The 144,179-nt window shown below is 47.3% G+C and overlaps 2 protein-coding genes across 2 annotated transcripts; both read left to right on the top strand.

The window, feature by feature from the left end:
• Positions 1–61,304: 61,304 nt before the first annotated feature.
• LOC144138992 (uncharacterized) lies at positions 61,305–106,190 on the top strand. Its single transcript, XM_077671493.1, has 6 exons — positions 61,305–61,384; positions 61,471–61,535; positions 69,394–69,432; positions 83,978–84,013; positions 85,859–85,955; positions 106,177–106,190. Exons 1-6 carry the CDS (start codon positions 61,309–61,311, stop codon positions 106,188–106,190), a joined length of 327 nt encoding a protein of 108 aa, XP_077527619.1. The 5' UTR covers positions 61,305–61,308.
• Positions 106,191–108,441: 2,251 nt separating this feature from the next.
• On the top strand, positions 108,442–133,676 carry LOC144139043 (uncharacterized). The gene is made up of 5 exons (XM_077671532.1): positions 108,442–108,581; positions 121,065–121,112; positions 121,235–121,273; positions 129,841–129,997; positions 133,594–133,676. Exons 1-5 carry the CDS (start codon positions 108,489–108,491, stop codon positions 133,647–133,649), a joined length of 393 nt encoding a protein of 130 aa, XP_077527658.1. The 5' UTR covers positions 108,442–108,488; the 3' UTR covers positions 133,650–133,676.
• The last annotated feature ends 10,503 nt before the right edge of the window (positions 133,677–144,179 follow it).

Genomic DNA, 144,179 nt, shown 5'->3' with positions numbered 1-144,179 from the left:
TGCAACACACGGCCCGCAGAAGCAACCAACCTCTTCTGGTGCCCCTTGTTGCACTTTTCAAGGGTGGGGCGATTGGTGTTCGCCAGTTTACACAGATTCCCAAACTTGTTGGGCGCTGAAAAGGACCACCTTAATCTTCGTATTTCCAATCTTCCAGCCTTCGTTGGAATCAGATACTGTGTCATGTATCGACGCATGTTGCTGTCTGGATAAAGGGCAAAAAGAAGGAAGCGAAAAGAAAAAGTCGAAAGGGAAAAAAAGAGAACGCACGGGCAGCAAGCTATAGCTTGCTGCCTTTACGTTCTATTCTCACATTCGCCTTACGCTCTCGCTCTTCCGTTCGCCCTTAATTTCTGCCACTGCCTCCAAGTTCTGCTTTCCAATTGCTTTCTTGAATTCACAGCGCAAACAAGAAACAAGGACGATAGGGAGAGCACGACACACAGGCGCTGACTAACAACTGAAGTTTACGGCTGTGAAATCTGGTATAAAAATACAGCAGAAATCATGGCAACGAAGAAATCGGCCCATAACACGTGAAAACAAAATAGCAAATCCGCCACGAAATCATTACCGCCATGTGCTTGCACACCATCTAGATAGGTAATTTCTTTTGCTGATAGCGCGACAGAAGGGACGTCTGGTATTTATATACCAAATGTCACAACAATAAACTTTAGTTCGTCAGCGGCTGTGTGTCGTTCTCTCCCTACTGTCCTCTTTTCTTATTTGTGCTGTGAATTCAAGATTAGGGAACACCAACTGGCCCCAAGCATCAACTTTAACCAGTTATATTTCCAATTGTTGTTGTAACTGCAAGTAACATTCAAAGGCTATTGAAAAATACTGCTTCCGGTTTTCTTCTGATACGAATGCATCCATGAACTAGGCGTATGACCTCGGTTTGTACCGACCGGAAAGCAGAAATATCGTACAAGTGGGGTTCCATAGCCAGCTTCCCAACGCCTATCGAATGCTGTTTTATGTATAAAGCATGGTTTGAAGGTACCTGGAACAGCGCTCCGGACACACCCAGCACCATTTTACGTGGATCAATGTTCCAGCTTTTTTACTTGGACCAGCGTTCTGTATACTTTTATTGGGAACGGCGATTCACATAATTTAGTTGCGAAAATATGCAACTAACTGTTCCAGTTACTTTTTCGGAATATGTGAAACACGGTTCCAAATACATAGCTAGAACGTCCTCGGAAAACATTTCCAGCTACTAAGCGAATCTTACGGGGATCCAGATTAAGAGTGTAGGATGGCAGGATGATAAATCAACAACGATGCCGCAGTCAGAGATTGAGTACCGGTGGGTTCGATAGCATGACTAAACGTTTAGAACCTTATACTTTGAAAATAGGAGGCATTTTTCAAATAGGTCACCCGGAGGCCGTGTACGGGCTTTACATTAACACAAAGTTCCAAACAACGGAGGCACGTTTTCGGAATGAATTTTGCAATTCATCTATGCTTGATGGCTTTTTGCAGCTAGGCAACCGTAATGCTCGGGCAGTCGTGTTTTTTTAAAACATAAGAGAGTTTTAGAACAGGGGAAGCCGGTGTTGGGGTCCCCCGAGAAGTTAGGGGAACCCAAGCGCAAGGCTCTAGCGCGCGGAGAGTTTTAGAAGAGTGGCGCCACAGCAGCCCGCAACCGGCTTTCGTTCCCCGGGTCGGCTTGGGTGATGGGAACTTTAGGCTTAGCATGGTGGCGGATATTTGATCGCCTCTATCTGCAACTGCGAATGCCAATCCGTAATACAACTTTTCACCACACTATCATCCCCTTTCTCGCATGTGGAACTTTATTTCAGCTGTAACTGCCGTTCGAGTGATCGGTGACCACGACATCTGCGTAGCCTGTTTCGATGCTTCCGCGCAGGTAGCGCCATCTCTCGGCCGCTCGGCGCACCGCGCGCCGCGGCGACCGGTCGGATCCCCGAACGTCCGCGGCCGGTCACCGTAGGCTGAGCATCGTGGCCGATATCTGATCGCCGCTTTTAAAATACGCCCTGGTAACAAGCCCTAGCACAATTTTTCATCACACTAACACCTACTTTCTCGCATGTGGAGTTTCTTTTTAGCGATCAGATTTATTCTGAAAAGCAGCGACAAGCGGTTGCTACCGTGGTATGCGCCGGTTCGAGCCGCTGAGCGTGCCGAGCTGGGAGGCGCGTCCGGCGTGTGCGCGGACTGTTCCTGAAGGCAGAAAACGCTTCACGATTACCTGCTTTATCCATTTCGAGCGAACGACGCGCGGAATCAACAATTTCAGCTCAGCGATCGTCGTAGTTGATCGGGTCAGTCGAGGAACGAGCCGCAGGTTTCGCTTCAGCCATGGTCACGTGCAGTCTCGCTGGCTGCGAGAGCGACGCAAGAACGCAAGCTCCAGCTTTGGGGCGCCCGCTATTTCAGCAAAATAGCGTGCGCGCTAAACGCAAACCCAAACCCCCAAGGATGGCTTGGGTTCTGTGCATGCGCAGTACGACGCCCCAAGACGCTTGGGGTCCCCAGAGCGTTGGGGCCCCCTATTCTAAAACTCCCTATATTCTGTTTTCGGGCACTTAGAAGCGGTAAGTTTCTATCGTTGGGCGTTGCTCTACCCTAGCGGCTTGCGACATCGAAGCTGTATACGCTGGACTGCATCTTGTTGCGTTTACTCGGAAAGTCCCTGCAAAAATAATTGACGAGAAGTGATGCCGCTTGCGTCAGGAATGGTACTAAACGATGTGCGTTTTTTTTTGCAGTGCCTTATAAAATCCGAGATGATGCCAGCCTTCGCGTTTATGATACTGAACGGATTCAGGAACGGCATCATGCTTGTCCTGAGGCTGCTTTCACCTTACTGTGAGTAACTGTATTCAATGTGCGATGTCACATCAGTGGAACTGCAACAGGTAGAAATGAGGCTGCGCGTGGCACTAACTGATGGTTCTTTATAGTAGAAGAGGTACTGGCAAGAGAAGAGAAATTGATCAGAACAAAAATCACAAGCTCATATGGGTAGCGTAGAAGCTGGTTAATCTGACAAGCGCGACACCTATGCATGTGCAGAAGACAAAGAAGGAGAAGAATGAAAAGAGAATCTCGAAAAGGAATGAAAATTTGTGTAACAGAGAATAAGCTAACTTATCCTGCATGCTAAGTTCTGCACTGGCTCACGAGAAACATTTTTTCATAAGTGCGATACAACAGAAGCTCAAAAAATTTAGTTTAAATAATAAAGCGTAAATACTTCCATGACACTTCTTTCTTCAACTGCATGATGTGATTTCTTCGTTACTTTCCTAATTTTTCTTAGCAAGGTAAATTTCGCCGCAAAAAAGTGTCGCCGAAATGTCAAAGGCTGTTGAGGTAATTGGGTTATTTGACAGGCTTTCGCGCCGCCTTAGAAAACCTGCCCTATGCTACAACGACCCACTTCTGCGCATGTACATTTCACCTGGTGCCGGTTATCGGGTGCGTCTCGCATCTCTATGACGGCACGCGCTATCCAGATGGGGTGTTGCACCGCAAGTGTTTGGCCTCCAGACGATCAGTTACGGGAGTCCAAGGACGACTAAGGATAGAGGCGTGAACAATGGCCTGACACTCGCAGAATCCTTCAACGACGTATGTCCCCTGCGTTTGTGACCCCATAGGTGGTATTCATTGAAAAGTTAGATGTTAATTTCTTCGCTCGGCGACATTGGAAACGGCCACGGACATGGCCGATGCACCACGGACATGGCATGGCTTGTGACACTGCACCCGCACGCCGAGTTAAAATAAAATCCGGCATGTGTCGCCTGCTCAGTTTCAAGTCGATTCTCAATGGGGGTGTCAACAGTAATGTTATTAATTGCACTCACATTGGAGTCGAGGCATTACTTCGCGTTCGGTGGGGTAGAGTTTGGAACGTCCAACACACGTAATGTGGTTAGCACGGGAAAGTGCCGCCATCCTGCGGAGGGCGACGTAACCAGTGACGGCGCACTCATATGGTTGCCTGCATGCGTTTCTGGCCAGTTAATACAAGCTATTCGGACCCAGACAGCTAGGGCTGCAACGTACGGTTGTGGTGTTATACATTTGGTTTCTTTAGCGCTTGTGTGACAGAAACGAAATGTGTGACAGAAACTGAACACAACCGCATTAGCGCTTGTATGATGTCATCAATGTTGTCATACATTAGATTGATACTAAAACATCGTTGACGCGGTGCCGTTTGAATGAAGTATCTACGGTAGTAATGCCTTGAGCGTTATCCGAGGGTTTACTGTGGCAGCTTCAGGCTTGAATTCGGCAACAGTCTTCTGCTGTAGAAAGGTTTCATGAATTAACACATGGTTGTAAACTCTGCACGCAGTTTTTGTCTTTCTGACCTGTTGGGTTAGCTCACCGGAACAACCCTTGGCCTCCCCAGCGAAAATGAGAACAGAGTATTTAGGGTGTTTTATGAGTTCCTGCTGCAAAAACTTGGCTTGTTTATTGCGCGCTACAATAGAAAATGTCTTCAACGAATCTACCTTGAAATCATCCTATTTCGTAAGAGATTGCTTATGGTCCTTTAGTCGCCGTCAAATAGACCTTCATATAGCACACTTGCTTTAGCGCCCCTCTATCAACGCAGCTGTCCAATTCAATTTATTCAGCCATTCTCCGGTAACTAAATATATGTTGGCGTAGATGTGGCTGAACAGCCAGTCCCACTTGGATGGCACTGCTGGTCGGAATGTTGCTCGCGCCCTTTTTTTATTTCCTGTCCCCGGCAAAGGACACTGCTTCGGCGAAAAGCATTTTTGTCGGCGGATGGACAAAGTGTGACTTGATTGACTATTTGCAGTGATTTGGGGTGATTCTTCATGTCTCCTACGCCGAATGTAACTAATGCAAAAAAGGCAATTTTCCAGGGACAATATAGCAATCGTATTTACCTCAATAAATAGAGAACAAGCAGATGGTGAAGACGCAGCTTAGCAAACGTAACTGCCCAGAAGACTGCCGGGCGACGAACTTCCAGGCCAGTTTCTGGAATTGTATACTATGACGTCTGCTGTCACACTCCAAACAAATACAATTCGATCGAGAACACTATCAAACAAAGAAGAATGATACGGAAGTATTATTATATACGTCCGCTTTGTGTAAAAACAAGACAACAGCACGCGGCCTCACTCCGGCAACAGCACACGCGTACCTCGCTTTGAGGCTCACTCCAGCAACAAGGCATCAACACATTAGAATATCATGCTTCGGGAAATCATTTTTGATCACGAGGTGTTATTAACTTCGTCAAGAATATCTATGGCAATTCTGACCACTCTCACAATCGCAAATTGTGCAATACAGATGCCAGCCTCGAGGTTCTATAAGGGTGACACCCCTTGCTGCGAAAGAAGGAGATAAAGATTGGCTCCCCGCACCTCTGATAGTAGAATGACTACAAATTGTAGCATTCCGTCAGAATTGACGTTGCGTGCTCCTACAAATATGTTATTGTTTTTTCAGCCGCCCGTGAACTTTTCGCACTACTACAGCAGATGACACACAATCTACAATCACGAACAATTGAACCAAGAAGTTTCTATGCACCGAATCAATGTCGTCATACATTGAATGTAAGCGTTGCTGTTCCCCAAAGGGCCCAGATTGAACGGGTAGGTAAATGTTTGGTCCTATACTTCGTTAGCACTATTAAAACCGTGCAACCGCCCACATCTAAAACACTTGTTTGGTTGCCAGCTCCCTCGCAAAGAAGTGTCTTGTGCCTGAAGCAAACACAGTAGCCGCAATCACTGTTTCAGGTGAAACTTTTTATGATGTAACTCATGAAACATCGTAGTTAGGGGCCGCTAGGCATGAGTATTCTTAAAACGGTGTTACATTTGAACTTCCTGCACCACTAACCTGTAAGTATTTTTTTGCTGATACAGCTGTGAAACATTTCTTGAACAGCTCTGAAATATTTATAAAGGGCTGAAAGAATACAAATACATTTCTTAGAAGAGACGCAGGTCATACGCACAGGAAAATGCCTGCGTGCCAAGTTGAAAAGAAACTGCGAATACATGTAGTAAACTACGCGGCGCAAAGCGAAGGAATCTTGGAAAGTATCTCTTATTTGATTCGGCAGGGCGGCAAGCACAAGATGAGCCTATCCGCATATATATCCAATAGCTTTCATTCTTGCGGTTGTGGAGTACTGGCTATAGTGTTGCAGTATGCCCGAAGTTGTCGGCAAAATTCTCTGTCGTGAGCACGTTACTTGTATCACAGGGGAGGTACAAATGCACTTTCTTAGCAATGTTTCAAAGCATGGGGGAAGAACCAAATATAATCCTAACCATTAATACAACCACAAGAATGTAACCACAACCACTGAAAGGGTCCCCCAGTTGTCGTAATACTTTTTCAAAAAAAAAAAAGACTACAATACTCAGGCTATTATGCGTGTTTTACCGACTGACGTACGGATAGCTTTCAAAGGGAAAGTGCATTGAAAAATAAAGTCTCCGCCGCGCCATTCACGTGGCTGATTTGCTCAAGAGAACTACGGAGACGAAAATGCCCCAGACTGTAGCATGTATAAGTTGTACAACCAGTGCTTGGGCGAAGAAAATGTCAATATAAACTGCGAAGTAAGGAAAAACTAAACATAATGCTGTGAAAGAAGTGTGCCCTCAGTAGAGAGGTGGTGCGGTGACCGCTAGGAGCATCATGGTATTTGCTTTTCTACCGCTTATTGCGGGAAATCTTGGCCTCCACGCTCTCGGTAAATAGTCAACTAATGGAATGCAGGCAATAGCACATTCTAATTTGTATTGTATTTCGCTTTAAACACACACATACACACGCACGAACAGAGAGAGAGAGAGAGAGAGAGAAGGAAAATAGCATTTGTAACGATTGCCAATGCTTTTTGTGCAGTGCGCCGCTCTTGCGAAAACCGCCTGCACGCAATGGGATCGATTGGACGTGAGTAACTATTCATGTTTGAACATAAAATTGTCGATAGCGAACTCGATGCCCCACCGTATTAAAAGCAAATGTTTGAAGCTTACGTTAAATAGCTTACTGACTTGGCTGTGTTTCCTCTTTTTGCGTCACGTGCAGCGTAACATGAAATCGGCATTACTGCTGTCATCGGGTGTGGTAAGTTCGTCCTTCTCACAAAATGTTTCGCTTACCGAATAGTAGAAGCAAACCTAAATATAACTTCGCAATTTTGAAACTACCAAAAGCTAGATCTTATTTGTTTTCATAACTGCTTTTTGATTTTTGAAATACAAGAGCGTAATTTCACGGTCGGAGTTGCTATGTGTCGGTAAGGACGAGACTTACCCTGGTACTATTCTTATATAATTGTTCAAAAAATGCATTGTTATTCCAGAGAAACTAGATACGTTTGCAGCTGTTGGAAAACCATTGTGATATTCATACCTGTTAGACATACATTTCTTCGCGTAGAGTGCGGGAGAAATGTATGGTATTATTTAATCTTTCGATGGGAGACGTGTGTGTAACAACCATAACTCCAAATAAATCCCTGCACTGCAATGCTCAGCCGACGATATACCACGTTGAAGAGGCCTTCACACGTTTCTGGGGCCGGAATACGTAAAAATGTTCACTTTGAAACACCTGAAGCGACGACAAAGAAGGGAAGCAGTGGTCAATGCAGCGCTAAGATAGATCTATAGTTGGTAATGGATCATGTTGGAATGCGAGGGTTGGTCTACATAATACGAGAAAGCATTCAGGGGACATTGCGCTTGTACTGTAGATGTCCCCTGCGTCTTTTCCTCATTTTGCGTAAACAGTACGTCAGCGCATTCCAACAACGCCAACGTAACCCAGGGATTTCACTGCCGAGCTTGGGCTGAAATGTTTGGCAGGGACAATACATTTTGTTTTTGCGATTATCTCGGCAGTGGGCAGAACGGTGCCATAAAACATCGAAATTTCAAATGCGTTACTTTTTTGTTCTTCGTTTTTATTGTACTTTGCTGCGGCTTCGTTTCCTTTGAAGGTGAACTGGGAAATGGTGCAACTCCATATTTTGTTTCGTGATTTTTAACCAAGTACCCTTTGGACGATTAACCGACATGGTTAACCTGTCATCATTAGGCGAAAATGCATCTGCGTTGTTTTGGTTTTGTTTCCACGGGTCCCTTTACGCTCAACGTGTCCGTAGACTAATGGCTATGACCCTGATTGTGTTTCTTGCTGTGTCTTTTAAAGTGCACTTTGAAAAACCTACCGATGGTCAGCATACATGACTTGTTGAAGAACATCACCTGTCTTGCTCTGGAGGTTCTCCTTGCTGCCCTTCGCAGGACAAGGCAGGCGCCTACTCTATTGCCTGTTCTGGAGTTGTCCCAGCTTGTCCTTCAGTGTGAGTATCCGGGCCAGCAGTGATCCTTTGCACAAGTTCTTAAAGGGACCCTGTAACACGTGTTCAACCTTATTCGAAATCCTAAATGATTGCAGAGCGTTGTTAACAAATACATCCAGTACTTTGATTACGGGCTGGCAAAACACCTCAGTCAAAATATTACTGCTTCCTGCCCACCAAGCTTGGCATTCTTAGACCGGTAGAATTGCGTGATCACAGAGCTGTAGCTGCTGTTGGCCGGCTTTGCTTTGTTTCCAGCAACGAACGCATTGGATAGCCAGTTTAGAAAAATTCCCTGTAGAAAAAGTTTGCAAAGCACAAACGTGAGGTGTATCTCTCGCGACGCGCAAATCACGCTGGGCCACTCGGGCCTGGCGATAACTATAGCTTTCGGAGTGCTTCCAGATCGGAAGGAAACATTTATCCGAACTGTTTCAGAGTCCCTATAAACACGGGTATTTGAATGTTAATTTAAATTAGATTCCAAAAGGAACCCAGGGAAAAGTCTTTATTTAGGGTATGTAATGAGTTTAAAGAGAGACAGAACGTGGGGCCTTATTAGTAAGTCGCTTGATAGAAAACTAAGGTAAACTCCGAGAACTACAGAAAGAACGATGGGAGGAGTAACTTAGAGGCACAAGAAATAAACGACAGGAACAAGGTAGAACACTCGTATAGGAAACACATCACTCTGTTTAAAACCAAACCAAACAAGGGAGTTGGGCTAGCCACGACGTGCGGACTAACAACTGAGTGGCTACCAATGGAAGGGATGAGAGGCTGTGCAAGACGATGAAAATGGTGAGGGGAGGTGCTAGGGAAATAGGGTGCAAATAATGTTTTCGGACGACGCATGATAGGAGTAGCTGGGAGTTTTTATGAGAGCTTTTTTTGCAGTAGAATATGAAAGGCTGATGATGAATGGATAGCGTGTTAATGGGGCAGCATTCGAGCCAAACGTGGGGCTTGCGCGCTTCACTTGCAACGAACGACCATTTTAACATCTTTTCTCAGGCGCTCACGCTGCACCGGTTTCAAAAATTTAACCAACTGTTCCACTACTGCGTGGAAATTAAACTTGGACTCGCTGTGCTTATAGCTGCCCTGCTCAAAGCAAGAGCTATTCAAAATCACGCTTCTGGACAGCGCCCTTTTATGTTTATTGTTGCTTAATTACCGGGCGCCCAGCTTTGCCGTGTGTACTTACAATATCCACGACCAAAGCTCCCTGATTAGACCAATAGCGGCTTCGTGCCAGCGCCATTTCAGCTACCTCGCCCGCGTTGGCACTGACGAGGGAGCTGCCAATTGCCACATTCATCATTTTTTATTTGTAAATACTGTATGCCTTGTTCATGCTCTTACAGTAAGTGGGCTCACGCTGCACACTGCATGCATACGTGCAAAAATGGGTACCTTACGCATAGGTACACACTATACGATCAACACGCCGTGGTGGCTCAGTGGCTGAGGCGTTGGCTGCTGAGCACGAGGACGCGGGTTCGATTCCCGGCCGCGGCGGCCGCTTTTCTGATGGAGGGGAAAAGCAAAAAGGCCCGTGTGTACGAAATTTACGCGCACGTTAAAGATCCCCAGGTGGTCAAAATGAATACAGGGCCATCCACTAAGGCGCGCCTCATCGCCTGTGTTGCGTGGGCGCGTTAAACCCTACAATCAATCAATCAATCAATCAATCAATCAATCAATCAATCAATCAATCAATCAATCAATCAATCAATCAATCAATCAATCAATCAATCGACGATCAAATGAAAGGAAAACATACAAGTCAACGGCGTCTTTGCGAAAGCATGTAAAAAAATTACTCCCACCTCCCCTTGCAGGAACCCCTGTGTAGATGCGACGCATAGGGGGTTCCGTTGTTGTTCCGTTAGGTTGATTCTCCCATCGCGTGAAACGTGCTGTGAACCCCCTGCCGCGGCTATGACGCAACGTGGCTCGGCTATGACGCAACACACTCCAACACAATCCAACACAATCCACTTTCATCCAATCCAATCCAATCCAATCCAAGCCAAGCCAAACCAAGCCAAGCCAAGCCAAGCTAAGCCAATCCAATCGAATCCAATCCAATGACCCTCGCGAGAGAGTGTTCGCTATCGGAGAGGAGAGGAGGTGAGCGGCGGAGAGCGCAGCTCGCGCGGCGAGGAGAATGGGGGAGGGGTGTGGACGGACAACAACAACGCCGTATGGAGGGACAAGGCGAGTGAATGAGATGCAGTCGCATCTAAAAAGAAGGCACTCGCTTTCTCAACTGTGTAGTTTTGTGAGTGTAAGTACCTGAAAGCAAAGTGAAAGTAACTATCTTAGTTAAACGCAACATTGACGTTATGGCGTGGTTTCTTTCTCTTTCTCTCTTGCCCAGGTGAACCACCGGTAGCCATAAAGCCAAAAGCCGAAAGGAGGATGCTCAAAGAGTAGATGCTTCACTGGTCAAAGTACTTGTGCATCCAGCCGGGTGTGCCAAAAACAAAACATAAATGCTTCAGTTGTGACAAATAAATCAGGCGAAGATTGAACGAGTGTTTTATATTGGCCTCGAAACTTATTCTGGGATATTAAAAATCGGGTGGGGGGACGGAGTGGTTTTCCTATTTAAAGGTTTCAGCACGCGCACCATGCGCAGACACGTGAAAAGTCTATAGTGCGAGAGTGTTCAAAACTCGTCAAAGCAGGCCGCAGTTGGCATAACACAACCAATCATTGAGGCTGGTGGGGCAGGTGTCATAATGACGTCTGTAACCAACAATGATGCTGCGATGATGTCCACATAACTGAAGGCTTTTGCAGTACTCGAGAAAAGGAACAGCACTCTACTTCTTTATGACTTGCCACTCCACTTATATCCCTTTGGCAGGAAGCCCTGAAAGAGTGCGGTGACCCGACTCACTCAGCGTCAGTTGGGCTCAGACTCAAGTGTGAGTTCAAGTATGACTGAGAGTCAGGCCAGTGTAATACCAGGAGGTTGAGCACGAGTGAGACTGAGTAACCCTGAGACCTCCGGAGTGCTCGTGAGGCTGGAGGAGCTTGAGCCCACGTGCAGCTGCGTGAAACCTGGTTAGCCTAAGCGCGGGTTAACCGAGGGGGGGATGTGCGAGCTTGAGCTAGCGTCAGCAGGATTGAGATGGGTCCATGCAATTATGAATAATAATATAATAATAATGTTTATTCAAGCTCTTTTACACGCTAATATCGAGCCCGCATAAGCCCGAGTGGCTTGTGTGCGGGGCTGGGCAGTCTCGGCTAATACAAAGAGCCGAAAGAGAAACACCTTGGTGAATAAAACAATTCTAAAAAAAAAGGCACGCAAAAAAGAACAATGACTATAAGAAAAAAAGAAAAAAAAATACAAGCAAGAAGGAAACAGACTGCTTTGCCTGATGACAAACCACTATAAAAGCATAAAGAAAAAATGTTTGTTTTGGTTCACAAACTGCAATACAAATAAAAGGAGCGCAATCACATTCAAGCACGGTCTAAAATCATTGTCTTATTCAATAGCAGCTTCGCGGACCCACGCCTTTAAGTATATTTTGGCTTTGGAGGGACAGTTAAAGGAGCCATGAAGAGAAAATACAGCTTCGTTTAATTTGAAAAAACTAGGATTCAGTAGGTCACTCAGCTCCATCACAGCCACAAAAGACGTTTTTTTAACGAAAAAAAGCAAGAAGTATTTAAAAACTTTCAAATTTTGCGCCACAGTGACGTGTTATGAGCAAGAATGACGTTATACGGGCCAACAATAAAACATAATTTTCAGTGCGTTAACTGCACGTTAGCATTCAAGTGATGCGGTCAAATGGAACTAGAGGCCCCATTACAGACGTCCAGTCATGTGTCGTCGCGACAGGTCAGTTAGGCGGCCGCCAATCGCACAAACAAGGTTCCGTGACGTCATAGAAAAGTTGCGGGAAATTGGCTAGGGTGTCGCGACTGCTTCAAACGTTTTCTTTAATATCTCCGTTATTTTTTCGAAGATTGCGATGATATTGGTATCATTGTTATCGGGACTGAGCAGTCTTTCTAATAAACCCAACTTGTATTTTGTCTTCATGGCTCCTTTAATGATTTGGGGGGGGGGGCGTCAATTTTATTAAAGTAGAAAGGAATGAGGAACGACCTTGTTTTCTTTCCATAGCTGGTTAGTACTCGAGGCAGCACAAAACGTTCAGTTTGACGGAGGCACCTTGTTTTTATATTATCAATTTTGAAAGGACTGTAAAAGAAATTTTTTAACAAGATATCAACAATTAGTTTTTTTTTCACGTGTAGAACATCTGATTCTTTCATGACAATTTCTGTTCGGTCTCCATGATATCTTGTTCCATACGTAATATGGTGCGCTATTTTGTGCAGGATGCTATTAAGAGTGTTCAGTTTATAGGAAGATGCATGTCCATAAATAGTTAGAACATATCTAATTATAGATTCTCCTAGGCATTTAAAAACCATTCTTTTTACAGCGAGGCAACAAACCGATCGAAGCGCATACAAATGAACACATACCGCTCGCAAGTGTTTTGCAAGCTGTTCTATATGTAAATTCCAAGATAAAGTTTCATCGAAACTTTATCTTGGAATTTACATATAGAACAGCTTGAATGCACTGAGGCTGCGTCCTTGTATATCTGAGCACGAGTGAGGTTTGGCTCCAGTAAATCAGCCGCATGGCCGTGGGTCAAGAATGTCAGATCCGAGCATAAATAAAGCCACCAGTTCAGCCCGTGTTTGTGCATGGGTAGCTGTAGATATAGCCTATTACAAGTGAAGGTACAATACCGCCAGTTGCAACAGAAGATAGCTTTAAGATAGCTCTTAGATATCTATCTTTAGATTTATGGGGAAGGGAGTGCGAAAAATAAAAGTTGTATTTATATTGGCTCAAATTGACATAATTAGGAAATAAAAACTAAGACTGCGAATTTTTTGCTAGATGGGGTTTTCTTTACTAAGAGCGACAAATTCAGATGCGTCATCTACTCTTCGTATGCCTGACTTGCTGTAAGCCAGAAAAGTTTAGTACAGACGAAAGCAGCTCTCTGAAGGTCTTTAACCCGCTTCGCTGTACGTAGAAATTGCTGCCGCGTGCTTGGTTGGTGGGAAAAAATAATTGGGCTTAAATGCAACTGACTTCTTTTAACAGACGTGAGATTCTCAAACTGTGTTTACGGATGAACGCGCCTACGACACGAGTAAGACGGCTATTTCAAAGGGCACAGCAATGTGAATTCTCTCGTAGCCAGATGAGCGGCTTTCGTTAAAATTCTCGGAAGGTCAGGGGAGGATGTCTTGGTATTTTTAAGTGAACAAATTTCGCAGGAGAATCGCACAATACATTGCGGACCGGCGTAGAAGTTTTGGATCAAGAAATGTACCCTGACGTGTTTCTGTAAACACGAATCTCAGGTTTAAGCCCATGAACTTATAATTTTTTTATCTGTTTTTTAGCAGTCGTTAGATTTTCATGTTTGTGCATTCGAGATTTCAGCCCACGTTTCCGGTGGAGGTGTTACCGCGCCTATTTATCTCCGGCCGACATTACTGCCTATTTCCTCTTACGTGTTACGGAGCTAGAATATAGTTGTGAAGATCGGACAGTAGCGCATGTGCTAACGGTGTTTTCGGAAACACAAAAATTTCAAATAAACTGCACAAAATTAGTCCGGACATGCTAAAAAAATTATCACGGCAGCTCCGTGAATAATTGTAAAGCCTCCGTTAAATATCAACCTCACTTGCTTGGCTTAGCTTGTTTTGCCGCCGGTGTGGAACTTTCCTTCAAATCATCAGAATCACACAAATATATCTTCGATATCTTATCTAAATTCTTGAATTGCTCAATGTTTTTTCTTTGCCCAACCAAAAACCGGTAGAAAAGAGCATTGGAAGCAATGGCGTCAATTTTATGGGGTTCAGTCACAATAAACGAGCCAAATTGGAGGAAGTTTGATGTGCGAATTTTTTGTTGCGGACCCGCCGCATATAGTTTCAAACACGTTGTTGGTTAAATTAAGCAAAGAATGTTTTTTGCGGGCGCATCTTTGAAGCGGAGTTGTGCCTATAGGGAATTCTGTTCCCATGTAGCACGAGCCCGGCCCTTCCTGCCACACCCGGCGCCATGTAGTGGCTTGCTTTGAGCACTCCCGTTATTTACTTGAGCAACCGCTAAAATAAACCCGGTGTTCGGCTTCGGGGCTGAGTAGAATTGAGGGTTCTGATGCTAGTGTCGAGGGTTGGAGCCTTAGTCATTCGAGCGGTCTTTTTTTGCAAAGTTCCATAATATTGCCTTGTAAAAAATTCCCTCTAAGATCAGTTCTGCAGATTTTTTACGTAAATAAGGATTCTTTGGTACACTGCAGTTCTGTTTATGTGCCACTCGCAACCTATCACCCGTTTAAAAAGTGGTCTGCGCCGCATCCGAAGTACCTTGCTTCAACCTAGGGGGAATGGAATGTCGCCAGATGTAGTAACCCTAAGACGTGCAGGAGTCCCTATGGTTTTAGCACACAGCTTCAAAGTACTTTTAGCGTTTGTATGCAAACTCCTTATTCGATACTCTCCAACATTTAAACATGCAATAAATCAAATGAAATAAAGCAACGTAGGCTTGCAGAAATGCTTGTTTAGGTTGTAGTTTGGAGGAAAGGGGCCTTTATAAAACATTTATTGAAATGATTTCATAGTTTCAGCCCTAGATTTAGTTATATAGTCATAGTTATAAAAATTGTTTTATACACCCTGTATTAAAAAGGATTTGCTCTTCAGCATTAAAACTGCGCGTCTATGTCGCTTTTTCAGTAAAACTCGTCGTATTTATTGAAAAAGATTTTGCATTTTTGTCTGAAGAAGGGGGAACCAGAGTAGCTGTCTCTTTTCAGGTGAGTATTTTAAAATTCGTTGACCCTGCAGACTAAACACGCACGTAGTTCGCTTCCTTGCCTGCTGAGGCGCACAGCTCTGAAATCGTCGGCCGCCTATAGCTCCACTGTTCTGGAAGACAGATAATAATAATGATGCAACGGCTGCCGCTAAGCCACCACAAGTCATTTAATTATTGCAAATAGCACTGAACATCTCGGCGAAAGCTATTTTAGAGACCGCATTACTTTCCCCGCAATACGAGGGGAATGAAGCAGCAGGAAGCCAGGAGAAGAATACCCAGCGATGCCGATGGTCTACCAATATCAACCTCACGATGTCATGCTGAGAATATCAAAACTTAGGTTTAATAAATAGCTTAATTATTTTTTGTGTCTGAACGAACTCCTGTCAGAAACAGACGACTGGCGGAGCTTGCCTAAAACTTCTTTCTGATACCAACACTCCGTACGTAACGGTACACGTACAAAAAAGACAGGCGGACATTTTTACTGAGCATATGTTTTTCGAAAGCGCGAATTTCTGCTTTTAAACACTACTAACCAGTTTCACTCAGTGCAACAGGTGTTTTCCGTTTGAGTACACGTACAGAGAGATTTATGAACGTGAACGTAAGAGCTAGTGCTATTTGTAAGCAAGTTTTCGGCATCCTTCGAAAGTTTCTGGAACTTCATGCCATGCGAACAAAAAAAAAAAACATTGCTATTACTATTTTTGCTGCCAGTTACTTTATCTGCTGTACCTCTTTTTACCTTCGCAGAGCCGTGGCTACCTTTGCGATCGTATAGTTTTAACATGCATCAGTTTTCTTAGTATTTTGCATGACTTGGACAAAGTCATGCGTTAATATCCTTAGTATTTTCCCGCAATTCAATAACAGCCAGGAAACAGGAGGATAGCGTCTTGGAAGTCAGTAAACAGTTCTTTCGCGCCGAGCTAGTCGAACGTTTGGGGCGTAACCAGTATTATTTCTACTGTGAGCCACATCCACAGAGGACTCCCGACAAAAGAAATCTACCCAATACGAGCCGTAAGTAGTCATATAACACTTCCCAGCAGCTTGTAGACAGAAGTAGCCGAAATGTAGCATTGTCCCAGCGTTATATACCAATTTTTCCCAGGATTATCGAAGAAATTCTAAACATACTAAGAGAAAAGGGATATTGGTATCATTAGTAGCTACATTATAAGGAAAAGAAATATTACGTATACCAGTTGAAATCCGCGCGTAATAAATCAGTGTCTTTAATGAGAGCAAGGAAAAAAAAAATGTTTTACTAGCCGCACTACAGATGCCACAGGGAATCCCCCCCCCCCCCCCAAAATGTGGGAAATTGTTAACGAGGCCATAAGAAATTCACATAAACACTCCAAAATTCAGTCTATTGTTAGTAAGGCACAATTAACGGGTTTAATAATTTTTTCACCAATATCGGTCCCGAACCAGCATCGAAGCTTTTCGTTCCATGTTTAAACAGTGCTCCTGTGCCGGCGGTTAATTTTTTCGCTCTTCACAAAATCAAGGACATTGAGTTATTGTCGGTTGTTGCTAAGTTATCAACAAAGAAAGCCGTAGGCTTGGACACCATTTATGGAAAACTAATCAAGAAAAATATGGATATCATGCGACCCCTCTTGTGCCGCCTGTTTAAGCATTCCTTGCTTGACTACACGTACCCGCCTCCTTAGAGGCGGGCCTAGTTACTCTTGTATATAAGGATGACGATATTTCTAACCCTACCAAGTACAGAACGATTTCTGTTCTAAGCGTTTTTAATAATGTATTTGAGCAAATCATCTCTAAACGAATTCACAATTTCCTTGAGAAATATGTTATTTTCCCACAGCAGCATGGATTTCGTCCGAAGCATTCCACTAGCTCAGCCGCCATTACACTCATTCAAGCTATCAACAGTGCACTAGACAACAACAAGATAGTTGCTGTCATCGTTCTAGACGTAAAAAAGGCCCTTGATAAGGCTAACCATAAAATCTTGCTCAAGAAATTAAGGGTATACGGGTTCCGTGATAGGGTGCGTGACTTTTTTGCTAGTGTAGCAGCCCGGAATGTCGGCTGCTGAAGGAGGCCAGAAGACGGAGATTAGGAGAAGGCAGCGCGGTTTACACAGGGACACAAGGAAGAGTACTTGAAACACACGAGCGCTCGTGTGTTTCAAGTACTCTTCCTTGTGTCCCTGTGTAAACCGCGCTGCCTTCTCCTAATCATGTTAAACCAACACGCCCAGATAGCCACGTTAGAGAAGGCGGAGGTAGAGCTGGTTTGCAGTTTCAAGAAAAGACTGTATTTCCAAAAGTTTCGTATGCCGAGAGCTTCCGCCGACGAGGGAAAGAAGGGGAACCCCCGAGTCCTTAAAAAAGAGAGGAAAAAGGCCCCCCGAGCGAGCAGACGACAACGGCGCCACGACTAATGCCAGCCGTCGGCCGGACAACAAGTTAAGCGCTCCCCCGAAAGGTGACCGTTGAAGAGCTTGGGGGAATGACCCCCGTTGTAAGCCGGCGGCGGCGTCGCCAATACGCGTCTTCCACAAAGGCGCACTGTCGTCAAGCCGGCGGCCGACCGGAGGGAAAGAAGTCCTCATCGGCGGGAGCCGCGTGCGCGCGGGTGCCGAGCGGCTTCCGCCACACTAGTTACCCTACAAATCGTCAAGAAGTGGTCTCAATGGAACGCTTTGACACCCAGTTATTTTTGAACTTTAAGTAAATGACTTGTCTCAGGTTATTACCTGAGGCAAGTGATTTACTTCCCTCAGGTATTAACCTGAGGCAAGTAACTCAGGTATTGCCTCACGTATTAACCAGAGACAACGCTCTTATGTACCCTGATGACACTACTATTGTAATTAGTGCTGATAACACAATCGAACTCGAATGCATCGAAAACGCAGCGCTGAAAAAAAAAATCGCAGACTGGTATCTGAGCAACAAATTGACAGTCAATATCAAGAAAACCTAATATGCACTTTTCCAGTCACGAAACGGATCTCTCGGTTTGTCTGATATCGGATTAACTGTTGGCCATGCACAGCTTGAATCAACCAGCCATTTTACGTACCTCGTTATGACCGCAGACAAGCCCATACGCAAAGAACATTAGGTCGACGCGGTTTGCGTGACGATTGCGGCCGGTTGCTCTGCTCTAATTCAGCTATGCGAATGTTTCGGTACCGATGCTCTGTGTGTCCTATACTTCACGTTAGTACACACTCGCCTGACATAATGCATCTGTTCGAGGGGTTGGACAAAGGATACTCACCTAAAGCGCCTGAGACAAGCTCAAAAAGGAGCTCTTGGAATAATTACCTTTTCTGGCTACTCACGATCCAGCAAGGCACTGTTCACTGAGCTGAGTGTGTTACCATTTGATCTCCTCGACGAGGAAACAAATTACACCGTCTTCCCGTAGGGGAACCCAGAGTAGTATGCGAAGCAGCCATGGGGTCGACTGCAGTTCCCATTAGTTTTCAGTTGGTCGTTTTCGTTGACGTTCAGCTTCGCGTGCCCTCATTGTATCAGTAGCTTCTTGACGCAGTTCGAATGAGTGAAGGACATAAGGCGCGTTCGTAGCGCATGCTCCCGTCTCGGTTTGTAGCGCAGTGGGAAGAGCGCCGTATATACCTCCCGTTGCGGCCAGACAGTCGTGGGATTGAAACCGGGCGCCTCCAAACTATTTCGTTTTATAGTGGAGTGCGCTGACGTCAGCCCAAACGCTGACGGGGCTGAAGAGAAGCGCATGCGCAGTATAGTTCGGACGCGGACAACAAGGGAGCGAGAGACACAGCCCCGAGCATGAGATGCTCCGCATCTAAAAAACTGTTGAATGCATCCACAACATAATAAGAAAGAATCTTCCGTTTGATGTGTCTTGTGTCTACACTTAATACTCCTACACGGCCAACACAGACCCACACCTTTGGACATTTTAACCTAGCCTTAGAAAGCAACGTTTAAGGTGAGCGTATGTTATAATTTACTGATCCAAAGATCTGAAAAAACCTGCCGAACTACGTAAAAGTTGCTCACAGTGAGAAACTGCGCAGAAACACCCACAACAGAAGAAGTAAAAGTTGAAGGTGACGTCTAAGTGGGGGTTATAAGATATACTATGCGATAGCGCTACATCAACTTTCAGGGAGCGTATTCCAACGGAATTTCTGCAGTTACAATCTATGTTCCATGAGCACTGAGGTTGAGCGAAAAGAGAGAAACAACGTCTTTATTTGGCCGTTGTTTCTCTCTTTTCGCTCAACCTCAGTGCTCATGGAACATAGATTGTAACTGCAGTTACAATCTATGTTCCATGAGCACTGAGGTTGAGCGAAAAGAAAAACTAGCAGCAAAGGTGCTTAATCGCCAAAGGGACAGAGGCTCTTTGTGCTTCGGATTGATTGATTATGAGGTTTAACGCACCTACGCTACACAGGCGATTCGGCGTGCCGTAGTGCAGGGCTCGGGATACATTTTGACCACCTGGTGATCTTTAACGTGCGGCGAAATCTCGAACACACGGGCGTTCTTGCTTTTCGCCTCCATCAGAAAAACGGCCACCATGGCCGGGAATCCAACCTATGTCCTCATGCTCAACAGCACAACGCCTTCGCCACTGAGCCAACGCGGAGGGTTCTCTGTGCATTTGTGGATTAAGATGTGAGCATGAAAGGTTGCGGCTGCGAGGTGTCAGTTTGAGCGGAAAGGTGATAGTGTAAGTGCTTCAAAGTGTTTATTATTTAAGGTCTATGCCGGACTGGCTGTTTTTGCTTTTTTCTAGGAGAGATAGACACAGACTTGATGTTTAGGAAAAACAGGTTAACAGATGGCCGGGAGCTTAAGGGTGAACTGCAACAATTTTTTCTACTTTTTTGAAATATAAATACTTGCAGAACGTAGTAACCCAACACTACCAGCACTTAGATTAGGCGGTCACGAGGTACCTTATGTCCAGCAGATACCTTGGAAACTCGCTAAAAACATTTTTCCTCTTACCCGGTGTTGACGTTGTTCGACCGCTTCAGTTACGTCATTAGGGCAACGTGGCGCCTATTGGCCGGTTCTCCTTCAGTTGCAGCAGTCAACGCTCTTCGTTAGCAACTTTAAAAATAAAGCCACAAAAACAAAACAGAAATGGAAGGCGCATCTGGTGCGACAAGCAAATCACTCTGTGCCGCTCCGTGCTGCCGATAACTATAGCTTTCGCAGTACTTCCAGACGCGAAGGAAAAAGTGAAAGCGTTTATCGAAAGTGTAGCAGGGTCCGTTTATATACAGGGCCCAAGATGCAACAGCTTCTTTCCTTGTCATCTCAAATAGATTGTGCTGGTCTTGAGGTAATGAGCTAGTGAAAGCCCCCTTCCATATCTCGATAAAAGTGTAATATGTAGTCCTCGAATTGTTACATCCTCAGTCTACCCTTGAACATGACCCGGTTGCGTGGAAGAGAGCGGATGTGTGATGATGTATTATGTTATTACCGACCATCTTTTCCAACATTTATTTGCAGATACTTCTGTTGGTTTATCGTGTACAGAGTTTGCAATTCTTTCAAATGTAGCACGGGGAAAGGTTGTGTTCCTTGGCGGGGGATAAGGAGACGTTCTTAAAGTTTTTTGGGGAGGGGATTGCGGTGGTCGTGGATGGAATGCGCACAGTACGTGATTTCGCATGCCTCTTGGCCGGTGCCTCGTTCTCGTCCAGACGCTTGTGTACGGTTCTCCATGTGAGGTTGTTAGCTTTCTTTATTGTGGATGGGAGTATTTTATGGAAGCGTTTAGGTATTCCTCCTACAGCCAACCATCTAACGCTCTTTAAAAGTCTGTAATTGTGTTTAAGCTTCTGGGACTACTAAAGGCCGACCTCCATGCAGCGAAATGTAGGCGAAAGGGCGGCGAACGTCGTCCGGTGGCGGCCGCTCCGCCGCCGGCGTCGTAAATACGGCTTTTCGCGGGCGATCTACGCGAGCTAGATGTCGAACGCGAGGCGGCGAACGCGACCGGAAGCGGCAAACTGCATTTTGAGGCCGCAGCCAATCACAGCCTTCTACTTCCTTGTACTTCCTGTCCTGTCTTTCATCGGCGGCGTTCGCCGCATCACGTTGCATGGAGGTTGGGGTGGACGAAAACTGAGCGGCACGTCAAACCACGGCGTTCGCCGCGCCAAGTTCGCCGAGAAACTTCGCTGCATGGAGGTCGGCCTTAAGGGGATGGCTCCAACTTCCGATTCTTTGTTCCTGTACATAGAAGAGTCATGCAGTGACAAAGATTGCCAAAGACTGGTGATGTACGACAATTACTGCTTCCTACTTTCGTAAGTCCCGTAGTCGGTCTATATTGCGTTCTCACGGTGCTGGAATGTTCCTCGAAGTTGATCCTGCAATATAGCCGGTCCGTGTGTACTTTTGGACGCATTTTTTGGTAGAGAGTTTTCATGCGAAGTCGTTGTATCTGTGACATGTCCGTGATGGCGTGCAATCTATACTTTTGGGGGGGGGGGTTGTGGTGCCTGTCTCCCGTGCGATGGCTTATCCTGATTTTGTTTTCCGAGCCACATTCTCGGTGCCACGAGCAGTTTCTCTGATTTATTCCAACGCGTTTTAAAGACATATTTGGCTGACCTAGTCACCATGATCGCAATCAACAACCGAGGTAGATCCACGCAGGACGAAGGAATCTCTCTGTGACCTCACCCGCACCGGTGCTGCGCTTCCCGAGTCCTCTTTTTGCCGGGGAATTTTCGTATTTTCTTTCTCCTAGAGGGAAAGGCTTTGCCATTCTTCTCGACCCATCTGTGGGTGACATTCATTACACCAGTGGTCCATCGGTTGTCGGTTCGTCTCACCACAAGAACTGCGACATTAAGGGCTGTCTTATACGCTGTCCTGCTTATGGCCTTCACTTTATTTTTTTGGGTGAGTGTAAGTTTGTAAGGAACGTTCCGAGATATTCGGCTCATGATAAGTGAATGCATCAGCCCTATGGCTTCTTCTCCCATTCCTGCTCTTCTCGTGGCCAGGTGTGTAATACTGCGGCAATTGTTTAATGAATTTTTGTTTCCTTTTGGCCACTGTGAGGTCGGCTCTACCGCTTGAGTATAGAGCCACGCCCTGCATTCGTACATAACTGTTGTCTAGGAGGACATCCATACCTATTTTTAGGGTAACTTTAAAAGTGGCCGCATGCGTATTCCATCGTTTGTCGAGCACAGCTTGTCACGGAAACGAACAGCGGCAATACTGAAAAGTAGTTCGAAAATTCATGAAATCCGACGCTACATACACGCTTTATTTCGCGTCGTTTCTGCCAATAACATCAGCCTGCGCTGATTTCTGAGAGACTGGCGGTAATCTCTACCCCCTGTTTAAGTTTGGTGACCTAATACAGTCGCGGTGGAAAACATGCCGCAGCGGCTTAGTGGGTAGGGCGTGGCGCTGCTAAGTCCAAGGACGCGGCTTCGATTCGTGACTGCGACGGCATTTTCCTGATGGAAGGATAAACCTGGAAGGCCTGTGTGTCGTGATTTCACCGCACGTTAAAGATTCCCACGTTGCCCAAATCCATCCAGAGCCCTACACTATTGCGCGCTTCATAGTGCAGGGCCACTTCGGTCCGTAAATTACGGCTAATGTAAACTTTTTATCTTCCGATGGAGAGGCGCTTTCTTGTGATGGCGTCAGTTGCGACCACGGCAGGCGACCGAGTCTGCTGAGCATGCTACCACCGAAAGGGCATAGAATTAATTTCACTGCGCAAGTGTGGCATCCGTTGGTAATGCGTGTTGTTTCTCTCGTCGCCGCCGTTGTGTCATTGTCCTTCTTTCCAGACTTCAGTTGCCGCTGCTCCGTATTCCATCTGGTTCTAGCAACATGCGAGTGGCGAACCCCCCCATTTTGCTGCCTCAGCTTTACCTTCCAGGTTGCAGCGATGACGCGTTTCCGCAGACGCTTGATGAGGACGGCTGATAGTGGACGGCCTGCTGCCGCGGGATAATCGAGAAATCGGTCTAATAACGGTGTGGTGTTAACAACGGGCAACACAGGCGCAGAATATCGACTACGGTTTTACTGAGAACGAACAGCATCTGTATTTATATACGGAGCGTAGAAAAACAAAGATTAACCAGTAACCCACACGCGAAAAAACGACAAACGAACATGAACATTCAACGTCCTCTACACGGATCATCATTGCGTGCCAGGCCACGAAGCAGGAAATCTTCTTTCGCTCTCAGTGAACGCCACAGACGGCTGGCTCACGCAGGCGTCATCGCCCCTAACACCCACATGAAAAGCTTCCGCTACCTCCCGCATCTGCGCACCTCTGTTACGGCACAGGCTGTTGTATCAACCACCTTCGGATGTGTAGACACGCGCGACAATGCTAACCACGGTTTGAATACGGTCTATTATTAACCGCAGACACGTGCTTGTTCCTGCAACCTGGCGTTCAAACACCCGCTAGTTTGTCCTACGTAGGACCTCCCGCATGAGAGGGGTATATCATACACCACCCCCGTAGCACACTCCACCAGCTTCTTTCTGTGCGAAACCACGCAATCGCCTTCCCGCCCGCAGTCTCCCCTCGGAAGAAGCCGCTTGCCCACCATCTGACACATCTTATTGAGCTGCAACGGAGCCGATAAGACTACTCGTGTTTTTGAATGACCAGACCCATTGTTTGGGGGGGGGGGGGTTCCGAACGGGGTTTATAAAGGCAGCATGCATAACTGTCCTGGTACCGTAACCTCGGGACTAGGAACTAGAGTTCATTAAAACTCGGCAGCCAGAACGTGCACCAAAGTCCAAAAGCGCGCTCTTCGAACACCTTCAGAACGTCTACCGCCAATCTGCCATCTTTGAAGGCGATCTCTTCGTGGTACGCCTTGCACGACGCCTGCATCCCCGCACATCAAGCTCCTGTTTGGGTTCCTGAGTCATTCCAGAGGCCACAGTCGACGGGTATACCTCTCGGTCGCCTCAGAGGCCCATCGGTAATCCCGGTTCTTTTGAGACTATCTTCGTACGTACGGCGTGCTGGTCTAATCAAAAGGGTGGACAGGCGGCATGCTTGCGAGGTTGGTACAGTTTGATTGACCGCACTGCCGGCTGCATGTGGAACCAGGCACGCCTGCTTTTTCCAGGGAAGAATAGAAGCGCGGTGAGTGAGGGCGAGGAGCTTCTTCCAGGGGACGCCTAGGTTTATTCTTAGTGTGAGAAGGTCGTTTGTCTTGGCCCAAATTTTGGCGTCGAGCCGAAGATTCCCCCAGAGGAGAGGTTGGACATGACCGTATTCATCGCGAAGAGAGTTTTGGAAGATGACAGACCGTTCCATCGCTGAGTGCGTCTGCAGATTAGAGCGTGCCGGATCCGGACAACGTAGTAGACTACGGGTGAGGCCTGTGGTAGATTGTCTTGTCTGGAATGAGCAGCAAGTTTTGGTGTCGGATCAGGAGGGGTTTTTTTTGTGGTGTTGCCTGACAGGATGCTTCAGAAGAAGGCTGAATAGGCTATAAACAAGAACTTTGTTTCTCTTTCTGCTAGTCCTGTAAAGGTAAAGCAGCGTGCACTAGCGCTTTTCAACGGTTTCAACCTAGAATGTCTTGCCTCGGCTCTGGCGCGCACGAAGGGAGACCAGTTGAATGTTTTTTACAGTGAAGACACATAAACAGAATATGCCCCTGTGGTGTATAGTCTCCGAGGCAGGCACTTAGCAGCAGCTTGTGTCTGGGGGTCTGCAGAGGCATTTAAGGTCTCTGACAGCTCGGGATCCTTTCGGTGTCCCTAACGCAGAACATGCCGTCGATCTTCTTAAGCATGCTAGATAAGGCATGTCCCCAGCATTGAATGTTGACGTGAAGGATTTGTTTTATTTCCTTCCCCATGATGAGCTTCTGCGCTCTGTACGTGAGCTTGTCTCTCAGTTCAATGATGGTTGTCAGCAGGTGTGGGGTCTTGCTGTAAGCTTTTTAAGGCAAAGCTTTCTACCTATACCCACAAGTGTTCTGTCGCGACCGGTGGTGTCAACGGAAAACTCCCGTGAAGGAATAACAGCGCTTGTGTCGTCTGTTCCTTCCTCAGTCCCGTCTTCCGCGCTGTTTCGAAGCGATATGATGTACCAAAAAGCTCCTCGGTACACCCTTTTGAAATTAAAGAAGTTTCTGGCACCGCGAGTAATCGAGCCTGGAGCGAATAAACAAACATAGCGAGGGCCCGTTGTCTTACCGATTGAGCTACGAGCCCACGCGGAGATGGCGATCACAGACAGTGCACTTACCGATCACATCTGCAAATTCACCCCCTGCGCTCTCGCTAATTGACACGTAATAGCGTCACGCTACCTCTCGCGCCGCTTCACCGCTCCGCCCACAGCACGTGTAGCGGCCGTGTGCGCTCCTTGCACATGCGCTATGAGTTAGTAAAAATCGACGGTGGCGCACATCAACGCATGGAATCTCACTTCTCCGGCCCTGCCGCTGATCTCGTCGCCTCCGTCGGTGGCGGCAGATACGGAGGAGAAGTTATATCGTCTAACGCGGGGTTTGAGGTTCCTTTCATTTTATAGAAGAAGAGGTTCCACTCATGTGCTTCACCAAAAGAACTCAACGAACGACCAGTCATGGATCATGCATTGATTAACCCTTAGCAAAGAATATCTCTTTTAAAGTAATAAACGCTGTGTTTAAGCGTATTTCAATTGTCTATGCTTTTACTTTTTGTAGAGCCACGCGTGTTAATTTAAGGGAAGACGCATGGGTAATCGTTGTGGGTGTCGTTTACAGCTTCGCTTTCCAACCACCTTCACAGGGTGGATTAGCGCGAATTTTTTCCTTCCTGTATTGTGTTTGTCTGCGCAGTTTTTCACTATCACAGAGTACCAACTCGCCCAGTTCGTCGTTCGTAAAAATTGCCAACAAGTGTTTTTCGGTTGCAATAAAAACACAATACATTAAATGAATAAAGCACTTCGAATTCATGCATGCAGCAGTTATTTGTACATACTTCCACACGTATACCCACATCATGCGGATGATGCGATAGTGCGTTTGCAATGTGATAAATTATTGCATTTCATTCGATTCTTGTCCTTTCATATGATGTATTTATTGTAACTTGAGTAACCTGACACCTTTGAGGTATTAACGGCGTTATAGTAAATATGCAATTGCCGTTGAATATTTCTGGTAAATATTCAACGCGCTATGATATTGTCCTATGACTTTTCAATGTCCACGGCTAGGATGGTCCGGACACCATTACTACGGGTTGAGGAACATGTTGATGCTACTAGTCCTCCGCTCCATGTGATAGGCGAAAGCCGATTCGTGGGGGGTGGGGTAATACCCATGCTGCTCAAGCCACCATGACAAGCGAGTGGCAAGCATTTTCTCTACAAGCTTTCACACCATCGCCGTAACTGGTATTGGTCGATGGTTTTCCTGTGCCATCACTGGCTTTCCTGATTTTGGTATAGGAACGATATGCGCTGCTTTCCAGCTGCCCGGGATGACGCCACTAAGCCGTGCCCCGTTGATTGAATCGAGGAGCTGAGTGAGCCCATCCCTGCTTCAATTCTTAACAGCTTCGTAGGGGATAGCGTCTGGACCAGGCGCAGTTTTCAGCTTAGCAGAGTCGATTTCTGCAAGAAATACTGCCATCGTAAAAGCCATACTAATACCTTCGACGTCAGAGGGCAATGGAGGCTTGTCCACATGGTCAGGGAGGAATCTTGGGCAAGGAAGGGAATTTCCGGGAGGTGTCACATCGTAAAGTGAAACATACACCCTGGCCAATTCCTTGGCGAAATCTTAGGGACATAGCTCAGCAGCAAAGCCAGAATGGGCACCCGGATACATGTGTCGCCGTACACGTTCCATCGCCCGGAAAGTTCGTCCAAGAGAGCCATTGCAAGTCTTCCAAGAAAACCGCTCACCCCAAGTGTGCCACTGACGACGCTATAGGTCCCTTTAATATCAGGGTGCTTTGCTGCTGGGAAGTGCAAACGCGCGCGGACGTGAGGAGAAGCAAGGTCACGAGAGGTGGCAAGATGTGCTTGCCTGCGAGCATACCACAGATCAATAAGGCCGATATCCTGCATAGGCCCATCCACGTCCACCCGTGTGGTAGTAGTAGCATAATTGGTCGCACCTCGCATCCTGTCGACAAGGCTTGCTTCCGCCTCCACAGATGGGGCAGCCAGCCAGGACCGGAAACTGCCCCAACTCACGACGTAGCACTTGCGACGCAGCCGGCGGGCGCGACGGGGCTAGTCCTATGATGATGGGTAGTGATCGCTCCCCCAGCAATCAGGCTCAGATACTTCACATGAAGTGTCTGGCGCAAACCACCGGGTAACGTCCGGTGCATAAGACGCCCTGCGAGAGTACTTCACCACACGTGTCGCTGCGCCGGGTTTGTTGAGCAGCACGAATGACGCGTCCGCAAACGAGTCCCGCACACGCCAACCATGGGGACTTGATACGGGGTAACCCCGGTAACCCCACTCGGAAGGAGGCGCCTTCAAGCCCCCACCCACCAAAAGTGGTCACCCTGGATATTGCTGAATAGCCAATAGCCAGCCCAAAGGAAGGCGCGAAAGAGAGACACCTGATGGCCTCACGCAGGGAGAAACGACAACCACTGTTTCTCTTTGAAGTTGGGTTGCGGCTGCCACTACTTCCTGATACGAGTTGCACTACCGTTCTAGGTAAAGTTGAATTTGCGGCTTAAACGCCGCCACATACGCGGCTGCCTTGCCTGGAGGCCCGACAGCCATAGGTTGAGATGCATGGCCACTGAAGCCCAAATAATAGGACGAGCGTTTGTTTCTTGGAGCAGCAGAGCCCAGTTGTGTAGCTTGTTAATGATAGAAGCGTTCAGCTCACCAATCTTCGATGACAGGCCCAGGCTGCAATTCCCCTGTAAGACGTCGGATACACGTGGAGTCGCCAGGGTTATTACGAGCTGGTTAAACTAATTGTAAATCTATTGTCAGCAATGTCAGTCGCCGTAGAACGAATGTAGAATTTACCCTCCTCCGCAATGTGAGGGGGGCGCGTATTGCGCCGGATCCATGGCAGCCGGAGAGGACAAGGGGACTTATCGGGTATCTCGTGAATTTTTATACAGACAGCCGAGTTGTTATTTACGTGGCGTAAATGACGTATTACCGCCGTAGAGTCTTTATGAATTGTAAAGTGGTACCTCCATAGGCTTGAAGAAGGGCCGTAGTTAGCGCTTCTAAGCCGTCCCTGATGGCTGGCATCTCGGCTAGCATAGATGGTGTTGAATTTTGTTGTGTCGCACATAGCCCCGTAATCGAGATGAAGAAGAGGGCATGGCTCGAGGACGCTAGGGAAGAAAGAAGACAACAAGGATCAGCGGACGCCGTTGTAATAGCCAATAGTTCGAATTCAGTACAATGTAAAATACACCAATTGTTCCTGTTTTCATGGTGTTGGACTCAATTATCGGACATTTCTTGGTGCCTGGAAACCCGGGAACGAAGTCGGAGCTACAAGATCGGCAGATGAAGAACCAAGCGGACTAAAAGCGGTGACTGTGTCTACCAGGTAGAGGCAAGTTACGCAGTATGCACAAGCTGAAGGAGAAGAGAACGGCTCGTAGGCAGCAAAACACCAGGATCATAAATGAAGCTAAGACAGCACTGGATACCGCGGATGTGCAAACACTGGGCTCACTCATCGAGCGGCTGCAGTCGAATAATGACGAGTTGAGTAAGTTAAATGCTGAGCTAGAAGGCGCGATACTCGACGAAGAGTTCGCCGCTGAGTTTGAAGCAATGATGAGATATGAGGACGCCGCCAAAGGCATGCTGGGCCAGCTGAAGGCCAAGGAGAAATTACTTCGGAGTGGTTCACGCCTGCCTGGGTCGACAGCCCCAGCTACGGTGGCGGAGTCTCACAGTGACGAGCGTCATCGGCTGGTAGGCTCCGTGAAGCTCCCGACGCTGCAGCTGCAACCTTCAACGGCGAGTTGTGCCAGTGGCTCAGCTTTTGGACGCAGTTTAAGGCAGCCGTCCACCAAAAACCCCAGCCTAAACAATGGAGAGAAGTTCAATTACGTTCGGTCGCTGCTGGGTGGGTCGGCTGCTTCATCCATTGCCGGGCTGCAACCCACGGAAGATTGTTACCCACACGCCGTAGAAATTCTTTCGCGGCGCTTCGGTGGCACCCGCCGCATTGCGCAGGAGCATTTAGCGCAGCTTCGAGTGCTTCCTTCAGTGGTGTCCTCGAATGATGTCGGCAGACTACGACGATTGTTGGACCACGTGCAGTGTCATGTGCGTAGACTCGCGGCTCTGAACGTTTCGTCTGCTACGTACTCGACGATGATGACTGATGTGCTACTGAGAGCCTTGCCATCCGACATCGTCGTTGCTTATCACCGACAGATAGCACATAGTTCGCACAGGTCAAGCCTTCTAGAGGGAGAGTCCTCCGTCCGCGGAGCAGCTGCGCCACCGGCGTCCTTTGACGGTGAGCTTGACGCGCTTTTAAACCACCTTATGATCGAAGTAGAATGCCGAGAACGGAGTGGGGTTGAAAGCGAAACGGAACAAGCTCGGCCTAAAGCAGAAGATGTAAAGGAAGGTTTGTGCATGCCTTCAACGGCAGCGGTACTGAATTCGAGCGCCTTAGTCGAGTCCAAGTGCCTGTTCTGCGGCTCCGACCAGCATTCCACAATGCAATGCGACGGCAGCATCCCTCATAAGGATCGAATGAAGAAGTTGCCAGCACACAGACGATGCTTTCGGTGTACTTTGAAAGGACATTTTTCCACAGAGTGTCGTCGCACGGTCAAGTGCGGAAACTGCAAGGGGCGACATGTAGCATCGGTGTGCGATAATACCTGGCAGCCCAGAGGAACTGACAGTACCGATAACGCGAGGAAGTTGGATGCCAGTAGCCTTTACTCCAGCAATCTACCCACTTTAGACACGGAAATACTGCTGCAGACTTGTCGGCTTTGGATTTATGGGATTCGGCAATGTGCGTACGTCCGTAGCATCGTGGATGGGAGAAGTCAGCGCTCTTTCATCCGCGAAGATGTCTCCCGTAACCTTGGTTTACGGGAGCTTGGGAAGACCAGCTTGCAACTAACATTTTCGGTCAGGATACGCCAGCAACGAAGGATTGCCGTCTAGTGGAACTGGTCGTCCGCGGTCAGCACAGTGATGAACTTTTCGCTATGGAAGCCATCGAAGTTCCTTACATTTGCAAGGACGTCGTGCACGTGCCACTGGAGAGTGACTTTGTTTTATCTATCGAAGCTACCGGTCAACCTATTGCGGACAAGCTTCTTCAGCCAGGCATGGCGGCGGTGCCTGGGATTAGCCTGCTGCTTGGAGCTGACCATCTCTGGAAGGTAATGACGGGAGAGGTTCAGCGTCATCCCAGATACAATCGATTAGTTGCGCTTAACTCGGTCTTTGGGTGGATGTTTCAAGGTCCCCTTTCCGTACTCGGTTCATCGAGTGTTGCATCTAACGTATGCGTGCTGCGTGGCAGTGGGCGAAGTTGGGAGATTCTGGGGTCTTGAAAGTATTGGAAGGTTTGAACCAAACCCACTAGATGACGAAAACAAAACAAGCGTACCTTCCAAACACTGGCAAGGCGACGCCAGCAAAGAATCGACTCGGCGAAAACAGCGTCCAGCTTTTCACAGACGCAGGCATAATTCTGAAAGCGATCAATACCAGGAGCGACCAGCTAGGGCGACAGAGCCTCAGTCGAAGCGTAAAGAACTTTAGAGAATTTTCTGTAGCCAAGGTACGCCATTTTCCGAAGTTCAGACTAAGAGTTCCCGGCGCCAATGCATTTCGCAAAAAGGGAGCCAAGATTGGAGCGGTGGCTTGTCTCGACGCAGAAGTTTACCGTCCGCGGCCCAATCCGAAATAGAACGAGGTACAAAGAAGGGACATTCGGTCCTAGTAAATCAAGGATCAGACTATGGTTTATCGCCTGAAAGATTTTCTGCACAAGACAAAGTGAAACTCAATTGTGCACGTCACAAGGAGGGGCTACAATGAAAAGTAGCGAGGACAGAAGAGAGCGTACATCACTGAGTGTGGAGGACTGTAAGGAGCGACCAAACGGCAACTGATTCGGCTTGGAGACAGCACCAGTGATTGAAAGAAGTTTGCAAACGTTGGACTTCTCGGTGGAAAGTAGTAGATGGGTTACCGGACATTTTTCCCTATGAGGCGAGCTCGATATCAAGTGTTTTCGGCGTACCGGGATAGTAGCATTTTAGTCAAAGGCTGTACGGACAACGTCCGGAGCTTGGACTACAATCTTTTTGTGGGGTGGGGAGGATGTTGAATTTTGTTGTGTCGCACATAGCCTCGTAATCGAGATGAAGAAGAGGGCATGGCTCGAGGACGCTAGGGAAGAAAGAAGAAGACAACAAGGATCAGCGGACGCCATTGTAATAGCCAATAGTTCGAATTCAGCCTAATGTAAAATACACGAATTATTCCTGTTTTCATGGTGTTGGACTCAATTATCGGACAGATGGCATGCCGCAGCGTGTGTCATAGATGCAAGTTTTACCGGCTTTTGGGTAGCCGGGAGATTGGATTACTGTAGCCAACACACCGTCCTTGGCCCCAGCGTCCACAAATGCCTGTACCACGTGGGGTTGGGACTGAGCCGCCAGTACTTGTGCTGCCACGAAAAGCATGTGTGCATTTTCGTTGGGTCGATTATAAATTGGCCTGTTGTCAGTCACCTTATGGTACAGCCAAGGTGCCTTAGTAACGACGCGGGCTGCAGATGCGGTTAGTGAACTACCCATATATGTAGCTAAGGCCGCTGCCTACGCAACAGGAATGTTCGGCCGTCCAGTAGCCCCATTGCATGGCATATGTTGTCGAGCCAATCGCACCCAGACGAAGCCTAAACCCAACTTTGGGAAATTCCAAGAGTTAGAACGAACTATGGGTAGGAAAGAATTCACTATCAATTACCTGCCCTGTTAAATGCCATTAATGTCGTCTTGTAGCAATGTATAAGCGGTTATTTTACTCATCAAAGGGCGTATTTTTCTGTTTTGTGTGCATTTTACTTATTTGAATTTGGCTGCTTGCTTCTTCAGTCTGTTGTCTCTTTTTCTGTGTGTGAATGGAGCTCATTCTGCTTACACTTACTCTGCGTATGCCTATTGTCATAATTTCTTCATGATCTCTTCACAGCCCAAATGGGCAAAAGAAAGTGTCTTCTATTTTTCTTCTACAGCCTGAAAGTTTCCCGTTTTTATTTATTCCGTTCTCATCCCAGTGATCTTTGCAGTAAACACTGTGTCGCCAACACACCGTCCTTGGCCCCAGCGTCCACAAATGCCTGTACCACGTGGGGTTGGGACTGAGCCGCCAGTACTTGTGCTGCCACGAAAAGCATGTGTGCATTTTCGTTGGGTCGATTATAAATTGGCCTGTTGTCAGTCACCTTATGGTACAGCCAAGGTGCCTTAGTAACGACGCGGGCTGCAGATGCGGTTAGTGAACTACTACTGGCCTTGTAAGGGGGCTTAGATCTTCGTCGAGCTAATGAATTGGATTTTTGTGTGCGCCCACCCCAGTGTCTTTTTGGTATTGAAAATAAACTTTCCTGGAAAACCTGTGGCTGCTGGTACCACCAGTAATTGTCCGCACGGCATTCTTTGACCTTGTGAATACCTAGTAAGTCTTCGAAGAAGTAGATTCATCTTAGCGGACAAACTTGGGGCTGTCAGTTTCCCTGCCGTAGAACCCCATGAAATGGCAACAGAGGAGAACCGACACGGTTTGTAACTCGAATGGGAACTAATTATAACAAGTAAATGAAGCTAGGCGTAATGATAGAGTCACCTTAGGGGTCAATTGCCGTACCATTTGTGTTTGGAAAGATTGGATAAAGCAGGCGTTACAGCCGTTTTGTGTAAACATGCTCTCCTTGTACAAACGTATGTATTGACAGCAGACGGGCATTCTGCAACGTTTACAGCTGCACTGTCAATGACTGCGAAAAGTAACTGTAACTAGGAGGACTGTAGGAGCCATCTTAGGGTCCAAGTCTGCTGTAATTGAGCTTGGAATGTTTTGATAAAGAAAAAGTTACTGTCGCTATAAAGATGGCTTTGCTTATGTGGAACGTTTGACCCAGAACGAAAATTCACAGAATACCAGCCATAAACTGCTTCGATGTGAAAGAGCGACAGCTTATGACGACAACGCATTTTTGCGATTTTCGGAATAAGTAACCCACACAAGTCCGGCCGCTGATGACGACAGTGAATATTTTTTTGTGTCTAGATAAAGAAGTACATCAACAAAAAGGCTCACAACACGCCACTTCATGTTAGTCAATAAAGAGGCTCGGTTGAACTTTGATAGTTGGGCAGCTATAAAAAAACATACCGAGGATTTTTAAAGCTGTTCAGCCCTCCGAGGCACAAGTATTTATCGGTGTTACGCCAGAGTTTCTCGTGACTCGTCACGTCACCAGTGCAGTTGCCCTTTTGCATGGGTTGCACTTTTGGAACTCATGCGGGGATCATTCCAAGATGAATGTCCCACGCGTAAATTCGACCAGCACGGATTCCTTCAGTAAAAATTGTTGGTCATCCTTGCATGGCCCAGAATGCTCCCTCAAAATTGTTTTTGTCCGCCCTTCTATCTGCAAGATTTCAAGCAGATAGGTCTGTCAAGGAGGAATAAACATTTAATTGAGCAGTCAATGTTGTTGGGTTGACCGCCAGGTGGGGGACCTCCTTAGTCCAGGAAGCCCTGGGTCTTGGCGGCCTGTCTCGCCCGGTCTACCAGATGTTGTTGGTGATCCGGGTTGGAGCTGGTCAACCGACCCTCCCACTGCTCAAGTAAGGGATTTGGGTTTGGGGCAAGGGATGGTGTGTGGCGGCACTCCCATACCATGTGGTAGAGAGTGCATGGCTCCACGCAGAATTTACAAGTGTATGTGTGCAGTGTCAGATGCATTGAGTGTAGTAATGTACCATGTGGAAATGTGTTAGTCTGTAGCTGTCTGTAGATGACCGTGTCTTCGCGAGACATGTTGAGATGTGGAGGCGGAAAGGTTCTTCATCCCAAGCGGTAGTGGGCCAGGATGTCACTGTCCTTCTGGGGATTATTTCTCTCGCTGGGCTAATGGAAGGACTGGCTGGCATCCCAGAAGGAGGCGCCCGGTGTGTATGAGCTCGGGCTGCGGCATGAGCCGCCTCATTCCCTTCCAGTGATGAATGAGCCGGTGTACATATGATGAAGGGAGGAGGAATTTTATTGAAATGAAATAAACACAGAAAGGTCGGCCTGACGGTAGTATATCTGGCCAGCTATTCTGTGTGTGGGAAGGGAAAGTGGAGGAAAGAGTGTGGATAGAGGACGAGAGAGATGAAGATGGCGGAGAAATAAATGAAGGGCTATGTATAGAAGATGCCTATACCGATACGGTGTATGTGTTAAAGTTAAGCCGGACGGGCCTCAACTACAATATCTCTGAGAGGCCGCTGCTGCGCAGAAATGTCAGCACAGCTTTAAATGCACTGTAGGAACGCTTCGCGTCTGGCCAAGGTCCCAGCAGCACTTCCTCCGACACCACACGACAGTCCAAACGGGCCAATGTTCTCACTAATTGTTCTCGAGGTTGCGCATAGCGTGGACAGTGGCAGAGAACATGCGAAATAGTCTCTGGTACATGGCATGTCTCACAGTGGGGGTCACTCGTAAAGCCAATGAGGTGCTTGTAGCGACGGGTAAAGGCTACGCCAAGCCGTAGTCGGTGAAACAGCGTGGCGTAGTTTCGCTGAATACCAGGAGGTAACCGAAACTTGCAGTCGGGGTCCAGGCGGTGTAATCTTCTATGACGATTGTCAGGGTGGGACCAGTGATTCGCCGAGGCGTGGCGGAGAATGGTAAACAGAAGGGCGGTGGTGTGCGTCCTTGCGAAGGGCAGACGTACAACATCTGCATTTGCAGAAACCTTCTTTGCCTCCTGGTCAGCCCAGTCGTTACCAGCTAGCCCGCAATGGCCTGGTACCCACTGAATGGTGAGGACATGTCCTTGTTGCAGTGCCAATGAGGATAACTCGAGTACTTCCGCAGCAAGGGCGTAATAAGGTCCTTACCTCATAACTCCGTTGAGGACCTGGAGTGCTGGATTGGAATCACAAAACAGGGTCCAAGCTTGAGGTGATTCACGGGAGACTAAGCGAATCGCCTCCCGTATGGCAAGCAACTCAGTTGCAGTAGAAGTTGTCTTGTGGTCTAGTGTGAATCCTCGGGCAACGCATAAGCTTGCAATTACCACAGCCGCGGTGGACCGGGATGCAGTCACAGAGCCATCAGTATATACATGTACAGTTCCGGCGTACTTGTCTGTCAAGAACGCTAGAGTCAACTGTTTGAGGGCTATTGATGGCAAAGAGGACTTCTTCCCAATTCCCGGGATGGAAAGGTAAATTGATGGTTTTGATAGTACCCACAGAGGATTCTGGGAAACCACCATTGGGGCGAAACCTGATGGGATCTTATGTTGGTGTTGCAAAATGGCTGCCGCAAAACTACTTCTCGAACACGTAGTAGGAAGAGCCGATAATGGATGGTGTTCATGCCTTGTGAAGCATCTAAGGTAGACTCGAAGGGGTTCGCCCAAAAGGAGTGCATCCATTGGAAGAACACGTGCCTCGGCAATTGTGCCCACAGTAGAGGTACATCGTGGTAGCCCCAAGCATATTCTGAGGGCTTGTGCTTGCAAACCCTCCAATGTGCGCCGGGAAGAAGTTCGCAGGTTTGAAATGGCTGGCAGGCTGTAACGAAGATGCCCCAAAAACAGGTTCCGGTACAGCTGGAGAAGAGCGCTCTCAGATGGACCCCATCTCATCCCCGCCACGAAGCGAAGAACATGTACTAGGCTTGCAAGTTTAGTCTTCAACGAGGCTATGTGTTTCGTCCACGACAGACCGCGGTCTACAGTCACTCCCAAAAATCTGTGGTGCGTGACGTAAGGTATCAGTGTCCCCTCAATAATGATAGGATACCGGAGCATCGACTTTCTGGTGAATGCAAGAACGGCGCATTTTTCTGGCGCTAAACTCAGGCCTTGACGGCACAAGTACCGAGACGTCGTTGTTGCGGCTCGCTGTAAACGGGCTCGCAGCTGCGGTCGAGTTACACCAGAAGTCCAGATGCAGATATCGTCAGCGTACATAGGTACTCTGACGACTTCAGGCATTTCGTCCACGAGACCGATTAGGGCAATATTAAAGAGGGTGGGGCTCAGTACTCCTCCTTGTGGAACACCACGATTAACCTGGTGGAGTCCTGTGTCACCGGCAGACGTGGACATGAAGATTGTCCGACCAGTAAGGTAACTGGAAATCCACTCATAGAGTCGGCCGCCTACTCCCACAATCTCTAGAGCATCCATAATCGCACTGTGGAGCACGTTGTCATAGGCGCCTTTGATGTCGAAAAACAATGCGCCCGCGCTTCGGCGACGGTTACTTTCTTGCTCCACTGAAGACACCAGATCGATGACACTGTCTATAGAGGATCGTCCTCTTCGGAATCCTGTCATGACATCCGGGTAAATGTTGTTTTTCTCAAGAAACCATTCGATTCGGGCCAACACCATTCTCTCCATAACCTTTCCGATGCAGCTTGCCAATGCGATGGGTCTATATGAGGACAGCCCCAAGGGGGATTTTCCTGGCTTGAGTAGAGCAAGCACACGACTGCATTTCCAGTGGTTGGGGACAGAGCTGGCGATCCACGTTGCATTGAACCATGATAAGAGAGCTTTCCGACCTTCGCTGCCAAGGTTTCGCAGTACGCAGTACCGTACACCATCAGGTCCTGGAGCAGATGAACGGCAGGAGGCTGAAAGAGCGGCATCCAGCTCTTGCATCGAGAACGGAACGTTGAGGCGGTCGTCTGTGGTCTGCGGTGTACGCCTTTGTGTACGGGGAAGCAGGGCGTGGGATCCACCAACAAGCATTTTGCAATATGCTTCAGCTACCTCTACTTCGCTTTTTCCTGTGCTTAGAGCCAAAGCACGAAAAGGGTACAGTTGCTTCGGGTGGTACTGAAGACTTCGCACCACTTGCCAAATTCTTGAAAGGGGCTTGCGCGGATCTAATGAAGAGCAAAATCGCCTCCACTGCTCTCTTCCAAGCTTTTCTAAATGGCGTCGTATTTTCCGTTGCACGCGGCGACATTCTGTTAGATCTGCTGCAGCCTGGGTTCTTCTATACCTCCTCTCTGCGCGGCGTCTTATGGCACGGAGTTCTTCGTACACGGCATCTATGGGTGTTCGATGTTTGGGAGTGCTAACGTACTTCGTGGTGCACTCCATAGCAGACAGTAGGGCGCTTTCTACATCGGACTCCGACGTAATAGTTGCGCATGACTCCTCAACCATCAACGTAAACTTTCGCCAATCAGTACAACGGATCCTAGGGACGTCATACGTGTGGAACCAGCGCAGTTGTACGTAGGTCGGAATGTGATCACTCCCATGTGACTCAACATCACAACGCCAAGTTGCATATGTTGACAGAGTCTTTGATACGATTGCAAGGTCCAAGCAACTACTGTACGAGAGCCCACGAAGAAAGGTAGGTAAACCGTCGTTAATAACCACAAAGCTTTCGTCGTGAATAAAGTCTGCAAGGTCATTTCCTTTCTTGTTAGTAGCAGCACTGCCCCACAGGGGGTGGTGGGCATTAAAATCACCGACGATGATGTGTGGACCGGAACAAGCGTGCACCACAGAGCTCAGGTACGTGAAGTCAAGGTCCGCGCGTGGAGGTATGTAAGCCCCGATGACCGAAATGACTCGACGCTTGTGCGTTAACGTCACGCAAATATATTCATTTGAAGCATGAGCAGAAAGCGCATGTCTGACGTAAGGTATGTCCTTTCGTACGCATAATAATACCTTGCTGGGCATTCCTTCCTTCTGTGACAACAGGAGAACGTAACCGGAGAGACGAAACGGGGCAGATATGTTTGGCTCACATATAACCACGACTGGGAACTTGTATTTAAACATGCGCTGCCGAAAATCTGACATCCGCCCTCGCAGTCCTCTTGCGTTCCATTGCATCACGAAAGAATTGTGAAGTCTCTCTTCCAGTAAAGTTATGCCGGTTTTTTGCGCCATAATAAATCACTGGAGTGCCTCAATGAGCGGCTCCAACGCATCTAGAACCTGCCCCACAGTTGTCGCAGATTGACTTTTCAGACCTGCGATGAGTTTTCGCATAGTGTTTAGCAGCTGTTTAAGCATGCGTAACACCTTCTCATCGGCGATCCTCTCTTCATTGCTATGCTTTTCATGTGGGCCTTTCACTACAATGGCTGACTTGTTTGCAGCAGAAACCGTTTGCGACAAGAGAGGCCAGTCGCCGGCGGATACAGTTCCAGACACAATATTTGCTCGACGAGGAGGAACCGGAGGAGGTCGTGGTTCTTCCTGTGTCAACACCTGTGGGAGTGGCGCCAACGGTGGCGCCGCTGTGGTTTGCAAATCCCTTGGGCGAGATATACTGCGTGACTGTCGACGTCTGCGACGGGAGCTTCGACGACGTCTCCGAACGGACGCTGCAGCCTCTCTGTGCGTAGAGTTATCTCTGACCATCGTGCGCAGAACTCGACGCTCATGCATCATTTTTGGGCATTCATTAGAGGTTGCCTCGTGAGGACCCGAACAATTTGCACATTTCAGCGTGCCTTTGCAGTTAACATGGTCATGAGCATCACCACACCGCTTGCATGCTACGGCATTCTTACAAGCAGCACTGACATGACCTAGCTTCTGACACTTATAGCATTGAAGGGGCCGTGGCACATACGGACGCACACGATGTCGCACGTAGCCTACTTTCACAGACGCTGGAAGCGAATCGCACTGAAATACTACCTTCACGCACCGCGAGCGACCGATGCGATGAATGTCCAGGATGCGGATATGATGAAAATTTCGGGTAAATCAGGGCGGGCCAATAAAATTTTTGCTTCTGTTGATGAAATGCGTCCAATTTGAAAGTTTCGACACGCCGTCTGGGAGTCTGATAGGATGATGACATGTTCTTTGCCAGTGGTAGCTGCAAGGGCAATGGCTGCTTCTTCGGCGGTGTCGATGTCCTTGGTAGGTATAGAAGCTGAAGCTAGCTCCAGTCCCTGGTTATTGACTATGCTGATGGCGTGGGCTGATCTACTGGGGTATAGTGATGCGTCCGCGTACGTAACGTCAGGCCGTTTCCCGTATGCAGTTCGAAGAGCTTGAACTCTTGCCTTGCATCGTGCTTTGTTGTGGATCGGATGCATATTTCTTGGTATTGGGGCGACAGTGATTTTCTCTCTAACATGTAGAGGAATGCGTTGTTTAGCGTTATTTTCTTTCGGGACTAGGTCTGTCAAAAAATAAAAAAAATTACGTCTTTCTCAATCGCCACCATGTTTTTGTGGACACCAAGTCCACATGATGTCCACCGTGCCCTGGACAGCCCTAAGCCACATTTTAAAAGATTTTTGCTTTTTTCGCTTTCGCTACGCCATTCGGAAACTAGACGATGTAGCACATCTTCAAACATTTTTAGCAAATGGAAGCAGACTCCCTCAGCCAGTGAAGCATTTTTCTCTGAATTTCGTCATTGTGGACAATTCGTAAAAAATATATTGGCACCGAAAAAAGAAGAAATCTTCAAGAAAACATATGTCAAATTAAAAAAAAACCTCTTTATCTGCCCATTCTCGCCCCTGAAATGGGCATTGTTGTGCTCGTAGTAAAAATATCAAATACAAAGGATTAGCTAGTTCAAATACTCCCACTGTATTTCAGAAAGCTTATTCAGAACAGTTTGTCGTTAAAGCAGGGAAAACAGTTTTTGAATTTGTAAGTCGGTACTTCACCACCTTGTTGCACAGAGCGCCTTCTCCGCATGGCATGCGCACGCCATCATGAAAAACGCTAGAAACAGGAGCTTCGCGCTGCAAGAATACCTTTCCCTGCAATAGTATTGCGTACGTTCAATACGAAAAGGGAAAAGGGAATAGTTCGCGTGTTGGTGGGAAAAGTACAACGTGAAGTTAGCGGTGGTGCGCTCATTCCACGAGTATAACTGTAGACTCAACTTCCACAGCTAGATGATGCACTTAGACACAAAAAAGTTACTCTACCTCTTTTATTTTACTTTCACCAGTGACATACGGGCCGTTGCTAGCACTTAACCCCAATTAAAGAAAATTTACCCACTATGCGGAAGTAAATATCTCATGTTGCGATTAAAAAATATGTAGTTTATTGCTGAGCAGAAAAGCAGTTTCGTCACCTTACGCACTACGCGGGGACGATGGCCGATCATTGTGTGGATGTATCTGTTACCACGAGCAAGGCTGATTTTGGTTCCCCTATTGAGAGACGCAAAAGTCGCACAAATGTTTATACCCACCTGTAGAACAACTTTAGCTAGGGCGCCAAGGGCACCAAGGTGGCGTGGGCCAGCCCAAACACGGCATATTATTGGACGCGGGAATGCAAATTTTCAGAATTTATAAAAGATCTTTTTTTGTCTCACAGATGTGATACGAATGATAACTGCACAGGCAAGTGTACGTTTTACGCTTTTTTCTAGCAAGAATATCATTTTCAAGAAAAAAAAGGTTTTGTCAAGTCCAGAACTATTGCAAGCGTGAGTATGGTTTGTAGGCTTTCAATCTCTTTTATGGCATTGAAAATATTGTCACGTAGCCAAGGACGAAGCAGTTGTTTGGAAAAGAAACAAGTTTATTGGAGCGAACTTGTGCTTCCCTAACAACTGAAAAGAATACAGAGGCGGCGAAGCAGTGGTCAACAAAGTGACGTTACGTGCGTCGGAGAGCGTCGCAGAATCGAATGCCCCGGCGTCTGCTCTGCAGGCTTTTTATCTTTCGGCGCGCGTGGTTCTGGAACCGTCGATTCGCATCGAGAACGTTGTAGATGCAAGAAGATTATTCCGGGATGTTCACGTTAGATCGGAATGCTCTCCCTATCTGAACAGATAACACATGCGGCACAGAAAGAAAGAATGGAACACGCGCTTCCCTTGGCACGGAGATAACACAGACCGGCGCAGCCGGGCGGTAAAAGCAAAACGCAAATAAACAAACCCAATGCATGGTTCGCGGCATTACCCCCCCTCTAAGAGTGCATCGACCCGATGCTAACATAAGCGACAGTCCGAAAATGAAAATAAAAGTTCGTCATCGTTCGTGGAAAGGTTTTAAGCGAACCACGTGGATGACTTCGGGCCGCGTACGTCGTCGTGATGTGCCGGAGTCACCATCGGGGATCACTTCGTAGGTAAGTTGGCCAACACGTCGCAGAATCTGGTAGGGTCCGAAATACCGTCGCAGAAGTTTCTCGCTCAGTCCGCGTCGTCGGATGGGAGTCCAAACCCACACACGATCCCCTGGTTGGTACTCGGCGTCTCGGCGTCGGAGGTTGTAGCGGCCGGCATCCACCAGCTGCTGGTCCCTTATACGAACTCGAGCGAGCTGGCGGGCCTCCTCCGCACGTTGAAGGTATCCTTGGACGTCGGCGTTGAGGTCGTCGTCTTCTACATGCGGAAGCATGGCGTCGAGCATCGTAGTCGGCCTTCTACCGTAGACAAGCTCGAACGGCGTCAGCTGCGTCGTCTCCTGGATAGCCGTGTTGTACGCAAACGTGACATACGGGAGCACTTCGTCCCAAGTCTTATGTTCAACGTCAACGTACATTGACAGCATATCTGCGATTGTCTTGTTCAGACGTTCTGTTAGTCCGTTCGTTTGGGGGTGGTACGCCGTCGTTCTTCGGTGATCCGTGTTGCTGTAGCGTAATACTCCTTGCATCAGCTCCGCAGTAAATGCCGTTCCGCGGTCCGTGATTAGGACTTCAGGGGCTCCATGTCGCAGCACAACTTGGTTTATAAAGAACTTGGCGACTTCTTGTGCAGTCCCCCGCGGAAGAGCGGCGGTCTCTGCGTAGCGCGTCATGTAGTCTGTCGCTACGACAATCCACTTGTTCTCCGATCGTGACGTCGGGAACGGGCCTAGAAGGTCCATTCCAATTTGTTGAAAGGGCCTCCGCGGGACGGCGATCGGTTGTAGAAGTCCGGCGCGTCTTGTCGGCGGCGTTTTTCGTCGCTGGCAGTCCCGGCAACTCCGAACGTAGTGGGTGACGTCAGAGGTAAGGCCGGGCCAGTAGTACCTCGCCTTGATTTTTCCAATAGTGCGGGCTGTGCCCAGATGTCCGGAAGACGGGTCGTCGTGGCACGCTTCCAAAATTTCGTCACGAAGGTCCGCGGGGATGACGAGAAGGTAATTCGCTCTTGTTCCGGGGCTGAAATTCTTCTTCACAAGGACGGAGTTTCTCAGGCTGAATGCTGGTAAGCTGCGTTTGAAGGTCCTAGGAACGGCAACGTTGCATCCCTCGAGGTACTCGATTATGACGCGTAAGTCGGGGTCAGCACGCTGCTGGGCGGCTAGGTCGCTCTCCGTCACAATCCCGAAGAACGCGCTGTCTTCATCAGAGTCTTGTGGTGGTGGGTCGACGGGGGCGCGGGACAGGCAGTCGGCGTCGGAGTGTTTCCTGCCGGATTTATAAACGACTGTAACGTCGAACTCCTGCAGGCGCAAGCTCCACCGCCCAAGACGGCCAGAGGGGTCCTTCAAATTGGCGAGCCAACACAGCGCATGGTGGTCTGTTACAACCTTGAATGGCCTTCCATACACGTATGGGCGAAATTTTGAAATCGCCCATATAATAGCCAGGCACTCTTTCTCAGAGGCAGAATAGTTTTTCTCCTCCTTCGACAGACCACGGCTGGCATAGGCGATTACCCTTTCGCAGCCGCTTTGCTTTTGGACAAGGACGGCACCCAAGCCTATATCACTGGCGTCGGTGTGCATTTCCGTTTCGGCATTTTCGTCGAAATGAGCGAGCACGGGCGGGCTTTGCAGGCGTTTTTGAAGCTCGCCGAATGCTTTTTCTTGGTCGTTTTCCCAGCTGAAAGGGGTGCTATCTTTCGTCAAGCGCGTGAGTGGCTCTGCAATTCGTGCGAAGTTTGCGACGAAGCGCCGGTAGTATGCGCACAGCCCGAGAAATCTTCGCACGCCCTTCTTGTCTTTCGGCCTTGGGAAGTTCGCAATGGCTGATGTTTTTGCCGGGTCAGGTAGGACTCCCGCGGCGTTGACGACGTGGCCCAAGAACTTGAGTTCCCCGTATGCGAAACGGCACTTTTCAGGCTTCAGCGTCAACCCCGACGTACGAATGGCCTCGAGTACAGACTCCAACCTTGCAAGGTGTTCGTCGAAAGTCCGGGCGAATACCACTACGTCGTCGAGGTATACGAGGCAGGTGTGCCACTTAAGGCCAGCTAGCACAGTGTCCATGACTCTTTGAAACGTCGCTGGTGCTGTGCACAGCCCAAACGGCATCACCTTGAACTCGTATAGGCCGTCTGGGGTTATAAATGCAGTCTTCTCTCGGTCTCTCTCGTCCACTTCAATTTGCCAGTAGCCGGTCTTCAGGTCCATCGATGAGAAGTACTTCGCGTGGCAGAGGTGGTCGAGGGCGTCGTCGATTCGGGGGAGGGGGTACACGTCCTTTTTCGCGATTTTGTTGAGTCGCCGGTAGTCAACACAAAACCTTAATGTGCCGTCTTTTTTCTTTACGAGTACGACGGGCGCAGCCCAGGGGCTTTTCGATGGCTGTATAATGTCGTCGCTGAGCATGTCGTCGACTTGAGTCCGGATGGCTTCCCGTTCGTGTGAAGAGACGCGGTACGGTGACTGTCGGGTAGGTCGGGCTCCGTCTTCGATTATTATTCGGTGCTTTGCTAGAGGGGTCTGACGTAGTTTTGCGCTCGACGAAAAACATTCGCTATAGCGACGCAGCAAAGCCAATAATTTTTTCCGTTGTTCTTGCGGTAGCGCCGGATTCACGTCGAATGGCTGCGGGAGCTTGAAGGTTTCTACGGGTGTGCGTTCACAGTCGGCGACCGCGATCACATCACTTGCTTCTTGCGTTTCTTCGAGGAACGCAACTGCAGCTCCCTTGTTTAAATGCTGGTACTCTTCGGTGAAATTAGTGACCAAAACGTGAGATTGGCGTTGCTTAAAGTGCGCAATGCCTCTTGCGACGGAGACACCGCGGTCGAGAAGCAGCTTTCGATCACTCTCTACGATAGCGTCGATGTCAGAAGCAGCATCCTCACAGTAGACGGCGATCATCAAGCTTGCGCGGGGTGGCAGGGTGATGTGATCGTCGGCGATCCTGACAGCAGCACGGTGATCGGGGTTCGGCTGCGGCGTCGTGGAGTGATCGGAGGAAAATGTTATCGACTTGGTCTGCAGGTCAATTATTGCGCCGTTGTCCGTCAAAAAGTCCATTCCGAGAATCACGTCGCGGGAGCAGTTAGGCAGAACGACGAACGCCGCAGGGTACGTTGTGCCGTCTATGGTGACGCGCGATGTGCACGTTCCACTTGGCGTCACGAGGTGGCCTCCTGCTGTGCGTATGTGCGGACCGTCCCATCTGGTCATAACTTTCTTCAGCTTAGACGCAAATGGTCCGCTCATTACGGAGTAGTCGGCTCCCGTGTCTACGAGGGCGACTACATCAAAACCGTCGATGGACACCTTGACGTCGGATGCCGCCTTCCTCGAGTTCCGGGTGCGTCGGGGCGTCGCATCTCGGCTTGTGCGTGTTGACGGTCGTGCACTGTGCGTCGTCGTTGTCCACGTCTTCTCAGCGGACGTCTCGGTCAGGTCGGGTAAGCGTCGCGGCGTATAGCTGTCGTCGTGTTCGGGAGTCTCGTCAGGGTTAGGTCGGGTCGTCGGGATGAAGGCATGTCGTGAATCACTGTCTTCGGCGAGTCCTTGCGTCGTTGGAGGGTTTTCATTTTTCCGCCGTTGTGCAACTTTACCTCCCGAAGTTGCTGCTTTTAGTTTCCCCCGCGTGGGCTGGGGGACCTTCCACGTGAGAAGTCAGCAGTGCTGCGGCGGTTCGGTGACTGATACGGGTAGGGCGACGGTGAACGGTTGAAGCGGGCTGGTCCTCGGTTGGTGTTGGAGAGGTATTCTTCGATCTCAGCAGGGCGCTGGCCGTATCGGGGGCGTGGGGCGTCGACGGAGAACCCTCGCAAACCGAGCCTCTTGTATGGGCAGCGACGGTAAATGTGGTCGGCCTCTCCGCAGTGGTAGCACAGAGGACGGTTATCGGGAGTTCGCCATACGTCCGTCTTCCTCGGCGTCTGGTTTCGGGCTACCGGGGGTCGGGCGGGTGACAGTGGGCGGCGGTACGGCGGGGCCTCTTGACGGCGTGTTGGAGCAGGGCGGGGTCGACGAACAGCCGCGGAGTATGTCATAGCTTGTAGCTCTTGGGGTACCTCGGATGGCGTAGAGGTTCCCAACGCTTGTTGCACTTCTTCTCTAATGACGTCGGTGAGAGAAGCGACTTGGGCCTGCGGCGGCGTTGGGAGAAGTTTCCGCAGCTCCTCTCTCACTATTGCGCGGATAGTCTCGCGTAGGCTGTCGGCCGGGATCCGCGTGCTGCCAAAGTCGTTCGCATTGGCCGCGCCAACAAAGTTGCGGTCATACTGCTTAGCACGCATTTCGAGGGCTTTCTCAATGGTGCTGGCTTCGGTCACGAATTCGGCGACGGTTTTGGGCGGATTTCGGACAAGTCCGGCAAACAGTTCCTCCTTCACTCCGCGCATTAAGAAGCGCAACTTCTTTTCTTCCGTCATTTCGGGATCCGCGCGGCGAAATAGCTGCTTCATCTCCTCAACGAAGATCAAGACGCCTTCATTGGGGTGTTGCGTGCGCGTTTCCAACAAAAGGGCGGCTCTTTCTGTCCGCACGACGGTAGTGAAGGTCTTAGTGAACTCGCTTTTGAACTGAGCCCAGTTTGTCAAGGAGCTCTCGTGGTTCTCGAACCAAGTGCGAGCCGAATCTTCCAAGTAAAAGAAAACGTGCCGGAACGTTTCTGCGTCGTCCCACCTGTTGAACTTCCGGACGCGCTCCAGTTTCTCCAACCATTCTTCTGGGTCTTCTGCGGGGGCTCCTCGGAATGATGGCGGTTCCCGTGGCTGCTGCAGAACGACAGGAGGATTGGCTTGGTTGAGCATGGTGCTGGTTGCGAGGTTTTCTTCTTCGTCTTCTCCGGCAGTAGACCGAACTCGGGTGGTAAATCTTGCACGCGGAGGCTGGCTCTTGTTGGACTGGCTTGGCGGCTTCCAGAGGTTGTAGTGGGCATGAAGGGTGCGTACCCAGCACCTCCACCAGATGTCACGTAGCCAAGGACGAAGCAGTTGTTTGGAAAAGAAACAAGTTTATTGGAGCGAACTTGTGCTCCCCTAACAACTGAAAAGAATACAGAGGCGGCGAAGCAGTGGTCAACAAAGTGACGTTACGTGCGTCGGAGAGCGTCGCAGAATCGAATGCCCCGGCGTCTGCTCTGCAGGCTTTTTATCTTTCGGCGCGCGTGGTTCTGGAACCGTCGATTCGCATCGAGAACGTTGTAGATGCAAGAAGATTATTCCGGGATGTTCACGTTAGATCGGAATGCTCTCCCTATCTGAACAGATAACACATGCGGCACAGAAAGAAAGAATGGAACACGCGCTTCCCTTGGCACGGAGATAACACAGACCGGCGCAGCCGGGCGGTAAAAGCAAAACGCAAATAAACAAACCCAATGCATGGTTCGCGGCAATATGGAGGAATTGCTACCTACGCAGTTAGTTCTACACCTGTGATTTCGACGGTGGTACAGCGCGTTGTTGTAGCAGATAAACCCCCGGAGGACGCATCCATGTACCCGGCAGAGCGCCGTGCAGGTCACCAGGGAAGAGGAGTTCCACAGGACAGTTTCCGCTTCTCTGTCACAGGCCGCTCAGAAATTTTTCGGCGACTCTCCGCCTGGCACTAACGTCGTCTGCTCGGAGTTACTTTGAACGACGGTACCTATTGTGATGCGTGCTTACTTCTCCCATGTAACCATGTAACTTCTCCAATGTAACCTAAGTCTAGATCGAAGTCCAAACTCCAGACGGGTTCGACGCTGTTGAAATAGTGGAATCGGACAGACGTCGAGTTCATAACGCAACGTACCCAGGATAGATTCCGGGCACGAAAAGCGTGTTTTTTTTTCTTGAGACGCTTGTAGAAGTTAACTTTCTTGTAGTGCGTTTTGGCGTAACTATGGACGGCACCTGTGAGGCAGAGAAAGCTTCGCATTAAAAAAGCAAATTTGCGCATCGATGTCTTTTTTTCTGTTTTTAGTTTAAAGCCCGACTAACTGGTAAGAAAACTTGCATTTGATCTTGGCCACTTCAACAAAGCATTATCGTTGCGCGCCTTTACTATCCGCCTTTTTTGTGGGTGTCCATAGCGTAACGCGCAATAGAAGTGTCTTTTCCTACTCAAGCAGGGCGGTGACGTTTGCCAATTCAACAAACACAGGCAGCGACTAGCAAGTAATCTCTGTTTCAAAAAAATCACGCGACACACCACCTGGACGTGTAAAACGGCGCTGCTGCTTGAGCGGCATACATTAGTGCAACGTGCATATAAGTGAAGCTAAAATAAAGCAGCAGAAGTATGTGCGTCCAGACGATCTGGTTTCCGACACCGCATGGAAAAATATAAAGCAGGGGGGATGAGCGCGAGAGTGGTGGGTTCGGGATCCTTCCGACCGCCAAACTGGTTTTCGAAGTGGCAGACGAGCGCGAAGACGCTTGGTTTTTCGCGCATGTGTTTTACACACAAAGGGCGACTCGCACACAGGATAAAATCCATCCACTCAGGAACAGGAAACAGGAAACAAACGCCGTGATTTTTAAACGTTCGATTGGAGGGAAAAAATTAGTGCCCTTCCACTCTGTTAAGAAGGTCGATTTGCAATGCTGGACGCAGTCCACGGAGTGAACGAAACAAAACACGTTTGTTGTGATTTGCGATGGAGCATACTTCCTAACAAATTACTGCATAAACCTCTGAAGGATCCAAGCTTTGTTCTTGCAGACAAACATGAAGCTGTCTGTGTCCCTCCCGCGTCGTAAGCACCTTACTGTTTGTGTAACACACAAACCCAATCCACTCTACCACTAGGGCCTCTGGACAGGTCCCATCGGGCCGTTTAACGTCCACGTTTAAACCTCGCACCAGCACAACGGACGTGCCATCCATCATTACGGGCATGAAACCTATAGCTACGAACGAAGCACGGCAAATTGGGCAAGTTGGTTAGATGATACTGGGTACATTTTAGTAGCGCAAAAGACAGACCACAAGAGTAAGAAAATCACAGGACGAACGCTAGACATCAACTGCTAGCGTTGATGTCTAGTTGACGTCTACTGTTCGTTCTGTGATTTTCTTACTCTTGTGGTCTGTCTTTTGCGTTACTAAAATGTACCCAGTAACCTATAACTGCTTGTTAATGACCCCTCCTCCCTCCTACAGACCTGCGCACGCATAAACCGGCAACTGGTCATGTGCGGGTGCTTTGAAGTGACAGACGCGGTCGAAAGTATCCTCTGAAAGCCCTCTGAAGAAGAAGTGATATTGGCTCACGCCGGAGTTCCGAGCGGGCAAGTTGCTGTTCATCCGGGAGGGATTCGCCGCTACTCAACGAGCTGAACGTGAGGCGGTAATGGTGGCGCTAGCAGCTTGCCATTGGTTTTGCGCCCGTTCGCGCTTGTGTTGGATCCAACGCTTCAATTTTTGCTCTCCTTCCTCCAAACGAACGCCATGCCTCATTCCTATAGAGATTTAAAACCTGGAAGCCCTTCAGCTGTATTCTGGCGTGCGTACAAACATGTGAATGTACGTTTCCCTTCCGCTTTGTCGGCATCTTACCGTCTGTGTAAGATGTCCATGTAACACATCAACCCACACCCGAACCACTCGATTAAGCAGGACAGCCTACTAAGCGTATTCAGCCATGTAATTTCGGTGTCTAAATCTCCCACCAGCACAACCTTCATTTCATCGGTAGAGGCATGCAGCCTAGCTGTGCGTGCACGCCCCCCTTTTTCCACCCGCAAACCGTGCACACATAAGCCGTTAACCGGTAGCGGCGGATACTTAGGCGTAAAAGACACCGGCGAAAATGTCGCTCGGAAGGCCTTCCAAGTTGAAAAAGAAACATGGGCTCACGCCGTCATTCCAACTGGGCAAGTTTCTCTTCAAGGGGGAAGAATTCACAGCTACTTGAGGAAGTAGAATTTAAGCGCAAACGGTGACGGCGGGTTCAGGTCGTTTTAGGGGGCAGCCCTCTCCCAGCCGTTACCTGGGCTTCCCGGGAGCGGCGTCTGTTTATATCCGCGTAACTGAGTGAGCGAACGCAGCAGCGACGAAAGCAAGGGCAAGGAGAGGTGCGTCTAGCGAAGGGGGAGGTGGAAAATGAAACGTGCGGTTACGGCGTCATCTCCCTCAGTGCCTTTCCATTACACATGTCTCATGCGTCACCACCAAGGAGCCCTCCCTCTGACACGTTCTCCAGACGCCTTTTCATTCTCCGCTAAACCAAACCGCATGCCATCTGCGCGGTAAGGTTCAAGCATGGTTTGCAACAACGTGCTAACACTAACCCACCACCGCAAAATGCTGACCAAGCGACGTTAGAGCCCTGAAAGGCATCACAGCATAGGCTAAAACACTTGAAAGATCCGCAAAAAATAAACCCACGGTGACAAATACTCTTGTAGTAAGCAGCAGAGCGCACCGCACCGAGTGATGTTAAAGGAGTAGTGACACAAAATTTCAAAGCAAACGTAACTGTGTAAAATGGTTCCTTCAAATAAGGAGATATCTCCCAGCAAGTGTCAACAGTAACCGTTCAGTATAACATATTTTGAATCTATTTTAATCTTTGACCGCAGGAGAAAGCCCACAGCGGGCCAGCATGACATCGTCTGTTCCTTGCCCCAAACTGGCGACGTCGTGGCTCCCAAGACGTAGCCGACGCGCTGGCTATGGTTGGCGCGCACTGCTTCGCCGTGTGTAACACGTCATGGTTATGGTACTGAAGTCATGCTGCCTGGAAGCGTGGGGATATCTGAAGACATCGACCGGTCTGGGCACGCGCGAGCGGTGCGACAAGAAACGACGGGCGCCCTCCTGTCATGGCGGCCTCTCGGCGTTCGTTTTGTCGAAACTGAAACTGACATGAATACACGGCGCCGTAAATGATTGTTCGCCCTGCGATCGGCAATTCAATGTGCAATTCTATGATTAGTGGGCTGCTAGGCACCCATAGCAGCGAAAAAACGTAACACGGAAATTTTGTGTCAGTACTCCTTTGACCGCGAAGCGTGGCACAGGCGCCGCTGGTCCGCCAGAAGCGGAAGGCGCGCGGGCCGCTGAGACGCCTGGATTGCGAGTGTTTTCCTCCTTTCCCGGCTGCTTATGGATAATGGTGTATAGACGGTTCACAGCGCGGCGATACAGTAAAGTAGAATGTTGCAATAGCGGCAAAAGCAAAGAAATGTTTAATAGGAGGCCCTGAAGCCAGAAAATCGGAAATCCGCAAGGGGCGCTGATGTCGAATAGTAGAGGATCACGTTTGGATGCTTACCTGCGTCTCTAGCAGTGTCAACCAAAATCTAGTCCAGCTCGAGCACATCACCGTCAAGGGACTAAAGTGTATTATGATGTTTGACCCGGACACAAGGAACACCAAATGAAGCTACTTTGGGTGCCATGGACAACCGGAGGATTACCGAAGCACTGGAGCCATTCGGCACAACCGAGTCTTTTGCTAGAGAGAGAGGTGTCCAGGTATGGAACAAATAGAGACCGGAGCTCGGGAGGTGTCCCTCATATTGAAGGATGACGCCTCGGTCGCTGACATACCGCACATGATGGACATTTATGGGAGCCAGTGCCTTGTACTGGTTCCTCCTTGTCTACGTTGCAGCTAGATTGGGCACGTATGGCGACAGTGCCGAACACCACGGTGCAGCGAGATTCGTTGGTATGGCCACACCGCAGAAAGGTGCCAACAAATCCTGCAGCGGGAGAGAGTGAGCAAGTGGAGCCCCATACAGTGCCACCTGGTCATGTGCGGCGTGGTCATCCTAATCATGAGCAGTCACCTGGATAGTGAAGTGATGAGCACGAGGAGCCGATTAGCATGGATTCCACGACTCCCAATGAAGCCTTGGAGGAAGGCCATCCTTGAGTACCACTGCCTGGGAGCGATGATGAGTAAAGCGACTTGTCACCCGGTGATGTTGGGGGAGATGCTTCCGTTACTTGTACCATGGAGGTTGCTTCATCATCTTGGGCGGATGTTGTGGCTCTGCCTGACAGTGTTCCGGATGGCAGTAACGGACCGATGAAGAGGCCTGCTCCTGTGAATGGCAGGCGTCCACCGTAGGTGTCCACCATACTGGACTCCTCCGACGCTGCTGCTCTGGCTAGTGGTCATGTGCCGCTGGCTGGTTTCAAGAAGCCAGGAAATATACGGTCATCCAATGCGATCCGCAAGGGTGGTTTATCTGTAGGTGACAAGGACACGTAAGGTGCTCCCACAGAATGGCAAGTTTCACAACACTACACGCTGCTACATATAATGTGAGATGCCTGAGGAACAGGAGACGACAGTACCAGCTTCTGTGCCTGCTTAAACGGATGGACGTGAGAATCACGGCCATTCAAGAGGCAAATCTCTGCGGAGACAAAGACATCTCGGCTGCATTAGAGGCTTTTTTTAGAGCAGTATAGTGTCTGTGTTAACTACTCCGCAGGGTTGTCCAGGGGATGCTTGCTCTTAATCAGCAAGGGCATAGGGTTTTCCTGTCTGTCGTGTAGCACCGATATTTCAGGGCGTTTTATTTGTTGTGACCTTTCCATTGCGGGTGTTGAGTGGCGTGTTATCTGCCTATACGCACCTGTGAACTTTCGTGAGCGTACGTCGTCGTTTCTGCCCCTTAGGGATTTTGTACGCCCGCAAATAAAAGTACTCCTCATAGGGGACTTCAATTGTGCATGTAGTGTGCAGGATCGTTCTTGGCCTAGCATGCAATACGACCGCAGCGCAGCCACCCTGGCTGATCTAGTGCACTAGCATGGTCTTGTTGATGTTGGAGAGAGCAAAGGGAGTTCTCTGCACTTCACTCACTTTCAGTGTACCTCTAAAGCACGCCTTGATCGAATTTACATTTCTGCAGAAGTTTCTCGGATTTCGGACTATAGTGTGCGCCCTATTTTTTTCACCGATCACTGTATGGTATCTGTTCACTTCGCTAGCTCAAAGCTGCGTGGTGTGCTGCCTCAGTGGGATCTATGGAAGCTCAAGGTCTCCTTACTGGCTGATGAAATCTTTTGCGGAAATATTTCGGAGAGTTTGCACAGTACTTTTGCAATAGGTGACCTTTCCTTATATCAACAGTGGGATCTTTTTAATCAACAGGTCAGAAACTTGGCTATAGAAGAGTCAGCTCGTCTTCCGTTTCTAAAACGCTTTCATGTACCTGAACTTTCCCGTACATTGGTGGACCTTAATGAACTGGAGGCCGTAATGCCTGGATCAAGTATAGATGAAATTGGCGCAACTAAAGGACAATTGCAGCAATATGTTGCTGAAAAATACCACGGTGCTTTAGTTCGGTCCAGATCACGAAGGTTTTTGACAGTTATCCCACTCGCCGTTCGCTGTGCGGTGAGCGCCAATCGGGTCTTGCAAATAAGACAATTGAGATTAATTATAATGGGACTAAATATTACGAATCAACTGATATTGCTGGTGGATTCCTTGATCATTACAGCAGGTTATTTGGTGGGTCCAATGTCATGGGTCAAGAGCTTGGCTTTTATTCTCTCATTGGCGTAATTTCTAGGCTTGCGGATTATGAGTGTGCTGGGGTTTCCGGCCTTATTACATTGGGAGAAGTTAAGGTTGCCATCTGTTCGCTCAAGACGAACAAGACCCCTGGACCGGATGGACTGAGCGGGGAATTTTGTCAGAAGTTTTCTGATGTCCTTGCTCCAATACTCTTGGACATATTCATAGTCGCATACGACCATGGCGTTTTGCCACCAACCTTTTACTTAGGGCCCACAGTGTTAATGCCCAAAACTGCGGATGAACACAAGCTGATATCTGAGGAGGGCTATCGGCCAATCTTCCTCTGCAATATTGACTAAAATATTTGGAAAAGTTTTATCTAACCGTCTTCAACGTGTAATTCTAAGTTTAGTTGGGTCTCACCAAACGTGCGGTATTCGGAACGGAAGTATTCAAACGAATATACATATTGCTCATTCTATATTGGAAAGCGTGTCTGATTCGGTTGAGCAGGTAGCACTTATCCAAATTGACCTTGCAAGAGCATTTGACGGGGTGTCTCACGATTTTTTATTCGCACTTCTGGAAGCTGCTAATGTAGGTGATTTGCTGTATCAAGGCATTCAGCTTTGCTACTAGAATTGTACTACACAACTGGTCGTCAATCGCGTTCTCTCGATTCCAGTTCAGATCAGGTCGTCTGTTAGACAGGGCTGTCCACTGTCGCCTCTATTGTTTGCACTGCACATAAAGCTTCTTTGCCTTAGCGTACAACAGAGCCAAAGGGTACGTGGTTTTTTGTTAGCGTCATGTGAAGTTAAAGTTCTTGCGTAAGCTGTTGACATCGCCTATTTTTGTGCTGACGAGCCTAGTGTTGAAGAAGCCTTTATATTGACTGAGGAGTTTTGTGAAGTGTGTGGAGCGGCGATGAATAAGGAGAAAACTAAGGGGATTTGGTTTGGCCAGTAGGGAAACAAACTTTCCAAATTTGCAGGCATTAGTTGGGAGAACACACCGCTTGAGTACGTGGATTGACTTTGCACCAAATAAGGAACTCAGGGCCACACTGGTCTTCAGCACTCACGCATGTCAAGCCAGCCTCACAGGCATGGATGGGGCGAGAACTTTCTGTATTTGCCCGTGCGCAAGTCTGCAATGTCTTCGTGGTAGCAAAGCTTGTTTTTGTGCTTCAGGTAGTGCGCCGTGCGCGGGCGAACGTCCAGGCTCTATACAGAGTATTTGCTACCTCCGTGTGGGGATCTGAATGGGAGAGAATACGCAGGAATAATTTGTTTCTTCCTTTAGGGTCTGGTGATGTTGGATTAATGCATTCGCTTGTGCACCAACTTGTGTCTCGATTTTTCTTCTACAAGTTGGCGGAGCGTCCACATTTACTTACTATACTTCAACAGCGCATAAATTACCATTTACCTTTTCTCCTTGTTTCTACGCTTGAGGTGAACAAGAAGCCGCCATGGGGTCTTCTAAAAGAAGTTGTGGATACTTTTTATTTCCTTACTGCGCGGTTTTCTCGGGAGTACCTGTTTGGTGTTGCAAGGAAGGTTATGGCGCACACTTGAATTCATAATCTGTTCCCCATGCCTCTTTATCGCCAGCCGTACTTGCGGGTCCATAAGAATAATGATTTAGACCGTGTCAAGCGTATGTATGCGCCACCAAATGCCAAAACGTTTTTCTTTAAGCTTCATTCGTAAACGCTTAAAGTTAAGACATGGCTTCGCGAAAAAGTAATGTCGATTCCTTGGTCATACAACTGCCGCTGGTGCAATCAACCAGAGACTATTCACCATTGTTTTGTGCTGCACCGTGACGCGGTGTTTTTCTGGAACGTATTGCAACAGACACTAAAAAAGGTCATTGGCATCACCCCGCACACCATTCGCTTCTTGCTATTTGAAGACGTTATACGGGTGCCATATGACATTTTTGTTCTCGTAGGATTGTTTAGCTTGTGAAAGTGCCGCATGACTGATCGCCATGCGGAACCCCCTAGGCCAACCAAGTGCATTTTTCGGGAACAGGCGGCGTTGGTACGGAGCGGTTATGCGGCGCAGAGTGATCCACCAGAGTGGCTGCCTGTTTTGGATGCGTGCGTTTGCTTGCCTCAGTTTTGAAATGTTGCCGACCTTTGTTAGACTGAAGTGCGTACACTTTGCTGTCTGTTGGTGTTTATATTGTGTGTTAATTGTATTGTATGAGTTTTTTTCTAAAATTTTCATGCATTAAAGCAAAAAAAATTGAGAATAAATAGTGTACTGAATGCAGTCACCGCCTGCCACGTGTTGTCCCTGGGTTCGAATCCCGGCGTATGCCCTTTTTTTATATTTTTTAGACACCCATCTATACGACTAAAATCAAATGTTCTGAGTTCAACACCAATGGATATAATGCTTTTAATGAATAATTACAGCAAAAAAATCTGCAGAAATCCCATAAGTGTGTACTAATCCGTAGCGTTTTTATGCCACTTGTGTAGAGTGTGATTTCTTTGCAGCCAAACATGAGTGTGAGTAGTGAAAGACGTTGACTTATTTTATTCTTGTAAAGTTGGGTTTGTTCCGCGAAAAGGGAATGGTGCAAATTTATGGAATTATAGGGATGAAGCGCCTTTAGGTCGCTGATAATTCTTTTTCCCGAAGATGCAAGGCGTAGTGCAGAGTTGGGTGGTTTACGCTATTTTTTACTCGCATCTCTGACGTTATTTTGCAGGCTTTTTAAGTTTATTCTTTGATTGTCTGGGGACATGTATAAGATGCATATTTTTAATTTTGTAAGCATTTTTGTAAAAATTTTATTTTTTTATTTATTGGTCATTTGTTTTTCGAAATGCTGTCCGGCCAAGCACACATATTTACGCTATTGTAACGATAAAGCTATTTTTTCCGCCAAATCGGCATTTTTCTACAAATACAGGGCGTATTATTGTTATGAAGTATTCAGGGCGTATGAAGTATTCTTAGGTTCTTTCTGCTGGCTCCCCTCACGCTTACGCAAATAAGCCTGATGTGCGGTCTCGTGATACGCGGCGCGGGGCGGGGGTGGATGGATTTTAGCCTTCGTGTGAATCTCGCTTAAAAGAGGTCGGTCTGCGGGCCCATCCTTCCTACGCACTCGTCTTCTGTTTTCGTGACCGTGCCCAAACGTGGAGTGAGAAGCGTATGGTAATCCAAATGTTTACTTGTTTTTAAATTCAAATTTTCAAATTTTACGCATCGTAGCAACACCTTGGACGGCACCAGATTAATATAGGCTAGCGGATCGCCTTCAACATCAGCCAAAATCTCCACAAATAACCGTTTTCACTGTTCACCTCTCCAGAAAAACCATCGCCATTATCTCTAGCTTATCAGCATAACGCCTCACGCAGTGCGCCACTACTGCTCGCCGGATTAGTCATTTTCCCCGCATTGTGTATTTAGGAAATCCAACTGAAAATGCGTAATATCTGGAAACCAAAATGCTGCATTGAGCGCGAAAACGTAATTATGCAGAAAAAGAATCAGTTGTTGTAGATTTATTATTGCACTCCGTTACGTTTAAGGCAGGCGGGATGTGTAGGACAAGGGAGAGTTATAAACGTTTGGTGATTGTCCCGTTTCTGTCCACTTCAGTAGAAACATTTCTGCAATACAATAGGGGTGAGAAAATTATTTTACAGAACATCAGCACCTCATACGCTGCACCACTGCAAGACTACCGGAACTCCTGAAAGACAGCCATCAGGCCCTTGGGCGGAGGGTCAGTGCCAGCTGATATGAGGCCTGCAGGGCCAATACGACCCCAGACGTAGGAATCAGCCGAGAATGATCACCCCAAGTTTTTTGATGGTTTCAATAAAGTCTATTCCTCATTCTGCTCCCGCTGCTCTTAAATAAAATACCATCTAGAAGTCTCCCGATAGATGGTTGATCACACTGGTGTCGCTGAGCATAAAAGTTAGGCTAGCACATTACTTGGTGGTACTGCCCAGCTTGTTTTGTAACCGTGTGGGTGGGTGTTTGATGTTTCATACCAAACTCCTGACGGTGCATCACAAAATGTGAGGTCAGGTTATCGCATTATGCACCGAAGCTGCACCCGGAATATATAAGAGGCGGACAGTAGTAGAAACCACGAGTAGGTTAATTTAGACGCCGTGAATTTCTTCCACATGCGCAGAAACAGCATTTAGGAGTTTTCAGCAAAACCGGTGCTTCAGGATCAGAAAGGCTTTTAGCTGAGCGCTAACCGTATCTACCTCGACGGTGAATCATTCGCGTCTCTGGCTGCGCCGTGCGTGTGTGTTAACCAAAACTTTATCCACACATAAGAACTAGTGTTTCGGCCACCCAAACAAAGTAAAATACCGTGTTTTTTGCGTCATTTCATCTTTGTTTATATGATTAGTCGCTGACACGATATAATGGTCCTAAATAATTTATATGGAGCCGATTAATCTCCGAACAGCTGTGACGAAGCTGTCTCTCTGGTAGCTGCATGGAAGTAGGCTCGCGCTTCGGTCGACGGTTTTAGTTTCCCTTCTCAACATCGTTGGGGTGTGTGACCTCTTGGCATATTCGGAAGCGCTTTCGCGGTTTCGCCGCTCACGTCTCTGCTAATGAAACGGAGTTCGCAGTAGCGCGCTCACCTCACTGGGTGCAGCCAGCTTAGAATTCCGCCGGTAACGCTGAACGAACTCTCTCCGCTGCGCATTAAAGAAAGGAATATTGGCTGCGCGACGGTCCGCTCAGCGTGCTCGGCGAGCGATGCGGGGCCCCGCTCAGGTAACACCACTTGCACCACTGCCCGCCGCCCATGCGCAATGGCGCTCACGCTGGCTATCACAGCTGACCGTGCAAAACGGTCAGATAAAACTCGATTCATGCACACTCTCCGCTGATCTGGCACAGTGGCGCAACAACCACAATTCCACGAAGCTAAAAACTGGAAGGAACACTCACCGCCGTTAGATTTCACATTAAGGCTTTTATATTCCGAACTCACAAGTGCTTAGGTATACTTAGATTTCTCCTGCATTGGCGTCGCGTTTGTCTGAGTCGTCACCGGACACATAACCTCTCCTGAAACCAAGCAGAATTCCTCTGCAGACCAGGCTTCAAGTTGAATACATAAGTGGTGCTGGTAATTTCGGTTGTCCGTGCAAAGCCGATGGTATGAGGTCGATGCACTTTGAGGCCATGGTTAAGACTACTTGCAATAAACATTTTATGCCACCTCTTCCCAGTGAAAATTGCATGGTAGTAAGTTGAACATGCGAAAAAGTCAAGCGTCTTTCACCTCTGAGCAGGAAGACCCAGCGTCTATCTAACAGGCTCACAATGCACGCAAATACGCTGCCCGGGGCAAAAGGGGAACATCGAGAGTGTTGCAAAAAGACATTGGTCCCGTGGGGTTCATAATAAGGAAGTAAATCCGGTTAAAACAGTTTGTGGTAAATGATACCAAAAATGAAGTTTACTTGACTATCCTCGCTGGCGGTGGGGAAAGTACAAGTTTGTAAGGCGAAACTGGAATTCGCGGCCGCTTTAGGCTCTGCTTGTTCAAAACTCCAGTCAGATGTTCTAGTCATAACCTTTAACGCGAAATGAGAAATGCGAAAATGAATAATGACTAAACAAGCAAAAAAAGAAGCGTCCGCAAGTGCGCACATACTTTAAAAGAGCGCAAATCAGTCCTGTGCATTTGGTGATTCACTTGAGGCTTTGCGAGATCACTGTTGGAATCAGTCGGCAAGTAGCAGTTTTTATACATACGTTTGTCTTGTAGGGAATGCCGTAAGCATTTCGCCGTTTAGAGCAAAACGGGGTTGCTGATGCTATGACGAACTGTCCGAAGTATTTTCGATGAAGATTAGATCCAGGGTGAACTGTGTAGACGGCGATTGCTGTGTACCAATGAACGTCGTGAGACCTTCACTGATCCAGCACACCACGCACTGACTGCCTTAAGCTGAAAGGAATTACCGCCCTTCGTGTAATTAAAATCTGAAGAATCACTAGTAATATACCTTAAAAAATGTTTTTTTCGCTGAATGGCTACGAAGTACGCAAAATAGCGCCATTTTGTAGCGAATCGTATTGTAAGTTTTAACACAGAGCATTGAAATACCAGTGCCACAGAGAAGACGCCGTTGTCGGTGGCGTTGACCACGAGTGAAAAATCTCGTAGCGCAACCTTTCAGCACCCACTATACCCCCCGAAATCGTAAGGCCCTGCCGCGCAGATGGTGTGTTATCAGTAAAGGCTTTACCACTAGCGGTCGCGCTGGTGTATTTGATGACGTCATCGCCATGGCTAATACGCGGTAGCGCGTGCTCGCTGTTGATAAACGTGTGATGAATGCGCTGCGGTGTTTCTGCTCGAAGTGGGCTACAGAGTTTTCCTCATCCTGGAGTAATATAACGCTATCGCCGGGTTAAGCGGAAGCTTAATGGCGCATCATTTCTTCTTCCTTTTCCTTTCTTCCCGTCAGATATGAACTAAATTGAGGTGTTACGCGGTTTACAGTTCATATGTTGTGAGGTGTGCAGTAGGAGCAAGCAGGAAATAGTTGACATTATATATAAATATAACGCCTGGCGAACTCTCGCAGACCTGAGTGCTTTTATTTTTCTTCCGTAGTACCAAAATCCACAGCCAGGAATGAAGCATGCGGACTGTTCGCCAGCAGCGCAACGCCACTGAGGCGACGTGGCGTGTTGAACGATATATCTATACCTATAAAATGAAGTGCCCGACTGACTGACTAAATGACTGATTCATCAACGCCCAGCGAAAACTGCCACATCTAGAGACTTGAAATTTCTGAAGTTCATTTGCAACCTGGCGTTGAGGCTCACTAAGGGGGGAAGTTTTGAAATATCACTCCTAACCGAGGGAAAGGAGGGAATTGTGTTTTCCTAAATTCGGGATTACCTCATTCACCCGTTGACATTTTCAAACGCTTTCTGCTGATATATGTAGCCCGTAAAAATATCTAAAAAGTAGTTTTTGGATTTCGCCCTAACCGACACTACCGAGGGGATTCCGCATTCCGGAAAAAAATTCGCGTTCCTAAAGATTCTCAAATAAACCTTTCACCAGTTCTTTTATCCAGCGGATTTTTGCTAGCAGATATTACTCATACAAATGCAGAGAACCATTTTGCAGAGAACCAGAGAACTAAATGCAGAGAAATTATATTTTATAGACAGTGGCGACCCCTGAAAATTGCTTAAGTAGTTTCAGGGACAACATAAACGCGGGTCGGGAAACTAGCTCTTAAATCGTCACTGCGTCATATGTTTTCCTTATAATCTGGCCTAACTACTTAATGTTGTGTTTAAAATTGCACACATTTTACACGGAAAAGCAGTATTTTGAATGCACTAGATTTGTATTTAGTTTTTATGGTTGCTTTAAACCCCAAAACACTACTTCGCACTCCGCTAATAATTTAGCTCTCTGATCCGGTTCGTGAACCGGTTCAAGCTTGCGAACCCGTTCGCGAAGCACTTAGGGTTGTGATTTAAGCGAACCGGAACTGAACCGGAACGAAATAAATTCCTCCGAACCTGAATCGTAACCAAACCAGTATTTTTTCCGTTCGACACACTGGTAAAAACAGCAAGAAAATGCCGAGCGCGCGCGTGCGCTTGACTCACGGCTACCGCCCGGCAGTTAAGAAAACCAAGAAAATTCCGTGAGCTCGTGTGTGCGTGCCTCGCGGCGATAGCGCAGCGTTTCTGGAAAAGTTGTCAAGACATGCATGGCCAGTTAGAGAGATTGGCCTTTATTGGCAACAACAACAACAACAAGAAAAAAACAACGTTTTCCGTAATCGTGGCAACAGTTGGTCGGAACGAGAAAGACACGACATAGCGTGCACCCCGCTAACTCATGTCCAATGCTTATCGCTTCCAAAAAAATTAGGGAAGCTCACACTTATAGAACAATGATTGGGTTGAGGTCGTGGCAGAAGCGAAGAAAAAGCGTATTGGCTGCAATCGTGGACTTAAACCACCGCGCTGGTCGTGAAAGTTGCGTACAGCTTCGCTATCTTCAAGTCTTACCCGTTAGTGTGAGCTTCCCTGATTTTTTCCAGAGATATTTCCCCAAGTCTCAAATCGCCAAAACATACCGATATTTGAATCTCTGTTATTGAACTTTCTTGCAGTAGGACACGCGATGCTGGCATTTACAAGCAAGGGAATTTGTGCGGTGATCATTGCTTTTATTGCACTGGAGTCAAGCACAGCCCAATGTAAGTCAATTCTTCAAGTTTTTGTTAAAACTAAAAAACAAAAAACAGCAAAAAAAAAATCTGATTATTCGCTCTTTTATTTACAGGTGCCTCCGGCGACCAAGGGAACTGCGTTAACTACACCTTTCCCGATCCGCTTGGTCTCCACACGGTAATGTCCATATGGCCTATTATTGTGCTTGGGCAGAACAGGGTTCTAGACACCCGTTTTCGAGCTAAAGGATTCGTTTAAGTGACAGTTTCAATGTTTTACATTTTGTGTGTCGCGTTGCACGATTTTACTCCCTTCCAAGCTTTTACCTACTTGCGACGACTGGAATGAAGGGCCACTGCCACATCACCAGGCTCAAAATAAAAATTTTCAATGACGACGACGACACCAACAACAACAACAAACCAACAACGAAAACAACAACGCATTTTAGCTAATCCTGGCAGAGTTTGGCCAATGATTGGTCACTTCGAGAACGTACATTTTTCTACGAGACGCTAAAATGCCACAGCCCGAAAAATTGATCTTTCGTCTAATCAAGTTAACAGACGCAAAGAAACCGCCGATTTTACACGACGCCAAATATTACTTCAGGTATGCATGACAGCTTTAAAAATGCCCTATACTAAAAATGCCCCAGAACACGGTATAAATATCTGATGTGGTTTTTAGAAATGAAAACAAAAGGCCCAGCGTTTTTATGTAATATATCGATGGGACCCCTGAGGCAAGAAGTTGGCCGATGGAAATTGAGGAATTGAAAGCGTTCTCTAAAATGCTCCTTCCTCACCCCGTTTTTAGAATTACCGTTGTCCTTCATGCCCCCCAGTGTCAATCAGTGCGCTCGCAAGCTTCGTCTCAGTTATTGCAAAAGGGCATTTTGAAACCTCATAAAAACAAAACAAATAAATTAACAAGTATATCGTTATCCTGGAGGTGCGTCTTGACAAACGAATACAAAGCTTTACTGGACACGAGAAAGGACCCTGGACCACTACCAAGAGCCAGTAGTGTTATGGTGCAGTAGCTGAAAGCGGTGAGCTAAAGGTTTGCATCCAGCGGTACGTTCTCAATTAGTATACTTAGCTCCGTTGGACTCGGCAGTTCAAGGAACAGCACAATGAAAATTCGGCTGAGTTTGTGCTGTTACAGAGAGAAAAAAGCGAGAAAATTTGACAAACACAGACTAATAACAATTAGGACGACGTGACGTTCATAATTTTATTTCCCCTCCCCTGAAATGATCCCCCTCGAATCGCAGTCTTCTCCCTCCCGTTATGACTACCTGAGTCTTGCCAAGGCGACAGCTCCTTCCCTAAGACTACATAATCGGCACTTTCTGCACGATTAAGAACATTATAATGTGTTGCGCCATGCACCTAAACCGATCTAAAAGACCTCAAAACGTATTATTTCATAAATAAAGGCGTTGGAGACGCAAACAAATTCTTTACGTAAAAAACTGACTTCATAAAACAAAAAAATTTAAGCGGTGGAGTCCGAACCAAGGTATTGCTATTGGTACCCCAAACAGTAGCTCCAAGTGATTGGCCCGAAGAATATCAGGCACATTGAAATAGAGCCAGTACGTGGCGCTAAGTGTATACGGAAAGGGCTGCAGTTCGTCGCCCTTTGGGGTACAGGATGTCGCTGAATCAAATGCTACATGCAATGATACACAGTGTTCATGTATCTTTTATGTTCCCCTTGTGTGTTTTATACTGTTCTCTGATTTTGAAATGTAAATCTTCAGATTTACTGTGTGTTTTTATTCCATCATAGCTTGGTGGCAGGGGAAGGCCTTCTGGTTTTGTTAGCCAGTGAAATAAACTTCGATGTGTCTACGCAGAAAATGGGGTTCCGCGTGAAAAGTTATGCATCAGTTGATTTTTTAGGAGTACAAATCAGACATCAAAATTTCTGAACAAAACATTTTACATCCAAGGGAGTATCGGGACATGGCCGCGTTTTATTCCATTTTCGAAGTTTTGAATTTAATTGAGTACAATAGGTGCAGACGTTAAATTCAAGTGAACAGCTTTGATCACCATTTACTGGTACATACTGTTACTGTAGAGTATGGGAATAAATTTGGAGATCCATATTAACGTTAAGCAAGAAAAGTTACAAAAGTTTAGAAGATTCTTGTTCAAAATAAATAGCAAAATTCTGGAGGTGTACAGCTTACTTATTATGCAATGTTCGATTATGATTCCGGCAATCAGACCATACCAATTATACAGACTTTAAGGTTGGTCTGGAGGACCGAAGCCCCTGGAAGACATATCATATCTAAAACGAATGAGAGCATGTTCTCTAAGTAATTACATATTATTAGTAATCGTATGGTCACTAATTTAGGCCGCTTACAACTGTGGGGAACATTTGTCGACACAGGTCATTTAAATCTTCCTCTCACAAATGCTTTGAATCAGGCCCTCAGCATGTATTTCATGATGTTGATTGTAAATTTATTTTTTTGCCGCATAAAATATTTCGTATACTTTGGTGTATGGGCGAGCATTGATTCTTAGAGCGGAGCTGCCTTTACCTTTCCAGGTAGGTGCATAAGTTCAGAAGGGCTGCTGCTGCTTTATGACATTGTGCGCCGCTGTGTTTTACCTTGCACTCGATTATGCTAGCGCGCTTTGGCTTATTGTACCTGCTAGTGCCACTCTTTCGTACCCGCGACATTCGATAAGAGACTCGGGGGGGGGGGGGGTATCCGGTAGAGGTGGGCATCTATGACGAGGACGTGTCTGGACCCAGGCCCCCACCAAAGTCGGCAGGCGGGTACACGCGTCCCTACTGGTTACCCTTGATGCAGTGGCGAACCACCTGACGAGTGAGGGACATCGCGTCTCTGAGGCCAGAACGGAGCCCATTGCGGCCCATCGGCGTTGAATCCAAGCCCGACGCACAACTTCAATGCATCTCAATTGTAGACCCCTCCCGTGACGACGCGAAGTTGTCTACATCACCCTGAGCATCGACGAAACCCTCTTATGGTGAACTGCAGTCAAGCCACAATTAGACCATATGACTTGCACTGTAAGGGGAATCAACCAACTCCTGGCGGAGGGTAGAGGGTGCTAATACCAGTGGGCGCTCCAGATCTACAGCACCTTCGCTGTTTCTCGGGTCCCTTACGCACTCCCCCTGGTGCACCTCAGCGACGCTCAGTGGAAGACCCGGAAGCTGTCTAATCGAAAGGCCCTTCGGCACTGCGTCTGCCTCGCAAGAGACTCCGCAGTGGCCAGCAGCTTGGATGAAACAGGAAGCTGACCCATCCATCCACGCAGACAACGCTTCAGTACGTGGAGCGCCTCCACCGAGAATTTGGTGTGCTTACTTACGGCTACGGCCAGGCTACGCTCGAGAGGACAATCCCGCATGGGCAGCATGGGTGCTCCGTTTGAGGACTACGTTGAAGCCCCTCATAGGGCGTGTTTTGTACCCCCGCCGCTACCTGCAGCCGTACTCCTTAACGCACAACCAAGCTGCCAAGAGTTAAGCTACGGGTGACACTGCCAGAGGTCGGGATTCACAAGGGAGCTGCTCCCCTTATAGACCTGGAACCGGGGGGGGGGGCAACTCGTGGTCTACACAGATGCTTCGCTCCTTCCAACAGAGGGCCGAGGTTCTGCTGCATGCAATGTGCCAGCCAGAGGAGCCTACCGACGAGGCCGATGGCCGTTTCCCACCAGGTTTACAGTGACCGAGCTGGCAGACCTACACGTGGCAGCAGACATGCTGCTGGAGAATCCCCACGAGCGTCACCATCTTTTGTGACTCCGGGCCGGCACTCCTCCGCCTAAGGGAGGCATATGTGCCACGGAAGCGAGGCAGCCACCTCGAGCTGTCCCTCGTTGCCAAGGTGCGCCACCTGCTGGAAAAAGGCTGCAACCTCCGACGGCAGTGGCTTCCTTCCCACGTTTGCATACCAGGGTACGAGGCTGCAGATGAATTGGCCACACCAGTCCACGACTAGCCCATGGTCCAAGTTTGCACATCGCTGGTGCGCTTTGGTGTGGGATGGGGTGCCATCAGGCGAGAGCGGGCCACAGGCCACTCCTGCAGATGAGGGGCCTCCTCTGCGTTCCCGCGGCTCCTTCTTACTCTTGCAGTAGCAGAAAGAGAGCGGTGCCTTCTCCTTAGACTTCTCACCGGCTGCTTTCACACGGAAGCCCGCCTTTACCGGCAGGCTCACAAGGTCTCATCTACCTGTGCATAATGCCAGGACCCTGAGACCTTGGAGACCATCCTCTGCACCTGCCCTACGTATGCCGGAGCCCGACACCAACTTGTGCCTGGGTACCGGCGGCCAGGGCTACCACAGATCCCCACAGAGTACATCCTGTATCACCGGGAGCCCCTCAAGCTGCACCGAGAGGCCTTCAGGCTTCTCATGTTGCATCTGGAGGAGTAGGGCCTCAACATCCGCCCTTGAACTGTCAAAGCCGAGAGCCGCACACCACCCACCCACCTATTCCCTTTTTTCTTTTGTGTATGTGTGTGTGTGTGTACGTGTGTGTATTGTAGGCTCTATATTGTCTGCGTGTGTATGTATGTAGTCTATACATGGCCTGTTCATCCCCTGCTATTTCATTATCCTTGCTATTATTTCATTGCCTTTTCACTGCCCTTCGCTTCATTGCTATTCCTTCCTCCGGCGAGACCTGTTCCCCTTGTTGAGAGGCAAAACTTGCTCATGTGAATGTTACCAATTCAACAAATACTTTGTCTCTCTCTTCTTGCACCGTGCCCGAAGGGTCGGTTGAGGCAGCGGCTCAAGGGGTCGGGGCACCTGGGGAGATTGAGAGATACCGGCGGCGTGGTGTCTTATCCGGTGCAGATTTAAACCGGTGGCGTAGTCACCGCCAGTTTACGTCTAGCGACGACTGCGGCACCCCCAGTGACCACGAGCGTTTGAAATTCCAGGTCCGAGCTGCCCAGCGCACCTTTCCCCTGCTCATCCCTATTTACATGAGGGAAGGAACCTTGGGGCATGCGCAAATACAATGGACCAGTGCGACCGGGTCGCCACAAAACAGACAGTTAGGTGAGGGAAACTGAGCGGGGTAGATGCGGTGAAGTACTGCCCTGCAAACTGGGGTATTATTTTCAGGAGACGACGGAGGCGTTCCTGATAGTTGGTGAGTCCTGAATGAGCAGGAGGATAATTGTGGCGGGTGAGGCGGTAATTCATGACAACGTCGTGATAGTTTACTAGTCGGTCCCTAGTCGATCGAGAACCATGGTAGAATGTGAGCTTTGCCCGCGTGGATAGGAAGTCATCTTTCCCCATTATGGGTCGTCTCGTTCCCTCCTAGACCAGTGTGCGCCGGCGTCCTAATGAGTTCTACCGCAGAGGTCGGGGTATTGAAGCTTTTGACGTTTCGCCTCAGTTCTGGTGTTTCTAAATACGATAGACATGTTTTGCGGTTCTGAGAAATTAGCAACTACGCCAAGCATAATAACACTCTCATAATAATTCCACACACCAATTCATGTCAACCGAGGTATGCCCCGATGAAAGCTTCTCGTTGCGTGTAATCCCACCTCTGCGTGGGACCCACAAATGTTTTTGTAATTTTTTTCCCAGGTTTATGTTGCTACAAAGTCGACAAGGTTTCTTACGGCTAAGTTAAACTTTTCTGCAAGTTTCTTGCGACGGACAGTTTTTGTGGTGTTTGTATAATAAAAAAAACATCAAAAAACGTCACACGCCCTTCTGAAAGAATGATGGCGGAAACGCGAAGCTTTCTTCGATGCAAATGGAAAGTCGGGAATCCAACAAGCCAGTCAAAATCTATAACAACATTGAGCTAAAATGTGCTTATTCGGTTATCTCAGCACACTGATGTTGATTTGGATTTTGTCTGGTTGAATTGTGGGCTTTGCATTCCTATTGGAAAAAGCTCCCCTTTTTTTATCATCATCATGTGCCCTTCCGTTGTGTAAAGTTGATTTTCCTGAAGTGCGTTCTAACTTTGCATTTGTATCGAGGAAGGCGGTGACTAGAGTGCCGTCCGACGGTAATATATGCACTCCACTATGTCGAAGTCCACCGGCGTTTTGCAACAAAATTGCCGCGTCTGGCACTATATCGCTCTAGATAACGTAAAGAATAGCAATCTAACCTAAACATAACATAACATGACCTAACGCACGCAAAGAAATCGTTTAAAAGACCAAAACTAACCTAAGGCATAAAAAATACAGTTCAATTTAGATATGAAACAAAAACAAAACTGGCACAAACCGGTCTCGAACCACTGTCTTTGAGATCAAGAAGCTAAGACGAACCCTCTACACTACAACGACAGGTGCTTTAACTGGCGCTATCTTAGTCTTTAATATTCGAGTGGCGTCGGACGGTGCTCTAGCAATGCCGGCAGGGATCAGCTAGAGCGCCGTCGGACGGCACTCTAGACACTGCGATCGAGGCCAGCTTCGCATTTAATCATCATCATCACCAGCAGCATCAGCATCAGGAACAACAACTTCTCTTCGTTCTCTTGGAGAATGTTCTTCAAATGGTTTTTTATAGAAACGGATTGTGTAATGTTGGCTTTTCTGAAGTGCGTTTTTCCGACACTGCTACAAGTGAGACCATGGAATGCTTCGCCTTAAAATACCTATTCGAGCGCATACCCACTTTGCAGGAGACCTCGGCCTGCATAATCTCATGTATTCGCCAAGGCGTGATGATCTGGCATCATTCCTGCCTAGTAAAAGCAACACAAGTTTCCGCCAACGGCGAGACGAAGGGATGAAGGTAACCGTTACATAGATTGGCAAATACGTACTAAATACCCGCTCGCAGGAGGCAAATTGCTCAGCGACGGGATTCCTTTACTACACTTAAGACCATTGTATGAAGGTTGTATAAAATTACCACGGAAGCATGAAGAAAAGTCGCGACAACACTCATTCGCGAAGCCTTTCGGGTAGTGATGACCTGCAACGAAGCAACATTTTGATTTTAAGGCCGACAGCGAGTCTTTTCTGCAAACATATCTTTGTTCATTTTAGCCCACTACAGCGAAACCCCGCTGACACGTCCCCGTACTTACGACAACCCGCTTCTTACGACGCATCACCGCGGTCCCGGCAAACGCCCCTTAGAAACAATGCATTAAAAACTGTGATGATCTGACGCTCGGGTGCACGCGGTCCGCTTTATACGATGGGACCTTGCGCGGATAAACAGTAGTTGCTCCAATATTTACACCGCTTCGCCGCCGCGTCCCGCCCTTCCTTATTCTTAACCCCCCTTTGACGCTGCTTGATGTGCAAAGATCCGCTGGCGGGCCGGACCACTTGCTGAACGGACGCAAGCAAGCAGGCGGGTACGCGCGCGCGGGAGTTAACATTCGACTTCTCCATGGGGCAGCCGTACACCAACATGCCAACCGCGAGAAGTCAAAGTTGAGGGGGTAGGCGGACCGTGAATTTGACGCTCCCGTCTAGCCGCCGACGAACGCGAAAACATACGACGCACCACCAAGGCGATGACCGAACAGTCGCTTCCCACAGGTCGATGCAAGTTTCTTCATCTCTCCCGATATCTCCGCTGTCTGCTCATCAGTGTCTTTTACAGCCGCGCTGTCACTCCACTCCTTTCTTTGCTAGAGTACCTCGACTCACGCGCACGGCGCTTGGCTGGCTGGCTAGCTCGTATGCCATTTAGGAGAAGGGGGACGCAACGTAGGCATTGCTTTAATTTAAAACTTGGGATTTCAGCTAAACGTCCTCAAGTCACGCTAGAACGCGCTAAATATAGTACTTTAAATAAGTTGTTAGCCCAACTGCCCCGTGAGACCGTCTACTTGGCCGGCATTTACACGCACCCAGTCGTACGACACCCCGGTTATACGACGCTTTCTCGCGGTTCCATGAAAGTCGTATTATCGGGGTTCCACTGTAATTATTCCTTTTAGTATGTCCTCCATAGACACGATATTTTACTGAACATCATTTACAGATGGTATTATATTTGTTTTAATTTCAGTGTCTAACGGAAGTTTGGAATCTGTGCGACCCGCAAGGGGTAAGTCAGCCACGAAATCAACGTGGAATTTGTTGTAAGCTAGAGTAAGCGTGCAATTGGCTACACCCAGGGTGCAGTTCAAGAGGCACAAGCGCAGAAATCTTGTCATGACGGATTACTCTAGCTCAACTGACATATATGGTATCAGCGTTTGAGCAGCTGAATATGGATGCATGGTCATAATGGTGCTAACGTCATTTGCTTACCGAAACGTTCAAAGTAACACATATTCCAATCGGTTACCTCCGTAATCAAATGATTCAGCATATTTTTCTGATTTAAATTACCGAACGTTGAAGAACTCGGGTGTCCGCTTCAAAGACAGAAAGGCGGCTGTGTTTGAGCGCGATACATCCGCCACCAGACCGCCGTTTGTACTGTATGAAATATATACATTTTCTGTAAAATGCCACTGTATGTCCCACTTACCAATCTTTTTCCCCTGGGTAACCGCAGGGTAAGAATATTGTCGATTGTTGTAGTCGCCTGTCTCTCAGGATGGGAGGTAAAGCACCTAAGTTTATAGAACTGATGTCCCATTTTGAAAAATTGATAGACCGCTCCTGTCTCTCAACGCGCGGCTTCCTATTCACACTGTGTTTTTCTTTATTTATTAACAGCTTATTCAGCTACACCTACGACTGCGAGTTTATAGACCTCTCGCGAAGGTTATTCGCGCTCCAACACTGCATCGAAGGATAAAACTTTACCGCCAATTCATCCGTTTTTTTAGACGTCGACGCCGCCGGTGTGTAAAACGATCGAAGTGATACACGAGTGCCTGTTTCGTTCACGGAAAACAGTTCCGGCCACTCATTGTTTGCTCATTCACTGATCTTGTTCTCGCTGTGAGATTATGAACCTTAAAAACTTTGGGAGTAGAACGAAAGGAGAACACAAACCCCCATGTATAAGAAACGACAAGCATCGTATGAGATTATAACGGGCCAAATAGGAAAAGAGGCAGTATAAAGAAACACACGCGATATTTTTTTAACAGCTGAGCTGTTTTTACTGGCCGTAACTTTGCCGCTGCAGGGAAAAATACAAAAAAATGTCCAGCGCTCATGAGCGCATGCCACGTGACGACCACCGAGCACCCAAGGCCCGCGCAGTGGCTTTAGAAAAAAAAGCTGCCAAAAACCTTCAGGAGCCTTAAAATGTCGAGCGCTCCTTAACACGTGCCCCGCGAATACGCTGACTCACGGGCTCACGTAGTAGTTTTGATTGATTGATACTGATTCATTGACTGAATGGTTGTCTACAGAAGGAGGTCTTAAGACCCTGAAGGGGATGGGGGATAGTGGGAAAAGGGAAGAGGTATGCAAAGAAAAGTTATCAAAAAGTCATTTGCACTTCTTGGCACATTCTAGGGTCAGTTCGCACTTGTCACAGAATCACTGACCCATACAGGGCTGAGTCAATCACGAATCAAACGGCTTTATGAAACCATTCTGGAGAGGGAATTTTATAATTGCCTCTAATATAGAAGGACCAGCGCGCATTTCACGAATATGGTCCTGTTTTGGCAAAAAAACTCCAGCATTCATCGCAAAAGTGGTAACATTCGCTCTCAGCGTATGTATAAAGTTTATTAGGAGAAGGGGTGGGCAGTGGCTCAAACAAAGGGGGGAGGTATTTCGAAGGGGGTGCAGGGCTCATCTAGCCCTTAAATTCTTCGGGCTACGCCTGACTTTTTTGGCCAACACCACAGAGACAGCAATCTCTCCTTGGCATGACTAGGATTCGTGGGCATCGTCCACTCTTCGTATGATGAAACCTGTTGGGCGTGTCGTGCTTGTAGTTCACGGAAGCCCCCACAGTCCCACAGGAGGTGTCAAATGTCCTGCTTGACTGTGGAGTCCTTGCAGTACATGCAAAGGTACGGTGGTTCGATGAGAGCGGGGAAGCCGTCGCGTGTTTCTAGATTACTACGTTCCACCACTTTAAGTAGGAGCGCCACTTGTGCAGCACATCCTCGGTAAGGGCGGCACCTGATCGGGCCTTGTAGGTCACAACATGAGCCTGTCTGGGTAAGCCCATTGGAACAGGGTGCTCATTTTGGGAAGTCATGTATTTCAGGTTTGTCTTCCTTGTTTTTGCTCTTTTTCGACGAGGCTGGCCGAGTGGACCTCAATCATTGGTAGAACCCGAGTTCGGTAAGCGAGTGGAAAGTTGAATTTTGTGCGCTGACCATCGCGTAAGCAACCTCGTTTCCGAGACTACCCGCTTGTTCCGGCACACAGTCGATGCATACCTGGACGTTGTTGTCGCTTCTTAGGGCTCCGCACTCCTTCTTAATGAGGTGGCAAACTGAACCATCGACAATTGGTCCTTGGAGCCGTTTGATGGCTTCTTTGTTGCCGCACATATTGGTGATTTTTTGTCGTGCCGTCCACGGTGAGCGCGCCGCTTCGGAGCGTACCACGAATGTAGTCATACACAAGGCATGGAGCTCTAGTTGTGTGCTCGTAGGCTCGTGGTATTTGTAGGCCTGTTACTCTCTGTATGACCAAAAGTGTGTGACCACTACAAGGGTGGCTTCATGTGCCTCCTCATTACAAGCGGTATCTGTGCAAGCGCTAGTTGCCTGAAGCTCAGGGTCATTGGTGCTGCGCGTACGAGACTCTCGTTCCTTCGTGTGGGTCTTCTTGTTGAGTCTCTGTGGCAGTGGTTTTGGCCGAGTAACGAGCGTGTCTTCCCACGGTGGTTTCATTAGTGGTAGTTGCGGTAGCTTGGGACTGACCCATTCATCAGCATGGCGTAAAATACGCCTGCCAGCATTCGTTAAGGTTCGCCTTGAGGGATTGCTGTCTCTTCTGGCAGCGAGCGTGGCCGCCAAAGAGCGCAGTCTGACGTACCTATGTAGGTCCTCAGCTTTTGCGTGGCGTGGGAGACCAATGACCACCCGAAGGGAATCTCGGTGCTAGACTTCTAGCTTGAACATTTGTGCCTTAAGTCAATGGCCATGGCTCCGTAGCACGCCTTAGCTGCGAGGACTGTGGTAACGAGCGTTCGCAATACTTCGGTGCAAGCACTGCCGAAGCAGCTACCGATCCTCTGTACTACATGCAGTATCGACTGCCATGACTTTCGGAGCTGCAAAAGCCATTCATTTGGAGTGCCATTTTCGTGGAAGGGAATGCCCAGTATATAAGTACAGCCATCTGTCGGTCGCGATATGGCGTTTCCATTCAGGGTAAGGTGGACCTGAGCACGCTCAGCTTTAGAGCCCCGAATGATCAGACGCTGCGTCTTGGTTGGAGACCCTTGCATGCCCGTTGATTTTATGTATTCTGAGAGCGTGTCGAGGCCTGTTTGAACAGCAGTCACGGTGGATTCGGTGGTGGTACACTACTGTGGAATGGCCCAGATGGCGACATCATTCGCGTAGGCAGTCGAGCCGAGACCGGGTATTTTTCTGAGTGCCCGGGTGGTCTTAGCCATCGCAATGTTGAAGAGGGTAGGCAATATGATGGCTCCTTGAGGTACTCCAACTGAGGCAGTATGAAATACCTTGGGGGAGGGTACGCCTGTTGTTGAAGCCGCAAACTCGAATGCTGGGAACAAAAAAGACAGGGCATAGCGTTCGCCCCTCGTTCATTCGTCCTCATGTCGTTCTGCGCATGAGATCGGTACCTTGAAAGAGCATTTTCGCGCTGCAGCATCTGCGCACTTCTCGATATGCGCTGTCCGCGCAGGGTTCGCATGGCGCATCCAACCCTCGCCGTGAAGACGACGATCTCTTCGATGAATTTGACGCCGATTACTCGCACCGCAACTATGCAAATACACAATGATACTGAAACCTAACTGTATGTCCAGAAATGCTTATCTACAGCAGCTTCGCCATTCAAGACTTGTGCGCGAGTGCAAGCTCCCCTGAAAACTTTTCGGCTGTCAAAATATCCCAGGTATCGAGTGCTGCCTGGTCCGGAAGTAAACATCATCCTGCCTACAGGAGAAGCAAAACTATAAACGTTGAACCATGCTAGGAAGGCTTTTAAGGATATAAACAGCATTCCCTAACCAGAAAAGGATCTGGCCACCCTGATGCAGTAGATGGCTGCTCACGTCCCATGACTGACCAACTAAACTCTAAGCCCTCAGCACCCAGTAGCTGTAGAGCATCTGACCAAGGCGGCGGTCAGGCTAGCGATGCATCAGAGGGTGCCAAAAAACTCCTGGGTCCGAGAGGCCGCCTTTGGAGTTCGACCCTGGCAAAGATCAACACACGCCCTCTGTCCAGTAAGGGAAGCTTATACTTCTAGAGGAGCTCTAGGACATTAAGTGGGATATCACAGGGCTAAGCGAAGTTACAAGGACAGGAGTAGGCTGCATGAAGCTCACTAGCGGGCATATTCGGGGCCTCACGAAAAAAAGAGCACGGGGTGTGATTTTCGATCCCCAGCGAAATACCAGGGCACATGGAGAAATTTTTCAGCATTAACAGAACGGTCGGAGTCGTCGTGAGCGAGCTAAACAAACAATACAGCTTAAAATATAGTAGATGCCTATGCACCAACAACCAGCAACCATGATGATGATGCCTATAGTTGCTGCAAAATCTTGAGCCATCAATAAATAAGGGCACAGCAAAATTCACGATTGTAATGGAAAACTTTAACTCGAAAGTAGGTGCAAAGAGACCATACTGAAAGTAAGTGGTAAACTTTGGAATAGGCACTCGCAACCGTCGAGAAGATACACTGGTTGTATTTGCGGAGAGAAAACCTTCAACTAATTAACACACTCTTCCGTCGAACAAAAGAATAAGGAATTGACCTGGAGAAGGAATGGCAAAAAACGAAATTGACTTCATTTAAAAAAAAACCCAGGAATTGTGCAGGACGTGGCGGTTCTAGGGAAGGCTCGGTGCAACGATCATGGGATTGTTGCGTGCAAAATAAGGCCGAATCTCAAAACAGGAAGACGAAAACTAACGATGCGCAAGAAACCCATCATTGAGTCAGTTAGAACCGGGATACAAGAGTTTAAAGTAACCGTTCAGAACAAATTAGCTATTTAACCAATGAGAACGAGGGCAGTGTTTAAACCCTATATGCCAACCTAGCAATGGCTATTGCGGAGTCATGAGGAGCTGTTGGAGAAGCACCATGTAGAAAATAACCTTACAAAGCATCCCAGAAAAAGAAGGAAGTTATTGCGAAACGCAAGAACATAGAATTGCCGCGTTCGGACGGTCAAAGTGAATGAACACAATGTCAAAATTGATTGACAGAAGTAACGTGAACGACATTGTTGCGTATAACGTGAGAGTCATTAAGGAAAAGTTGAACTAGAGCAAGCGCGAAAGCATCAAAGAGGAAGCTGGCTATTGGCAGACAAAATTTACGCACTCGGAGACGAACAGGAGAACATTACACACAATATGGCAGAGAAAATGAAAACAGCCGAACGGTTCTACACCAGGCTATACACCAGGTGAGTTGGACCAGGAGAAACTACTGAACGTACAGGCTTATCTTACGATGTCCCGCGAATAACCTAAGATGAAGTAGACAACGCACTAAAGGGCACGAAAAGAAGAAAAGCTGACGGCGACGACGGCCTAACCATGGACCTTTTAAGGGGACAATGAAGTGAATTTGTCAAATTACCGTGTTTGTTTGCAGTGAATATACTAACTCAAGTAAACACACTTTTTATTGTTTATCCGGTCGATAAAGCCGTACTTAATTTGTAGCACATCAAGTATGAAAAATACCATGCCAAATTTGCGGTGGCGGCAAGAACTAATACAAGTGGCTAGAATTCGAGATGCGATATGATTGGATGATGTACAAGACTGAAATTCAAATTAATTTCGGTTTTGGTTCTTTGCAACAAAATGCTTAGCATCCGACTTTATCAATGGTTGGGCATGTTGGATATCTCAGGAATCGGCATGCCGCGCTACTGCCTTGTTGTCAGCTGTAAAAAGCGTCAGATAAGCCTTACAGCACCGCTTAGAATCGCAACGTTCACTAGCCGAGACGTACGCAGTGGCTGAACGCTCTATGCGCCATCGGAGACGCCCAGATGCGAGGCTCTTTGCCGCTACCTTTGGAGCTTGCCTGGCTCGTGCCTGGGTCGTAATTGGCGTGTTCGCACCAGGCCGAGAGGTGACTGATTAGGCACTGTCGCGGCAAGCAGTCGGCGCTTATGTTAACAACACGCCGAGAAGTCGCCAACACGTCAGTATCAGTACGCACGCAGCCGGCCAACTCGTTCATGGAGGAATGAAGGCTGCATCACAACATGATGAATTCACTATAGAAAACATTACTTGAGTGCGAAAAGATAGCATAACCGGGACTTCGAACTTACAAATTGCGAAACTGCACCCACTGCTTTAGACCACTCGGCTATCACCACAGCGCTGTGGCGGTGGAAATATAAAGTATATATCGTATAGCCTGTTTTTTAGCTTCAGCATTCTCAGCAGCTTAGATGACCATTACTAGAATAAAGCTTGTGCAGTACGCGTCCCCCAAATTTCGACGAATATTTTACTCTAGCGACTGCATTTCTTAGGCAGTAGAAGCGATAGAAAATGTGTGGTCGCACTGCTTACCTCTGTGTTAGTTCACTCGGCGCAAAAAGTGCTTCCTGCACGTTGGTTTTACGCTTTGAAATAAACAATTCGGTTTATTTTTTTCCTTCGTAGCTAGATTCGTTTCATTGACTCTTCGAGCGCCTTTATTGGCCTTAACTTTTCTACTAGCGCACAATTCGCACAGGCATATTCAGCTTACAGTAGCTCCAGCGAAGCGAAGTGAGCAAACCGTCGCATGGTCGCTTGTGTGGAGCCACTTTGACTTCATAGACTTTACTAAGCTTGGTACAGTAAGCAAACTAAGAAACTAAGGGGGCATTATTCCAGGAATAAATCATGTCCTGGCTTAGTTTCAGCTCGGCGAACGAACTGGGATGACCCACCGACGGCCGGCCGAGTGAACCTGTCGGAGGGCCGGCGAGCCACGCAGTAGCACAGTCCAGTCAAGCCATCTCAAGTGCGCGTCATAGGCAATGTCATAGAAAATTAGCAAGGAGGGTGCAGAGACCAGGACAGCATTTTTGAATTGCTTTTTCTAGTAAATGAATTGCACCGAGGGTGGTCGAAACGTGGTCTAGACACTCGAGACTGCAATTTGCTCAAGGAATTCTACAAGATTTACAAATAACGTTACTGTCCCATTCAAGAAAAAGGGAGGTATTGTGCAGGAAAGGCTTGTAAACTATTGTCGGAATTTGAAGGTACCGATAGCATAGAAAAACGCCAACATAGTTTTGATTCATAAGAAGGCATATACCAAAAATCTTAAGCATTTTAGACGTATCAGCCTGTTATAGGTTTCACACAAGCTGTTTACAAAGTAATATTTAACTGCAGAGGCGAAAAACTAGATTTCCAATAACCAGGAGAACAGGCTTGGTTCAGAAAAAGATGCTCTGCTATTGATCTTATCCATGTCATCAGCAAAGTAACAGAAAAATCGGCATAGTATAATAAGCATCCTTTACATAAAATGTATAGGCCATGACGAAGCGTTTGATTCAATAACCTTCGCAGCAGTGATCAAAGCGTTAAAGAACCAAGGGATAGGGGAGAGCAACTTAAGACTCCTGGACGACATATATGAGAGGTTCACGGGAAGGATAATTCTTCACAAGCAAAGCGAAAAGTTGCTGATCCGAATGGGAGTGCGACAAAAAAATAGCATCTCGCCAAAATTGTTTAGAGCATGTCGGAAGAAGGTATTCAGGAAGCTTGACTGGCAAGACGGAGGCTTACGGATAAACGGGGAATATTTGAGGCATTTAAGGTTTTCAGATGACATAACGTTGCTTACTGAATCTGCAGAACAAATGCAAAAAACGATTGAAGAAATACGATTGAAGAGTTTCACCATGGGGTAAAAATAACTATGAATAAAAACAGAGTAAGGCAAAGTAAACATGATGAATGTGCCCTCTTCAGCATAGGCAACTAAAGACTAGAACAAGTGGAGAAATACTACGACCTTGGGAAGCGGTAGTCAACGGCGGTCCCAACCACAAGGTAGGAATGCGACGCACGAGCAATGGTATTCACATAAAAGTTTCGCGGGCGATTTCTTCTCTTGGAAACACTAAAAACCACCATGACAGTGCCCACCGTATCTGCGCAGGCGTGCGCATCTCGCAGAAAAAGAAACAGGCTGCGGCGTCCATCGTCTGCGCCGTTACCAAGCAGATCTTGGCCGTGGCGACCACAGATACGAACAATTGCAGTGGCATTGTGTGGTGAAGCTCTACTTTTCCTTGATAACACTGAATCAGCGCCAGAGAATGGCGCCGCGGTTGTGAAAGAAAGCGACACGAGGCACGAAATGCCCACGTTATAGCGCAGTTGCTTGAGAACACGGATATCGACATTAGTGCACTCGCACCCTGCCCACGTCCGATTCTTTCAGTTTAAAAAGAAATATTGCTTCCGGAGAATTCTTAGCCTCTGTTTCTGTTCACCGTAATAGTGAATTTTTTCTGGGATGTTTTCGGCCGCACCATGCTGCATCACAATCGACTTGCCCAACTTTTCTTCCTGTGGCTTTTAACGGACAAATAAATAACAGGTGGAGAAGAGAGGCCCGCTCGGGCGCCGCGTTTTGCAGAAATAAAAGCATTTCTACCTGTTTTCCAAAAACAAAATTTCAAATTTTAAAGTTGAAAGTTGAAACTTTGTTTCGCCAGCATGTGCAGGGATGACTAGTGCAGTTGTCGAGGGGAATGGTCAAAAACGCTAAAAGGTGATGTCTTGCCCCCCCCCCCCCCTCGTTTTGCCACGACTCTGCGGGAAATGACATGTCCTGTGTGGCCATACAAAATAACAGAAGAATGTAAGCGATTATATAAACTGAAATCAGCTTTCAGTTTTCACAAGGAAACAATATTTATAATAGCAATGTTTACAGACAGAAAAAAATACATCAGCTGTCACTTTTCCGAAACCAATAAGTAGAATTCAACATTTAAGAGTAAAAAGAAAAGTGGGGTGGTTGTGGTGATGTCTATAAACGGGCAGACCTAGCCTTGTGTGGTACGCTGGCAATTGCTCCCCCTATCAGAGAACCTTTTTACCGATATGCCTGGGAAATCGCCAAGAGCAACTCAGGCTCGTGTCCCGCAGAAACCGGAGGATCGGACGCAGAATGTCTGTCTTTGTGACCCAATGGCCTTTGGAAAAATGACCTCGTCCAAGAAAGCCTGCGGAGGGGCTCTCCTTCGGAGTTCTTTAAACAAAGCTGACCGCTCCGTCGCAGCCAATTGGCGGTCGACGTCACCTGTTACACCACACGTAGGGCACAAGGGTGAGAAGATAAGTGACGGCTTATGAAGCCACGCCGATGTCCGCGCTGAGTTGATCCGAATGCGGAACACCAATGCTGCCTGTGCCTTCTTCATTCCTTTGGGAACACAAGGTTGGTGTTGCGGTCGCCACAGAGATCGGATTTCATTTGAGAAGATGGTTTTTAGAATTCGCCGTACCGCTCCGCCTATAAAACCCCAATTATACCTGAAACGGTTTTAGATATTTGTAAAAACTGCCAAGAGTTCGAAATGATCGTACCGCCAAAAATGAGGTGGTGCTAAAATAAATCAAACATTCCTGCCATCAACTGCGCAATTGATAACACCACTGGAAATCAGAAACCACCCGTTCAGCCAACTAGGTCCACTGCAGGACGACGGCGTCTCATCGATGTTCAACAGCTCCTGTCCCGCGCCGCTCGAGTCCATTCTTTGCCTCCGAATTTCCTTATTTCGTCCTTCTATCTAGTTATTGGCCTTCCTCTTCTTCGAGACCCACGTCTTGGAATCCAATCTGTTACGCTGGTTGTCCAGAGATTGTCGTCTCGCTTAACTACGTGGACAGTCCAGGTCCATTTTGTTTCTTTTTTTGAATTGTGATATCTTCTGCTGTAGTTTGCTCGCTGATCTAAGAAGCTCATTTCCTTTCCCTTAAAGTTACTCCTATCATTCTTCTTTCCATGGCCGGCTGAGCCGACCTAAGTTTTATGTCAAATTGTTTAGTAAGGCGCAAAGTTTACCCTCCAAATCTCATTGCCGGAAGCAGAAATTGGTTGCATATTCTCTGTATCATTGATAAATGTAGCTTGAATTTCATAAGTTGCGAGTGTTTGCCGAGTGTGCCCCAACCCATTCCTATTCTGCGCTAGATTTTTTTCTCGTGGTGGGGATCAGCGCTGACCACATTCTCCTACGCGCTCTAGCCTTTCGTTACATATGCTGAACAGGGCGCTTTCGGCATATTTATTCATCATTGGTTTAAATTTCTTTATATTTCTTACCCCCACTGGCATACCTTTTGAAAGCAGTTTCTCAAGCGTTTTTTGCAGGTGTTCTGCAGACTCGCTAAGCGAGGCTATGTCCTCTGCGAACCTCAAACGGCTCAAGCATTCGGCGTTTATCTGTTATGCCCTGTTTCCCCCGTCAAGGTTACTGAATAACCTCTCCATACAAGCTGTCAACAGTTTTGGGTAGATGGTATTACCCTGTCGTACGCCTTTATTTAAGGGTCCGGAATTTGTCGCTTGGCTTGTGAAGGATTACCCAGACCGTAGATCCTTTACATATGTCGGCTAGGACTCGCATGTAGGTCTCTTTATTACCTGCTCTTTTGATTGTTCCTGTACCGCTAGGGTGCTCACTTAATCAAACGCTTTTTCGTAGTGTATAAATGCCATGTAAAGGGGTTTATTGGACTCTGCGGAGTTTCCTGTCACTTCGTTGACGACGTCGATGTGGTGCATTTCAGAGTATCCTCGACTAAGTTATTAGTGCTGATGGAAAAGAGGACAAAGAAATAATGCACGGGATTAGTATCGCATGTTGGGATAGTAAAAGCAACCTACCGGAAATACGTAGTAAGTAGGTAAAGGGACTCACTACTCCCGTCCTCTGAAGCGAAGGACTGCATTTGCTCACAGGGAGGGCATTGCAGCGTTCACCCAAGCGAAGTCTTTATCGCGACTAATCCTTTCTGTTGCTCGCTTCTAATAACGTCTCTTTCCACTATTCCACGAGCAGGTTGTTGTCTCGGTCCGCATTTTCTTGGGGAAGAGTTTGTTCGTCCGCAAGTCGGTAACATAACTTTCTTAGCTGAATATAGTTGAATTTAACGGAAATATATAAGCTTAACGGTTTCTTAAATGCATCGCGGAAGCACCGTTCATATTCGTATGGTACGGATGGTACGGTACGGTAACTACCTTTAATTTATGCTCTGCGTCGCCAAACGGGCTACGGAGTCACAGTTCCACCACTTTGTGTCGCCGTTCCTGCACAGGCGCAGCCGACGCAAATGCGTTTACGGCTAGGCTCGTCCTTCCCACGACTTTTAGTCCCAATTTTGCCACAAGGTCTTCTTTAATATAAGACGCTGGCTGCCACCGTCTAAAATGCCTCATACTCAACTAATGTGGTTGGGACCGATGGCCCATGTCCTGAATGTGTGAAGGTGCACTCCTTCGTTCTCCTGGCAGCTAGCAAGGGCAGGAGATGATGTCTTGACACCCTGCGCCTGCACCGGGACTCTGCAGGCGGGTTCAGTGTGCGCCTCGTCTGTCTTCACTTTGCATGCATAGTCTGGGTCGCACAGGAAAGTTGCATGCCTTCCCTGGCATGTAGTGCATGTTGTATTTCTTCAGCACTCCTTCGATCGGTGGCCCCTCCGCGTACATCGGTAGCAGCTCATAGATTTTGCCAGTCGCTTCTTCTTTTCTGGGATGCTCAGAGAAGAGTCGCATGCATCGGTAATGTGCTTTGCCGATTTGCTAAAAAAACACTCGTTTCGTTTAGGCATTGCATCTTGCGAGGCGTGCAGTACCGAGGTAGAATGGCCGTTGCGTTCGAGGGGGTAACTCAATTCGGTGGAAGTCTCTACTGGAGCACATTGCTCTCTTGCCTGGAGTTCAATTTGCGTGTACCGCAAGATTTGCTCCAGTTGCCGGGAAGCCGTTGCATGTTCGTCCCCAGACGAAGATGATGTCGTGGCCGTTGATATCTTCTAGAGGCGGACGTGTCTATGAAACGCCATGACGAACTCTTCCGGCAAAGCCTCTAGCAGTATGTCGTATAGCAGCGCCGAGAAGCTGCTCGTTGGGACGTCCAGAACGTTGAGGCAACGGATATTCAGCTGGACGCAGTCATAAAGTCTGCGCAGCTCTTTCGTTTCCGATGGAGATATCACGTGCTGCAGCTCGCGGAGCAGCCGGAAATGCCGCTGTATGATCCGGCTCTTGTCCCAGAACCTCTCTTTAAATACCTGAATGGCACTTTCGTAGCACGCCTCTGTCGTTGGAAGTCGGGTAACGGCAGCTGCAGTTCCTCTTCCAGGTAGTTGCGGAGGTAGTGGAACTCGTCGACTGTGCTGAGAGTCGGGTTCGCGTGGCACGCGCCGTTAAACTGCTCCCAGAACGACGTCCATTGACACGCGTCCCCATAAAAAGGCTTGATGGTAAGCATTGAAAGACGAGGTCTAGAGATCTGGGATGCAAGGGCCATTGGGGCATGTGGCGTGTTAATCGCAGCGGAGGGGGCAGGTTGCGCCTTGGTGCTGACGCCGAGTTCCTCGAGCCGATACGTCAGGCGAGTCAGAGCCTCGAGCGTCTGGTCGTTGGAATGAGCCGCCGACTCGTACTCCCTTTCCAGCTCCTCGACAGGAATCGTGTCCTCGACTAGGGCGTCGATCTTGGTAAGCTCCTCGCAGCTAGCCATGAGGTTGTCCATCACCTTTCGGAGTGTGATTCGGTCAGAGCAGCCGCTCTCGATGAGTGCTGACGCCTCGGTCAAAATCTTTGTCGCTTGTACTAACCTGGCACCGCGTTTCCACTTCAGCCGGTTCATCGTGAAGTGAAAAATTCCGGCTTACTCGCTCGGCAGGCAGTAAAGTCCGCGCGTTGTGTTCTTGGGCGCGGTTTCGAGGAGGACGAAGTTGCTTTGGCGACCGTTTCTAGCGCAAACTCGTCGTTGCTGTCGCTCATTGTCCACGTCGTTGGAGCACCTGGTTACCCTTGAGTTTCAGCACAAAATGTTGCGGATCGACCACCTCCTTGCGATCTCGCTACCAGGGAAGGAAGCCGTGGGACCCCTGACGGAGTGCTTTAATGGCGACGACTGACTTACAACGAATATGATAGTGGTTCCCTAGAGCCAAGAGACACTTCTTCTCTCTCTAGTATTTGCAACACGTAATGCATAATTCTGGTACGAAACCCCTTATAAAGAATGGTAGTTTCTGCCCTATAAGTAGCGGTGCAAGAACTCGGAATCCTACTGAGGAGTTTCGCTAGCCGTACCCACAGAACAGTTTTGGAGCTCGAATATTGTTCCAGCCGGACTTATAAGGACTTTTAAAAAGAACAGGAACTTACAAAATTTTATAACCGCAGTTTTCAGAGAAGATGTGGTTAGCTTCACGAGGTGCACCAACCTAATAATCATTTTTACAAAAGGCATACCTATGTTGATGCTCAACTTGAGCGAATTTTTATACTTAGCTTCGTCAGAACATTTGTTGGCGCTTCACCGGGTACATAAAGTAATCAAGAATCCGATTTCTTAGAGATTCGACGGGAACCATGCGTTTTTGAGCCTCGTTACTCGTCAGCCCAAGAAACCTGTACATGTACCTTATTTCTTAACATCGAGCAACTCAGATTTGCTTGCCGTACTTTGTGAGCACAATAAAGCTACCCTGTATTCTTAGATCGTGTGCATACAGCCATCGAGCGTGTTTTACACCTGTGCACTCTGCGACCTCGCTCTTGATAGTACTCGCAGCGGTGGCATGAATTATTTTTTGCTAAAATGACGTGAAAAACAAAACAAAACAATGCCGAATGCCGCATGTTATAAAGTGTGCAAAGCTACGTTGGAGGCTTACTTTTAACTCTGCTCTTCACCAATCTTGTCTAAGATTCCAATCATCTGGGTGGTGCATTATAACCTACCGCAGGTTTCCACAGCACCATTCAAGAAGCTGAAGCATAATGGCGAGAGTGTACCTAGATGGATCAGCCGTTCGGCAAAAAAAGGGAAATGCGGGAAGTGTGTTGCCGGCAACCTAATATGTGTTTTATAACAGCACCACACCACAGCAATCGCTGCTCGGTATATGCAAGTAGAAAAGTAATACATGCAACCTGTACAGAGCTGAAAGATGCGGATAAAAATATTGCCGGAATTTTTTTGTACCAAATTACTTTAGTACTGTTCCGGATGCTAGAACGGATGATGTGCGCACAAAATATGACTATTTAAAAGAGCCAAGAGTTTTCTCTCTTACGAATTGAACAAAGCAGGAATAGAAAAGAATTGATCCGCACATTTTTGCGCGGCCTAAATGTTTTATTGTTTTGCTATCCATGACAAGGGAATAAATACAGTCAAATTGTCTGTCTGACTACGTCGATAAGAATAAAAAATGGCTACCTCATGTTAGTGCTAAGCGATTCATAAGCCCCGCTTTCTTTTTCAGAGTAACGCAGAGACTCCTGCAAAGGAGCTTGCTGTGGTGAGTATTTATAGCGAACAACACCAATAGGTTCTATTGCATGGGAACAGAAAAGCGTTGGTGGGAAGCTGTCGAAAAACTTCTAAATACGTGCCAGTTAACGACTTCTAAATAAACTCGCTCATCTACCTGCCTAAAGACATGCGAAAACAAAGAAAAGTAGAGCACTGGGCAAGAAAAGCTACACTAAAATTGAAACGGAAGCCATGAGAGGATGAACAGAAGCGTTCCGCCCTGTTTTTGAAATGAAATCCCATGGGCTAAATATTTCGAATTCGCTTTGGTTTATCTGAACACGAAATGATTAGGGCTTTTTGAACAAGAACTTTTTGCAATAAACAAACAAATACCGTCTTAGTTCTGTGGAAAGCCTAATAAGAAAAAATACGTTGCATTTATGACAAGCTCGTTCCTGGGATGCTGGAAATTGTGGATATTTGCAGGAAGAAGGAAAAACCGGAACAAGTTAGCCTACAAAAGAAGCATTGGGAATAAATGTGCACCAGAGAAAAAAAACGAAAGTTGCGAAATGAAGCTGCCATTTAATGCCCTTCCTTGTACTCTCTCCATGTTTCTTCCAGTTAGGAAGTTAGGAATGCGATAGATAAAACATAGAAGAAGATAGACGGCATAGAGATCAGGATGGTACAGTTTAAGGCATTCAGAAAGACACGGAAGAGAGCTAAGATGGGCAACCTCAACGGTCTTAGTATTTATTTCAAGCATGTCATCCTCTACATCTAGTGGTTGGCCTGTCGTCAATATTTGAGGCGTTTTTTCAAAATGAGCCTGATCCAGAAAGCGAAACTAAATCGAATAAAACTCCAGTTACAAGAAAAACTTGGCAATTTTCCCCTAATAGAGGGGCGGTTAGAAAATAGTTGAGAGAAACCCTGCAAACGTGTATGCAGATCGTAGGCCGTATCGAAACTGAGCCAGGTCCTTCTGCTTCACAGATGAAAATCAGCCAAATTCTTTTGCTAGATGGGCGTTAGTTCTTGGCTTGACTGTTCAGACTGTTTTGTGGGTGTATTCGGAAGTTTTTTTTGCGCTTTTTGGGGCTGGTGTATTATGAATTCAGATGGCAATTAGGAGATCTGCGAGAGATCTGTCCCGAGATGTTAACGAGGAACGGAGTAAAAGAAGTGAACGAAATGAAACTCAGACCGAACTGAAATGAAACAATGATTTCATTTCGTATCACCCGTCCCTGCGAAGTAATTCTGGACAGGTTTATTTTTTACTCATACATTTATTTTAGTACTTAACTAAATAGCTCCCGCTTACAAGCCACGGCAAATCCCGGCTCCCCCCTCTCCGAGAGTACGAAGCGCTTCATTGAGGTGAAGAAAAAGATATGAGCATCCTTCTTGTGAAGCATTTTGGAAATTTGGAAATGTACCGTTTGTTGTCTACATGTTTCACAGGGACATGTTTAAATTAAAAAAACAATACCAAAAATGAGTCCTACCAACATGAGCTCCATTAGTGCAATAGTTGATGCGCTCGTCGAGTATTTTCGCTGATATACAAAAACGTGGAAGCTTTTAGTCACTGCTCATATAATGGGTCTTCTGAATACCAAATCTTCCCGTCTAAATAAAAATTGCGAAGTTTTACTAGTGACAAATAGCCGGAAAGCCTTAGTTAGACTCATAAATTTAGTCTTACGTTCATTAAGCTGCTTTCTTGTAGGGAACTGCAAAGGAGGCATGTAAGAAGCAAGGGGCTGACGTGTGACTCGAGTAGATGCGGAAAAGAAGGTCCATTAGCTGCACGCCTATGCATCACGCATGGTGTTGTGTTGCGGTTCAACTATAATACTAATATACATTTTTGTTGCAGTGCTTGGAAAAATCAGGAGGAATGTCAAGATTATTATTTCTATTGCTAAAAGGTTTTCACGATTTCGTCACGTTTTTGTCACATCGTATTCTAGGCCGTAAGTCCTTGTTTCCACCATGCATGTTGATTTTGAATTTGAACATAAATGTAAGTCTTGAATAACACAACAAAAGCGTAAGTAGAGGAAATGTTTCACGAAAGGCAGACGTTACTACTTGAGTAGTGTACAATGGTACAATGGTTAGTTTAGTCGAGCCAGACCACCAAAGTTTCACGCATATGGTCAGTGGAGACTTCTGTCCTAAAGTGCTATGGAAACACAATAAAACCCGGGTGGCTTTCATGGAACTACCCTTTGGTAACTTATTACAGTCCATACCAGCCCCGAATGCTGTTTTTAGCCGACAGAGTGATTTAAATAAAACTACAAAAGTTCGCGCTACATGGCAGTGACGCAAAAGGACGACAGTAAGGATGCCAACCGCGTGTCACTATTCAATCTGCAGGATCAAATAGAACTCCATACATATCTGAAGTCGCAAGGCGAATTTCTAGGCGGAGGCTCTTTCACAAACAAGCTTCTGTGGCGTTAAAGGGCCCAGGACAGAAATTATGTGGCAAGCACCCACAGCTTCATTTATGTTTATTAAAATTTGAAAAAAAATCAAGCACAATTTATCTTTATACATTGATACTATGTCGACAATATTGAAAGTCAAGGTGACAAAAATCTGTAGAGGCAGCTTGACGGGCCAGAGCGCCAATAGAGCTGAACAATCTACATAATTTTTAATGAATTCCCTATATTGTTCTTATTGAGACAAAGCAAGCTTGTTATTCAGCGTCAGCGATACTTTTATTTTGTCTTCATGGCCGCTTGAACTAGAAGAGAGCCCCGCACGGGGCACTTTAGTAATCTTGGTGACGGTATTGGCGACACCGTGGGACCGGAGCCCTAAACATAAGCTGGAACCAACCGTGGCGGTGTGTTGTAAGGTGAATGGTAGAAACCACAAACGGTGGCCGTCGGAGCCCAGGTCAATCTCCAGCGGAGGGGCTCCCTGCCTGTCTACCAGGCAGGGAGCTCCGGGACCTCTCTCGGTATCAGGCTAACCCGACTGAAGAAACTACCCCTGTCCCCTGTATTTTCTAACCTTCCCCCAAAAACGTGATCGGTCCCTGAAAAGGGGCCGCACCGAAGTATCTTTTCCTCCTTTGCGCACCATTTCGCTCCGAAACCCCGATAATTTCTCGCGTTTCCTGATCATGGAATCTCTTGATCACTTGAGCCCATCACTGCCCAGTCCGTGTCCGCTAACCACGGCTAACCACCCCGCTTAAACGTGCATGGTCGATGTTGACATCAAGATTACGCCCTATCGCAGTCTTAATAGCTGCCAGGGTATAATATATGAACTCGATCTAATAAATGAGACCGAAACAGATCTGCTCGAGCGCCTTAGTGACATGGGTGTCACGGCCGTGAGGCGGATCACCATAAGTCGAAACGACTAAGTAATACCGACCAAACACATAATCATGATATTTGTCCGCTCAACACTTCCCGAGTCGATCATTGCAGGCTTCATCAGACGTCATGTCCGAATGTACACACCAAACCCGCCCCGCTGCTTAAATTCTCAGCGGTTCTGGCACGGCATAAACTCTTTTCGCGGCAGACTGCCATGCGCTAAATGTGCAGCACAAGACCACCCGACAGATAACATCAACTCCACAATCTTCGATTGTGTATAATGCCAGGCACCTCATGCAGCTTTTTCCAGTGCTTGCGAGAAGTTCAAACAGAAAAAAATCAAATAATAAACTTGAACAGAGCATCACCTTCATAGAGGCGCGAAAGAAGTTCTCTTTCCCATTGGGGAAGTACGCCGACGCAGATCGGCGGGGGGCGGAGCGGCGTCTGCTTTTGGTGCAAACCGCGGTTTTGGTGCAAACCGCTTCTGTCGGGACCGGTGCCGCTCCCGCCCCTACCTCCCCGTCCTCCAGTGCATTGGAGGGTGCTGATGGGATGGATATCGGGGGCTGCACATCGGCCCCCAGCACCACCGCACCGTCCGTGCCACCTCTGGTGCTCCCGACCACCTCAGCGGTGGCGGCTCAAACGAAGGGCCACCAAAGGGGGGCCAAGTCCAGGGGGCCTGGTCCGTCGAGCATCCCTCTGACATCTGACGAGGAGATGGATGTCGGGCCGTTCCTGAGAGCAACGCAAAGCGCGGAGCAGCATTCGACGTCCAAGCCTACGGAAAGGCCCAGAAAGCCCAATCCCAGAATAACAGCCCCGAAAGACACCTCATGAACACACATACTCCTGTCAGTCTTAAATCTAAATAATGGGAACAGAAAACATCAATCAATTGAACTTCAGAGGCCTTCTTAATAATCTTGATGATGTGTATGAGATGCCGCATCAGCCAAGTGTAAAATGTGTTCAGGAAGCACATTTGAATTGCGATAACAAATTTTTTGAATAGTTTTATGGTATTCAGAAAGGACAGGGTTGGCTCCACACACTCTTCAGGCAGTGTGGCAATAATCGCCCGGAAATTCTTAGCATGCCACCCTATCACTTGGAACACTTTCCTTGAGGCTGTAGCAATTCGCATAAAATATTTAATAGTTTGATAACGGTATGCTCCATTTACATTCCTCCCAATTTTGCACTTTCGAGCTCCGATGTCGAGACGCTGGTTGACCAGCTGCCCGAACCATACATCCTCACAGGCGACCTTAATGCGCACAATTCTCTTTGTGGTTCTGCTCGCACGGATGCCCGAAGACGCCTCATTGAGGAGTTGTTAGCATCGTCAGGAGCATGCCTTTTCAACAAGAAACAACCTACACACTCTAACATAGGACACAATACATACTCTTATCTTTACTTGGCAACTGGTTCCGCAGTTCTCTTTCCTTGTCTTGAGTGGGGTGTGGGCACAGACCCGTATAGTAGTGTCAATTTTTCTACTTCCCTAACATATATAGGTACACGCCCAAGCAGCCCATCCTCCCATAAGAGGCTCAATGAAGCAAGAGCAAACTGGAATACATTTAAAGAGACATCTAAACTACAGCACACAGCCATAGCACACTTACACGTAGACAAAGCAGCCCAACTCCTCACGGCCCACATGCTCGATGCTTCCAGAAAGTCCATACCGCAGGCGTCAAGTGCGTCGCGCAACCAAAGGAGGCCCTGGTGGCAAGGAGGCAAGCGCTAGAGGCCCAGAACGCAGCGTGGGGTGTCCTTCGCCCGTACCCCACGTCGGATAGTCTCATTTCTTTTAAAGGGGCAAAGGCTTTTGGGAAATGCGTACGTCGCGAGGCGACAAGGGAGAGTTGGCGCGCCTTCCTCACTTCCATCAACTGATACACACACACACACAAAGGCTGGACACGAGTACGAAAGAAAACGAAAAGGACAACAGACACACAGCCTGCCCCTTTTAAGTATTGCAGGGGACACACTCGTAGACCAGGCTAACACACTCGCACAACACATCCAACACGTGTCCAGCTGAGCACACTACACTAACACTTTCCTGCAACACAAAACATCTACAGAGAAAAAGGCCTTACATGACAAAGAAAAATCAAAACTCTTGCAACTCTGAATTCACACTCTATGGGTTGAGGGCTGCCCATAGTACATGTAAACCTTCAGCTCCACGCGCAGATAAGATTACATACACGATGATACAACACCTACACCCAGACACTCCTGAGACACTCCTACATCTATACAACAAAATAAGGCTTTCGGGGCAGCTTCCAAGGTATTGGAGGGAGGCCATTGTAGTGGCTTTCCTGAAGGAAAGGAGGTACTAATCCTCTCCTGCCAGCTATCGACGTTTCTCCTTCACAAGCTGTCTGTGCAAGCTTCTCGAGAAGATAATAAACAGGAGATTCGTGTACTTCTTTGAGTACAATGGTCTTCTTGAGAGCTGCCAGGCAGGCTTCAGGGCGGGGCGATCCACCAATGATCAGTTGGTTGCATTGGAGCCCTACATTAAAGATGCCTGCGTACATGACCAGTATTGCATGACAGTATTTTTTGATATTGAAAGGTCATACGATACCGCACGGCGCTACGGCATTCTTAGAGACGTCAAATCCTTTGGTAGATCAGGCAACATCTGAACACTCCTTCCAGTTATCTGTCTGAACGAACATTTCATGCCAGAGTCAGTTCGACACTTTCAAACGTTCACGGGCAGGAAAATGGCGTGCCTCAAGGTGGCGTTTTGAGCTGCACCTTGTTTATAGTAAAGATGAACTCTCTCCGAAAGGCACTGCTGCAAACCATCTCCTTCTTGATGTATGTAGAGGACGTTGAAATATCTGTTCAGTAATGCAACATGTCTATATGTGAACGTCAGGTCCGGGTTAGGGTTAACAAACTTGCTCGCTGGGCAGACGAAAATGGGTTTAAACTTAATCCCTCTAAAAGTACCGGCGTTGTATTTTGAAAGAGACGAGGGCTGCAAGCCCACCCTAACATTAAGCTCCAAGGCGACTCGATTCCCGTAAAAAAGGTACACAAGTTTTTAGGTCTAGTCTTAGTTATAAAACTCACATTCATTCCATTTATCAAACAACTGAAGCATAAATGCTTCAAAACAATAAACATTCTAAACGTCCTCTATGGGGCCGATAAGCAACCCCTACTGCGTGTTTTACGAGTTTAGTGGGATCTCGTTTGGATATGGGAGTGTTGCGTATGGGTCAGCCATGAAAACAACACCTAATATGCTCGACACAGTGCTTAACTTGTGGCTTCGTCTCTCTTGCGGTGCAATCCGTACTAGCCCTGTCCAGTCTTTACGCACAGTGTAACAAATGGCGCTTATCACACCAGCGAACCTATGTTGACCTGTTACAAACCTTTAAAATTTTATCAATGTACAACCATCCTTTTTAACCAACCTGTTTGTAATGACACATCCACATCCTAGATCTTTTTAAATCGTGCAACCATTTCTGCACCTTTCTCACTCAGAGTCAAAGTGCAGGTGCCTGAACTGCGTGTCTCCTTTTTTGATACCTATAAAACGTCCTGTAGCAAGCTTTTACCCCCATGGCAAGTTCGTCCCGTGCTATGCGACTTGTCATTCGTAAAAATTCAGAAAAATCGAGTACCAAGAAGCGCAATTTTGCAGCATGTTTTGTTTTTACAGGAAAAATATCAGTGTGCAGAATTTTACAGTGATGCATCCAAAACATCCTCCAGCATGTCTTGTGCTGCACGGTTCCAAGACCCGTGTGTAGCAGGTGTGGGGGGCCTATCTGTAGTCCCCATCCTATTTACGTGCAATGCACTCGACACAACAAGACGCATACACTTAAGAGAGCAATACAGATAACAAATTCCGCTACACCCTTCTCGTTTTTGGGTAACAATGCAATGGTTTCGTGAAACGCATTTTTAAATATTTGTCTAATGTTAAGCTTCTAAACCTCATTTCCTATCATGGCTATTCAAAACTGGCCATATAATCTAACCATCACTATTGCCTTTATTTGATTTAACTATTATTCTGGCTTACACATTTTATTACCAACTTTTTTCTGTTATCAACTTTTGTTTGGCACTCTTTGCCCTAGCTGGCCTTGCGCCAAAAAATCCAACCGTCATCATTAACTAGGAGAGAGCTTGGCACTAGGATAGATGGGATGGCGAGCCTATATATTTATTTATTTTTTATTTTTTATTTGTACCCTAAAGGCTCACAGGCATTTCAGAGGGAAGTGGGTTACCAAGAAATTCATAAAACTAGTAGGCAGCAACAAAAGTAGCAGGCCGATAAGTACAAACTTGGATGGGCCGTAATAATACAATGTTAGGTAGTGCTGCACGAAACTGATGATTGTCTTCGATTGCGGCTTTTTTATAACAGACATAAAGAGAATGCCACAGAAATGGTCCATACAGCATCGTATGACCTCACGCGACATTGATCAACATTCTAAAGCATAACAAAAGGATAGCCTTCGCTTCACATATATAAGTGTCGCCTCGGAAGGAAACGTTGAGAACCGAACCGAAATTTTGAATAATGGTGTTGTCAAAGGCCGCTCCGGGTTCCCCGCACAGAATGAAAGGCTGCACTTTGTTAGGCAGGTTCCGCCCTTCCTGGTGGTCGCCGTCTCTGACAGCACCTGTTATGTGCTCACCAGCGTGACGTTTGTCAGTTCTCGCGCAGGCCGTCTAACGAAGGCGGTTTTGGCTGATGGTTTACTGGCCCGCAGTGTCGGGTGCTTCGCAGTGACCTGGAGGTGTGTATTCTTGTCGAGCGTCAGAAGTTTAATGCGGGTTCAGGTGTGTATGTCTACAGTAAGGTTTGAGACATTTAACTTCATTTAATTAGGGTCAATGCATCAAGAAGGGAGACGCCCATGGCTAATACGTTAGCCTAAAGACGCAATAATTGTTTTAGGGTGAGAGCCTCAAGTCACCCATTCTGAGAAAAGCCGTCAGAGTTGGGCGGTCACGAAAAATGGCATAAGAAATTGCAAACCGTAAGTATAGAAGCCCGGTTCTCCACAGCAGCAGCCCAGTCCTCTACCCACTCCACTATTTCCAGTGGTTATCAGCGGTAAAAGAAACAGTTTTAGCTAATGTTGGTTGTGTGGTTCTGATAAATAAAAATTAAGCAAATGAAAAACACCCTTTACGATGCGCTACGCTTGTAAGACACTACGTGCTTATTCCAAGAGATGGGCCACAAAATGGTCGATGACTAAAAGAATACAGGAACAGGAAAGAATGATCACAGTGTGCAAAATTCGTCTGGGGCAATTTAATATAATAAAGTTGAAATAAGAGTATAGCGAATTTGGGTCAGGGACTGGAACCATGGGCTTCCTGGTTGCAAAACGACGACATATTCACAACACTATTCCGAGTCTTTGTTTTTTTTAATGCGTGGAAATTATTGAAAAACTTTAGAAAAACTCAGACAAGACAATTAAGACACAATATAAACACTAAGAGACCGCCAAGGGCAAGAACATCAGTCTAACAAAGATCGGCGCCGTTTTAAAACTCAGGTAAGCAAACGCACGCATCCAATACAGGCAGCCACTCCGGTGGATCACTCTGCGCGTCATAAATGCTCCGCACCAATGTCGCCTGTTCCAGAAAAAGGCCCTTGGTCAGCCTAGGGGTTCCGCATACCGATCAGTCATGCGGCACTTGCACAAGCTAAGCAATTCTAGGGGACACAGACGTGATATGGAATCCGATCAACATCTTGACATGGCAAGAGGCGAATGGTGCACGTGGCGATGTCAGCGTCCTTTTTTAGTGTCCGCTGAACAATGTCCCAGAAGAACACAGCGTCGCGGTACAGCACAAAAAATTGATGAATTGTCTCGGTTTGATTGCATAGGCGACAATTGTCCGACCAAGGAATAAACATTCCCTTTTCGCGCCGCTAGTCTTAACTGGGAATGTGTAAGAATGAAGCTTGAAGAAAAAAACGTTTGTGCATTTGGCGGAATACGCATACTCATTACACGTTTTAAAACATTGTTTTTCTAATGCCCAAAGTAAGGCTGGTGATAAATAAGCCCCGGGAATATACTTTTAGTAAGAGGGCTCATCATAGGTTTCCGTGACACGCTGAAGAGGTAATCCAAGGAAAACCGCGCGGTGAGAAAGTAAAAGATTCCAAGTGCTCCTTAAAAAGAAACCCATGGAGGCTACGTATTAACTTCGCCCGTACATATAAGCAAAAAAGGCAAATGAAAACTTGAGCGCTTCTGAAGTACAGTTAGTAAAAGTGGGTGATCAACCAATTTTAGAAGAAAAAAACGATACACAAGTTGGCGCACAAACGTATGAGCCAAACAACCCCAGCACATACAGGAAAAAACAAGTTGTCCCTGCGCATAGGCTCCCATTGATAAACCCACACAAATGTTGCAAAAACTATTTGTCGGGCCTGAAATTTTGATCGCGCATAGTGAAGCACTTGAAAGAGATAAAGGAGATTATAGTTCAAAAGAGTCAACGAAAAGTCGCCCGGCGAGGGTGATTCATTTATGAAATACTAACAGGACCTCGCCTTGTCAAAAGCAAATATTATATTGTTTAATTTTTTTTGTTAAAGCGAGTGCCTGTTTGTATTTCGGGAGCTTAGTAGCAAGGGAAACATTACACACTCCTGTACGTGCAAACACAGAGAGGTCCCGCCCATTCCATGACTGCGGTGCGCGCTTAACCTGCGTGAGTGCTGACGAACAATGACGCCCTTGGTTCCGTATTTGATGCAAAGGCACGCCGAGGTACTGAAGTGGGGCGCTATCCCAAATAACGCCTTCGAATCTTAATGGTTTCGTTACCCATTTTCCGATAGAGAATCCCTTAGTTTTTTCCATGCTAACATCCGCTCCCGACATATCAGAGAACTGCTTATTCACTGTAAGGGCTTCATGGACACTCCTTTTGGCAGCGAAAAAAATACGCTATATCATCAGCATAAACAAGCACTTTAACTTGGCACGATTGTAAGAAAAACCCTTCACTCCTTGTCTCTGCTGAACGCTGAGACAAAGAGTCTCGAGGTACAATGCGAACAGAAACGGTGACAGGGGAGGGCCTTGTCTGACAGACTTCTTGATTGCAATCGGCTTATACAGAATACGGTTGACGATAAGCTGTGGAGTGCCCTGATTACAGCACAGCTTGATGCCCTTATACAACAAGTCACGTAAGTTGGGTGGTGCCAGGAGTTTGAAAAAGGAATCCCGAAAAACCCGATTAAACGCTTTTGCAAGGTCAATTTGTATTAGGGCCACTTGATCTACTGAACCAGACGCGCACTAAAAGACAGAACGAGCAACATGAATGTTTGCGTGAATACTCCGGACTCGAATACCGCAAGTTTGTTGGAACCGCACTAAACTAGTGATTACAAATTGAAAGTGCCTAAGTGGGGTGGAGGAAGAGTCGGACAGCAGGCAGTCTATATGCCTCGAGCGCTGCCTGGAGGGGCGCCATTGAAATCCCCTTAGCGGCCCGTTTCGAAAGCCGTCCCGGGAGACTCTGGCCCGCTCCCCACTGTCGCCGCTGCGTTTGCGACACGTTCACGACTGAGATTTACCGTTTGTATGCGTTGGAAATACATGTTTATGTCGAGCAGTCACTCCGCTCACAAATGCGGCGTATTTACGAGAGTGTAAATAGTTCTGACGCGATGTTATCGCGGTATATTAGGTCATTATAAGCGGCAGGCGTGTGTCACAGGCCGACGTCGTGAAATCGGCATATGCGTGGAGCTGATTGTAATTCCAGTGGCCTGAAACTTACTAAAAGTATCTCGGTAGCATTGTTTCTTCAGATGGTCATGCTGCGGCTATACACTATGATGTAAACCGGTTTTGTGTGCTTACATAATCTTGCGGTGCACTCATACCTGACAGTACGCCAGTTAAGCTTGCCAATATCATGCCTCAGATATTGATCACTACCCTGGACAAGCCAATGTGGCATAAATGTCATGAACATTGTAGAAAATAAGTACAACAGATAACAGATAAGTACAACAGTACAAAAAATTGATGCTATGCCATCTTGTCGCGAGGTCAGCGCCCGCAGTCGATCATCCGCTGATATATCTTCCGCGAACAGCGCGGAGACGGGCTTGTAGAGTAATTCGTGTCCGCGGCTAAACGCTGCTTCGAAACATCGTCGTATGATATAGGGAGCCTACAGAATCTAGCACAAACTGAAATCAGAGGGCCTTACCAGATACCGCTCTTTTACCCACACCTTTTATCGCTTGTGAACTTACTGTATATTTACTGCATACTTCAAAAAAAATGCGTACGGCGAGTGATCAGTCGCAAAACAACAGGAAAGAGAACGTGTAACTTGTGTGTGATTACTAAAACGTTCATTCTTGATTTCCCTCCGCACTTGTACACAACGATAGTTAAGCGTCCCCCCTGTCCCCTATGTCTTGATAAATATCAGTGCCTTTCGCATCTAGTTGGTCTAATGCGCACCACCTTGGTTACGTTTCGACAAATGCCTTTAGGATTTCCGAAGCTGCACTTGGTTTTCTTCATTTCCATACAAGCTGTTCTGCTTCTTTCAGACTTGGCACACCATTTCTTTTTCCGTTGTTTTATAAGCTTTCTTTGGTCTTTGCTATAAGACGTGAGTGGGCATATATTTAACGAACCACAGCCTTGGAATATACTCAACATTTGTGCGTGGCCTATATTCTTATAAAAGGCATTAGTTATTGTCCGGGATTGGGTAATCACATCCCGGAAACATATTTTTCTACAACGTATATATTCGAAACGGAGCCGCATTTGTTGTCCGCGTTGCAAAACGAAACTAAGCTCTCAATGTGCCAGTATCAGGTCTAAACGAGGCGACAGAAGAATTCTACGGGGCGCCGTCAAAACAGCACATGAAGAAAGGGCACGCGCAGAAGATCACCGACATAACAGCCCGGCGTCAAAAGGGCACGCGCAAAACAGCACGAGAGAGAAGTGCACGGCGTCAAAAGGGCACGCGACAAAACAGCCCGAGACAGAAGTCCATGCGTCAAAAGCGCACGCGACAGAAGGGTAGAGCGACAAAACAGCACAGCGTAAAACAGCACAGCGACAGAAGGGCAAGCTTTTATGGAATGACTACCTACGTAATGTAATAAATAAAGCCCGAACATTTTAGAAAAAGGAACGGAACGTAAAGAGAAATTTGGAGAGAGCATTTTGCGTCCTCTATAATGCTTGTATACGTGTTACAATCTAAACAATCGCCCTGTTAGGCATTCCATAAAATCGTGCCCTTCTGTAGCTGTGCTGTTTTGACGCTGTGCAGTTTTGTCGCTGTGCTTTTCTGTCGCGTGCGCTTTTGACGCCGTGCACTTTTGACGCCGTGATGTTACGTCGGTGCTTTTCTGTCGCGTGCCCTTTCGTCGTGTGCTATTTTGCCACCGCCTTGCAGAATTCACTTGTGGCTGGAGTATTCGGCAGTGACAGTGGTGGTACGCTGCGGCCGTCGCCGACGCCCCTAAGAGCGGCGTACAACTTTGCAAAAAGAACTCTAGCAAGACGTAGCTGCTTTTTAAGTGCCCTTAACCTACTATTTGCTTACAGAATTACCAAAACAAGTTTAGGGTGCAGAAAGGTGTTTAGGGTGCAGAAAGGCACAATGAAGCGAAAGAGAACCAGAAGACTGCGTCAGCCTTTATTAGCCACACAGCGCTATTTCCCTAAGCGTCGCGGAGAAGCGGTGGCAGGGGGCGCAGTGATCACGGAGCTCGAGGTGTATGGGGCTCTGGCATGGAGGAAAAAAAAGCTTTTCTTTCCTCCATGGGCTCTGGGCACGGCCATGTTGGCCGGCGTGTCGTCATTCGCCATGGCTCGCCTTTTAGAAGTCGTTTCCGCGGTGGCCTTCGCTGGCGCCTGTGCGCAGCGGTGAGCGCCGGAGCGGCTCGTTCGGCGAATTTGACAACTTTTGTAGCGTAAGCTACACTGGCCGACGTTGAGCAGTTTCGCGTGGGCCTTGAAGGACCGTGCTGTGCAAGCGCAAGGAGCATTGGATTGTACTGGATTGGATTTAATTGGATTGTATTTGGTTTGGATTGGACTGGATTGGATTACATTGGATGGTATTCAATCCAATCCAATTGGAGTACGGGTGTGTAGAATATTGGGTATGCACATTCGGTGGTCTGCGCATTTCAGAGGAGTAACGTCATAGCCGTAGCAGACGCACTGGCGCCGGCGCGTGTCCAGCTGTGTGCCTCCGTTGCGCAGTAGTCAAGCAGTCCAGTCTGACGCTGCGCCAGAGCCGCTTGATTGCCGTTTCGCGTGGATCCTGGAGAGCCGTGCAGTGCATGCGCGAGGAGCAGTGACTGGACTGGACTGGACTGGACTGGACTGGACTGGACTGGATTGGACTGGACTGGATTTGAGTGGATTAGAAATAGTTTTCGCCGCAGTAAGCATGATAACCAGCTAATCCTGGACGACCAAGAAACCTAAGAATAACCAGCTGAACCTTACCTCACGCTACGTATATCTTGGCATAGCCGAGCTAAGCCACTGCTAATTTTTTTAGTGTTCTTACGAATGCGGGCTGGTTGCATACCTATAGGTAGGGTGCGTCAACATTGAGAGATTACTTAGTCACAAATATCGCCAATAAAGGTTGTTTGAGCGCCCTTTTGATTGGTGTTCGTCACCTAGTTTACTGTTCACGGGTTACGTACAAATACAGCTGTAAATAAAGATGGCTTTAGGTCATATTTCTACGCACTAGAGTAACACGATAAAATCCTTAAGGCTTTAAGATCTTGTAATAAAACACAAATCTACATGTACTAGTAATGTTGTAAGGCTTTTTTAGAAAGCATTCCTTTCCGGCATACGCCGAAATGGTGGCCCGTGGACGCACTATATTATGTATATGAATGGCTATAAAACAAAAAACGTGCATGGGTGCGGATGTTGTGTATTACTCTACCTATTCTCCATTTTTCGACATACCAATGAAAAAGCTGCAGCGCTCAGCGTATAATTGTCAGAGGACGTGGTCGTCCTTGTGTATACGGCTTCCGCATTATCAGCTGCTGCCTGTTCAGTATGTGCTAACTTGCGGCTATGGAAACACACACGTTGAAATTTTCGTATGACGCTTACAGTGGACGGGGAAATCGCATATGCGTGGCTATTAACGCTAGGGGCGGTCCCGCGCGAACGGCGAAATAATACTTAGCGCGTACACTGAAGTTCATACGCGCTGAAATCAGGTGATCGAGCGTTGTTAACACATACAAATATTTCCCGAGCTTGCACATAAGGCTCCGAGCGTGATCCTTTTTGGCATTCATATATTCTGCACTACATGCTTGGTTTGGCAGCACATGCGACCTAACATTTTTTTGATGTGTTGAGCTTTCATTTTTACTGATGGGTTCATGCATTACATTTGTCAGATTTGCTGCAGCAAGTTTTTTATGCCAGACCTAATCGCTTGACTGCGATAATCATGTGCGACCCTGATTGGAACCGTACATAGGATTTATTTAGAGAGTTAAAGTGGCGAACTTTCATTTCATGCAGCTTCAGTCGTGAATCTGCATTGAACTACGCTGAAAATGTACCGCTAGAATAATCTATTTCAAATACCTGTGGAGCTAAACTCATCGCTCAAGATTTTAGAAAGTCCACGAGAGAGCCCTTCGCAAAGTACGTGATGATCACCGAGTCAGCATACGTCCCGAGCCGCAGTTGTAATCGATAACGTTTTTTTCTCTGCTTTTGTACACTTCGTCTGATCTACCTGTTGTAACAAGCGCGACACATGGGGCCTACGAAGGGAACCTGAACTGTTGGGAGCGAACGAATGAATCACGATTCCTGGTGCCGCGCCGGATGCTTCCCATGTTTCCGTACAGTGGAGCGCTTCCGCGAACGTTCTGTTCCATTTCGCGACCACCAACATGAGCTCCGACTGCGTCATCATTATTAAACTATGGCTTTGCTTTGTGCCTAACCCATTTTGCTAGTGACGCACTTGGGGCGGGCAACAAAGGTGTATGGCAAAAGAGAAACTAAAAAAGACACGTAGTGGTCAGTGGCCCTCTGGCTAAGGGGGGCCTAACTGCTCGCAGTAAACGGTCTATATGTAGAAGAAGACAAAGGCACAGGTGTAATAGGATGAACATAAAATAAAAGGACACTTTCTGAAATCGAATGAATAAGGATTTGTCATTCAGCACATCGTAACGCGTCCTCAGGTTATCATCATCATCATCATGAACTACCTACTCAGGCCCAATGTAGGTGCAGGCGTCTTCCATTGACTTCTAACCGCTTCTGTGCTGCGCCTCTCAAGTCCACTGTTGACCACCAAATTTGCCTATATCCTCCCTCCACAGTGTTGTTGGCCTTCCCCATTCTTCTGCAGCCGTCCCTTGGTATCCAATCTGTTACCTTAATTGTCCACCGGTTGTCGGTTCATCTCACGACATGGCCAGCCCAAGTCCGTTTCTTTTTCTTTACTTCAACTATGATGTCACCTACTGGAGTTAGTTCCCTGATCGAGGAAGTTCGTTTTGATGTCGCAATGTGTTTCTTCTAATATTATTTGTTCCATGACCCGTTGAGACGATCTAAGTTTGCTTTGCATTTGTTCAGTGAGGTGCGAAGTTTCAGCTCCGTGTGTCGTCACCGGCAGCATGCACTGGTTGTGCGATGACCAGCACATTATGGGTTTCACAGGGTATTCCAGGAGCTTGCAGTCGCGACCAAAACAAAAAAACATACGCTAAAGCCGTGGTAGAAGAAAAGGAAGACACTCCCAATGAACACGACTCCCAAACTGGGCCAGCTCTCTTTGAAAGAAGAGCACAATCAAGAACCCCCTTCGGAAGAAGAAAGTCGTAAAGATATCACCCCCGACACCAGTCAAGAAGAGACTGGTCCAAGTCTCAAACTCTACACTACTCAAGATCAGCCTCAGCTAATCGCCAGAAAATCCCATAAGCATAGCGTTGAAGATGCACCTCTACGAACAGCACAGCCGCGGAAACAACCGAACAGAAGCCGAGAGACGGCGACCAATCGGTAAACTTTGCCGGTGCTTCTTCCGCTTAACTCCACAAAATCCCCCCCCCACCCCCCCAATTATACCCCCGCCCCCCACCACGATCTAGCGAAAGAAGTGGATATCATCAGAGCCGAAATCCTTCTCAGGCAGAAAAATCAGACACTAAGACAATGGGATAGATACCGCCGAAGCCAAATTGAAAATTTACAACAGGACGAATCGGGGTCGAATCCGCCAGCTCCCAAGAACCGAGCGACCACTGAAACAGCATCACCGACAAACATTGCGCACTCAGCCCCAATAGAACAAGAAAGGAGACTTCACACCTTAGGCACAACGCGTCATCGACTGCGGAACACATCACACAGTTACACGGCGAGGCGAAGGAAATCAAGAAACCCACTTCGCATTGCCTTAACTCCGTCCGAGGAGAGTTGCACACTTATATACAAGGTGGTTTAATCACAGTAAGCAACCGGGGAGCACAGGTACGCCAAATAAATATTCACTAGGGCGAACAACTCTTTAGAAAACCTGGTAAAGTGCGAATTTGGCAGTAGAATTGCCGGTGCTTCAAGCGGAAAAGAACAATTTACAATTGCATATACAAAGTGTGGGAACGCCTCTTAAAATAGTAGCGCTACCGGAAACCGGCACAACAGTTAAGATTAAGGGGGTAAAGGCCTCTCCATACGCGGATTACCCTAGAACGGCAGCCTTGGTAACGGAAGCCCACAGAACCCAATATGACAGCGTAAAATTCTATCGTGACCTATAAAACAACCGGGGAGAAACCAAACTTTGCACACTCAACTTATATATAGTACCCCGAAGGCTAGACACCATATATTTATTCGTTTATATTTACTACGTTCATCTTAAGATGAAGGTTTTGGAATACCAACTAGCCCGAACGCAAGTCCTTCTTTGTATGTATTCGATACGAAAGCATTCGATACGGTAGATCATTCAATTCTTTTGCATAAATTAAAGCTCTACGGTATACGTAATCAATCCTATGAATTATTTTCTAATTACATCAAAAACAGACAGCAGGCTGTCATGATGACCGATATTACTTCCACACTGCAATATCTGAACACAGGGGTGCCGCAGGGATCGGTTCTCGGGCCGCTGTTATTTTCACTTTACATCAACGACTCACCTCATGTATTAAGTTCTTCCAAAATTATTATGTATGCCGATGATACAGCATTATTATGTACGGCCGACAATGTTTTTGAATTACAAACACAAGTAAACTCAGAATTGAAAAAAAAAAATTCCCAGTGGTTTTTTGGTAACAGATTGACGGTTAATGCCAATAAAACGAAGTACATTATATTTCATTCCCGCAGGAAATTAATTAGTTATGAAGATCTTCAGATTAAAATTGACAACTGCTTACTGAAACGTACGGGTACGCTTAAATACCACGGGATTATACTAGATAATCACTTTCACTGGGCAGGTCAAATAAATGCCGTCGGTGTAAAGCTGGCTTCCGGCTGTCACGCGCTTTTACAAGCTAGAGGCTACTTCGATAAAAGCATTCTGCGGGCGCTTGACTTCACATTCATCAATAGCCATTTAGCACACTGCATGGAATCGTGGGCCTGGGCTTATGATTCTTATCTGGATCCCCTTCGGAGGTTACAAAAGCGTGCCATAGGAATAATATTAACAGTAACCACAACGAGCCAAGCCGGCCGTTATTTCGATCGCTAGAAATACTACCCTTCGATCTTTTGCGTGAATACAAGACGACTGTTTGTGTTAATAATATTGTAAAATACAATAACCCATTTGATGTCTCATTATTTTATTCCTCTTCTCGCCCTTCTAGAAGTGTCACGTTCATTAACTTTAACTTGGCCCCAAGAAATAACGTTTATGGGGAGATATTATTGCAATTCACAGGGATAAAGATCTGGAATAGTTTGCCCACTGAATTGATTTGATTTTGATTGATTGATATAGGGTTTAACGCACCGACGCAACGCAGGCGATGAGGCGCGCCGTAGTGGCGGGCTCCGGATTAATTTTGACCACCTGTGGATCTTTAACGTGCGCCGAAATCTCGTACACACGGGCGTTTTTGATTTTCGCCTCCATCAGAAAAGCGGCCGCCGCGGCCAGGAATCGAACCCGCGACCTTTTGCTCAGCAGCGCACCCACTGAATTGAAGAGATCACACAATGCTGCGGTAAAACTAAAAAATCAATTCTTGACCAGGCTGTAACTGCTTCTCTTTTTTTGGTGGTAAACGCTTATATCTGTATAATTATACACTGGTGAATCTTGTAAACCTAGCCTTTTTTTCTCTTTCTAAAACACGTGATAGTTATAGTGTTTTTTGTATTTTAACTGATGTTTTTGGATGTGTCCCCAAAGTGATCTGTCATAACTTTTTGATTGTATGCTCACGTGTAGTTTTGTTTTTTGTGACCCGATTGTTTAAGGAGAGAGACGTCTCTACTCTGTAAATGAGTATGCTCATAATTACGTGGAAGTATATGTTTACAGTGTCTGTATAGCTACATCTGTATTATGTGTAATTGATATTTCCCGGTTCTGTCCATTACTTTTCTTATTGGACCCTGCACTAGCCTCTGGCTATGGGTCCAATCAGTCTTTGTAAACTTCATGTGACAAATGCTAATAAAAATTCAATCAATCAATCATTACCGCAAAGACGCGAGACCGCAAGCACCCGTCCTTGTGGGAGACTAATGCACATCAAATAGCATGAAGGTACCAAACATGCAATTCTAAAAGACGCGACCTCTGTAATCAGGCTCAAATACATTACCTCAAGCTAAAAACCAAAGTGAACATGCCGACGAAAATCGGCAACAGTGTACAGCAAGATTCCACCCCCAACCTCGAAGTCACACTCCACATAGCGGAGGCCACTTGGAATGTAACAGACACATCCCTAGGTAGCGATCACTATATAAGACAAAAGGTACTGATGGTAACACACAAACTCAGAGACACTTGTAGGCTCGTAAAGATTCCACAATCGAGCGATGAAGATAACATCATTCAGAATATTATAGACAAATTATGGGTAGAACAGCCCTAGAAAAATGTGAAAGCCGCCACAAACGACTTGGATCTGGAAATACCCTGTGAAACTGTTGACCGACAATTTCACCACATGTAGGAAGCCGACAAGAGCATATTTATAAGATTGCGGGAAACAGAAACAATCGTAAACGCAGCATTAAACTATCTCAAATTGATAAATACATAAAAAGGCATTACGTCTATCCGATTCGCGTTCGCCAGACTCCCAGGAACCAGGTCAGTCTCCGCCGCGGGAAGAAAATAAGCTGCGGGTTTACAGAACAATGCTACGGTATCTGCCCCCGGGCCACTTTTTATTTTCCTCTTTCTTCGTTGGCCACTGGCCCCGCCGCGAAAGAATTCTAATTCCGACGCTTCTAGAGCGTGTTAATCACCCGACGTGTAGTTAAAAGACAAGGAGACACAATCTCTCCAATGTTATTCGCGGCATATTTACAAGAAGTATTGAGAACATTGGATTGGGAACAGGTGGGAGTAAGGGTTAATAGAGAATACCTCAGTAACCTAAGATTTGCTGATGACGTTGCCTTGCCAAGTAACTCGGGGGACGAATTGCAAAGCATGCTTTCTGCACTAGACGAACAGAGTAGAACCGTGGGCCTGAAAATTAATATGCAAAAAAACTAAAGTAATGATCAATCACCTCGGGACAGCACAGCAGTTTGGGATAGGGGGCCAGGTAGTGGAAGTGGTAACTGAATATATATCTACTTAGGCCAAGTTGTGACCCCGGATCCCAACCCTGAGGCAGAGATAATTAGAAGGATCAGACTGGGGTGGAGTGCATACGGCAGATATTCTCAGATAATGAATAGCAGCCTACTATTGTCTCTGAAGAAGGAAGTGTATGACAGCTGCATTTTACCGGTACTACCTACGGGGCGGAAACTGGGAGGCTCCCTAAGAGGCTTCAACTTAAATTGAGAACGACTCAGAGGGCAATGGAGCGGAAAATGATAGGTGTAACATTAAGGGACAAGAAGGGAGTGGAGTGGGTCAGAAACCAAACGCGTGTTAAGGACATACTTGTAGAAATTAGGAGGAAGAAATGGACGTGGGCAGGGCATGTAATGCGCAAGCAAGATAACCGTTTGTCATTAAGGGTAACAGAGTGGATCCCTAGAGAAGGCAAGCGTAGCAGGGGGCGGTAGAAAGTTAGATGGGCTGATGAGATCAAGTTTGCAGGGATAAATTTGTCACAGTTGGCACAGGACCGGGCTAATTGGAGAATAATGGGAGAGGCCTTTGCCCTGCAGTGGGCGTAGATAGGCTGGTGATGATGATGATGATGACGACGGCTATCCCAACATCAATGGGAAAAAATTTGCGATCAAATAAAAGAGAACGTGAGTATTTGTAGAACAAAAACTCCTCAGACATCTCCTCGGCCGAGGACATACCAAAACAGACGAGCGACACTGACTGAAATAATCCAAACTTTCCAAGCAATGCGGAGACTTGATCGAACAAGTCAGGAAAACCTATGTTTCCTCTGAAATCTTAAACCCCCTTTCTCTGTAAAGAGGGCAACCAAATTCTATGATGGGCAGGGAAATAACCAAGGCAGAAGTACTTGGGGCAATACAAACTTTGCTTAGGGTCGCCCCCTGGCCAAGAAAAAATAATCAACAAGATGTTGGAGAATCTAGGCGACGAGTCGAATATTAACACCAGCAAGTTCTTCAACCAGTGTTGTAAAGAAGGCATCATCTGTCAGGTTTGGAAGCAATCAAAGGTTTTTATTCTCGACAAATCCTTAAATTTGAAAAGGAAAGACAAATCCCTTCACATTATGTTTGAAAAGGTGAATAAAACATACCATCATGGCAAAACTTATAAAGCAAATTCAGGACGCAAAACAACTCCCACACACAATGACAGGCTTCAGAGCACGGCTGTCTAGGCAAGATATCACCCTCCAGCTATCTCATGACAATAATGGCATTGTAACCACTTTAGATAGCCTAGACACGGAGGCAATCTTGGAACTATATGTGGCTAAGGCTTTTGATAATGTCCCCCACAATGCCATCATGAAAGGCAGCGGGCGGGGCACCCAACCCAGAACCCGCGCCTACAAATGCACGAGGAACGTCTTTACAAGCAGAACGGTTAAGATAGGAAGCCTCCCCTTGAATACTATTTCACTTTCTGGAATGGGAGCACCGCCAATGGCAGTGCTGTCAGCGCTCCTATTTAACCTGGCAATACAGAACATCTCCAAAAGGTTAAATTTGATCCCTTCCCTGAAATTCAGTTTCTACGTAGACGGTATCACCCTGTGGATGAGAAGCGGTAGCAACTCATACACTGAGAAAACGTTGCAAACAGCTTCACCGGTGGCAGTAGAAGCAGAGAAGGTAAGGTTATCATGTTCACCCAGTACTTCTCAATTCCTGCTAATCATCTGCCTTAATGAAGAAACCACAAACTTCGCGACATTAAAATACACATCCAAAAGTCAATTCTAGAGGTCCTGTGAGTGAAAACCCAAGGCTGTACAACCTATTGCATTAGCAGGATAAACTATTATTCTATGTAAGCCGAAGCAACACATAACTAAAATTGAATAAGTTAATAAGGAAAGTATGTAAATCCGCACTGTACCTGCCCCTGTGCACCTCCGCAGCCACACTCATCTGACTAGGAGTTTACAGTGCCGAAGAACTTATAGAAGATCACTTGTTAAATCAACACGCTCCAGTATCCCAAACCGCAACAGGAGTACACCTCCTGTACAACTTGGGAATCACACATTCTGCTCAACGATCTGGCGATTTCTCGATACCGCATGACGCACGGTAATCTAATTATTCCAATACCAGGAAACATGCATCGTATACACCACGTAGAGCGAAGGGAAAAAAAAGAGCGCGAGCTCTGCAGAGCAGATTTGGTAGCGAGCCAAATGCCGTGTATGTTTTTGCAGCTGAATATAGACATCACGAGGCGTACCAGATTGCCGCAGTTAACGCTTGAGGATCTCCTTTAAATACCGCAACTACCATGGCCCTAAGCCCTGAGACAGCGGGAGAGGCGTTAATAGCCTTAACACTTTCGCTGCAACCAATCCCAACCACAGCCATATCAGATTCTAAAACCGCAGTTCGAAATTTCGCTGCTGCTTAATCTCCAAAGCAGCACTGAAAATTTTCCAACCAGTTGTGCGTTTCCTGTAGAACTGGCCTGGACACCGGGGCACGTTGGCTTTGACGAGAATGAGGCGCCTCACGAAATGGCCAGAGGCTTCGTCTTCCGGGCGGAAGCTAGCCTATATACTAACCATCGACCAAGTCAGCAAAGGACCGACTAGCATCTTACACACATCACAGAAGATTACCGCCTCTCCCGGCTGGTCCTGCCAACAAACGCCTTCCAAAACCCTCCAAGCCTCTTCTTATACGGTACTCTGGCCAATCTATCCCACATATAATAGGCCTGCCTTCACAACGGCTTTCCCTTATCACATCAGAGGAGCAGTGGGAGGAGGCACTGCGCAGCCCGGACCCAGGCGTGCAAAGCACGCTGGTCACCCGAGTTACGACGTCGCCGCCCGGCTCATATGTGGCGTCGCATATGTGCCCAGCACGCTGTTTATATGCCGGCTCCAAGCAGTTTTGTTTCTAATATCGCGCAGCGGGGCAGAACGCCGTGTTGTTGTGAACAAAAATCTAAGACAAAAATTTATTCCCGTTGTGGTTGACAATACCTGTTGGAACCTGCTTGCGTGATTTCATGGAAATGAATCAATTGATCCCACAGGTAATGGGTGCACGTTAAAACAGTACTATTTGAGATCACTCTATACAGAGCAGTCCTCGATGAATGAAATATTTCGGCTTGAGAAATAAGATAATACATTCAAGCAGCGTAGCTTCACCCGGCTACCGAGTTTGAGCAGACCTAGGTTATACCGGTGTAGGGTTTAAGCTGTTGTATGTTAGCACTATAAAATGCTATGACAATGCACATGCAAGGAGTGCATGCTCAGAACAGCGGATGCACAAAGTGAGCTGTAGACAAGTAGTATGGAACCATTGCTTCTATTACAAAACCTAGTATTTTTTTATTTATTGTTTTCAAAATTATGCTGTCCATCTCATACAACAGGTTGTGATACACTAATTTGCTACGTTGGTTTTCAATCGGTCCGGGCTCATTTTCGCCAGAACTAGGACGATTGGGACGTAGCTCAAAACTGGGCAGGATATGCTGATGCGACATATTTGGGCAGCAACGACCATGCTTTTGAGGTCTGGTTTGTGGAATTGTGAGATGGGCAAGATAAGGTCTGATAAAAGGATTAAATTTCTTGCCACAAGAATAAAGTTCTGGTACAGATTTCGCAGTTACGTTAGCCTACGAGGTGGACTTATTTAGATATGGGAGGCCGCTCTGCAAACATTAAGAAATAAGACGTTTCTTGCCAGGTGTGGCATCACTGTTAGAAAGTGCCTCTTTATTTGCACATACTTTCTTGATCCCTACACCAGAGATATTGCCCTGCACCTTAAAATCACGCAGAGAACGGACAGTGTTGTGAATATGAAGCGAGTAATGGACAAGCGCCGTTGTACCGCCTACAATACGTACTGCTGTGTAAACTTGTGGTTGTATAGACATTTCATAACGTAATCTAAAATTGGTCTTTTCCGGGCATTATCTACAATGTCTGATTTTATAAAGACAGACCCTAAAAATTGTCAAATGTCTTGACTGAGTGGTTATGAAAAATGCCACTGCATACAGACGCAGATGGCTTATTATACGTTTGTTGCGGTTGTTGATGATGATAAACTTTACGCATTTGGGCTCTAGGATTCTTAGCTTAGTTTTGTTCTTGAAGGAGAATAATTAAAAAAAGCTTGTGATGTTTTTCAACCACTAGACAGCGGTGTAGTAGGCAGATTACAGGCGTTTTTGGAGGATCTCTTACAATATATGAGCCTTCGACTTCTGATGCGGGATCAAGCGCCAAAAGGATGTAACGCCAAACTTACTGTTACAATTCCTGAAGATTTGAGTATGCAGAATGTAAGTGTTGTTTAACTTACCCATACAATCTCATACCGTTGGCAAACACTTTAAATGCAAGATTAGTGGTTTGAAATGCAAAATCTGACAGCCGCCCTAACTTTAGTCATATATCTTTAAAGGGTCGCTATACCACTATCATATATTTGCATATTTTCTTTGAGTACTTTAAATACCTTTTGCACCCTCTCGATTGGGATTCAGACGGGTGTTAATTTATGTATTCGTAGAAACTTGCTTCACTGTTGGCTCCCCTTAAACTAGTAGTCGATGCACTTTTTTGTTGAGTTATATGCATTTTCACTAACTACGTATTTTAACATAATGTTCCTTGTCAAAGAAGCTTGTGATCCGCTTTGTGTAAAATAGCTGCTGATGAGTGTTGTGACTTTCCGGTGAAAAGGATACTCCAATAAATTAATGCGTGCATAAATATACTGACTTCCAAAACACGCAGGTAAAGGTAAGTGCAGCAGCCCGATGATGTGGTTTGTTCCAGCTTAAAACAGATTAACTCGGCGTTAGATGTATGCAAAGTCTGAACAAAATATTTTGCCATAATAAACGTCAGCTTTTGTAATTCATGCAGAATTCAGTAAAGATACAAATATGGCGGTTCAATTATGGAGACTAAGAAATAACTCACTTATGTTAGTAGTGGCATTTTTAACGCCGTAAATAAACCAATGCTGGCTATAGATCACAAATCTACCGCTCTTGATGGTCGCAAGTTCGGCGAGTGTGTAACCTACGATTATTTGCTTACACGCCGTTTTTTCGGAATATAGTACGGCGCAAAATGCCCAAAAGTTTTTCAATTCACAAAAGCGGATACGGAATTCATTGGCCGCTCGGATTATGTAGTACATATAACACTTATTGTCCACAGTTGCGCAATCTACATTTTTTTCTTTAGTTTGACAAGTGACGTAGTTACAAATGAAGACGAGCAGAACGGTGGGAAGTTAGAATTTGGAATCACCGCGGAATATATTAGGATACTGTTCTAATCAGAGCTAAGGGACGTTATTTCACCCCAACCAACACTAGCAGTCCATTCATTGTAGTCAGTGGATATGAAGTTGGCTTGTGGTTGAATGCTTAAAGGAGCCATGAAGAGAAAATATAGCTTCGTTAATTTTGAAAGAACTAGGATTCAGTATCTCACTCAGTTCCATTACAGCCACAAAAGAAGTTTTTAACGAAAAAAAGCAAGGAGTATGTAAGAACTTTCAAATTTTGCGCCAGAGTGACGTGTTATGAGCAAGAATGACGTCATACGGGCCAACAATAAAACATAATTTTCAGTGTGTTAACTGCCCGTTAGCATTCAAGTGATGCGGTCAAATGGAACTAGAGGCCCCAGTACAGACGTCCAGTCATGTGTCGTCGCGACAGGTCAGTTCAGTTAGGCGGCCGCCAATCACACAAACAAGGTTCCGTGACGTCATAGAAAAGTTGAGGGAAATTGGCTAGGGGGTTGCGACTGCTTCACACGTTTTCTTTAATATCTCCGTTATTTGTACGAAGATTGCGATGATATTGGTATTGTAAGGGCCTTGGTTACTCGGTGAGGTAAGGCGTTTATTTTACGACTAAGCCGTCTCGGAACACCGGACCAGCAACCAACGATGATGATGATCAGTCTCGTAGAAGACGAAGCGTTCCTCGATGTGTTTGGTGATGGGGATAATGGAGCAGTGAAATAAATGATTTTCTAAGCTTCGGAGCTTCGCGCTCACACTTATTCCCCCCCGCCCGTCAAGGCGGCCTCCCGGCCGCAATCACACGGAAGGACGACGATGGAACGGCTTGAGCCGAGACACGTGCACAATCTCGGTGCCACGGCATCGGCGGTCGGCAGGTGGAATTTACGGGGGTTATGCGGAAGTTGACCGGTGAGGTTTTCTCTAGAACGGTGTACAGTCCAAGGAAACGGTGAAGGAATGTTTCGCAAAGTCCAGGAACCCGGAAAGAAGTCCATAACAAAACTTCATCGCCAGGTTGGAAATCAACAGTCCGGTGAGATGCGTTGTAGCGCTCTGTCCTGTCCTGCTGACACTCAGTAGTGCGGTCACGGGCAAGCTGGCGGCAATACTTCACGCGAGGGATGAACTGTTCAGTGCTTGGAGCAGAACGTGATACAGGGGCGCTAAAGAAACAGGTGTCTAGTGGCGAGGACGGTTGGCGGCCGTATACGAGGAAGAATGGGGAATAACCGGTGGTGCGTTGGGTAGCCGTATTGTAAGCGAATGTTACGAAAGGGAGTAGGTGGTCCCAATTGCTGTGATCAGGTGCAATGTACATTGAAAGCATGTCAGAAAGCGTGCGATGAAATCTTTCAGTAAGTCCATTAGTTTGAGGGTGATATCCGGTGGTCAATTTGTGAACAGTTCGTGAGGCATGCAGGACTTCTGCAACGATGTTCGAGAGAAACGTTCTCCCCCGGTCACTTAGCAGGACACGAGGGGCGCCATGCCGCAAGACGATGCGGTGCAAAAAGAAGCTAGCGACCTCTTCGGCACATCCAGTACGCAAGGGAGCCGTTTCAGAATAGCGTGTCAGATGGTCCACAGCTGTGATGATCCAGCGGTAACCGGTAGGAGTTCTAGGTAGCGGCCCGTACAAATCAATCCCAACAATCTCAAAAAGCTCAGCGGGGAACGAGATAGGTTGTAGCTGTCCAGCCGGAGGTGATGTAGGGCGCTTGCGACGCTGGCAGGAGGTACAGTACGCGACGTACTTGGATACGCTTGTGGACATGCCAGGCCAAAAGAAACGGGCTCGGATGCGGTCATACGTTTTCTGATATCCGAGGTGGCCAGCGGTCGCATCGTCATGAAAGGCCTCCAAACTGTTCTGCTGCAGTGCCCGGGGTACAACGGGAACCCACTTTTCTCCAGTAGGATGGTAATTTTGACGATGAACACGCCATCAACAACCCGAAATTTTGTTTGCTGGCGGCGCAAGCGACTGTTTGGAGGCTGTGTTTTACCACTCAGTCTGTCGACTATGCTTTGACAATAGTGGTCTTCTTGTTGGAGCTTTTTAAGCTCAAAGCGTTCACCGACCGCAATGGAGCCGACAGGCGCAAGCGGCAACGCTTTTGCCGGCGGCGTTACGCAAGCAGTATGTGAAGGCGATAGCGGGCAGCGCGATAGCGCATCTGCATCGAGGTGTTTCTTGCCCGACTTGTATGTGACAGATAAGTCGTATTTTTGTAAACGAAGAGTCCACCGTCCAAGGCGTCTAGTAAGGTTCTTTAAAGTCGATAACCAGCAGAGTGCGTGATGGTCGGTTACAATGGTGAAATGGCGGCCGTATAAATATGGCCGAAATTTCTGGACAGCCCAAACGACGGCAAGACATTCCTGTTCTGTGATGCTGTAGTTTTTTTATGCGGGCGTGAGAGAGCGACTGGCATACGCAACAGGCCGCTCTCTTGATTGGTCATCCCGTTGGAGGAGAACGGCGCCAATGCCGGTCCCACTGGCGTCGGTATGGAGAAGTGCGGGTCTTGTCTCATCGAAGTGGCACAACACTGGGCGACAAGTAAGCGCACCTTTAAGAGCGTGAAAAGCTTTTTCACAGTCGTCGGACCAGGTGAAGGGAACGTCGGATTGCAGAAGCCTGTTGAGAGGTGAAGCAATGGTGGAAAAACCGGGAATAAAACGGCGAAAGTAAGAGGCAAGGCCGAGGAAACTGCGGAGGGCTTTTTGTTGTAGCGGTCGAGGAAAATTGAGCACAGCTGTTATTTTGTCAGGGTCTGGTTGGATGCCTTCTTTTCTGACCACATGACGGAGGACTTTGATTGTTTGGCTGGCAAAACGGCATTTCTTTGTGTTGAGCTGAAGTCCAGCATTTGCTAAACATGTAAGTACTTCATTCAAGCGCTCAAGATGTTGAAGAAAAGACGATGAGAAAATCACAACATCATCCAAATAACATAAACATGTCCTCCATTTGAGTCCACGCAGGACTGTATCCATGAGACGCTGAAAAGTAGCTGGGGCATTACATAACCCAAAAGGCATAACATTGAATTCATGAAGTCCGCCCGGGGTGGAAAAAGCGGTTTTTTCTTTGTCAGATTTATGCATCGGGATTTGCCAATAGCCGGATCGGAGGTCAATGCTCGAGAAATATTCCGCACCTTGTAAACAGTCCAAAGCATCATCTATTCGGGGCATGGGGTATACATATTTTCGGGTAATTTTGTTTAGTGCACGATAATCAACGCAGAAACGCACTGATCTGTCTTTTTTACGAACCAAAACGACGGGCGACGACCACGGGCTAACAGAAGGGCGAATGATGTTGCGTTCAAGCATGTCCGAAACGTGGTCCTCGATGATCTTTCGTTCAGACGAAGATACACGATACGGACGGCGGCGGATGATACGAGAGCCATCCGTGTCAATGCGGTGTGCTGTTGCGGAAACCTGCCCCAGCTTCGACGAAGACAAGTCAAAACAAGCTGCGTGTTTTTCAAGCAAAGCAAGGAGGGACTGTGCCTCTTTAGGGCTGAGGTCAGAGCTAATGGTTGCGACTAGAGCGGCCGATGACGATGCAGGATCCGAAAGGCGCAGCCTGCTGACGACGAGCAAATGGGCATAACAGACATGACCTGGCTGTCAGCTGCAGCAGTAGCAATAGCAGCACGTTTGGGGAGCAAGATCGGCTCTGAAATGACGTTCGTTGCAGCAAGTACCGCTGACCCATTCGAAAACCGAACGAGGCAGGTGGGAATGACGAGTCCTTTATGAAGGAAGGACCCTGCAGGAATGGCTAAAATGTCACCATCTTGAATCCTATCTGAGCACATTGTCATTAGTGTCTCTTGCACAGGGAGCAAAACTTGATCAGCTTGTGCCACCAACCGAGGTGGCTCCTCATCATCAACGCTGGAGAAGTGGGTAGCCGTGCGTTCGACAGCCGGTAAACTGCAGAAAATGACAGCGGACGCCGAAGATAGAACGTCCCACCCCAGAATCAATTGGTGTGCACACGGAGTAAGCACTGCACAGGGAACGTGATGACGGCTTCCATCTATGAATACTCGAACTGTACACTGCGCTGAGGGTTGCAGTACGGCTCCGTTAGCATTGCACAGTGAAGGACCAGTGTAAGGAGTTTTAACCTTACGGAGACGGGAACACAAATCTGCATGAATAACCGAAACACTTGCACCAGTATCCACAAGAGCATTAACAAAAATTCCTTCCACTAGCACAGATAAAAAGTTTGATGGTCGTTGAGGAGGACTTGAGCACTTTCCGAGCGACGCAGTTTCACCTCCGAAAACTGCAGGCGCTAGTTTTCCGAGCGGTTGTCGGTAACGTGGGAAGCCGGGTAAAGAGGAGACACGGACCGTCGATACGGTGAGGGTGATCGGCGGCGGGAGGGACGATCGGTCTGGGGCGGTTCAAACGAGGGAGAGGGTGGCGATGAGCGTCGCGGGGTTGAATCATTGACACGACGTCGTGAACTGTAAGGATAACCGAAATCTCGTTCAAACGGTGCGTACCCTCTTCGTTCATCTTGCATACGGCGTCGGCAGAAGCGGGATATGTGGCCTCGGATCCCGCAGTAATAGCAGACGGGTCGGTCGCTCGAGAAAGCCTGGCGAGGGGTTCGCACGTTGGTGTAGTACCCAGCACCTCCACCACTTGTAAGGGCCTTGGTTGATCGGTGAGGTAAGGCGTTTATTTTACGACTAAGCAGTCTCGGAACACCGGACCAGCAACCAACGATGATGATGATCAGTCTCGTAGAAGACGAAGCGTTCCTCGATGTGTTTGGTGATGGGGATAATGGAGCAGTGAAATGAATGATTTTCTACGCTTCGGAGCTCCGCGCTCACAGTATCATTGTTATCGGGACGAAGCTGTCTTTCTAATAAACCCAACTTGTATTTTGTCTTCATGGCTCCTTTAACATCGAATAGCACCGCATCCGCGTAGTCACCATGTTTTCTTTGGCAGACCAGTCAAGGCACCCTTTACAATACTGCAAGGCTGTTCAGGGGCCCTTTTTACTGCAAAGCAGTATATGTCTAACCCCCCCCCCCCCCAGTTTTCATTCCGGTGTCATCGATTTACTCGGCGCCGCTCCAGGGCTCCTCCTCACCACATCTGACACCTCAATCGCAACTATGTTCCCCCGCGCCTCCACCGATGCCCCTTTGCCATGTAATTTCAACATCTAAATAACAGCACAACCGGCATTTCATTGGTAGCGGCATGAAGCCAAGCTGTCCGCGCACACCCCTTTTATATACCCGTAAACCGTGCACGCATAAACCGGCAACAGGTGATGGCACATACTCAGGCGTGAAAGACACCGGCGGATACGTCGCTCGGAAGGCCTTCCAAGCTCAAAAAGAAATATGGGCTCAAACGACGTTCGAACTGGGGAAGTTTCACTTCTGCCTGGAGGAATTCACAGCTACTTGGCGAAGTGAATTTGAGTGGAAACTGCACCGCCGTGTTTTGGTCGTTTTAGGGGGCAGCACTTTGGGAGCCGTTACCTGGGCTTCGCGGGAGCGGCGTCTGTTAAAGTCCGCGTAACCGAGTGAGCGAAGCAGCAGCGACGGAAGAAAGAAAACGGAGAGGAGCGTCTATCGAAGGGTGAAATGGAGTACGACACGTGTGGCTACAACATCATCTCTCTCCCTGCTTTTCCCTCACACATGTTTCATGTGTCGCCACCAAGGAGCGCACTTCACCAGACTCTAGTCCCAGACGCTGTTCCATTCTCCGGTAATCCAAGCCATGTTACATTTGCGCGGAGGTTCAAACAGGATATGCAACAACATGCTTGCTGCTCCCTTGTGTGGGGTTAATCCGAAGCACGTGAAATTGGCGCGGGAGGTTCAAACACGATTTGCAACATGCTCGCCGGCGGCGGCGGCGCACAGCGAGGTAACAGCAGAGTAGCGCATGCTGCCGTACGTTCGCGGATCACGCGAACACTTCCTGAGACGCAGCAGAAATGCGCCGTGACCGAGAAGACTGCAGCTCGCGCTGCGCACAAATGTCGTGTTAGGGAGTGCAGTAATTGTCAGTGCATTTTTAGCGCGCATCTGTGTTTCTGTTTACTATTTGCAAATGTCTTATAACCGCATACCACCGTTATCTGCCGCCTGTGCAACTTGAAAAAGGGGCATCGGTGGAGGCGCGGGGGAAAATAGTTGCGAAAGACGTGTCAGCTGTGGTGAGGAGGAGCCCTGGAGCGGCGCCGAGTAAATCTATGACACCGGAATGATTGATTGATTGTAGGGTTTAACGCACCGACGCAACGCAGGCGATGAGGCGCGCCGTAGTGGAGGGCTCCGGATTGATTTTGACCACCTGAGGATCTTTAACGTGCGCCGAAATCTCGTACACACGGGCGTTTTTGCTTTTCGCCTCCATCAGAAAAGCGGCCGCCGCGGCCGGGAATCGAGCCCGCGACCTCGTGCTCAGCAGCGCAACGCCTTAGCCACTGAGCCAGCGCGGCGGGTGACACCGGAATGAAAACTGGGGGGGGGGTTAGACATATACTGCTTTGCAGTAAAAGGCTGAAAGCTCCTTGAAAATGATTTTCCCACCGAAGATTTGACAGCTTGGTGAACGTCGTATTTGATGAAGCTTGTAGAGTGGAATGGTGTCCATCTTTTATAAACTACAGTACCGCGTAGTCTTTTGTAAAGGGTGTTTTTGTACGGTTAAGGAGCAGCCATAGTAAGGGGAGTAAAAACATACCAGTGCCTCGAAATAGCGGCTAGTCTAGAAGCAAACACAGCCGTAATTTTGCATACTGAATACTTATTAAACACAGTTAACAAGAGCAGTAGAAAAGAAGTCGTCTTTTGACTTTCTCCTGGATTTAAAGGGAGCCATGGACGCGTTTAAAGGTAGGAGGCTTATTGAGGCTTAGTAAAGGTTACTACAGCAAACTTGTGCTCCCCCAACAACTAAAAAAGTGCACAGGTGGCAAAGTAGCAGTCAACAAAGTGACGTGTGCAGGCGAGTGTCGGCGAATCGGATCCCACGGCGTCGGCTTCGCGGGCATTTATCTTCCGGCGCGGATGTTTCTCGAACAGTCGAATAACATCGACAACACTGTACATCAAAAAAGACTACTCTAGGGCGAAACATTCTCTTTATAAAATGTGATAACCCGTACGGCATAAGAAAGAAAATTGAAGACTTTGTACTCAATGTGAAAGCTGTCGGCAGTGTAGAGCAGTGATTCGCCTTGACGGGCTGTAGCGCCGTTATGCGCTCACTGGTACCACTCAGTGCAATTCCAATTTCCCGCCGTCGGAGTACTTGCGCGCCCCCTGCTTCAAGCTACGATAGTGGGAGTTCAGTTCCTTTTGTGCTTGCTTTTCCGCCCGCACGTGCCGGCGTTGCACTGCCACTCTTTTTTTGCTTGCTGTCATAAAAATCAACCCGACGAGCGTTCGGAACTAAATTAGCGCGGGCGTTTCCGGTTAGTACGTATATCTTGCCTTCAATGTACCTAGTTTTCTTTCCACTAAACAACGATGAGATGTATGACAAGCGCCAGCGGTTGACGACTTTGTAACGCTTATGACTATATAAAGCGATTGGCATTCGAGAGAGAGAGAGAGAGATAGATAGAGAGAGAGAGAGAGAGAGAGAGAGATAGATAGATAGATAGATAGAGAGAGAGAGAGAGAGAGAGAGAGAGAGAGAGAGAGAGAGAGAGAGAGAGAGAGAGAGAGAGAGAGAGAGAGAGAGAGAGAGAGGGAGCAGGGAGGGAGGGAGGGATGGAGGGAGGGAGGGGGGGAGGGAGGGAGGGAGAGAAACTTTTATTGAGTGACGGGGGTTAGGGAAGCGTGGTGGCTCCCGGTTGGAATTCGGCGGCCACGATGGCAGCTCGTTCTACCAAGGTGATCTGAACGCCCGGGTCGGAGCTATCCAGTGCACCCTCCCATTGCTCGAAGCCTCTCGGTTACGCCGCGACGACAGCGGCTACGACGGAACGCCATTTGGCTCTACTTCGGTCCAGCTAACGAGCTACGACGACAAGGCGCTGCCCTGAAGGGCCCTGAACGTAAAACTCGGGCGCGAAACAAACGCCAAAGCGATCGTACGTGACTGTAGAGCACACGCGCATGGCCTGAAACAACTGCCTGCAAAAATCGCTGTGCGTGCAAACATCGCTCGCAGCTGTCCAGTTGAGCGGCCACGAATGGCAATAGCAGGGTGAAATCGGTAGATATGTCACAACACAGTAAATGCGGACATCTCATTTGCGTATTTACTATGTGCTGCACCGTCAACGCCATCATAAGCAGAATGTGGTAGTATCTCGAGCTGGACGCCCCGATGAAAGCAATCATTTTCACGTCGCTCTATTCAGTACATCACAGCCCGGCATCTGTCGGTGGGCTGAATTCTGGCTCATTGTTGCATAATATTGCTGATGACAACGTGACTTGTAGGATAGGGAGCACACAGCTAGTGGCGGAAAACTTCGCCCATGATTCTTCAGGAGACGGACCAGTGCCGTCTTGCCGCCGTTTCGACGGCGAGGGCTCAACACGGCGGCTTCACCCGTGAGCTGGCTCAGGGCAGAACACAATGAGAAGCCGAGCGGTTATAGCGGGACGCTGCAGTTCATTTAATTAATTCGCCACGGTAATGCATCACGCGGGTAGCATCTACGTTGAGAGAAAAAAACTTGGGCGCCAAAGAAACGCCGAAGCGACCGCAGCGCAGACATACAATGCCATTTGGTGAAAATATCAAGGAAATGACGTAAAGGTGTTTGACGCATTTGTCAGTGATGTTATGACGTAGACGTGATGTCCGGAAAGAGCATGGCTTGAGAGTATGTGCTTGGAAACACCTCTTTTTTATTTTAGGGAAGCAGTACGCGCCCGACGAAGCAGGAAGCAGGGAAAACCTCGTGGCGCCAGTTTTTTTGCACGTGGGATGAGGGCAGCACCTGTGTCCATAGTAGGCGCCACAGAATTGATGCCGCTGACTTCGTACACTGCCAGTCGCTGAACAGTTAAGATGGGAAAACTGCCGAACATGGTGATTCAACTGTAACTAGAAGTGTGATATTTAAACAGGAGAAATAAAATTCGCACTCAAAAAAAAAAATCAATGAAATTGTCTTCCACGCAGTGGAAGTAACAAAGTCCGGCGAAACCATGAAAGTAATGAATTGACCGAAATTCCCCGCCGTCGAAAAAAAATGGCGGCGGCTGAGCTCGGCTAGGCCAGTTATGCAAGCGAGAGCAGTCTAACCACTGTTTGGCAACCGAACGATTTGGCTTGCCGAACGTTTAGCACTGAGAGCACTCACTACCGCTGTTTCGTCAGTTTCCATAGGCGTAGTTGAAATCGAAGGTGAAGCGTCAGTTGCCCCCTTTAAGGCTCGGCGTTATCGTCTTTCTAGATTCTTTGCCGATGATTTGGACGCCGAAGTTTCCGTTCTTCACTCGTTTTAGCCAGCGGCTTTGCGCGATCGTACTCACCTTTCCGCCTTAAGCCTTTGGTGGACACAACAAAAGAACAAAAGTTATCCTTTGGACAACATCCTAGGCTATTACTATTCATCGCTTCTTAATTATAAAAAAAACAAATCCAAAAGCTAAGACCTGTTTCCTTGCAAAGAGAAAAGTGGGACCCGTATGTCCCACTGTACAGTTGCGTCCCTTTGCTCAAGTGGGGCCCATATGTCCTGCTGCCCACTAGGCGCAGATACTTCTTTTCGAGGGGTGGTGCGAATACACTCCAACACGGGGGTCGTTGCACACATTAAGTGTACAGCTAGAGTGGACTTCTTTTTTGGTGGTTGAGCACTGGCGGCATCGCCACTAATTGAAGCTCTGATTCATGGGCACAGGCATGCTAACTGTCTATGTATCCTAGTGAAGTTCTTCAAGTGAAGGTGCGTCTTCAGCAGGGAGATATTTCTTCTTATTTTTATACAGAACTAACATCGGTGGGGTATGAACCGCCCCCGTTCTGTCGCGAAGCGAATCAAGATGCACAGCTTTGTCACTCATTAGCAAGCTGAGCGACTTCTGCATGATGCTCCGACGTAGCTTGCCGCTTTCGCCTGTGGTACCGCGGAGACAATTCGTCGAGCCAGATTGACCTTCTTCACGGCGCAGCCGCACTCTCCTTCGTTCTAGCTTACGCTGGCCTCAGTTGTTCACTGTCCCTTCTTCACGCCGCAGCAGCGTGGAGGTAGAGGGAAGGGCGGCACTGGAAGGGTGGCACTCGCCGCGGCGGTAAGTCATGTGGCATCACTTCAAGGTCGATCTCTGACGCACGGAGAAACCCGCTCGACAAGGCCAATTCGCGTTCGCCATAAAAGACCTTTGAGTTAAGTATGGGGCAGGCATTCTGCTGCCGAGCACAAGCATGGCGATTTGATACTCAGGTGTGGAGGCTTTTCCGGCTGCGAGCAACCAGAACCTACGTGCATAATGCAATTTCGCAGCACGTTGAAGATCTCCAGAAGATCTCGCGTAATCCTTAGGCTTCCGCAAACCCCATCTTGATCTCCGTAACGTGTACCCCTGGAATATTCATCGGCCATAATGGTACGAAAATGGCAAATGAGTATAAAAAAGGACAAGGTAGTCACCCACTTTCACATAAACATGGCGCTGTTGACATTTCCAAAGTGAGTAATTGCTGAATACGAATACATGAAATCTGGCTGACAGGGGCCAAGTGCCATAAGATGCATACCTTCGTCACGCCCAATGTTGTTTCTATCTTCCGCACTTTCCCCCAGTGAGGGACATTCTGTAGAACCCATGATCGAAAACCGCTAAGACGACCATAACAACGCCTTTACCAACGAAAATTTCAATAGAGAATGTTATTAACGCTCAAAGCTTTGGCGCTCGGTGCAGTGGTTTCGCGGTGGTGAAGCCGGACGCGGCGATGTCCGCATAACCTACGCGAGCGAACGAGGAGCTCCAGGTAGAAAAAAAACGGAGGAGTAACTTCTGGAGAGAGCGAAAGCGGCCCGCGCTGCTAAGGAATCAACTCCCATCTCACTCCTTACCACTCACACCTTCGCCATGCGTCGCCGCCGAGGAGCGTCCTCCCCCTCATGCGCTCGTCGTGCGCTCCTGCCCTGTTTGTGGCTCATCTGAAAAACTTGACACTTGCGCGGTAGGTTCAAAAACGATTTGCCACATGCTTAGCGGCAGCGAAAGGCTGATAAATAACTGAAGAGTAGTGCGCGCCGGCGTGCGTTAGCAGATCCCACGATCACTTCCTGAGACGCAGCAGATATGCGCAATGACCGAGAAGACTGCGCTTCCCTCTGTGCGCGAATTTCGCATTTGCACGTGATTTTTGGTAGCTTCGTGAAGACTGTAAATCTGGTTTTTTCTTGCGGTACTGTTCAGAATCTCACCGATATTTGTTGTGAACTGTATAGTTTTGGCACAGGAATGACGTATAACTGTGCTGACTATTTTTGCCCTTGCAGTGTGTAACATTAATGAATGGCTTCTGCGATCTCCGTATTCCATTCAAAGTAAGTACCAGTAAAACGTCACAATAGGTTTTTTTCTTAAACGCCCTAATTAGCAACAGATTTTAAAACTCTTGTGGTTGTGGTGTACTAAAAGATATTTTTGTTATTTCTTGCGCGTACAGCTTAAGGCAAGGGTGGGCCTTTTCTTCGAGTCTCTTGCGGTAAGTAGGAGATCACTGCTAAGACTCTCCTGCAGTAAGCAAAACAAGCTAAACGTCCCGGAAACCCACCATGGTAGCTCAGTGGCTAAGTCTTTGTGGTGTTTGAGCACGAGGACGCGGGCTCGATTGCCGGTCGCGGCGGCCGCTTTTCTGATGGAGGCGAAAAGTAAAAACGCTCTTGTGTTCGAGATTCCGGCGCACGGTAAAGATCCCTAGGTGGTCAAAATTAATCTGGAGCCCTCCTCTATGCACGCCTCATCTCCTGTGTAGCGTCGGTGCATTAAAACTTATAATGAATAAATCAAGCATCGCTGAAGGGCTACAGTAACGTGAAAGTATTTGTTTATTATGCGCCACGTGTTTAAAGCGACTCATAGACTATATAAAACAGATAAAATCTAATAGATACAATGGAGCTTACTTCGCTGCAGATGTCGAAAGATGATAGCCTTGTGCCGCCCCTCACACGTAAACGCATCTCTTATTTTTCCACCCCACCACTCACGTCCTTCTTCTGCCCTCTCGCTCCTCACTCGATATAAAAGGTGCACCTTTGCTCAAATCAATTAAAATTTCCCGCGATCCAGGGCTCACGCGCCATTTATTGGAACCTTTTATTACTTTTAGCCTTCTTGGAATGGCGCCAGAAGTCCTATAGGCCTCGTGGGGGCCTTCGAAGAAAATAGCCTTTTCAATTTGTGAGAGAAAACATTGTTTTGAATGCGTATTTTGTAGCTATGGCAAAAGTCAAGCAGGTAAGAAAGAAAGAAAGAAAAAAAGAAAGAAAGTAAGAAAGAAAGAAGAAAAGGAAAGAAAGAAAGAAAGAAACAAGGAAAGAAAGAGATAAAGAAAGAAAGATTGAATTTTGGGGTTTTAGTACCCCAATCAAAGCTATCGAAAGACGAGCAACTTCGATATTCGTGCGGATTAAGAAGTGTTGTCGCTTCAATTTTTTAAATTACGGTGCCTCAATTTTTTATATCGATGCGGATGGGGGAAATTTTGTTGAACCTTGAACCTAAGAGTGAATAGAGTGGCTGATTGGTGCCCGAATGCGTAAAGGCAAGGCAAAACTGAAAAAGATCCTAGGCGAGACAATTTACGCCTGTTGGTGGATCTTCTTTTTCCGTATAACAATAAATATATACATACATACTAAATCAGATGATACAGACGGAGTTTCTTGTGACATGCTTTGTGCAACACGAGAAATTTGAGTTACTTTCTTGCTATTGACACACATCAACCTCATTGATTGATTTTAGAGTTTGGCGCCGAAACTGCAGAGGTTCTGAGGCTCGCCGTAGTGAACGGCTGGGGAATAACTTGGGCCACCTGGAGAGCGTTAATATGCATCGAAATCTCGAACACACCGGTGTTTTTGCTTTCCGTCTCCATCAGAAAAGCGGCCGCCGCGGTCAGGAATTGATGCCATGACCTTGGGCTCAGCAGCACAACGCCATATCTTATGAGCCACGGTGGCGGGTGCATACGTCATCATCGGTGTCCCGTATCATACTTTAGTTGGTAAAAAAATTTTTTGCCGAAAATGGTATAGAAATCTGGGTAGTTAGCCTCAGGTATATTCATATGGAATGCAATCAGCAAAGCCACGCGATATAGCAGAAATCGCAATACAGAATAACCCAGAATAACCATGGAAAAAACCTTTGCAATAAAAATAGTCTCGTAAATATTTGGAATAGATACCATCGAGGGTCGCTAAAGGGGTGCCTATATTCCCTGAAGAACATAGAGGGTAATGACCCTTCGGCCCCGTTAAATCTTATTATTTCGAATTGAGGTTTTGTCTGACGAAATCAAGAGTTATTTATTTCGGCAATCATTTCCCCCCAAAACTGCTCATCTTAAAACATTGGACGTAGCAGGAGCGGCGGAATCTTCCAGGCAAACATTTTTACAATAATTTTTCAATTAAACGTGACGAGCAGCACTTACCTGCACCGCCAGAAACTTCTGGTCTCTAGGGCAGAAATCACCAAGTCGTCACTTGGGCATCGGGCCGGGAGAATTACACCCATTTCTCTGCGATATTAAGTTTTCTACTACTTTTAGCCCACTTCAAAGTGATTAAGACACGCTTTGGAGCGTGCATACCGCGTACAAAAAAGAATAATGGCGATGCCCACAAAATGAGTCACGTGCCTCGAAGTGGACATTGTGCGATGCACCCAGAATCCACGCAACAGTATGAAATCGGGGTTGCAAGGCATACGAAAGAGGGGTGCGATTTAATAATTCAAGAACTTTATTGCAGTGAACTGACGCACGGTTACAATGATGATCATGTATCAAAATTAAACGTTACGCTAAATGGTAATGCCATGTAATGACAGAAAACAGTACAAAGTTCAAACACCACTTTTAAAGACGATAGTCTTTCTTGGGCTACTTAAACCCAGAAATTTTGGTCGTCTGTCTGTATGTGTGTCTGTCTGTCTGTCTGTCCCTCTGTCTGTCTATGACTCGATTCAGCCACCCGGCCAAAGTAAAATTGATACTGCGCAATAGTCTTATATACTCAGAGCCACATGTAAACGTCTAATCGCGGTTTATATGTTTATACTTGTCAACTTTGTTGAACCAGAACACGACATTACGCAAATATAAGACAGGAAATTAGTACACAAGGTATATTTACAGTGTTCCTTTATTAAAAAATTCATGGATGCTTGGTTTTTCGATAGCAAATGATATTCTACATCTACTGCAGAAAACCGCCGCTTCCTGGCGGCATATGAGAAATCACGCGGCAACAGGAGGAGGAGGATAAACTTTATTGGGAGCATCGTAATGTGGTGTGGGGCCCTCATTCCAGGACTCCATTGGAGACCCCTGCCGCTACGGCCCTTTCCACCAGCCTAAGCTGGGAATCGAGACCGGAGCTGGACAGCTCCTTCTCCCACTGCTCACGGGAAGGGTGCGCGATTCTTGGAATTTTGGGGTTTGCTGAACACTCCCATACCATATGGTACAGGGTGCCCGGGGAAGCGCAAAATTTGCACAGCTGGAAGTACTGAGTGGGATGGAGCAAGTGAAGTTTTGACGGATGAGGAAACGTATTTGTTTGGAGGAGCCGGAGGCAGTGCTCCTGCTCTTTGGTTAGGGATGCATGACCGGGGGGATATATCATTCTTTGGCACTTATAGTACCCCGTTATGTCCTGATACGTAACCAAAGGACGCGCAGTCTCTAACCTACACCCTCGTGTCGCCTGGCGGGATAGATATCGGGCGATGTCATGGGCGGTCGTGTTGCCCTTGAGGGTTGAGTGGGCTGGCGTCCAAATAATCTTTACTTTTCTTTCGAGTGGCTTTTGCAGCAGGATGTTCAGAGCCGTTTTGGAAATTCTACCACGAAGGAAGTTTCGGCAAGCCTGTTGCGAGTCCGTAATAACGGTATCCGCATTTGTCTGGGAGATGGCCAGAGCAATGGCCGCTTCCTCTGCCTGGGCAGTGGTTGTGAAGGGCAAGGTGATGCTGGTGAGGTGGTTCTCTGCTGAAGTAACCACGGCGGTCATGGCTCCCCTTCTGGCGTAGTCGGCGGCGTCGGTGTAAACCGTGCGGTCTCGGTCCCTGTGTTGTTTGTCGAGAGTGCGCGCTCTTGATTCTCTTCTCCCGGCGTGGTGAGTAGGGTCCATTTTGCGGGGTATAGGTGCAACGTCAATGTTTATTCTTATTTTTGGAGGTACGTCGCGTACTTGCTGGGATCTTTCTTCGGGGGACGCCATTCCCAGTCTGGTGAGGAGACTCCTCCCGCATGGCGTCGTGCTTAGTCGCAGACGCTGGCTGGCGAGGTGGGCCTCGACTAGTTCGGCGGCCGTGTTATGTAGGCCCAATTTCAGAAGCCTGTCGGTCGAGGTACTAATAGGGAGCCTCAGAGCATGCTTATAGGCTTTCCGGATCATGGTGTCAATCTTGGCCAAGTCGCCCTTGCTTAATATAGCATAGGGAATGGCGTAGGTAATGCGTGAGATGACGAAGGCCTCTACCAGACGAAGGGTGTCCGCCTCCTTCATTCCCCTCGCTTTGGTGGTTATTCTTCGGAGCATGTGGGTAATTTGTCCCGTTGTGTGATTGAGCCGGTTAAGAAGAATGGTGTTTGAGCAGTCCTCTTGAAAAGTCATACCGAGGACTTTGATGTGAGGTGACGGTAGGATGGTATGGCCGTCCAGGGTGATCTGGATGCCGGGATCTTGGACTTTTTTCCTTCTTCTCTTCCCGACCATAAGAAGTTCGGACTTGTGTGGTGAGCAGGAAAGCCCGCACGTCCTTGCGTAGTCACTCACAGAATCAGCGGCCAGCTGGAGACGGTCCTGCATCTCGCCTACCGAACCCTTGCCTGTCCACACTGTAATATCATCGGCATATAAGCCGTGGTGCAGATCCGGGATGGCCCCCAGGATGGTAGGTAGGCCTATAAGGGCTATGTTAAAAAGTAGGGGAGATAAAACCGCTCCTTGTGGTGTGCCTCTGCTACCCACGTCAATGGGACCGGAGGACAAGTCACCAAGCCTGAGGATGGCTTTTCTATTTGATAAAAAATCTCGGACGTAATTGTAAGTCCGTGTTCCGCAGTCAAGGCTGTTCAGGTTGGTCAGAATCGCTTGGTGAGTGACGTTATCGAAAGCCCCTTTCAGGTCCAAGGCCAGGATGGCTTTCGGAGTGTGGCGGTTGGCTTGGCCCATTACATCTTCTTTTATCTGCAGGAGGATGTCCTGGGTTGAAAGGTGACGGCGGAAACCAAACATGGTTGATGGCATCTTGTTTGTTTCTTCCAGGTAGGATTGAAGTCTTTCGAGGATGATATGCTCGAGTAGCTTCCCCACACAAGAGGTGAGGGAGATCGGGCGGAGGTTTTCGATATCTGGTTTTTTCCCCGTTTTCGGAATTACATGGACCTCGGCCGTCTTCCACTCCGCGGGGAGCGTACCGTCCCTCCAACAAGTATTCATAAATGCGGTTAGCGCAATCACCGAGGACGTATCAAGATTCGCCAATGCCTTGTTTGTTATTTGATCTGGTCCGGGAGTGGTGTTCCTGCGAATTTTTGCAAGTGCTGCCTTAACCTCGAAGATTTGAATGTCGTTGTCCAAATTGGGGTTGGGCTGTCCTGTGTAGTTCGGGAAGGGTGGCGTGGAAGATTTTGGTGTATATCTTGTTTGAAGTTCTTGAAGGAGGTCGTCCTGCGTACCGGGGAATGAGTGCATAACAGTGGCCATTACTCTGGCGGACTCACCCTTGCTTTTTGTCGGGTCTATAAGGTACCTCAACAACCTCCATGTCTTGGAGGTACTGAGAGTCCCCCTTAACTCGTCACAGAGTGAGAGCCAATTTTCTCGACTGAGCTGCTCTGCGTACCGGGCCGCTTCTTCAGTAAGCAAGGCAATGCGTCTCTTTAATTTCCGGTTATGTCGCTGTCGCTTCCAACGACGAATGAGACTCCTCCGGGCCTCCCACATGTGGAGTAGCCTAGGATCGACGTGCGGTATTTGCGTCGTGAGTTGAACCTTCTTCGTCGTGGCTTTAATGTCCGCCCTGACTTCGCTGGCCCATTCCTCTATACTTTCAATTTCTTTCGGAGACTGAGTCTCTCGACGCTCTCTAAATTTTCTCCAGTCTGTGAGTTTCGCTTCCCCGACATAAGCACTGTAATTGTCCGCAAGGATTACGGTGGAGATTATGTCGTGGTCACTGCCCAGGTTCTCTCCAGTGTTACACCATCGAACTTGGTTAATGTTTCGAATGAGCGTGAGGTCGGTGCACGTATCTCTGGTCACGCTGTTGCCCGTTCTCGTAGGTACCGACGGGTCAGTCACTAGCGTGAGATCCGCCTCCTCGATGGCGAGATTGAGTTCTGTACCCCTGCCATTCGTGTAGCCATAGCCCCACAGGGGGTGTGCGGCATTAAAGTCCCCGACCACAATGAGCGGGTTACCTGCCGATTTGGTGACCGCCTGTTTAATAATAGAATGGATTTCAGACGTCCTGTGCTTTGGTCTGCAGTACATGTTTAGTATAAAAAGACTGTTGGCCTTCCCCGCGTTTCTCGGTATCAGTTCTGACAAGATTCCTACTTGCTCTTGCTGAATTAAGGAGTGTTGAATCGCAGTTATGCTTCTCCGTATGAGGGTGCTTGAATTATGTCTTTCGGTGTCCCCGTGTGTAACATAGCCCGGTAGCTTTGCTGGCGCGTTTGTCTCTTGAAGTGCAACGACATCAGGCATTCCGCAGCCGGACCCCATGTACTGCATTAGAGAAGTGATTTTGGGTTTTATGCTCCTGCAGTTCCACTGCCATAGTATTAGCTCCTCCCTCTTCTTGCGTTCATTTGCCATGGTTGGCGATGTCGGAGTTGTCCTGAGTTTCTTGCAGTGATGGTCGCGCGTACGGCTTATCTCGACGCGAATGTCTGGTCAAAGACTGCACACCTGGGCTTTCTAAGGCTTCTACGCGACTGGTTATAGCGGCGTTTGACTGTTGAAGCTGGGCTGCGGTAGCCGCTAGGGCGGCCACCTGTTGTGTCAGTGCTCTTATCTGCGCCGAAACCTCCGCTGTGAGGTTAGCTACTTGTTCTTTTATCATCTCGCCAACCATTTTGGTGATTGCCTCTGAGGATTGCTTAATTTCTTCTCTCATGTCTGATTTTAGCTGCTGAATTTCTGCTGAGTTTTGAACGTGTCCTTTGTTCTCGTCCACTTTGCGGCGTTTCTCAGGCGCACCCAAGTGGTTTTGAGTTTCTGCAGACTGGGTTACTGAAGTCTTTAAGGACACAAATTCTTTTTTTAACTTCTGAAGTTCGGCTTCCAGCTTAGAGCACTCAGCTTTAATCCTATCATTTTCAGCTTGTATCTGGTTACATTTCGTACACGCGGAGTTAAACAACGAAAGGTTCCACTAGCTAGGTTCCACTTTCTGCTTGGAACGCACGTGGAGCACGGCCACGCGGCGCTATAAACTTTCTAGTCGGCCACCTCCATTCACGCGCGTCTCCACCGTACTGCAGCGCTGGCATTCAGGAACCGGGCATGTAGCAGTGGAACGCGGTAAATTCAAATCGCCTTGCGCAAACCTTTAGTGTGTTTACCTTGGAATGAGCGCGAGCTGCGCGACGGTACAGGAACAGCATGAGAGGTGAGCGGGAAAGCAAAGGGGGGCATTTACTTGGCAAATGTCTACAAAGACTATCGTCTTTTGACGACATTTGCAACAAAAAGAGCAGATACGCGGCCATTTTTTGGGCACATGACCACCTGCTTCTTTTCTTTCAAATGTGCCGTCACCAGGGTTATTCCTGGTTTACTACATGTGTTACTCCCACCCGGAATATAATCTTTGCAGGAATGAACAATAACTCCTAAATCCTAGCATCTTGTTGCTCTGTCTGTAACGTCGATGTTTGCATGCGTCATCAAGGCGTGTTACTTCTACTGCTTGCACTCATGCGACGCAGTATCAAGAAAACTGGGTTCTGTAACGTTGACTCAAGAAATGGGGAGTTCGTACTGTCCTCCAGGTGGCTAGACTGAAGGTTTTATGGGTATGGCGAAGATGGTGCACGTCCCAAGGGGTTGAAAACGCTGCCTTCTGAGATTTTCTCCGATTCTTGAACGTTCTTGTATGCTGGAGTGTGCGGGGCGTTAGCGTTGTCTGCATCTGCTATTTACGACTTTCCTGATCTGCGTCTTATTTTAAACATTTTAATAAAGTAACTTGTGATCCCAAAATTCGATCGGCAGGAGGTTGGACATGTGACTCTCGGTCCAAGACAAAGCCTTCGCGGAAGTCGCTGTGTCTTCATGGGTAGGCTCAAACTAGGCAGCCACTTCCGCGCCGATGCTGTGAGCAGACGTTCTTGGAACGCTCCAGGTGCTGGCGGGAGGTTATCTGGATGCGTTGGTACAGTTTTAAAAAGCTCAAACAAGGATTCACAAGTCTGGCAGGAATATGCACTCGAAATCATTGAAGAGGGGTTCTATGCGCGTTTCTTCAGGAGCTTCCGCAACTTTAATTTCGACATGATTTTTTTTGCGTTTCCTAATGCCCACTATCCGTGAAAAGAATTTATACCCCTCCGTTTAACAACTCTATAAAATTCACTGCCCTGCTTAGGGTAACACCTATAACTCAGTAAGTTCCGTCTGGTAGCCGGGGGAGCTCGAAATTGACACTGCTGGCTTCCTTGGTACCATGAACAGAAGGGGCGTTACTTGTAACGTTTATGGCACCTTCCAGTTGGGTCACTGGTTTGCTCATGATGTATATGACTGCAGTGCAGGGAAGCAGGAGAGGGACCGAGGAGCGCATCTTGCGGCTAAAAATAGACTGTAATGGGCGAAAAACACTCCTAGACGGAATCTATTCGTGTGTTATTAAAAACTACACGAAGCTGTGTTGTTCATTTATCATAAAAAACGGGGATGATTATTCTTTTGATACCCCATTTTTGGTTAACTTTTGTGTCGTTTGTATACGTCACGCGGCTCCATGAAAAACGAATGCGTACTAATACATTAACACCGTTCTTTTCCCATGCCTGCGTCGTAGTGTTTTCTGAAAAGAGTTCCAATGATCAACTTGCCTGAATTACTGAAGGAAATAACCTGCTTTGCTGTGAAGCAAACGTTGAACGCTGTTGCTCGAGAACCTAGGACGCCGGCGATCGTGTTGTTTTCTCTGAAAGTGGTGAAGCTGCTGCTAAACTGTAAGTATGAGTTCCAAATGTTTTTGTAATTTCAAAATGTCTTACAGCCAATAATATATGTTACACGCTTTACTTATAAATGTGCGTATAAGTAATTTTCGCAAACTGCTTAGCCACAGTACATCACTGTTGACTCGCGTATTTATATTTCTTAAAACACACGAATTTGAGGTGGGGAATGTCTAATGCATATTTAGCAATCCTTTACGTATGTAAGGGGTTCTTCTTTCAGTCTAGCGCGCCTTGCTCTCGAATAACTGTTAGGCCACGCGTGAATCAGCTCAGGCTACAGTAGCAATACGGCTTTTTATGCTTGCAATTCTTGTGTCCACATGTGCCCGGGTTTGTTGTGTTGTCATTAATTTATCAATACTTGCTTCTCGGCGAACCACCCTGCAATGAGAAGGGCAGTCTGCAGCGCGTGTCTAACTACCACCGCAATCATTGATGCTAGCACGAGTGCTTCCGTCCGGGGGTTGGCGACGAGAAACACAGCCTACCGTCTGTACAAAGTGACTCGATGATCATCTCGCCGACGTATTGTGTGAGTACAGTTTTAAGCAGAAGCTGAAAACTGGCATGGTGTAGCGTAGTTCGACAGCATCACTTCTAAAACCTAGCTGCTCTTTTCGTGTGCTTTAAGATAGTATCGTGAGCCCTTTAGATGCTACGTAGATTTGGGTGCTTTGAGTCCCGATTACGTGTGCGTGTGTACGCGGCGCGGTGCCCGTATGCTTCCGTTTGGGCGTCGTGTCACAGGCCCCTCAACGTACTGAAACCGAGTTGCCAGAAGTAACGCTCACTCCGCTCAGGCACCAGGAAAACTTAGCTATCAGGGAATAACATCCCCTCACATTCCTGCTATCCTCTCCTAATTCCTGTAACATTTTTCCATGGAAGCATTCACAGCGGCAAGAAAACAGGCAGTCACGTAATGCCTGCTGTCATCCAGGTATTGTGCGAACATTTTGCGTTAGGCGAACTGTGCGTAGACCGGACGCATTGTAGGGTGGTTGCATGCTGTGATGCGGCATGAAGCTGTTTCCAGGTGTTGCATAGCTATTATATGAAGGTATTTGTTTAGGACAGTAATAAAGGTGGCAGGTTGTGTACTGTGAGAAATAAGATCATAGTGCTGCTGGGAGAACATCAGGTGGTACACGCCGCGCGGAGCGGCGATAATTCACTGTTGTGTACTGCGAGATTCCCGACAAGGTGTAGCTTTTAGAACTTTGCCTTTAAAATAGAAACGTAGGCCCACTGGCTTTCGAGCGTGAATATTCTCAGTCTCTACACAAGTTCGTGACCGATATGCGATCGGGAGCATTCAACTGGTGCGTTCGCCAATGCTTGTGCTTAGTCACGATGATCCGTGCTAGAAAACGTGTCCTGCAGCATGTTGGCGGAAGTCGGTCCAGGTCGTCAAAGTGGCCTTATGATTCTTGTACCAAGCACGAGCGCCGTCTTCCAACGCGAAGTTGACATTCCTCAGACTGAGCGCATCGTCCCACTGCTTGAAAGTGGCAACGACCTGGAAGTGCGCCATTCAGTCTTCAACGTCCTCGATGACATCACCGTGGATTGTAATGAGTTTGCGAGGCTGGTGAATCGTCACTTGGGATGGGGTCATAACAGGATCGCGGGGGCCCGAAGGGTTGGGGAGTCGGAAAAAAAACGCCCGGGAATTCAGGAGAGAAACCAAGCCGTCTCCGACTGCTCCGATGGACCGGGGTGTCAATGCGACACGGCCTTTCTGGGATGGCGGCGGGCAGGAATCCAGGAATTAGAAAACCCGGCTCCTCCACTATTGTTGCTTCCTAGAAAACGGAGATGTAGACAGCAGGGTGGTGATGCACCTGTTTATTAGGCGTGACGCTTAACAAAGAAAGGCCAGGCAGCAAGGGTGTTCAGATGGCGGGTCTAAGCGGAGATGGCTGACTCGCTCTGGCACGAGACAAGGGCGCTCGACCCTCGTAAATGCCCACGAAAGATATCGTCCTGGTATTTACGCTACAATACTTTTCGCAATTTTTATCCCTTTACGGCCGCAACTTATTGAACTGCAACACGCATTACGATGCTTTTGTTTTAATGACCTTCAAACCTTTAAGGGTCCATCCATGAAGTGAAATTGCAACATAGTTCAATTTGCGCATGAACTGACATTTGGTAACCCACTCAGCTCAATTTCAGCAAACAAAAACCTGTTTAAAATTGAAAAAATTGGGGAGCTTGGCGCTAGTGACGCGAACACTGGGGAAACAGGGAAGCTATCGGCCCCCTAGCTTATTCTTGATACGGCTAAGTTCATGCGTGGTTATGCTTGGAGGCTCGGCCACGTGTTCAACGTGGTTACGCTTCGAAATTCAGTAAAGTTTTCTGAGTGGTGCCTCTATTAGGCCCCAAATGAGCAATGGGCACTTGGACATTAAAGTGTATATAAGGTACGCGTGCCCCCACCTACTTTGCCGTGAAGCTCCTTTAGTAGCGGAGGTGGTCGTGGTTCGAGCGTGATCTGAAATTTTTGAACTCGTTCGGTGGCCACCGTTAGGTTTGTGTGGACTGGCGTGTATGACGCTAATTAATAAAATTGATTAACTTCATTGCTTCTCGGCCTTTTGCCTTCTTTTATTTTGGCATTAATCGCTTTCTCTCCACTGTCAAAACTGCTCTACTCGTCACAACAAGCGATACAGCGAACCACCCCACGACGCCTTTCCAAAGCCCTGCTTGCACCAGTTGTATTGTGCTTCCGACAGGTGCGCCACGAGTGCCGCCCGAGCCCGGCGAGGCAAAGCTATGGCAAAGCGGTGCCGGCGCGCGTGGTGACGTCATCGCCCGGCGAGGTTTTCCGGCCCACGTTCACCAGCCCAACCACCAGCTTAAACAGCATCGCTGCTAGAACGCAAAACAAAACAATAACAAACGTACGAATTTCGCGATACAAGAAACCACAAGTAAGGCAAGTTGAGGGAACAGTGATGTATTAGACAAGACGCAAAAGGCTAATTATCACTACAAAACTAGCGTTTAAGTGATACTACCAAACAGAACTAGAGAACCCACTACAATTATTCAGTTGTGTCTCTTGGCGTTGGTTTTGTGCAGCGGTCACCAATAGCACAAACAAGATTCTGCGATGTGATAGCCACCTCGAAAAAAAGTGGCTGGGAAATCACCGTTGCTTCGTTTGTTTTGGGTAATATCTAGATAATTTGTTTCATGTTTGCGATGCAATGTGAGCCACAGTTATCGCGTCACAGCTGTCCTCTAATGAACCAAACTGTATTCTGTCGTCATTTCCCATTTAATTATCACCGTAAACAACTTCAGGCCGCCGTATTCTTGGAAATTTCCCATAAAGTTTCATTGGGCACAGGAATTCTAGAGTACGGCTTGAGGCTTGTAAAATGAAAAAGAAAATAAGCAGGAAATAAATACTAGAGAATATAAGTGGGTGTATGAATAACACTTGGACTGGTTAAAAATCAGGGAACAATTGAGTAAAAGCAAGCACTGTAAAAACAGAAAAGGTACAAGAAAGGGAATGATTTATCCAAATCAAGCGTGATCTCCTCGTGTCTTTTTTGTTGCAGGTGACCCACATACTCCCATACTGCGTACTTCGGAAAGAAGCCTGGCCAGCAAATAGACCTCTACTGTCTAATGACTATGGTGGGCGAGTTGCTTAATAAAAATAATAAAAAAGAAGTATTGTATCTTTTTTCTGGGGTGGTAAAAAGAAGCACGTGGAAGTTCTTAAGGAATGCGATGACATGAATGTAAACCGGAATTTCATCACGTTGCGGCAGAAGTGTGCAGCTCACAAAGAGAGATTTTCCTTTTCGCTGGCAGCTTTTAGAGGGCGTAAAAGGAGTCAGTTGTAGAGCGTGTACTTAGAGGTGGGAAGAATTCCGCTACCTACTCAAGTAGAGGCTGACCGTACGCTCTCTCTTCATGAAAAGGCTGTTCGAAAAATACCAAATAAAACTCGCGTTTTTCTTTGGCTTTTTGCTCGGGTCGAACGACCCAGAAATGACCCATTCTGAACTTACCTGAAGGATGCCTGTTTCTTTAGGAAAAAATGTGCCCATGTGATTAGACTTATTAAAGGTATGCGATGCCATCTGTCGACACGGTGTCCTTCCACACCTAAAATCTTACGACGAATCCGGAAGCATAAAGAGCACACCTCACGATTTCTTGTGAGCGAGAATTTTTTGGGCAAAAGTCGGGGCGGAATTATCGAGGACGCATGCAGGAGCAAATGGTTCCCCCAAGGGGGAGTGTTGAGTTGCAGTGTTTTATATCACGTGGAATGGGCTAGAAAGTATCGCAATACGTTTGCAGATTGCCACAAACCAGTTTTCAATTTTGCCACTTGTTTAACTGAGAACGGCAGATTCAAGGCGAACGTGTTGCTGAAAAAATTTGTGACTACATAGGTACATGATCGTGCGCTTTTAAAGAGATGCGTCAGCCTCCTTCGTCGGTTGGAACCCGCGGCAGGCGTGCGGCCAGCATTCGCGCTGCATAGCCTGCCTCACAGTCATTCATCAGCTGCGGGACATGAACCCCAGCCCGCAAAGGCTGCCGCTTTACTTCTACAAGGTCTTCCAGTGCAACCGGCTGCCTCCTCTTCTACGAGCCGAATTTCCGAGTCAAGTGGGTCACCATTACCTCATTGTCAAGTACGCTCAGTTATAGCTTCTGTATCTTCGAATGAAACGTCCCCTGATGCAAAACCGCAGCTACAAGAAGCATAATGCGCCGATTTTCCATTATTAGAGGGTGAAACCATCCCGGCATTTGAGGAATCTGACAAATATTGCCCCCTCCCGCAAAAGCACCCCGTAACTCTTCACAATGTCAGCAAGTCACCTACAGAAACGTTGCTTCATATACTCCAAAATGTGGTCTCGTTGGGATTATAAAACCAACAGACCCTTCAAAACTCATCACCCGTTTCAATCCTCTTGCCGTGCCAAACGCTTTGTAGTCAGTGGCTCCTGGTGGGGTGCTCTAAGTACGACCAAATTACAGATTGAACCTACTAGCTGTTGACACGCGAAATACGGTTTTCACGTAGCGTCTGCTAAAGATTACTACCATATCAAAGATCCAAGTGCACGCACGCGACACCCCAGAAACTGCGGGATGGGTGTAATTAGAGGTGTAGTCACGGGTCTTTCAGACTCGGAAATCGCTGACGCTTTGCGTGCTGACTCTTCGCTCGATCTGAAAATCAGGACCAAAACCACAAAGCCTGCTGATTGTGTTCGCTACTGAAACTACGCCGGAACACGTCATAATAGGCAACACACGATACCGTGTCTTCGAACACAATGAAACGCCAAGACAGTGCACGAAATGTCAACGTTTCGGTCATGTGGCTGCGACAAGTACATCTTCCTTGCACTGCGCCAGATGTGCCGATAATCATGATCGTTCTGCTTGCGCTGTTAAGGATCCTCGTTGTGCCAACTGTACTAAGCAGCACCAGTCGATATCCCTTAACTCTCCAGTAAGCCGTAAGGAGAATGCTATCACACGCGTCAAGTCGACTAAGAAAACAGATTATAAGTCAGCCAACGCGATTGTGGAACAGCACTGCGGCACGACAACAAAAGATACGCCGAAGAGGAATAAAAAAACGCCCAGTGGGGCATGTCCGTCTACGTGCACAAGGATTTTCCACCTTTACCTCCACGTGAGTGCGGGCAGTCGGTGAAACTCCGCACGGAAGCAACACCACCCCAGCCGCCTCTCGAAGCCGCCTGTATAGCTGCACCACCAGGTAAAACTGCGCATACATCCCCAGTTGCGCCCTCGGTTGCATCCCCAGCCGCACCTCTAACCTCGCCTACATAAAAACAAACTGCTGTTCCCTCTCCCAGAGAGACTCGCAATGCCACTCTTGCAAAATTTTCACATCGTGCATGCGTTAGAGGTCAGTGAGTAACCTCCGATCAACAATGCTTGGGCAAACTGAGCTCCTTAATTTTCTTTATGGCACAGACCATGAGTACATTCCTGGCGAATTTTTCTTCACCAGAAGCTGACGCCCTCATCACACTCATAGACTATGCGGCTCCCTTGCTCACTCTGTGGCTGTAGGGGTTATGTCTCCAGCCAGTACTCTTACAATGCAACAAATTCGCAATTCAGTCACAATTTTTCAGTGGAATGCGGGTGGGCTGCAGTATCGACTACCAGATTTCCGGAGATTTGTAAACAGGCACCGTTTCCCTGAGATCGCAATCCCAGAATCACGTCTGTCTGAAGACGTACGCCTTTCAAGATGCACATTACTGCGACCCATAACGATGTGCTTTCAACATGAGCACTTTTATCTCTGAGAAATGACCTCACCATTATGAACCATGATTTGACGCCAAGTGCAGAAAAGGAATACGTAGCAGCCACTGTGCAAATCGCAGTTCTGGCTTTCACCGTAATTGCCGCCTATATTCCACCCCGAAAGGCGTTAGATAGAGACCGTTTGGAGAGTAACCTTCGTGCTACGCCGCCTCCACATATACACACTGGTGATTTCAGCACGCACCATCTGTGATTGGGTAGTCGCAAAATACCAATTAAAGCGGAGCACTTACTTATCAGTACAATATGACTGTACTTAACACCGGGGAACAGACTTTTGTCCGCAAAGACGCTTCATGCGCTCTTCACGTCACCGTCGTTTCCTCTACGCTGCTTTCCAAATTAAGCTGGTCTGTGGACATTGAATCCCATGGCAGCGACCCCCTCCCTACCAACATAACACTGGACGGTGTTCCGGGTAGTTATGGAAAACATTAGGTCCGATTCACAAACAGGGATGTATTTACCACAAATTTCCAAGAGGGCCTCAGTTCCATACCTCGGCAAAGTTGGCGCGGCTCACTCAAACTCACTCCCAATTTTTTTTTTCGAATCACCACTCACTCAAACTCAGACTCAATGCTGAGCAGCACATCTGCGCTCACTCAAACACTCACATTGAGCGCAAAACTCAGAACTCACTCGGACTCAAAACTCAAAATGTACTGAGAACTCAATGAGTGATTTGATTGTGGGGTTTAACGCGCCGACGCAACGCAGGCGATGAGGCGCGCCGTAGTGGAGGGCTCCGCATTAATTTTGACCACCTGGGGATCTTTATCGTGCGCCGAAATCTCGTACACACGGGCGTCTTTGCTTTTCGCCTCCATCAGAAAAGCGGCCGCCGCGGCCGGGAATCGAACCTGAGAACTCAAAATGTACTCAAACTCAAAATGTAATCAAAACGCAAAATGTACTCAAAACTCAAAATGTACTCAAACTCGAAGTGGACTAAAAACTCAAAATGTACTCAAACTCAAAATGGACTCAAAACTCAAAATGTACTCAAACTCAAAATGGACTCAAAACTCAAAGTGAACTCAAAACGCAAAATGTACTGAAAACTCAAAATGTACTCCAACTCAAAATGTACTCAAAACTCATAATGTACTCAAAACTCAAAATGCACTCAAACTCACAATGGACTCAAAACTCAAAATGAACTCAGAACTCAAAATGGGCAGAGAACTCAAAATGGATTCAGAACTCAAATGGCCTCACAACTCTCTCATGCTAGGAATTTACTCGGGGTCAGATGGACTCTTATTTCATTAGCAGTCAGTGTTTTCAAATTCGCGCTTGGTAAAAGTATTACGGGTGCAAATTCGTGAGCTGAAATTCTTGCATTCGCCACGACATGACACCGTAGCTCCTGTGAGGTCGGGAACAATTTTCTTTGCGGGCTGCTGTCCATAAGAGTAGCGCTGGTTGGAAGCAATTGTACGTACATATTGGATACCAAACTCTTGATGTAGGCTCCGTGTTCGTGTTTATGACAGAGGCGGTCCAGGCTCGATGGTGTGCTGAGTCCCCAGGTCGAAACAAGCAAGATTGGGTGAGGGGACGTGCGCTCACTGCTCCGTTCATTTATGTCGAAGCTGTTTAGGGTTACGGTTCCGTGCATTCTTGCTCTGCATCCTGAAAAAACGCCTTTTGTCATAGCAAACTCTCCCCGCGAATCTCTGAAGCGCGAGGTGTTCATGGATATACCTTTGCTGTTTTATTGCGTAGCATTCTTTGCCGAGTACACCCCTCCCCCTATCCCAGCCATGATCTTGTAAAGCCCAGCAAATACACAAAAATGCAGATATCACGGAAGGTCAACTTGTAATTATTATAAAAGCGTAAATGTAGAGAATTGATCACACTCAATGTTAAAAATCGAAAAAAGAAATAGGAAAAATATCGAAAATGGCGAACCGTGTAACACGGGAGTCATAGATCGTCTCAGATTGGGTGAAAATGCAGAGATGTGTGGCGCTGAAGAATGTGGGGTATCAAATTGAGGGTCTCGTGGAGGGAAATCACGTGGGACAAACAAAAAAGTGCCTCGTTGTGTGCTCAGGCACTTGTATTAGTTTCTATTAGCATTTGCTAGGTGGGATGAGCTCTCGTAGCTCGGAAAAACACCTCGCTGTCGTTGTAAGCAATGAACGCCACCGTACCCAGCTGTTAACTTCCAGCATCAATCAATCAATCGTTGGTTTATTTCAAGCATAGGTACATAATATTTGCAAACAGTGCTTGGACCCTTAGCCAAAGGCTAGTTGTGGGTCCAAATTCGGAAATACATAGTTATAAGCAGTCTCATTGTTATCAATCAGTGTATAAACATGCTGTCAGATTACAGTAACTACCAATACAACCAATAACAACATACAACCAATACCAATTAATACAATAAATACAATACAACCAATACCAATACAACCAATACCAACATAACACGTGATGACTATTTGAAAAAAAAAGAAGAAGAAAGGCCGCGAACTTTGCGACTGTACGCAAGTGATCGTGCTGCGATCAAAAAGGAAAGAAAAAAAAAACAAGTACGTGTTTAGTGTTGGGGACACTCATGGGCATATAACAACAGAAAATGATTTTTCAGTTTTTTACAGAAGTTATGGTCATTCCTCAGGTCAACAGGGATTTTATTCCACACTTTCGCACCACCGTACTGTATAAGTCGCTCACCATAAACATTATGAGTAAGGGGAAGATTGAAATTGTTAAGGCTGAAATTTCTTGTGTGCCGTAATGGACTATTAAATAAGGAGACAGGAAATGGATGATTGTTCCTTACTATGCTGTATGTGATTCGAGCGGTTTTATCCTCACGCATGTGATCAAAAGGTAATAGTTGTAGCTGAGTAAACAAAGGCTTACTGTGTTCATTGTATTTGGCGAAATTCATAATTCTAATCACACGTTTTTGCAATCGTCTGATGGGGTTAAGGTACTTAGTGAACGTCCAACCCCAGGACTCTAAACAATATGTCAGGTGACTGCTGATAAAGGCATGGTAAAGTATAAGCAGGATGTTTGCGTCAAAACAATCACGAGCTTGTAAAAGGGCGTAGCATCCGGATGCTACCTTCGAACAAACATGCGTAATTTGGTTCTTCCAATTTAAATTGCTGTCAAAGATAATACCTAGATATTTGAAGAAACTGGTTTGTTGAAATGCATTATCGTTAATAATCGGTTTAATTATGCTGTAATTTACAAGTTTTCTCGGAGATTGAAAAATCATGTATTTAGTCTTCTTCGTGTTGATTGTCAATTTGTTTGTTGAAAACCAGTTTGATATTTTAGCTAGCTCTATGTTCAGTTTATCCTGAAGTTCATCCTCAGTATCGGCTGTGAATATGACAGCAGTGTCATCGGCATACATGAGCATTTCAGAAGACATTATTTGACACAAGTCATTTACATAGAGGGTAAACAGTAAGGGCCCAAGCACGGACCCTTGTGGAACACCTGTTGTTATGTATCGTAGTGAAGACGTTATATTGTTAATGGACACTTTTTGCTGACGGTCGGTAAGAAAACTGGAAAATAGATGAAAGGTTTTGTCTCGGAGCATGCACGCGTGTGTGAGTGTGTGTGTGTGTGTTTGAGAGTGAGTGAGAGTGAGAGGTAGAGAGAGATTGAGAGAGAGTGAGCGAAAGAGAGTGAGAGTGAGAGAGTGTGAGAGCGAGTGAGAGAGAGTGAGTGAGTGAGAGAGAGAGAAAGTGAGAGTGAGAGAGAGACAGTGAGAGTGAAGGAGAGTGAGAGACTGAGAGAGTGAGAGAGTGAGTGAGAGAGTGAGAGTGAGAGAGTGAGTGTGAGAGAGAGAGTGTGAGAGAGAGTGAGAGTGTGAGAGTGCGACTGTGAGGGAGAGTGAGAGTAAGAGATTGAGAGAGTGAGAGAGAGTGAGATAGTGAGAGTGAGAATGTGAGAGTGAGAGTGTGAGTGAGAATGTGAGTGAGAGTGAGAGTGTGAGAGTGAGAGTGTGAGTGTGAGTGTGAGAGTGTTAGTGAGAGTGAGAGTGTGAGAGTGTGAGTGTGAGTGTGAGTGTGAGTGAGAGTGAGAGATAGTGAGAGTGAGAGAAAGTGAGAGTGAGAGAGAGTGAGAGTGTGAGAGTGAGAGAGAGTGAGAGTGTGAGTGTGAGTGAGTGAGAGTGTGAGGGAGAGTGAGAGTGAGAGTGAAAGTGAGTGTGAGAGTGAGTGTGAGTGTGAGTGAGAGTGAGAGTGTGAGTGTGAGAGGGAGTGTAAGTGTGAGTGTGAATGAAAGTGAGAGTGAGCATGAGAGTGAGAGTGTGAGAGCGAGAGCGAGGGCGTGAGCGTGATCGTGAGCGTGAGTGAGAGTAAGAGTGAGAGTGAGAGTGTGAGTGTGAGGGTGAGTGAGAGTGATTGTGAGAGTGAGAGTGAGAGTGTGAGTGTGAGAGCGAAAGCGAGAGCTAGAGCGAGAGCGAGAGCAAGAGCGTGAGCGTGAGTGTGAGCGTGAGTGAGAGCGAGAGCGAGAGTGTGAGTGTGAGTGTAAGTGAGAGTGTGAGTGTGAGTGTGACTGAGAGTGAGAGTGAGTGTGAGTGTGAGTGCGAGTGCGAGTGAGAGTGAGAGTGAGTGTGTGAGTGTGAGTGTGAGTGTGAGTGAGAGTGTGAGTGTGAGTGTGAGTGAGAGTGTGAGTGAGAGTGAGAGTGTGAGTGTGAGTGAGAGTGTGAGTGTGAGTGTGAGTGAGAGAGTGAGTGAGTGAGTGAGTGTGATTGTGAGTGTGAGTGTGTACCTTTTACTATACACCTTTTGATATATCCTCATAATTATAACCAGAAAGCATTTTTGTATTTGTCCCACGTGATCCCCCTCGATGAGACCTTTAATTTGATACCCCACACACCCTAGCAGGGTCATATGGAATTGATACCAGTCAAATTAGCCATGAATCTCATGACTCTCACCAGGATGCATTATTTAAGTGTCCGACGTGATTCCCCTAACTGGAACCTTCAATTTGACGCCCCACATGCTTCAGCGGCCTCACCTTAAATTTAACCCAATCTATGACTCATAATGACTATCATGATTCGAACTACGAAGCCTTCTTTTGTTGATACCACGTGATTCCCCTCTTCAAGACCGTAAATTTGATACCCTACACGCCCTAGCGGGGTCACTTCGAATTTTACCCCAATATAAGACACCATGACAATCTCATGGGATAGCCATACCACATTTTTGTCCCACGTGATTTCCCTCATCAGAACCTTCAATTGGATGCCCCGGACACCCAGTGGCATCATTGTGAATTTTAACCTAATTTATGATTCATTTTGACTATGTCTTGATAATAATCAGGAAGCACGTGATTACCCTCATCGAGACCTTTAATTTGATACGCCACACGCCCTAGCGTCATGAACTTGAATTTTAACCGAATCTATGGCTTACCATGACTACGTCATGATATATCCATAACGCATTTTCGTCCCGAATGATTCCCCACATCGAGACCTTGAATTTGATTCCCCACATGCCCTCGCAGCGTCATTTCGAATTTTAACCCAATCTATGACTCATTATGACTGCCTGATGACTATAATCAGAAAGCATTTTTTTATTTACCCCGCGTGATTCCGTTAATCCGGACCTTTCATTTGATACCTTACACGCCTTAGTGTCATCAGTTTCACTTTTCACCCAATCTAATGTGGTCATTATTCTGTCTTAAGGGGCGCTGCCCAGTCAATTCAGCTAATTCATTTGAAACAGCAGAAAGGACAGCCCCCGCCTCCTTTTCACCCCGGCTCTCACCTCTTCCTTTGTGACCCCTAGTATATCAAGCCGTTAACAGTAGCAGGCGAACAACCAACACGCCAGCGCCGCCGTGTGCTTTCCCACCACCCTTTCCCACGCTGTTAGTGGATCCGTCAGGAGAAAAAGTTAAAACAACCCTTTTTTATGACCTCACCAGTCAATTATCACTCACGCGCCCAGCCGCGAAAATTAGGTATACAGCAAGTGCTTATAGCCATGAAAATTCAACAAGAAACTAAAAAAAAATCAGACACCCCCTCCCACCCAACCGATCATGCAGATCGCGAATGGTGCCGTACGCGCAGGTAACTTGAATTCCGAGCCCACAGTGACGCATGAAACTCAACAGCCAACCATAGCTGCCTGCTAGGCTACTCATATGTACTCAAACTCAAAATGGACTCAAAACTCATATGTACTCAGAACTCAAAATGTACTCAAAACTCAATATGTACTCAAACTCAAAATGTACTCAGAACTCAAAATGGACTCAAACTCAAAATGTACTCAGAACTCAAAATGGACTCAAACTCAAATTGTACTCAGAACTCAAAATGGACTCAAACTCAAACTGTATTTAGAACTCAAAATGGACTCTAACTCAAAATGTACTGAGACCTCGAAATGGACTCAAACTCAAAATCTACTCAGGACTCAAAATTGACTCAGAATTCACTAGGTCTCAGGCGTACTCAAACACAATCGGACTCAAACTCAGTCGGGATCACTCGGCTCAAACTCACTCAAGCTCAAACTTACAATGCAACACTAGCCTCGTGCTCACTCAAACTCAAACTCACGCGTGAGTTTGAGTCCAAATGAGTCTGAGTGAGTGGACTCATGAGTGAGTTCGCCGACCTCTGCTCAGTTCAGTGTTGTCCTACGATGACTTTGTAAGCACGATGGCTATATCACCCAAGTTATTTTCTGTCGCCGAAGCAGAGTTTGAAAGGCTTTGTGCCATACGCTGGCGAGCAGAAAGAAGAGCGCGTAAAACACTGGCACCTAAAGACATTCGAGAATCCAGACGAGTGCAGAAGCGCATTCCACCCAAGGAGGTTGTATAAAACTTCTGGAGTGGAGGCCTCCCATACCCGCCAATGCGGGGAGGTGAAGCCGGGCAAACCGGTCGGCGGCCATATTGCCGTGGTCAGGAAGGGCGCCGAGCTGGCAGGGGCGCTGAAGTATTTGTATGTTTCTTTGGGTTTATACACGAGATACCGATGGCTAAGTTGGCTTTGTCGATTATGATATTTGACGGCAGCCTTAACTTCGCCTGGCGCGTAAGCTGTTGACATGATTTAAGCAGCGAGTTAGCGTTTTATATCTCTGTGGGTGGCGAAGCTTTTGGTTATTAGCCGTGGTGTAGAGCCGCGCTCGAGAGCCGTAATCGAGGGACATATACTATAGTTTTGTGCTAAAAACCCCACTCCTGCTTTTATTTCGATAAAGGTTCATTCAGTGTCTCTAAGGTTATAGGCTGCCCCTTAAGCATTTAAATTACGTCATGTTGCTTGCATTGCAGGTATGCCTCCGGAAAACAGCTACTAAAGCCCACATTTCACGCTGCAAAGTGCGGGACACCCCTGTTCCAGCGTAATTAGTTGAGGTTGGCTTCTTCTAGCAGGAGTGTTGGAATTTATTAATGTTAGTTATGCAACCCTAACACCCAAGCAAGCTTTCTTGGAGCAGTGTATCCAGTCTACCAGTCCAGTCCAGTCCAGTCCAGTGCTGGAAGTAATGAGGATATTGAAGTGTTTGTATGTTTTTCGCATGCAAGTTTTCCGGTTTATACTACGACCCCACTCATTGCACATGCACAAAGCCAAATTAAGTAGCACGCTGAGTTACTATGCGGCCCAGACTTTACAATTTCCTCTCTCAGCTCAATTCTTCCATTTATAGCTTTTCCCTGTGCTTTACAAAACGTATAAGGCGTACACTGAAGCTAGTTAAAGGAGTTTGTTTATTCAGAGTGCACAGTCAATATCATTGATGTACTTAACAAA

The sequence above is a fragment of the Haemaphysalis longicornis genome, unplaced genomic scaffold, assembly GCF_048455015.1.
Source record: "Haemaphysalis longicornis isolate Haplotype H1 unplaced genomic scaffold, Haemaphysalis longicornis Haplotype H1 scaffold_5, whole genome shotgun sequence".
Classification (NCBI taxonomy): domain Eukaryota; kingdom Metazoa; phylum Arthropoda; class Arachnida; order Ixodida; family Ixodidae; genus Haemaphysalis; species Haemaphysalis longicornis.
The sequence above is the reverse complement of the archived record's forward strand: the minus strand, read 5'-3'. Positions and strand labels throughout refer to the sequence as shown.

Excerpts from the sequence above, each read along its gene's own strand:
- LOC144139043 (XM_077671532.1), top strand. The coding sequence starts at position 108,489 with ATGAGCCTTCGACTTCTGATGCGGGATCAAGCGCCAAAAGGATGTAAC. Across the intron at positions 108,582-121,064 it reads AAGATTTGAGTATGCAGAAT|TGTGTAACATTAATGAATGG; the intron begins GTAAGTGTTGTT and ends TTGCCCTTGCAG. Across the intron at positions 129,998-133,593 it reads GGTGAAGCTGCTGCTAAACT|GTGACCCACATACTCCCATA; the intron begins GTAAGTATGAGT and ends TTTTTGTTGCAG.
- LOC144138992 (XM_077671493.1), top strand. The coding sequence starts at position 61,309 with ATGCTGGCATTTACAAGCAAGGGAATTTGTGCGGTGATCATTGCTTTT. Across the intron at positions 61,385-61,470 it reads GGAGTCAAGCACAGCCCAAT|GTGCCTCCGGCGACCAAGGG; the intron begins GTAAGTCAATTC and ends TTTTATTTACAG. Across the intron at positions 69,433-83,977 it reads ATCTGTGCGACCCGCAAGGG|AGTAACGCAGAGACTCCTGC; the intron begins GTAAGTCAGCCA and ends TTTCTTTTTCAG.